Source organism: Phascolarctos cinereus, unplaced genomic scaffold, assembly GCF_003287225.1.
Source record: "Phascolarctos cinereus isolate Bilbo 61053 unplaced genomic scaffold, phaCin_HiC Scaffold_4;HRSCAF=312, whole genome shotgun sequence".
In the NCBI taxonomy this organism is placed as follows: domain Eukaryota; kingdom Metazoa; phylum Chordata; class Mammalia; order Diprotodontia; family Phascolarctidae; genus Phascolarctos; species Phascolarctos cinereus.
The window spans coordinates 295,526,991-295,671,169 of record NW_027555847.1 but is presented as its reverse complement, the minus strand read 5'-3'; positions in this window follow the sequence as shown (position 1 = coordinate 295,671,169).

The window sequence follows — 144,179 nt, the reverse complement described above, 5'->3', positions numbered from 1 at the left end:
CAGAAAAATATTGCACGAAGCCCTTTGCTGTCACTCTATCACCCACATGAAGTTTTAGATAGCATTTCCAAGGCAGAGATGATCACTTGTGATCAGTCACAGAGGATCAGGGGCCCTGGTTACAGTTCCAGGGTACAGAGGATTACTAGCACTTGTGGTTACAGGAGAGCAGGGGACCTTATCACAATTCCAGGGCCAAGAGGAGCACTAGCTTTTATGGTTGCAGAGGATCAGGAGCCCCTCCGAGATAAAGATCAGAACAGAACAGAAGGGCAGTAACCACACCTCTTTCTGTATCACACTACCTTGGAAAGAGCAGAAACTTGCAGACCTCAAGAACTAGCTCTGAAAATATTAATAGAAAAAAGCCTGAAGCTTGGGATAGTGCTTCCCCACTCCCAGATGAGCAGAACCCAAATTTAACATAAAGTGCAAAGTCAAGAAATAGACTGTGAAAATAAGCATTAAAAAAAAAGTAAAACTTGACCATAAAAAATGACCACAGTGGCAGGGAAGACCAAGCCATACTCAGAAGAAGACAACAATGAGAAAACAGCTACAAGCAAAGTCTCAAAGAAAAATGCTATTTGACCCCAAAACCCAACAAGAATTCCTATAAGAGTTAAAGAAAAGGATGAGTGGTAAAGGAAAAATTAGGAAAAGAAATGAGAGTGATATAAAAGGAGAATTAACAGCTTTGTAAAAAAAACACAAAAAATACTGAAGAAAATAACACCTTAAAAAACAGAATTGGCCCAATGGTAAAAGAGGCACAAAAATTCAACTAAAGAAGAAAGTGTAAAATATCTCATTGGAAAAAAAACAACTCACCTGGAAAATAGATCCAGGAGAGACCACTTAAAAATTATTGGACTACCTGAAACTTATTATTAAGAAAATAGCCTAGACATAATATTTCAAGAAATTATAAAGGGAAGCTGCAACAATATCTTATATTCAGAGGGTAAAACAAAAACTGAAAGAATCTATCAATCACTTCTTGAAAGAGATTTCAATATGAAAGCTCCCAGGAGTATTATAGCCATATTCCAGACCCCCCCCCCCAGATCAAGGAGAAAATATTGCAAGGAGACCAAAAAAAAATGCTAATATCATGGAGTCCAGAGAGTGGAGGGCTTGAAATATGGCTTGAAATTTCCAGAAGGCAAAGGAGCTGAGATTACAACCAAGAATAACCAACCCAGCAAAACTGAGTGTTATCTTTTTTGGGGGGAAATGGATATTTAATGACATAGAGGACTTCTGAGGAATTCATGATAAAAAAGACCAGAGACAAATAGAAAATTTGACATTCACACACAAGACCCAAAGAGATCAAAGAAAATAAAGAAAAGAACCTATCTGCACAAAAATACTTATGGCAGCTCTTTCAGTGGTGACAGAGTATTAGAAATTGAGAGAATGCTCATCAATTGGGAAATGGCTGAACAAGTTGTGGCATATGATTGTGATGGAGTACTATTGTGCTATAAGAAACAACAAGAGGGAGTGGCTTTTCAGAAAAAAAAATTGCAGTACCTATTATAAACTGATGCAAAGTGAAATGAGAAGAACCAAGAGATCATTGTATATAGTAATACCAATGTGTAAATGATGATCAACTGTGAAAGATTGGCTACTCTGACCAATACAGTTCCAAAGGACTCATAATGAAAAATGCTATCCACCTTCAGGGATAAAACTGATGAACTCTGAATATAAATTAAAATTTAATTTTCTCACTTTCTTACTTTTTTTGCTTTTTTTGCAATACGCTTAAAATGGAAATATTTTTGGCATGACTTTACGTGTATAGTAATTGATATTATTTAACTTGCCTTCTCAGTGGGTGTGGAAGGGATGGAAGAGAGAGAGAGAGCATTTGGAACTCAATTTAAAAGGACAAAAATGCTAAAATAAATATTTTTTTTAAATAAAATATTTGGGGGGGAAAAGATCCACTGAATCACTGGCTATTCCTGACCAGTGGTCAATTAGGGGATTGATTCATCATCTCAAAGTGCAAATTCTTCAGAATGGCCACACATGTCCATGGAAGTTTCCAAGATGGTCCTTGCGCTACTCCCATGAAAGTTTCAATCCTCACTACAGAATCATTGATCACAGAATGTTAATGATGAAAAGGACCCATAAGATCCTCTAGTGACTAATGTCTACATTTTATGATCAAGAAAACTAAAACTGAGAGAGGATAAAGTCACGTGTCCAATGTCACAAGTTAAATGCTAGAATTGGAATTCAAACTCAGATTTTCTATCTCCTAGTATAGAATTCTTTCCACCATATCACAATTTCCATTTGTGTCTTAATGCTGGAATTTATCATAGAGATGATCCCATCCAACTTCATCATTTTCTTGATGATTAAGATGATCCACAAAAAGGCTAAATTACTTTGCCAAAAGTTAAATAATTAGTGGCAAAACAGAGACTTGAATTCAGCCTAATTCCACATGAGGCGCTCCTTCGAGGACATCATACTTGTTTCTCCCCTGTATGTCTTATCTCTGCAACAGGATTGTTAGGTGCTGAAAAGAACCAACTAGCTATATCACGTTTGTTCAGTACCTTTCATGGCACTCAGTAAAGCAGCGAACACAAATCAATATCTAGTAAATCATATTGTATAGTATTTAGTGCTAGATAGGACATTAAAGATCATTTCACCCAATTCATTCATTTTATTAAGAAGCAGTATGATATAATGTAAAGAGCCCTTGATTGAGAATTAAGAAAACTGGGTTTTGAATTCTGCATCTACCATTTACTATCTGAATGACTCTGGGCAACTCACCTCTCTAGGCTTCAGTTCCATCATTTGCAAAATAAGATTAGTCTAGGTGACCTTCTAAGGGCCTTCTATTTCTAAATCTATTACACAGTGATCTTATAAATGAACTTGAGACCCAGAGAGGTGATGTAAACCTATTGATTAATCGATTGGATTAATATCCCTGAAAAAAGGATGTCCAAAGATCCTAACCCTGAGTTAGGTAACCTTCACAGGGATTGTTGTGAGAATCAAATAAGATAATGTTTGGAAAGCATTTAGCACAGTGCCTGGCACATTGTAAACGCTAAATAAATGTTCATTTCCTTCCTCCCTCCCTTATTCTCTCTCTCCCTCCTTCACATTCTTCCTTCCTTCCTTTCTCCCTCTCCCCCTCCCTTTCTTCTATCTGTGTCTCATTCTCCCACAATCACTTTTTGAGTTACTATTATTCATTAAGGGCAGCTAGGTGGCACAGTGGATAGAGCACCAAGCCTGGAGTCAGGAAGACTCATCTTCATGAGTTCAAACCTTTGCCTCAGACACTGTTTGACTCTAAGACAGTCACTTAACCCTGTTTGCCTCAGTTTCCTCATCTGTAAAGTGAGCTAGAGAAGGAAATGGAAAACCACTCCAGTATCTTTGCCAAGAAAACAGTCACAAAGAGTCAGACACAAATGAAACAACTGAACAACAAATTATTCATAAAATAGTATGTTACGTTCTATAAGGAATAAAAGTTGAATGTGACTTTGTCAGAATATAAATTCCTAGAGGGCAGGGATTACTTGATGTTTGCATTTGTTTACCCAGCCCTTATCGCTACCTGACACTTAGTTGACACTTGATAAATACAAGTTGGTCTTGGTTAGTTGTCCCTTGCCTTTAAGAAATCACAACCATGTAGATACTTGGTCTGGTGTCCCTTTGACTATTTCAGGGCTCTATTAATTAGGTGCTATTTGGGGGGGGGTTGGGGTTTTTTTGGTTTTTGTTGGTTTTTTAGGAAATGATTCAACGATCATAGATTCAAATCTGAAAGCAACCTCTTAAAGGCAAAGTCATGTAAACTCCTCATTTTACTGATGAGGAAACTGAGGTCCAGGGAGGTTGTCTTGCCAGAGGTGGCACAGGTAATAAGGGTCAGAAGTGGGATTTCAGCCCAGGTCCTTCAGTGTTCTTTCTACTGTACCAAGGGACAATTCCTTTATTTTTCATGAAATGTCATTTTCATAAAGTTTGCTATATTCTCAAATGCTGTTAAAATTTCTTGTCATAGAGGCTCAGAGTTAGAAGTGATGGCAGTGATCCTATCTAAAGATGCTTTTCTTTCCCTTCTCTCCTTTTTCTTCCTTTGGAGTATTATTCTTACAGACTCACACCATTCTCTTGGCTATCTTGATTTCATCTTCACTTCATGCCATTTTATATGGGATTTCACTTGTATGTTCCCAATGCAACCCTTTTGATCTCTTTAGGTCTTCCTTTATACCCTCCTCCTCAGAACCATTTTTGTTTGCATTCTCAGAATTCCGTTCTTTAGAGCCCCCTGACTTCAACATTCTTCAGGCAACTTCTCCCATAAAATGTTATGCCATGAGCTCTTCTATATCCACTTTCCTAAATCATTGAACTCCATTGAGCCATATGTCAGATGGTGCTAAGCATTCATTCAGTTCATTACTGATTATAAACTCTAAAGTACCATGCCACTTCTTCCCCAAGGTTCCCAGTGGAAATTAATCTCTAAAGTCACAATGAAAGACAATACGGAAGACAATGAGAAAATACGTTTCAATTTACAAAATCCAACAAACATGTAATTTTCCCAAGGACATATCTATTAAAGGAAGGTAGACTTCTGTTATTTTTCTACATAACTTTGTAAAAGACACCTTTCTTATTCAGTTTCATAGACTATAAGAGAATTAGCCAATTGTTGTCTAAAAGAGAGCCAAGTAGCCAACTCTGTCTGGAACCAAAGTGTTCTCTCTACAGATGGCCAATTGTAAGTATCAAAAGTCTCTTTCAGATTTGTAAAGCTCTTCCTTTTGACATTAGAATTTGAAATTTTACATAGTCAAGGATCCAGAATGGTACATTAAATTTAAGGTAAGAGGGAGGATAATAAAGTACTCGTTGAATATTAGCAAAATGCCAGGTTTTTAATATTCATTAAGCTTCTAAAGATACCCCTGCATTTTAGCAAATGGTTGATCAGCATATGGTACTATACATGAACAGGTAGAATGGGAGAGAAGATTTGGGGAATACTGTCTCAGGTAGAAAGAAATAGTATAACAGGTCATGCAATTCAGAAAGGAGAAAAGGAAGTTTAGAAAAGAAGGGTGTGTTTTTATTTTGTTCTGTTCTTTAAAGTTCAGTTGCTAAGCTCTGAATGTCCTGTATGTCTTGCAATACATGGGAGGGCCTTGGGCAGATGTTCCAAACTTCAGAAACTGTGATTTCTTCAAAGCCACAGTAGATTAAATTCATGCTTTGATTTTATAGCATTTTGATGTGGACTTGGCCAAAACAAGGTTCCTGTGTTAATTTCCTTTAACTTTATTTAATTAGTTAGTGTTTTTAGTTAGAGAACAGGATCTGTCTACTGATCACTGAGCTACCTTTTTTTTTTAATGGCAGATTTTATGCTTTCATATGTACTGCATTATTGTCTACTTTTTCATTTTTCCAGCTGTCTACTTTCCTCCTTATAATTCTTTCAGTCCCTCTCTCTTGCATACCCCTTTTCTTTTGTGGGGCCTGCAATGAAGGCCCTTTTCCTTCCAGCTGGCAAGGTATTAAGAGGGTCTTAAAAGGGGTGTACAGGAGTGACTTACACTCTCCCTGGAGACCAATTACATTTGAAATACTCCTGATCTGCCCTGATCAGGGAGTGGGTCCTCCCTTCACAGCACATTGTGCTATCCCTGTGCCACCTGATCAATCCTGGTTCTTGCCTTTATTTAAATTAGGGTGCCACCAATCTTGGATCCATGTCAGGTCCTCTAGGTAGCACTGGGGAATGAATTAGCATTCTGCTGTTGTTTCCAAGCCACATGGACACCATTGTTAGAAGCCCATCAGAAATAAAGGGAGCAGTTACAGAAATCTCAAGAAGAAAGGACTCAGAGGAGTGTCATGTAATTCTGTGATGTTATGCAGTTTTTAATAAAATGAAGAATGTGGTTATTATTTTTTTTCTCCTTTTGGAAGGTGAGGGGTTTGTGGGGGTATTGTTTGGCTACTGCAAGTCTGTTTTTATTTTTTATGTTTATCATGTCTCTTGGTCATATTTGTAAGAGAGTCATTGTTATTAGCACATCTTCTAAGACTCCCGAACTCCAAGAAACAAAAGTAAGGTATCTAAAGCATATTGTAGTATTTCAGCTGGCTCATAATTCAAACCATCAATCTTGGTGGATAGAAATGATTCAGCTTGAACAAGAGAAACACTTGCCTAACAAAACAATCCTTCGAAACTGTGGAATATAGGAAAAGGACTAATAGGTAACTTAGCGGGTGTCAAAGAAGCTCATTCTAAGTAAGAACTGTGCTAGAAAATATATGTTGCAAAGCCACAAATTTTTATAGCGTTTCAGAAAACAAGGAGAGGGACTACATTTATTGAAGACAAATCTTGGCAGAGCTACACATGATAAAATCATTTCTACTTTATAGTGGAAAAATTATATATCCTTGTTGAGGTTTTGTTGCGTTCAGTTTGAGAAGTTTTTTTTTTAAAGTAATTTGTGATATTGGTATTGAAATTGTGCTTCGAATTCCCACAGTAAGTTTCATGGTCATTCCCATTCAGGGTATACTTTTATCATGTAATTATATCCCTCAGCATGAAACAGACATTTTACTTTGTACTTCTTTTATAACCTTGTGCTACAGTGTCCTGAAAAGGAAATGAAGGAAAGAAAAAGGGAAATAAGAATCTTTTAAATATCCAGAACCATTTTTTGATTTGGGCAATAAAAAGGGAGTTTCAGACAGAATATGCCGTGCCATTCTTTTGGAACAGCTATGTGTAAACAGAGACTACAAAATAATTATCAGACCAGAAGCATTTTGCTGCTCTCTAACAAATAGTGAGCCCAAATCAACAAATGGATGTTGATCTATTCTTTGCCAAGAGGGCAACATAATTTTAAAGAAATCTTTTACTGAGGCCTTTTGGTTCTTACACAGCACATTTCTCAGTGTATAGCCCCAACACTAGAAGCCTCCTCATAATAGAGAAAAACAGTGAAGTTGGCTGAGAGGAAGAAAGAATGTCTTACCTATTCTTTCCCAAGGCCACAATTGGTTATTTCATTTAATGTGAGTTCTAATCCCCTTTTCAATTGTTTTCATTTACATTATTATAATCCTTGTAAATATTGTTCACTTGATTCTGCTTCCTTCACTCTTCAACATCAAGTCTTGTCATTGTCATTGTTCCCTGTTCCCAAAGAGGATCAACTCTTTTCAACATATTAAGGACCTTGATCAGCTCTCACAAATTTTTTCACTTACGTAGTATGTTGAGAAGAGTTGCTTTCAAGTCAAATTTATCTTTCATTAAAGATTTCCGAATATTCTTAATTAGTTTCCCATTGTTTTCTTTTTTAAGAAAACCGACATGTTATACATAAATAAGGATCATTTCCTTTCCATATTTGTGCCTTTAATTTCTCCCTTATATTATTCTTATGTTCATTTCTCATATCATTTCAAATTGCAGGGAGTGGGTACCCTTGCTTTATCCCTGTATTTGTTGGGAATGCTTCCACTATTTCTCCATTACAAATAATGCTAATTGTTGTTTTTATTCAAATTTTAAATATGTACTTTATATTATAGAAAGGTCCTTCTAAGTCTGTGGCTTTTAAAGTTTTTAGAGCATAAAACTGTGGTATATTTTGTAAAGGCCTTTTTCTTTGTCTATTGACAATGAGATGGTTCTCTGGTTCTTGTTGCTTTGGTGGTTTATATTAGTACTGAAGCTTACTATTTTCCTAAAGTTGAATCATCCTTCTATCCTTGGAAAAATACATGTTCATTATGAATAAATTTTGTGTGTATGTATATATATATGTATAAGATATATTACTAGAGTCTATTTGCTAATATGTTAACTTTGTTGCATAGATAATCATTGAAACAGTTTATTTTTGCACATTATCCATATGTAATGATTGTACTTCATTCATTCAATACAATTCATCTGTAAATTTACCTGGACCAGTTTCCCCCCCTTAATTAGTTTTTTTTTTAACCTACTATATTAGTTTTTCTGACACTATCATTCTTAAACAATTTTATTGTTTTGTTAATTGAGATATTTCATACTTTTGTAGACAACCATCTTTCTCCTTTAAATGCTCAATTTTGCTGGAATAAAATTGTGCATGAAAAGTAGTATGACATTCTGCATAGGAGGCAGACCTTAGAATTAGGAAAATCGGGGTTGAAGTCCTATCTCTAAAAGATACTGTTTTAAGTTTTCAATTAAACCACACATTTGCAGTGAAGAAGGAGAGGGAGGAGAAGGAGGAGCAGAAAGGAGAGGAGGAGGAGGAAAAACCCATTTCTTATGATTATTTTTATTTCTTTTCTGTTCATTCTGAGATAGTATAGTATACTAGAAGTAATTCTGTGTTCCATGCTGTGGACCTCAGGTCTATTCCATGCCCTTACATTCACTCCCTGCCCATTCTAGGACCAGCAGATCCCATCTCCAGACCTAAATTTTCCTGCCCAATTTCCCTCTACTCTCTGCACACTCAGGCCCCCAACACCTGCATCCTGTCACAGGGTGAGATATTGTACTGAAAAGCATAACCCTTATTCTGAAAAGGAAGTTTCCATAGGGATGCCCTTCCCCTAAATGAAACTTATTGTAAGGTCTTTATCACATCCACACCCATGTGAATATTCCACAATACGCCACAGAGCATTCATTCTCCTTGACTGGAACCTAATGCTTACTTCATCCCCAGATCCTCTACAACAGTATGTTCTCTCTTATATATCTATTCTTACATATCCTTCCATGCAGGGTGAGAAACCAAAAAGGCTACTCTCCCCTTACCTTTCAATCCCAGCCCAGGAACATACTCCCAGCTCCTCTTCACCTCTCACCTGAGCACCTTTGTATTTCCAATTTCTCCTCAAATCTATGAACTTATAAAAGAACAGGGATTTTTAGGCTCCAAAATATTAATTTATTTCTTTCTCCTTCTTTCCTCCTGCCCATTTGATATTTTGACTCAGATTTTGTTGTCATGGATGCACACACACACACATGCACATCCAGACGTGTGTGTTTATGTGTATATAACCAGGTGTGTGTGTGTGTGTGTGTGTGTGTGTGTGTGTGTGTGTGTGTGGTGTATGTTTCTATATATATTTACCCTAGAAGCATAAGGACAATGATGTGCTTGATTTTTTTTCTTATTAAATGTATTTATTTATCTTTCTTGTGTTTCTCTTGTTAGAAGTATTTGTATGTCAAATGCTCTGATCATGTCTAGCTTCTTTTGAAACCTCAAGTTCCTCTCATTAGTTACAAGATCATGTTTGTCATCAATGATAGGATCATCTTTGTGAAATATGTCATTATTGTGTGAAAACAGAATCCTTTGCATTTCAGAATATCATACTACAATTTTTTCTTTGATTTCTCAATTACTACTCATAGAGTAGTCTTTAATGATTTAAATTTATTTTCTTTGGTAAGTGATGGGATTTCTCTAGACTGCTTGTAATATATGTGGTCTGATAATGAATTTCTGAAGTATGACCATATCATCTATTGGTGAGTTTAAAAATGGGAATTTGTTTTATCAACCATCTATGAATTCTACTGATCTCAGCTTTGCCCTCCGTTTCCAATGTTTCTAGGTAATTTTTGAATTACTTCTTGAAGTGTTACATTCAGACTTTTTAATACATTTGATTTTTCTTGGAGGCTTCTAAACCTTAGGTTGTAACTGCGCATCCTAAATACTTTCATTGGTATAGAACTCATTTGTTTTCCAATTATTGCTGTCTTTTATTTCTATTCAGTATATTTTTTTATCCCTGTATTTTTTAGTTCCAATCTGCCATTATTTTTTTCCAAAGCCTCAAATGTTTGGAATATATTCTTCACTATGTTAAAATTGTCAGCTTTCTGGTTGTTTTTGTTTTGTTTTGTTTTAATTTTTCCTTGAGGACTTTCATTCTAACTTTAGTGTTGATTCTTATTTCTTCTTTTCATTCTTTTATTTCTTTTCTGAACTATTCTGGAATTTTTTTTTTTGCTGTTTGTTACATTTTATCTAGAGGTAGCATATAAATTTATTGCCTTCTGTTTCATGGCAGATGTTCCAGCTGTTATCCTTTTTTGTGTAGCTTTTATTCACTGCATTATATCATTTTTCTTAATATTTACTTATTTTGCTTCTTTATAAATCTTACTGCAGGTTAAACTGTGTAGGTTCTGGGCTCTTGCTCTTTTTGCTTTCTGTCCCTTCCCTTCCCTTCCCTTCCAGAAAGCACTGTGTCATGCTCTCAAATGTTGTGTTCCTGTACCACTTCCTCCAACTCATTTTCTCCTGTACATATTACCAAAGTTGGGTGACTTCAAAGACCACCTCAATTTAGGGTACAGAGGAAGGAATATCTAGCTGGATCCTTGTGACTAATGGAAATCCTGATGGAAGATATGCTTCATTTATTTCAGAATGGAAGCCTTAACTCCCTTCATTAGAAAACAGGCACTCTTCATTGCTATGCCCCTACCCAACCTCAACTGCTTCCTTCATGGTAGAAATAAGCAAGTTCAGAGATTCCTTGCACTCCTCCTTTGTAGGTAGGAGGGGGTCAGACTGGACCACTGCTGAGAAGAAACTTTGAGGGACTAGGATGCAATCTTTTATTCCACCATCTTTTTAGAACTTGGCAATTTGTTTTAATGTAACTCCCAAAATATTTGGAAATTTGATTTTTAAATAATTGTTAAAATAGCATCATTTCAGCATGAAGTCTGCATTTTATTTTCTTAATACCAGTGTCTTAAAATTTCATAATCATTTTAATTTTGAGCATGTTTCCAAATATTACAAATTGTGTGAATGAATAAGACTTTTAGATCAATGTAATAGCCACTATTAAACTGGTGAGGTTGTAGACTGGTGTTAAATTTTGGGGAAGCAGTATACCTATATATATTAAAAATTACAAAACTGACCATAGCTTTTGACTAAGAAATTCCACTGCAAAAATTTTATCCTAAATCTATGATTAAAAGGAAAAGGGGAACCATTGCCCAAAACACCTGCTTTATTCACAACAATAAAACAATTGAAAACAACCTTCACTGGTTAGGTATTGAGTGGATAAATTATCAAATATTAACCTAATAGATTATGGTATTATAAAAATAAATTAGAAGAATTCAAGAAAATAGGGAAATATTTATAGAACATGATATAAAACAGGATTAATAGAGGAGCATACACATTGAATCCAACTATACAGAAAAATAAAAAGCAAACAACAAATGTATTTTTTACTTTGTTTTTTTTTATACTTTATTAAGATCTATGGTATAACTTGTTGAAGGTTTTATTAGTATTTTATTTTGCATGTTTATTTGATAATTTTTTTGTTGATTCTCCTATTTAATGTATAATTTACAAAAATAAAATGAGCTGAAGTCTTTGAAAGGTATGTAAATCCAGAAAAAGGTTGACATGTATAATGAAACTTTAAACCTCATGTGTTTATTTCAGATTTGTTTCAAAGGTCTTACACGATATGTGTATATATGAATATGAATAAACAGTAGAGGCAGATGTCAAGATAACTAAGACCAAAAGAACACTTTTCACTTTTTCCATCAAAATATCCAGCTATTTGTGGTACAATTAGATTAAGTTATTTGTATCACTGTCCCATTACCCTATGCCACTTCAGACACATAGACCAAGCCTGAGCTGAATTCTCCCTAACATTATCACATGAATTGTGTCTGATATAAATTTTTAAAGTTTTTTGCTTGGGCAATAGTAGTGCTCTGATGTTCTGTGAGTGCTAAGGACATTCTTATAATCTTTATTTTATATGGGTTAGGTAAGATATAAATGACTCAGAAACCAAAGTAGAGGAAAAGTCCTCCATTTAGTTATTATCTACTTAAATTTATTTGGAGGCCATCTCTGAAAAGTCAGAAAAAAGAAAAGGTTTAAATGTTATACATACATAGCATTTTGCTCTGAGGACCTTAATATTTACAATGTTGTCATGACATGAAATTTATTAAAAGTAGTACTTTCAGTCTGTAAGTAACCTGGAGAATTCCTTTATTCCTTAGTTCCAGGCATTTTTTTTTGTTTTGCACATCAGTTTCATCTTGAATTTCCAAGATCTGAATTAATTGCAGGTGCCTGCTTCCAACAACAGTGTAGTTTTTAAATTACACATGTCAGGGCGTCACTTGCATGGTGTCACATCCCGTTAGGCTCCTTCCCTCTGTAAGCTGGCATAACACAGTATGACATGATAGAAAAGCGTTGACATGGTACAAGATGTCAAAAATAAATACAAAGTTTTAGCAGATAATATGGGATAGATATTTTGAGTAATCTGAATTTTTTTGAGTGATTCTGATTGCCAGAAAAATTATCATGTGTTGGTGCTTGAAAAAAAAGCTGATAGTTAAAAGGTTTTTCACATGAAAAATTTCACAAGAAAACTTCAATAATAATTTGAGCATTAAAGTTTGATAAATTTTCAACTGTTACATAAAACTGTGGAAATAATTACTTTTCTCAAGATGTATACATGGGAAGTGAAGAGAAGGAGAGGGTGAAGTATCTATATGGTGCCCACTATATAGTAAGCATGATACTAGGCACTTTATATATCCTATCTCTTTTGATCTTCACAATAACCCTGGGTGGTAGGTGCTGTTATTATACCCAAAAGAAGTTAAGTGACTTGCCCAGGGTTATACTGCTAATAAGTGTCCAAGGCCAGATTCAAACTCAAGTCTTCCTGACTCCAGGCCTACCTCGTGCTCTATCTACAGTACCACTTAACTGCCTTTATACATGCATTTTTTCCTTAATTAATATGTATATATATATGTGTGTGTGTGTGTGTGTGTGTGTGTGTGTGTGCATGTGTGTGTGTGTGTGTGTGTATGTATTTGTTTGTTTATAAGTTCTTTGGGCCCCTATTATAAGCCACCCTCTGAGCTAGTCACTAGGAACACAAATACAATGAATCTAACAATTTCTACTCACAAAAAGTTGACTTTTTAATGGTAGAGACAATAAGTATACATACATATAGGTGTATGTGTGTATATGTGTGTGTGTGTGTGTGTGTGTGTGTGTGTATGCACATATATAAGGGCAGTTAGGTGGTGCAGTGGATACAGTGCTGGGCCTGGAATCAGGAAGACTCATCTTCATGAATTTAAATCTGGCCTCAGACACTTACTAGCTGAGTGACCCTGGGCAAGTCACTTAACCCTGTTTGCCTCAGTTCCTCATCTGTAAAATTAGTTGGAGAAGGAAATGACAAACAACTCCAGTATCTTTCCCAAGAAAACCCCAAATGGGGTCAGGAAGAGTCAGACACGACTGAAATGACTGAATAATAATAGACAAATACAGACTAAATGTAAAGAAAATTAACGGAGTCAGTTTAAAATAATTAAACACAAGGTAGTTTGATGGGGGGAAGAGGGGAGGCAATAAGTGATTGAGAGGACCTTAAAAGGCTTCATGAAGCATATGGTACATTCTATGAGGTAAGAGGGGATTGCATTTTAAGCATAGGGGAGAGCCAATACAAAGGCACAGAGATGAGAGATGGAGTATCCTATGTGAAGAGAGAAAAGGCCAGTTTGGCTGAAGGAGGATAATGCACAATGAATCCAGAAGGATGGTTGGGACCATATTGTGACCGGCTTTGAAAGCAGATCTTAGATTTTATTCTACAGGTTAGAGAAAACCACTTGAGTTTATTGAGAAGGTAATATGGTTGGAACTACACTTAAGGAAATTCACTTTGGCAGCAGGGTGAAGGATGGACTGAAGCAGAAAGACTTGAGGCAGAGAGACCAATTAGGAGGCCATTGCATTTATGGAGGTGAGATGTAATAAGGATCTTAACTAAATTGAGAGCTGTGTGAATGGAAATAAAAGGTAGAACAGGAAAGGATATTATAGAAGGGAAAACAGAAAGATCTGGCTATGGATTATGGATGCAGACCGAGGAAGATTGAAGAATAGTGGGAAATGGTCAAGGTGACAAACCTGGAAAAGTGAAAGAATGGTCATGCCTTTGGGGAAAACAAGAAAGTGTGGAAGAGGGGTGGGCAGAGGAGAAAGATGTTGAATTCTGTTCTGCACATGTTGAATTTGATGAAATGTCTCCAGGAGATTCAGTTTGAAATGTCCAACAGACAATTAGTGATTCAAGATTGAAGCTCAGGGGAGAGACTGAGAGTTATCGGAATAGAGAGGATAATTAAACCAATGGCAGATGATGGGGTCTCCAAGGGAAGATAGAGAAAAGAGCAAGGGAGCTATGAATAAATCTTGGAGAATACTCACAATTAAGAAGCATGATTTGAATGAACAAATAAAGGCAAGTAGGGGGAGAAATGGGAGTAACACTCAAAGAGGGTAAAATATATAGGGAGAGTCGGTGGTCAACATCACCAAGTGCAGCAAAAAACCCTATGAGGACCAAGAAAAGACCATGAAGAGAGCAGGGACAACTCTGGGAAGACCAGTGTTGACTGAATGATGAGGTTAGATGCCCTATTAAATGTTTTGAGGATTGAGTAAAAAAGGGAAAGGTAGTAGGCATTCAGTAGGTTTTCCTAGAAGTTTGGCTGAGAAGTGGAGGAGAGATATTAGAAGATAGCTTGAGGGGATGGCCGAGTCGATGATAATTTTGGTTTTGTTTCTAAAGAAGCCAGGTTCAAGTCCTGTCTGTGACATACTGGCAGTGTAACCCTGGGCACATCACTTCATCTCTCAGTGCTCTATGAAATTCACTAGGAGTGTGCATTGCAGAGAAGGTACAACCTGAGTTGATGGAAATTTCCTATTCCAATGAAATCTCATGTCCAGTCTTTCTGACTCTGGGCTCAGTCTTACTTACCTGGGACAATAATAGCTTAGGTGACTTGCTTAGGGACAAACAGCCAGTACGTATCATAGGCAGGACCTGAAGCTAGATCTTTCTGACTTTGAGGTTGGCTCTCTGTCCACTGTATCTTGTTGCCTCTCCTGCTAGAGTATACCAGGAGGGAATGAATCATTGTGTTTTTCCATTTTACAAAAATAATGGTAGCCCAAGTAATACAATAAAATTCACTAATTCTGAATTAAAGAAAGTCAGGAAAGAGTACAAGGAATAAAGAACAGGAATACTGTATTTTACCACATAATTGTCTCCACCACATAATCATATTCGCCAGTGGCATATAGATACCCATTTATCTCTTGCCCATTGCAAGCCATGAATCTAGAATTCTCAGGGCAGGTGCATCGTTAGTTTTCAATTTTAACATGTATTCATGAGTATTCCATGCATCCTAATCGTGCACCAAAGACAGTTTAGTAATAAATAATTTTCAAGTAATACCGGCACAATTTTTAAAAGCTTCATATGACGGTCACACCCCACTTTTTTGAGAAAATATTTGTCATAAAATCTGTGATGATTATGTGGTGAAATATGGTAATTTGTCCCTGGAGTTTCCAAACCATATTGCTTGCACTCTGACCTGAGTCCTCCTCCTATAACTGGAATTTAGATTCTGCTACTGGGGCCCTGGACTCCTCTAATATTCATATTTTTACCCTATCTTATCTAGAATCAGGCTTCCATACCATTTCTCAGTCATTCCCAAACCATGAACTACATACATGCTTTAGACACATCCCCATTTCCTACTCTAGCTCCCTTTTTATATTGTTTTGCTCTATTGAGTTTAAGCTCCTTGAGGACAGGGATTATATGGTTTGCTTAATATTTGTATTCTCAATGCTTAGCACAGTGCTTGATATGCTTTGAATAAATGAGGTCTTTTATTCATCCACTCTTAAAATATTCCAAAATAAATGTAGTTTCATCATTTTCAAGTATAAGGAAATATGTAAATAGAAAAAGTTAATGAGAGATTATAATTCTCAAGTTCACATTATACAATATTGTGTCACAAATATAAAATGAATATTTACTACTTATTTTGGACTTTTCAATCAATAAGATATGAATGTGTCTGAATTATCATAAAATTCAATTCATTGGGCCTGGATTAGAAAAATTTATCTCAGTACATGGCTAGGATCATCCAGTAATGCTTAATAATTGTATATCTTAGAATACTATAATCACTGGAGAATCAAAGTTGCAAGTAACTTAAATAGAAATGAAATGATATGTGATAACCAAGCTGTAGCATTTCCATTCATGATCTACATGCAAAAATTGACATAAAGGATATTGTTGAGGAAATGTATGATCAGCAAAGGAGATGGGACTGTAATGTAGACCAAAATGTAATAGGTAGGTGTTCTAAGTGCTGCACTGCTATTTAACAAATGTATGTAGCGGGCTTTAGAGACACTGACCACACACATGTAGCCAACAATATTTATATTCATTTAAGCCTAGGAAACTAAAGAATAAGGGAGAGAGAGACAGAGACAGAGAGGACTACTTATGGGGAAAGAGATTTATTTTATAAATTGGGAAGAGTGCTCAAGCTAATTCATGAATTAATGAGAGGGTATGAATTTCTATTAATATATAAGGAAATATCAGTTCATTCCTTGGTTGCCTTAGAACTGAAGTTATCATGTTATAATGGATAAAGCACTAAACTTAGAGTCAGGAAGACTTCAACTCAGATCCTACTTCTGACATTCACTAGTAATATAACCAAGGGTAAATTACCTTAATTCCCTCAACCTCAGGTTGGATTTGATGACAGAAAGACAAGTAGATGGAATGATGGATGGATAGATAGATGAAAGAAAGAAAGAAAGAAAGAAAGAAAGAAAGAAAGAAAGAAAGAAAGAAAGAAAGAAAGAAAGAAAGAAAGAAAGAAAGAGAGAAGAGAGAGAGAGAGAGGAGAGAAAGAAAGAAAGAAAGAAGAAAGAAAGAAAGAAAGAAAGAAAGAAGAAAGAAAGAAGAAAGAAGAAAGAAAGAAAGAAAGAAAGAAAGAAAGAAAGAAAGAAGAAAGAAAAGGAAGGAAGGAAGGAAGGAAGGAAGGAAGGAAGGAAGAAAGAAAGAAAGAAAGAAAGAAAGAAAGAAAGAAAGAAAGAAAGAAAGAGAGAGAGAGGAGAGAAGAGAGAAAGAAAGAAAGAAAGAAAGAAAGAAAAAAGAAAGAAAGAAAGAAAGAAAGAAAGAAAGAAAAGAAAAAGAAAGAAAGAAAGGAAGGAAGGAAGGAAGGAAGGAAGGAAGGAAGAAGGAAGGAAGAAGAAAGAAAGAAAGAAAGAAGAAAGAAAGAAAGAAAGAAAGAAAGAAAGAAAGAAAGAAAGAAAGAAAGAAAGAAAGAAAGAAGGAAAAAAGGAGGAAGAGAAGGAAAGAAGGAAGAAAGGAAAGAAGGAAGGACGGAAGGACAGAAGGAAGGAAGAGAAAAATAGTAGATTCTGAGTGTAAGAACAAGTATATTATTAGGATAGGGGCTAGGCCTGTCCTAGGTGAGGAAACCTCCAACGATTAAGTTCAGCCTGTTCTATATAACTTATTGTTTTAGAATCACCCAGAAAACTAAGAGGTTAAGTGACTTTCCTAGGATCATACAGCCATTATGTGTGAGAGGCAAAACTTGAATAATATAAAATTATTGTGAAAGAATTGGAAACGTTTAAAGTAAAAAAATAGAAGAATAAAACAAAGAGAAACTATCTAATCAAGATTTTGTGAATGATAAAACTCAGTGAACCCTCAAAAATTCCTGGTATAATGACAGGAGAGCACAGAGTCTGTAAATTTATCTCTAAACCCCCCTTTGAAGAAAAAGAGGTGATTTTAAAACTGGAAGATTTTTATGAAACAAGTTTTGCCAGTAGAGAAACTGAAAGATAAGGCTGAATATGGATTTCCTATATCACAAAAATATTATAGGCACTTCTCAGGAATCTTCTCAAGATTTCTAGGGAAGACTCTAGAGATTTGGACTGGGCATGATAGAGAATTATTAAAAACCTGACAGACATTCGAACTAGACAAAATGTATAAATTAGCAGAAAATATTAAAGGACCTGATTTTGACTTTTAAGGTTTCTGAGGGCAGAAAAAGCTGAAATTCCATCTCAAGAATGTTTGTAAAAGTTTAAGTAGTACTACAGTACTAGCCTAACTGCTGAAATGGTGATTGCTAAGTTCAGTAACGCTATCCAGCAAAAAGAAGAATCGTGCAGCAAAACTGTGATGTGACTGGAGAGCTGACTGCAAATATTGGTAGAAAAAGGAGTGATAAAACATGAGAGAAAAACACTAAATGACTCAAGTGGGCAGACAAGTACAAGGATGGCATAGTCTAAAGCAGGGGTAGGGTACCTGTGACCTCAAGGCCACACATGACCTTCCAGGTCCTTAAGTGTGGCCTTTTGACTGAGTCCAAATTTTACAAAACAAATGCTTTTGTTATGGGGATTTGTTCTGTGAAGTTTGGATTCAGTCAAAGGGCTGCACTTGAGGATCTAGAGGGCCACACATGGCCTTCAGGCCACACACTCCCCTCCCCTGGTCTAAAGGAACATCTAACAAATGATGTATCAGAGAATAAACATTTAACTTGCACACAGTTACTAGAAGTAAAAGCATTTGAGAAATGAACAGTGACTACTAAATAGTTCAATTTACAAAACCTTATTTTAAGTAACTTAAAATAATCTCATGTATCAGCTAAAGGTCATCTCTAACCATCTTCACTTGCTAACTTTTCCTCAATTCTGGACCTAGAGTCCTACTATTCAACTCTCTCAAAAATCTCAGTCTCTTAAAAAAAATTTAAGATACTTTCTCCACAACATAAGTATTAAATTCTGTTTTATCAGAAATGATTTTTTCTTGAATTCTTCTCAATGTTGGCAGTTGATTAATTGAGTCTCTCACACGAGACATTCTCTTAGTTTTTTTCTTAGTGACTTATTCTTTCTCCAGTCATGATAGTTAAACTTTCCCAAACGACAGTTTAACTGCCACACTTCCAAAACTCTATTTCTTCTTAAAGATACAGTAGTAGTATCCACATGATTATTGAAACCAAGATTAAATGTTAAAATACCATAAGAAAGGCCTCTAACTCATCAGATACCTCCTTTATGAATGATCTTTGGGGTAAGGCATGGTGGTTGTGATCTTCACAATGAGATCATAGGTCCACTACACTATATATTGATGGAAGAAATCATGATAATTTTTGAGAACATATAATTCATATAGCCCTGTGAATTTTTTTATTTATAAATCTCTATAACAAAAGATAGTTTTTGTTGAATAGTTTGCATGAAGAACAAAATGGTAAAGATAAATGCAACTAATTATTTAATAAACTGCTCTTCAGTGAGCCTCCTTTTTGCCTTTAACCATAACTTATCCAAGAACCTGAATTCACATGATTTAAATTAGCTAAAAGGAAGGAAAACAACCAGTCAATTAAAGGGGCCCCTGCCCACCACCCCAACATAAAAAAATCTAGGTTTATTATGAACATTGTAAGTGGGGCTACAATGGGAAGGAGATTAATTTAGTGTAAGTATTCTTTGTTCTTAAAGTTTTCATTAAAGCTCAATTTTTTTCTTAAAGACTATACTTACACTAGATTTTAATAGAATAAACACTCAGTGTGTATATGTTGTTTAGGACAGTAAATTCCTGCTTAGCTATTTTTCTTTAATACTTGCTAAAGTAGATTTCTATAATCATGGCTCCATCTTAGATTTGAGAGACATGAGGGTTTTGATTAATTAACAAGGAAATCAAGACCACAAGGCATGGCCATACCTTGGCCAATTCAACATATTCATGTCTCTACACTGTCCCTCTTAGTTTTCCCTCCAGATTCAGAAGCAGAAGGATCAAAGTTGCTCCTTTTCCAAAGTTAAGGTTTCCTATCAACTGAGTAGCCTTTCTATAATGCTAACTCTCTCTTTTTTTCCAACATCTTCAACTCTTCCACTATGCTTTCCCATCAAACATTTAAAATATCTGTGAGATTTATCTTTTCATCCATGTGGGCACTCCCTCCAAAAAAATATAACACATTCATGCCTTCTTATCCTGAGTAATTCTTTTCCATGTCTTACTGTAAATTATATACAAAGTGACCCAGAATGTGGGGGCCAGGGAGTGCTATAGGTCTCCTAACATCGCATGGAACAGGAAGGTTGTGAAGGTGTTCTCACTATAGGACTAGACCATCTTCTTTCCTTGTCATATAGCTATTGGATGGCACCCTTAACTTTCCTTCTGTTGTTCACTAACTATGTGCTGCAGTCTACTTAAGCCCATGAAACGCCTCCTCATTGTCCCTTGGATAACCCTCAACATCAGTCCTTCAGATACTTTAATATTCCATGACTCTCAGCCATAGAACATCACCAGAACAATATTAATGGTAAAAAGTTGGGCTTTTTTTTTTCAGAGAGAAATTTTAAGTCATTAAAAATCACTGTAGAATTTCCCAAGGCTAATAAAACTTGCACTCCTCCTCTTATTAAAATCTGGGCCCAGCTTATTGTACGTGGAGAGTTTGTTTGCCTATGATTATCTATCCATTTATCTGCTCATATGTCTGTCCGTCTATCTATCTGTCTGTCTGCATTTGTCTCTCTATTTGTGTGTATATGTATATGTGGAGAGAAAGAATAGACAGATTTAGACATATCTATCTATCCATATAGATAGATATATACTTATATGTATGTGCATGGTATGTTTGTACTTCTATGTGTATATATGTATGTGTACCTATATATATATATATATATATATATATATATATACATGAACACAAATATATGTATATATATATATATTATTGATATATATATATATATATACTGATATATACATATCAGTATATATATGATCATGCACATATTATATGCATATATTTATATATTTCAGAATGTATATACTATATGTGTACATGTACCACACATGCATATGGACATGTCAGAATATATATGTGTGTATATGTATATGCATATATGTATGTAGTTGAATCAGCTCTGATTTGCCTAGCCCACTGTGTAGCAAAACCTGAGCGTGCATTCTTTTTCCATTCCTTTTTAAAAAATTTCCTATGTGACTAGTTTGGGTCAACTCTCGAGTAGTTGTGGATCCTATTTAGGAAATACTGCAATGTTCCCAGGCTTAATACAATCATTTCAATGTCTTTCCCAAACAGGAGGACCTGGAAGAACTTAGGATCAATATGGAATCCCTCTTTCATTTGGACTCTGTACTGGACATCCTCCACGACAGTGGTAAACACTGTTAATGAGCATACATCTCTTTGTATTCTGCTCTGTGTGATATTAATAATCAGAGAGCCATTAGACAAAGTTATCTGTGTTCTTATGTCTTTTAAGGAGTCTTGTGTGATTCTGACATATACATGGGAGCTGTCTTGTTAGAGGAGAAGCTATGAAAGAATATTTTGTTCTAGGGAATCAAATGCTTTTTAAAATAGTCAATATATAATAAGTTCAGTGGGAAATTTTATCCTCTGTACCTTTCAGTCAATGGTGTGATTCTAAAGATGGCTGACAGCTGTCAAAAAATTATTTGTGAGTGTCTGCCTATTTCCTTCTCATGCTTTCATCAATATGTTCTAGATCAGGGTTACCTGGATACTTGGACCCCCAAAGGAGCTGTGGATAGATTTCAGTCAATCTATGAACTTGGATGGGAAAAAAAAAAAATATATATATATATATATATATGTATATATAGAATGACTTTATTTTCACTGTTTGGTTTCCTTTGTAATACTATTTTGTCTTATTTTATACATTTAAATATATTATTCTAAGACATGGTCTATAGACTTTACCAGACTGCCAAATGGGTCCCTGACACACAAAAAAATGGTTAAGAACTTCTTCTGCTCTCTGTGGTTTTGTAAATTATTCTTGGGGGCAGAAGAGAAAGTGCAGAAGTAGCAAAGTAGACTTGTAGATTATAGGTATTAATATTCTTTCAGTCACCTTTTTTTTGGTAAAACATAAGCTTTGAATTTTTCCCAAGTATTTAGTATCCTCCCCTCTTTCACATGTCTTGAGAAGAGATCTCCAGTGTCCACCAAAATTGTGCCAACAAACCCAAAGACCTCCTCTGTATATACTTGGTGCCGTCTAGCTGCTATTCCTACTGTATTTTCTTCAGTGACATTTTTATTCCTTAAATAACACAGAGGCTGTGAGTATACATGTGGTGACTCCACTTTGACTGATGGAAAAACACAAGTTTGTTGTAGGAATCTTGGCAGATTTTTTCCATTTTTTTTTCTGTTGGTTATTCCCTTTCTAGCTTCATACTTAAATGTCCTTGGGGAAATTTTGTGTAGTTGGGTTTTTTACTAAATTTTCTTTATACTTTTTGTCCCTACACTATTCTATTCTATTCTATTACTCACAAGTTTCCACTATTCTCCTCTTGAAGATTCCAAATTCACATTCTCAACTAGGATCACTATTGACTTTTTTATCTTAATTTCTCAAAGACATCAAGTTTTTGTCAACTATGACATTGCCTAGATTCTTTTAGTCTCATCATAGCAATCAATTTCATTGTTAATGCTTAAGTTTTCTTTGTAAATGATACAAGTCTGTGTCAATGTATTTTTATCCATTTCCTATTTGGAGGGTGTCAACAATTTGCTTAAATAGGCCAAACTGAAATGCACTCAACTATATGTAATATATTCTCATTTTTATTCTTTCTTTGAGTTTATTATTGATTATAATTTAGTATATCTGTAATCTGTCTATACTTAGAGTATTGATTTAGATATGACTGGCACATCAAAAATCAGCCATTCCATTTCTTTTAAAATATAATCGGTTTAATTTTTTATATTATTTGTTGCTTAACAATTCCAATGCTTCCTAACTCTCTTCTAGAAAAAAGTACGTATGCTATATATAAGCTAAATTTAAAAAAAAAACTTTCCCTTGATATTGCTACTTTTTCTAATTACTATGGTATTTCTTTCCATTCTTCCACAGTTGAACTCTTCAAAAATGGTGTCTCTTGGATTCCTTCCTTGATCTCATCTTTGCTACCATCACCTTAGACAGAGGTATCATTCCCTTAACACTTGGATTACTATTTTCTAAAATTTGTTTCCTAGCCTTTAATCCTACCCCCCAACCCCACAATCTATTCTACATATCACTGCTGAATGACTTTCTAAAACAGCAGATTAATCATGAGACTGAAATATCCATTATAATTCTCCATTGACAATTGATAGACCAAATCTACATGGCTTACAAGCTGGCTCTACTAAAGTATAGATTTATTTCTTACATGGAATTTGGATCATTAATTTCAGAAGCAACAAAATGATTATACTCACTCTCTCTCATGTTTAGCATTTTTTATACAATGCCTTAAACTGCTACCAGCCATAAGAAAGGTTTAAGTATATTTTAGAATGATTAAAGGCACTATGCTTAACTCTGAGCCATAAACCTTAATCAGTTTCCACCCTGAGGACTTAACACAGTACTAGGCACACAGGCCATATTTTTTGGATGGATGAATAAGTGAAATGTATTAACTGACTTGGGAATCCCTGCTCACTGATTCTCCCTACCTCCCTGCCACCTGTAGCCTTTTTTTTTTTGCTTCCTCTTAGTTTTTTTATTCAACTCTAATTACAAAAAGCACAGTTAATTTTTGTATTGAGATAAGCAAAAGAACTCTCCATGCTATAGCATAGCTGGAAGAGCATTGCCTTTAGAGTCAAAATAATTTAAAAATAAATTTATTAAAAAGTCACTCGTTCTAATTTAACCTCATCAAAAGCTATTTTATTCTCCATTAAGATCATAGGTTTAAAGTTGGTAGAGACCTTAGATGTCAGTCTAGTCTCACCTCCTCATTTCACAGCTGAGGAAATCAAGACTCAGAGTGGTATTGGCTTACTCAATCTCGTTGGAATAGAAAGCAGCAAACGGAAGCTTTGAACCCAGGTCCTTCTATCCCAAAGCCAGTCTTCCTGTTGTTGTACCATGTTGACTCACCCAGCTTTATTTTTTGAAGCTTTGAATGAAATATTTCTGTGCATTTGAACTGCTTCCATCTGCCAAGAGTATGGCTCATGTATAAATGGACTGGTTTTGACATAAGGATTATCAAATATACAGTGCACAATTCAGCCAAACCCTAGTGGCCTGAAGGAGTTAACGCACTTTCAACTGTCTAACTATATGCTGTACTAACTGTCTTTGCAGAAAGATAAATGTGCCATTTGAAGAAATAATGAATCAGATCCTCCCTTGAGTCTAGGTGACTGGGGTATTACCTTTGGGGCTGAGGGATGTGTATTAATGAATTCATTGGTATCCCGGTGGCCTGAAGATTGAATGTGCCTCCCTAAGCACCTAACTTACTGCTGAGGAGGGACCATGGCACAGGGGAGAGGAGAATAGAACACATTATTACTTATCTTCTGTTATCACTTTGCAAATTGGCTATTTTTCTTCCCTCACCGAATTCAAATGTAAACTTCCTTACTCCTGGATTTTTCTCTATGTTACTGAAATAGCATTCCTGAGCATATCGAGGGATAGCATTCAGTTGGACTATAAGGGAAAATAGTTATTGAACAGTTCCATGTGAGAATTGTCCCCATACCTTAACTGAGTTAACTTGTAAGTCTCTAGTAACCTGCACAGCTCTGGTCTATCAATTGCTAATGGAGAAATATAATGAGCATTTGAATGAAATAGAGCTCAGAAGATAAGAAATTGCCTGTATTTTGAGTCATTTTACAAACTGCCTGTATCTTGAGAAAATTAGGCTTGCACAGTCTCCCTCCCACCTTACCCTTTTTTGAACTCAGCTTTGAAGTCACAGGGCAGATTCTGATTCATACCACTAATGTCTCTTTGTTCTTGGCTCTACTGTTTTCACAAAAATGCTGTAGGCGGCCCACTAGAATGACTAATTTACTGGAGAAGTTATCAAGTCCACTCACTTGCAACCTATGAAATAAGTCAAGTAAAACAATGGTGCCTGCTAGCACTCTTATGGCTAAGGCTTGTCTGTGAAAACCCATTTTGTACATCACCCCCAATTTTTTAACCACCTCCTACTCCTAATCATTTCACCTTTGAGAAAGGGGAAAGAGGGGGAGAGAGAGAGAGAGAGAGAGAGAGAGAGAGAGAGAGAGAGAGAGAGAGAGAGAGAGAGAGAGAGAGAGATGTAATAAAGTAAAGGAATGTTTCAGACTCATTTAGCGCAAAAGCAATGCATCAGAAAATTCAATTATTTCACAAGTATTATAATATATTATGTTATTTTGAAATTTGAAATTGCCTTATGTGTGATAGAAGCTTGCAAAAGGGTCTGGATGTTATCACTGATCTTGAATATTTGATACATGCACATACCTAAATCTGTATAATGTTTCTATGTTTACGATCTTAAATTTTTATTAATAACTTTATACTTAAGAACATAAAATATTTCAACATCAATGAGCTTAGATATAAAATGTGAAGATAATAAGATTTGCTTCTATGGGAGTTGTGACATTTTCAATCAGCAAGGTAGGGTTGAATTAATAAGCCTACTCCTCCTATACTTGGATTATTCCCTTAAGGGCCCGAGCATGAAATCCTGGTGGTTGCTCTGAGACAGGGTGATGCCAGTATGTTGAATTGCCAACAAATAGGCTCTTTCTCCAGGTCTGTGTAATTGAGATTTAGCATAAATCACAATTCAGTCTCTTTCAAAGAAGATAAACTTTTTTTATTAAAACATTATTATGAATATTAGTCAATTTATGAGAGGCAATATGGCATAGTGAATTGAAACCTTGGACTTCTAAGTATATAGTTTTGGAATCAGGAAGACTTGGATTCAAATTCTCTTTCTGACACATTCTTGACCTGTGACCCTAGGTAAGTCACTTACCCTTTTAGTGCACCCTGGAAAAGCTCTAAGACTATAGGTTGCAAAGTAGGCTCTGATCTGCACTAGCAGAAACAGGTTCCTCACTAGGGGTTCCCTATACCAATAAAATCACAAGTCTGGTGAAATAAAAAAAAAATTGTGTGATTTAGGTAAAGTGATACAAACAGGAAAAACTGAAAGCAAGAATAAAGAAATACAAAAGTTAAGTCAAAACCGATATTCCTTTCTGCTCCTTCAACCATCTATTTATTTAGTTTTTAACTAGATTCCAATATTCTCTAAGTCGTGCAGCAATCTTATTTAAAATCCATCCTGATTTTTCTCTTGGAATCAGGAATAACCATTGTTGATTGACTGATTCTTGCATTAAATCACTCAAGTAACAACTATTAAACACTCTGATATGAGAGGAGAAGCAGCTGAGCATATTAGATCACTGCCAGACTTGAAGTAATAAGACCTGAGTCCCAATTCTGCTGCTGATACTTCCAAGCTGTGTGACTGTGGACAAGTCATTTAACTCCTCAGTGTCATTCTCAGTGACTGCTCTCTAGGAATGTAAGTTACAGATGAGTTGCCATTTCGAGACAGAAAGAATTTCAAAACCAACAGCTCCCTATGCTGACAAAAATCACAGATCTGGACCAGAAAAATGGAAACTATGGAAGGCATTGTGCTAAAGATGGGATTGTCTCAAGCATATGTGCCATCAGTGCCCCTTTCCTACCCTGACATTTAATAATAATGCAAGGCTGGTTACTGCTATGACAGGATAAGCTTTTAGTTAATTCACTGGTTTCCTACTACTTGAGTATGGAAGCCTTTGCAGTCTTCTCAAGCAACCAGAATTACCAACTTATAGCTACATGTGAAGCAAGGCACCTTAGCATTTAATGTTTTGAGCATCCCAAATGCTATAGTGGGGCCCTTTTCTACCAAAGTATGGCTCTTCTGGCTACTGCTACAGGAACAGAACAACCCTCTGCTTGTCCATCACACATTCCCCTAAGCAAAAAGAAAGTCTGTAAAGAAATAAAATGGTTGGTTCTCAGACAGCATTACCATGACCTTAGAGCTTCCATTTTGGGGATGCCTCATCCTATCTCTGGCATGTGCTCCCATTATGATTTTTAGCTTTCCCTCTTTTTTGAGAATGCATAATCTTCTTTTTACATCTATTCCCCAAGCAACTAGTATGGGTTCTACAGACTGTTTCCTTCTCAAAGGATGCAATATAGTCTAATGGGAAGAATACTAGTTTTGGAGTTAGAATAGCTGAATTTAAATCTTGGTTCTGCTACTTACTACTTAAGTGACTGTAGTCAAATCATTTCATCATCATCATTATCCTCACTAATATTTATAATACTTTTAACATTTGCAAAGCAATTTACAAATATTATCTTATTTTATCCTGATGGAAACCTTGTAAAGAAAATGCTATTATTATCCACATTTTAGAGATAAGGAAACTGGGACCTAGTCACACATCTAGTAAGTGTCTGAAGTTAAATTTGGACTTGAATCTTCCTGGCTTTTTCCCCCTTTATCTGTAAAATAAGAAAATTGATGGTCACTAAGTATTCTGCTAGGCTTAAATTTTAAAATTTGAGTATAAAAGAAACAAACATTTTCTTCTACCCATCCCCTCAACCCCCTTTAAATGTATTTCAACATAACGAAATATAATAGCTTTCAAAATAGTCCTTGAACATCCAAAAATTAGCTAACCCTCTGGTAGGTGGGAATCTAACATTAGAATCATTATTGGATACTTTAATATTTTGATGGATATGTGATATCATTGATTTGGTCATTCCTTCCAACACCATAGGCACATGCAAATACATAAATTCACCATGTGTAGTAGATTATGAAACCCATTCAAGAACTTTTATCTTGAACAATTCTTATTCATGCCCTTTTAAGTCCTCCAGAGTGAGCACTGCCCAGTACACCGAAGCCCTTCTTCTAAATGGAGGGTTCTTAATTTTTTTTTTATGTCGTAGACCTCTTTGGCAGTGTGGCAAAGCCTATGGATTCCATCTCAGAATGTTTTTAAATCCACAAAATAAAATGCATAGGATTAAAAGGAAACCAATAATATTGAAATACAGATCACCACATTCACAGACATCACATGAGGAATCTAGATCTACTGACAACTGAATAGATACCAATGGAGTAGAAGAGCCATCTGTAATGGAATTCTTTATTCCATTTCTCCTGCACAGTTCATCAGTAACTTGTTGCCAAATACTGTGAGGAAATGATAGATATCATTACTGTGGGCAGGGTGGGGAAGGCAATTGAGAAAGTTTCAATAACTGTCAATCTGCCTATCTTCAGTAACTCCAAAATATCTTTATGAAAATAATCTGCATGTATATAAAAAGCATACTTGATGAAGGTATTAGAAGGCTCACAGATCACATTTACAGCAGTTCAAATCTTTACAGTAATATCATTGACAGAATGGTTCACAGAATATAAGTTCCCATTGTTTTTATTTGTTACAAGCAAAAACAAATCAATACAGGGAAATGCCCCTTTTAAGGTTAACCTAGGAGGTGTCTCCCAAGCATTTGCCATATCATACAAGAGTAATTGAAAGACATAACAGCAGAGATAACTTTGTTCAATTTCCACCATTAGATTTAGAATTTCTTCAGTTCACAGGCTGTTTTTTTGTTTGTTTGTTTATTTGGGGTTTTTTTGGTTTGTTTTCTGTTGTTGTTGTTGTTTTCTGTATCTCCACAGCTTAGTATAGTGTCTGGCACTAAGTAGGTGATTAGTAACTGCTTGTTGACTGACTGCTTGACAAGAAATTTGTGATTTTTAATATCAAAGAAGGCATAAAATGGGTTTTCTGCCACTGTCATTAAGACATTTATCCACAAAGAAAGTTTTTGGTTAAATACTTTATTGAATTCTAAAGATACCATATTCTCTGCACTCTCTTGGTCTATCGGTCTATTAATCCTTTCCAAAAAAAAAGCAATTGTCTTAATCTGTTATGATTTATTGTTGGTGTTTCTATACAGGTCAATATTGATCATTGTTCCTTTTCTGTGTTCTCAGCCATCCTTTTCTTAAAATATTCTAGAGTTTTTCCAGAAAATTATAGAAGAGAGATTTGTTGCGGTTAATGGTACATCAGAAAACATCCTAATTTTTTTTATCATCCTCGTCATGCATCAATTCTCAAAGTTTCCACAAATAATTAATTGAGGTAATTTAATCTCTTCCTTTATTCTTGAAGTAAAATATCTGGCAGAGAGAGAAGCATTGCTGGAGTAATATAGATGGATAAATTGAAAGACACCAATGTTCTCCTACAAAATGTCAACTCTTCTAGTCTCAAAATGTATTAACCGAGCTAGCTCATTTTACCCTTCCAGCTTGTGATCCCATCTCAATTTATAAACATTATCATCTCCTTCAGTCTGTCCCCTCCTTTGTACAATCACCACCATCTCTCTATTAGTTTCTATTTCTACTAAAAGGAAAACAAGATTCTACTATCCCAGTCCCCCACTGTCAATAGTATCTTTCTGAAGGATGTTTTGCTTTATTTTGTTTTGGGAGGAAGGATGAAAGGTAATACTTCTCAACCTTTTTCATTATATATTACACTGGTAATTTTCTAAATTTGCAAGAGAGAAGTTAACCCACACTCACTGATGAAAACTAATGTTAGAAGACTGGGGAGTACAGGACAATGGGGGAAAATGTCTTACCATAATAACAAACAGAAGGGGGAGAAGCTATTTATTTATTTGGTCTTGATACTTTCCTCATGTTTATTAAGCCTGCAGTGCCTGGCACAGGCCTTCTTGGGCTGCAAGTACAAGGCTTGTATTTTTTACCTTTATAGAATTTCCTGAGATTCTCTTTCTGAGTCTGATTGATGACATTCAATGGATTTGCGGATAACTTTGAACTCAGATGGTTTGGATGCAGAATTTCCACTAACCTTGGCCACTTGCACCTGGGGAAGTTCTACCTTCAGGCCATCTGTCTGAGCTGTTCTTCCTTCTTCTTCCCAGGAAGAACTATCTTCACTAGGATCACTGCTGTGCTATATTGCCACTGGCACTGAAAGGAAAGAAAAAAGGAGCCTTTCTAATACATATATGATTCATTATACCATATTATTTGTGTATCATATTATGTTATTCATGCATTTTATTATGTTATTTGTATATTGTATTATTTGTGTGTTATGGGGTTTTTTTTTTGTATATTGGTTATGTATATCATTGTATCAGAACGTAAATTCTATAAGAGTAGAGATCATCACCCAGAACCTCATGCATTGCTCTGCACAAAATAGATGCTGAAACATTTTTTGTTGGGTTGACCAAAGTAAAGAAATTAATAAAATGCAACAAAATAGTTTTGAAATATATGAGTGATTCCTAGCACACTATAATTGGAATATAGAGATAATCATTGAATAAAAGGACATATGTATTGTGGAAAGGGAACAAGATTTGGTGTTAGAGAGCCTCAGTTTAAATTCCCCTTCTGCTAGTTATAAACTGCGATTTTGGTAAGTCTGGGCCTCAATTTCTTCATTACTTTTAGTTCTAAATGTACAATCCTATGAGAACCTGTGGATTCTTCTGTCATCACGTGAGACTACAGCTTTGCCTCCAAGCCTTAACTTCTTACCAAAGGATTGTAGTTGATCTAATGGTTCTACGGACAATCTATGAAACACTTCATATCCTTCAGCATTGGATTGTAAATATTTATGCTAATCATAACTGCATACATTCGGGGCCTTAAATGTCTTCCTTCTACTTGTAGTAATATTAAAATTGATAGGTAACTCTGAGTCTGAAGCCAACTAGCTAAATTAGGAATAATATGTGAAAACCTAGATCTCTTCCCTGTGACTCTAAATTATATCCAGCATAACTGCTATTTTAAGAAAGTGAGATTTAGTTTCTGTGTTCTTGGACCCAGAGAAGAGTTCATACTAGAAATCTTTTTTCCTTGGAAAATAAGCTCTTTTGGAATGATGCCAATAATATTCAAAAGAGCATCATGGTGGAAAACCTATAACATTGATTGGACTGTAGTGAAGGATGGATGGGAGGAATTTGTGAGGCTGAGCCCTCTTGTACTAAAGTTCAAAAAGCAGAAAAATAATTATAAGGCCTGAAATACAAGGACAGACAAGAGAAAGAAAGCAAGGTTGAACTAGCTCATCTTCAAATGAAGAAATATAAGGCTTCCACAAACTGAATCAACTTTATTGGCAAATGACTTGCACAGAAATAAAATAGAAGAGGACATCTAACAAATGCAACTTTCACTTTAAACAAATTTCAGCATATGATTTTACTGTATTTAAAGTAACTCTTCATGAATGCACATTTCTGCTTTGTATGCCTCTTGATATTTTCATTTAAAAGGGAGTTGCTGTGCAAAATAATGTCCTTGTCTGTCCCTTCCTCATACAAACCTCCAATCAAATTTAATAAAGCTAGTTTGATACAATGCCAGCCTACACTTGGTTTACCCTTGTTCGACTTTAATAGGGTCAAAAATATTTTCGCATTGGCAGTGTACGCATTAATCATTTTTCCAGAGGATTTGGAAAATTGGAAGAGACAAGGCCAAGCAAAATTTTAAATTAATTGGGCCTACCCCAGCATTCCAGGGTCACCTTGTGTCAGTTGTCCCACATTTTCCAGGTCATGGAGTTCTTGTGTATCCTACAGCTGCCACAAGGAGAGATCCGTGCTGTGGGCGCACAAAGGTGAAAGAATTTCTCTCAGAAAGTGTGAATTTTCCTACGGGCAACCACAACAATTGCAGCTTCCAGATTGTCGCCAGACACCAACCACTTAAATAATGCATGCTCGGCTGACGCCTCTACTTGGGCATTTTCTAATCGAGTAGTCAGGGAAATTTGCAAACACTCTGTCGTTTACCATAAATCCAGTGCCTGCTTATAACGATGGAGTAATTAATTTTAGTGCTGCTCGGAATTATTAATTTCAGCTCGGAATCTGTTTTCACAATGGCTGTTAAACCCCGCACCCCCTCCCCCCACCAAACATGCACCGAAAAGGTTCAAACATCAATGTGCTTTTCTTACAGGGGAAGTCTTGTCTTCTGCTAAGGTTAGCTGATCTCTTCCAACGGGACACCAATAACCGCATCCACATTTCTGATTGGAATCTACAAAAATACTCCCTCAGTTCTGGACTGCCCGGCCAGCTGAAGTGGGTAACACAAAAGAAGAGAAGCTAGTAAACTCTTTCTTAGGAGAGAAGTACTTAATTTCTAAGCTCCTAAAAGAGCTTACTGTGTGGCAGGCTACATCTGAACTGCTCAGTTCTCAAATATAAGGGAGGCAAAGTACTGGACAAAAAAAAAAAATCAGAAGGCAAGAAAGTTGCCATGTATGTTTTATCACATGTTTAAATATTCCTTCCATTGGACAATAAGGAAGAATCTTTTCAGCGGATAAAAATGGATTGTATTAGTAAAACTCAATTATGAGAACTCTAGTGTGAAACTGGCAGTAATCACTTTTCATATCCAACACACACAGTGAAAATTGAGTATTAAATATTGTGTATTTTTATCTCAGTAAAGCTGACTTTGGCACTCTGTTGTTGGATATTAGTTTCTGACTAAAGCAGCTGCATGATCTGTCATAGGAATGTCCATATTATAAATATATAACGAGCATGAGAACATTGGTGCAGCCTTGTTTGACTAATGGTTGGATCCATCTTTATCAAGATCATGTACAAATAGCTAGCACAACTATTGGAAATTTAATTGCCATGGAAGGTTTTTTTTTCCCTTTTCTACTGCACGACTGATCAAGAAAAAAATAAAGGAAAAGCAAAGTAACATCCAGAATTCTAAACATTCTTCACTAAGGAATCAGACTTAGTTAAGTAAATTCCAGGATGTTTGTGGTTATTTGGGTTTAAACACTGCTGATACTTCTGTCTCCTCCTTTTATAGAACTGTGTTGTTTGGCAATGTTGTCGTTGTTGTCGTTGTTGTTGTTATTTCAGTTTTTGCTTTCTTTTGTGGGGGAGGATTGTTTATGTATTTCTTTTTATTTTGCCTTCATGTTGCTTTCTAAAGCTAGTTTCATTCTTTAGAAGACCAGTAACCCTTTGAATAGAACAGCAGACCGGTTCCCTGTTTAATGGAGTGAGGGGATCATTCAGTGTTAATGAAATTACCTCCTAGAACAAAATGCTGACACAAAAAAGGTGATGTAGGTAAAAGCAAATGATTTAAGAGCAGGTTTGAGGAAAAACTGACATCCCAGAATGATGAGCTGTTGTTGCTATGGCATACGGTGCTACCAAATTGGAAAATGCTGCTGTCTCATTAATAGTTGAAACAACTGCAGTCATATTCAATTTGGAGAGGTTTTAACCACAGTCAAAGGAATGGAACAGTATTTTTTAAGTGAGAAAATATATGATTAGCATAAGAAAATGTAATTTAATATCTCTCTTGACCTGAAACTGTGCCATAGGTGTCAAGAGACACAGGTTGTTTTCAAATTTAAGTGGAGTCATACGGACCATGAAAAGTGTTGCTGAGAGTCAAACTTCACAGTCCAAATCTTCAGTGAGATTCAAACATTCCCAATTATCTAATTCAAGCTATCTCATTGCATTTGGGGCCTCTTCATTACATGTTCCAGGTTTTCTACTTCTAGGATGCCAAAACTGTTGCTCATTTAATTAAAGTCAAGAGAGTCCGTTTGGGACACTTAAAAACAAGGAAATGCTGGAGAGCCCAAAAACCCTAGAAGGCAAAGAAAAATCTCAGTGGCATCTCTCCTATGCTATTAAAGATTCCAGAGTTTAGAGGAAGCAGGCTCTCACATAGTTCTGACCTCACCCTGGCTGTTGGAGTTGTTGTTGTTATTGTTGTTGTTGTTGTTGTTGTTGTTGTGTCGTGGGTTTGGGGTTTTGGGAGGGAGGAGAGAGTTTGGAATAATGAAGCTGGCAAACATGCCTTTGGAATGCATAAGAAGAAAACACTGGATTCTTTCTGCTTTGGGGTTACAACGTATAGCCCTGAGTTACTAAACCTCCCAAACTGATCAAATATATTTCTTGTGTTTTGCATTCAATTCTTAAATTGTCTGGACCAAGAGAGAGGCTCATTAAAAAAAAATTAATCATTGGGATAAATAATTCAAATGTTATGAAACTAAGCCAGAAACAGGACAGAGTTCAACTCCATTAATTAGTCATTACAAACTACTGACTTGTAACATAATACAAGCAACGGTTTTGGCATAAAGTGTTGTGGAACTATGTCCTGTGTAGTAAGTTAGGGCATAAGATTTTTTTTTAAAAAACCTATTAAAGTTTCTATTTTTCCCATTATTATTTGGCACTGAATTGTGCCATCACTGGGGCATTGTGTTACTAACATTATTTTTCGTATTAATCAAAAACATTTAAACTTTAATTCAAGATATTTTGTTTAAAAGCAGCACTATGTAGCTCCTCACTGTATTTTGACAGCAAACTGAATTCTTGTTCACAAGTATAGGATTTGTTTAGCTCCAGGCATCTGTGTTTGGATTACGAGAATGCTGATTGGTTCACTGCCAGGGGCACACAAAGGTCAAGCTGTACTTTTTTAAAGACTCCCACCCCACCCCCCCTTTTTTTTTTACTTAAGAGTTTGGCTCATTAATCAGAGTTAAAAGTAAGGGGAAAAGGCAGTGACTTGAAATCATTTGATTCTTTTTCAAGGGGTATTTTAAAAATCAAAACTTGCCGTTAGTGTTAGAGGTTCAGTAGATGTTTGTATGGATCACACTGACATAGTTCTGACAGGTGACCTAAAACCTTTCAAACTGACATCTGTCACAGAGACAGACAGAAGTTTTTTAGCCCGAGAGCCTGTTTTCCTGACATTTCATTTTTTCATCAGATTTTGCGAGAAGGGAAAAAAAAAAAGATGAACTTGAAAAAATCTTGCCAGGGGCAGAAAATGAGATCAGGTTTTCTGCAGCTGTCTAAGTCACCTTTAAAGGTTAGAGGTCCAGAAAAAGTGAACGAAAAGGTATGAGTTTGATGTTATTGGCTAAAAGGACAGATTACCTTTTAAAGTGCATTCCTACCCCCTTGCTTACCTACTGGACAGTGTTTTGGCAGGGATGCAATTCAAGGTGAGTTTCCTTATCCCATATGAACCTCAGTTTTCAAACAGTCACAGGACAAATCAAGTTCAATCTACTATCTGGTGCACACACACATACATACACATACACGCACACACACACACACACACACACACACTCACACACACACAAAGCATTCAATCCACAGGTGCACGAATTTTCCCACAAGTTGACTTCTTTTCCACTCTGTGATATTTGAAATGGTCAGAACACCTCAGGAATAATACTGAACATTTTTATTTTCACTATAGTATAAAAACTGCATAAAAACAAAATGTTATTGTTAGTTAGCTTGCACATGGCCTGATTTTACTTTTCTCCTCTTGAAGAGCAAATTATATAGATAAAGTCCATGAACACTAGTCTTACTACCAAATGGTTAATTCTCAGAAGAAGCTACAGTTTAGTTTTGTGAGAAAAACAAAACTTTTGAGATGAAAATGTTTGCTTACTAAGGTGGAAGTGGAAATGGCTTTAGTGACCAATAATGTCAAGGCCTCCGGCACATCTCATGGCATCCCAGGGGCTACACTTGTTTCACTATAGATCTGCCCCCTCCCTGTACCCACCCAGCCCATGCCCTGCCACCCCACTACAGAAGGGTGGTAAGCACCATAGCATTGAAGGGATCAGTATCTATCCATTTACTTGATAGCAAAAAAGAGAAAGACAACTTCTCTGCCACTTCAGGCTACTGAGGTTAAGTCAGTGTTCCGGTAATAATTAAATTGTGTTTACAGGACACCTCTGTCCCTTCCTCTTTCTTCCCTTAGTACCTGAGTTTCATTTGCCCCACACAGGATTAAGGGCCTCTGTCACCAGTACAAGGTCATCTTGTCTCTCATATGCTCCAAAAAGTAAAATTCCATTGTGGAAACCTACTGGCTCTCATTTACTATCAAAGATTAGCCTAAAATGCAAGTCTGACCATGCTACTCAATAAACTCCAGTGGCCTGTCATTCCTGTCACCTCCAGGATCAAATTTAAAACCCTCTGGCTTTTAAAGCCCTGTGTAACCTGTCCCCCACCACCACCCTCATCTTTCCAGTCTTCACACACACACACACACACACACACACACACACACACACACACACACAAAAGCCCCTCTGCCATGCACTCTGCATTTCAATGACGCTAGCATCCTAGAACAAGACATTCCATGTCTTGTCTCCAGGCATTTTCACTAACTGTCCCCCATGCCTGAAATGGACATATTCCTCTCCTCCTGGCTTCCCTGGCTTCCTTCAGGTCCCACCTAAATTCCTACTTTCTACAGGAAACCTTTCCTGATCCTCCTAAATTCTAGTGCTCTACTTGTGTTGATTATTTGTTATTTATCTTGTTCTATACATCGTCGTTTGCATGTTGTCCCCCCTCTTAGGCTGGGAGCTCCTAGAGAGCAGGTACAGTTTTTAACCTTTGTTTGTATCCCTAGGGTTTAGGTCAGTGCCTGGAATGTAGGAGGCACTTCATAAATACTTACTGACCGACAGGCTAACTCCCCTGCGGCCCTATGGGTCCAGCATTAGCAGATTTCACTAGCAGGTCAGGGGATTATGATGATGCATAGTTCTCAAGCTCTAGTCTGTGCCAGTAATCTGAAAAGTGGTAGGAGTAGAACAGGAGAAATTAGTCAACAATAAGGACAGCAGATTATGCTGAAGACAGAGGGAATAATTAAGCCAATTTATGTAGAAGGAAAATAACCACGGTCCCCATTATGGTGGCTCCACCGTTGCCACCCGCTAAAGTATTTTGTACCTAGTAATTTTCATGTGTTTTCCCCATTTGATTGTGAACTCCTTGATGTCAAGGTCTGTCTTTTACTTCTTTTCGTATCCCTAGCACTTAGCATGGCACCTGGCACATAGTAGGCATTTAATAAGTGCTTACTGACTGACTTTCAGCCAGTAACTATATTAGAAAATACTCAGCCTTAGCATCTAACTAGGATAGAATTCATGTGACACCTAACACAATCATTTTACATAAACTTAATTCTGCCCACTTTGCCTCCAGGTGTACCCAATGGAGTACAAGTGAACTGACCAGCTATTTTGAAATCTCCCTGAATCTATCCTCTCTATAAGGGTCTAGCCCAGACTAGCTTGTTTACAATGAGCATAATTTCAGTGTCAGTGAATTGGCTGCATCCCAAGATTTCAATATTAGTGAACCCTTCTTCCTAATTAATGTTTAGTATGGTAAATAGATGATACTTATCAAATTGTTCTGATATGTTAAATGTTAAGTATGTGGGAAGGTCAACTCTCATACCCATAGAAAGAGTTCAATATGGCAAAGTGCTCTTTTGTGTTAAGCTTGGTTGAAAGCTTGGTAATATATTGATGTCATGCCTCAGCTAGTAGCTTAGCAATGCCCTGCCTTTCTTTTCCTATTTTTCTACTCTACTTTATCAACGCTTTTCTGCTTAATCCTTTTTAGGCAAACAACAGTACTTGTTAGTACCTCTTGAGAGAGAAATCTAATGGAACATATCTTCTATTTTCTCATAAAGTGTCTGTCTTGGGATATGCAGCACAGTGAAAGTAACTTGAGCTGCTTTTGCAGTCATGGATTTTTTTTTTTTTTGCCTTTTCATGGAATCCTTGACAAGCATTATGTCAATTATATTGACAAAAAATAAGCAGTTTTTAAAGTAGCCATCTACTCTGTCCAGTACTACCACTGTCCTGGTCTGCTGGGATAATCAACAGGCTGGCTTAAATTAGGGAAACATAAAAGTATCCACAGGTCAATTCACAACCTTTAATCAGAAATCATCTGTGGAGTTAGTAAAAATGAAGAAACTCAAAGGGTCCTCTAATACCTTTACTCCAGGAAATAACCCAGGAATTAGGTCAATTCAACAGGGTACCTCAGAAAAAGACAGGGATGGCAAAACTCAAGGTTCAAGGATGCTCATTGTTGGCTGAAAGCCATATTCCATGCTCCCCTGTTTTTAAGCCACTTCCTCTTGGTCTAAGGATCCCACAGACTGTCCTTTAATGAATATCATCACTTGTCTTGTTGTTCTTGGCTTGTTGCTAATTGATTTTAAAATATTATAACATTATACACCAGACAAGCACTCAATAAATGTTCTTTGATGATGATATCTTGGTAAAGATTACATGATAGATGCTGGAAAAAAATTATATGCTAGTTATACATCTATTGAATTAATAGTATAACTAGTCATGCTGTTCTTTCCAATAAGCTTCCTTATGATTCCACCAACCTATGCCTTGACATTCTTGATTTCCCTTTGAATTTGATTAAATAATTATTTCTTAATTAATAATAGTTTATAGGCTTGATTATGTCTTTACCTTTTGAATACTGGATGCTATTTCTTACAGGCCTTAATGTGACTTTAATGGCCACAGCAATGAGCATTTCTTGGATTTCTTAAACTGGGTGTAATTTGAGGATGCATAATCGGAAAATTTCTGCTCCTCTAACATTTACTTATTCTCAATGACATAAAACTCAGGGACTGCAGTTTATAAGTGCTACTTGATATCCAAGAACAAGCCAGACCCATTTATGAGACTTTTAAAGCCATTCTTTTTCAAAACAAAAAGTCACATTGTTCCAACATCATGTGAACTGGAGCACCAGAAAGTTCAATTTCAGTTCAGAACTGCAACCCAGATGATTTAAATGGATTTTGAACTTGGCGAAGCATCCTAGGTTCAGTTTCAGAAATTTTAGAAGGAAAATTCAAACAGAGTGACACTTCATACACAGCAAATAAAGTTCATCTGATAAGTTTTTTGGGGGAGGAGGAAATATACTGACAAATGTAAGCTTTTCTATTTTCACCTCTCTTAGGAGCAAGGAATAAGAAAAAAAGGACAAGTAGATTTTGGGTCATGTCCACACTTGGTCAGTAAAAGAGACTATGATACTGAAAATAAAAATCTACTGGTGCCAGTCTTCACAATCAATCACTATTATCCACTGAGGAGGCTGCTCCTGGGAGACAACATTAGCTGAGGCACCTTTACATCAGATTACTAAAATGAATCTTGTCTATTTAGAAATAGTTGGTTTCTACACTTAGTACTTTCCCTGTTTGTTTTGTTTTTGTTTTTTTAACCAGATTTGCAATTTCATTGTTACAGGGATCTCCCAGATAGGAAATTTCCACTATCCAAGTGTGTCAGCAAATGCTCTGTAATTTATAGTCTAACAGAGTCACCTAAAATACTAAGAAGTCATGACTTGCCCAGGGTCACATAACCACTATAATAATTAACAAATTCCTGTCTTCTCTTTCTGTAGTCTCTGTGATTAATTCAGAGTTGCCATCTAGGCCTGGGGAAAATATTTTTCCTCATCCCAAACTGTCCCTATCTAGCTTAGTCCCCTGACACTTTAAAGTCCCTGTTTCCTTCACCTTCTCTTTTATTTTACTCCCTGAAACTTTTGTTCTATCATTAATAAATTATCTTTCTTCCTCACACTAGTGTTTTAACAATCTTTTTATCTGTTACTGCTCAAGAAATCTTTCCGTTCTTCTAAGGACTTCATTTCTTTCCACCTTTCCAGAACTGGCCATCTCTTCTTGCATGACCTCGACACAATGGACCGGGAGAATCTCTTCACTGTCTTAACCCTATGGTTAAAGAGATCCATAAGGTATTAACTTCTATACCAGTATTCCTTGCTCCTTTGTCCTATCATTGCTCAGATTTGGCCTCTCATCAACTCTGGGTCAGCCCTACCATCTTCCATCATCGTTCTCATTCCCAAGAAGCCATAAAACATACTTTCTGGTTCAGTCCTCTATGACTTCATGTTCTCTAACTTCAACTGAATCTTCAGTGCTGCATGGCAATTCTCTAGTTGACCTTTTTGTCAGATTCTTCAACATAGCTATTCTAGGCCTTGTTTTTTCTTTGCAAACCTCAAATACTCTCCAACCCCCTCTATATCAGCAAATCACCAAGCTAGAATCTTGACATTTTAATCAAAAAGCATTAAACTAAAAGGTAAGTGGGAATCAAGAAAAATTGCCTATGTGTATCTATCATGCTATATGAAGAAAGTAGCTACAAAGAAAGAAGACCTGCAGGAGAGAGAATCTGAAATTCATGAAACAAAATCCAAGAAAGGAGTCATCAAGAAAACACATAAAATCAGATTTCTATGTAGAAGTAAATAATATACATGTAACAAGCCAGGAAAACTACTAATCTCAAAGCAAGGAGAAAAATTTGACCTCATGGTCATCACTAGGATTTGGTGGGACATGCCGTGTGCCTGGAAAATAGCTCTAGGAGGCTATGATCTAATTAAATAAAATAATAATATGGCAGAAGAAGTAGCATTGTATATGTTTTTTTAATTTTTTAATTAATTTATTTTGAATCATTAACAATCACTTCCATAAGCTTTTGAGTTTTAAATTTTTCTCCCTCTCCCTCCCAACCTCCCTCCCCTAGATGGCATGCAATCTGATATAGGCTATACATATACATTCCTATTAAACATATTTTCACATTAGTGATATTGTAAGTTAGAATTAGAACCAATAGGAAGAACCACCAGAAAGAGGAAACAAAACACAACAGAAGAAAAAAAATAGCAAATAGTATGCTTTGATCTGCATTCAAACGCCATAGTTTTTTCTTCTTCATGGATAGAGTTTTCCATCACGAGGCCTATGGAGATGTCTTAGATCCTAGTATTGTATATTAAGAAGAGATATTTATTTGAAAAAATCTGAGAAGAACAGTGAAGGTGGTGGAGAGTATTTGGATGAAGGTCAATAAGGAAAAACCTAAAGAGATTGTCATTGGAATCTATGACAGACCACCTACATAGAAACAGAACAAACATGGAGTTCTAGAAACAGAACTCACAAGTCTGACACAGAGGTGTGTATAACTAATGACTGAAAACATATTTAATTAAGCATTATATGTCAGTTACTTTACTAAGTGCTAGGGATACAAATACAGTCAAGCAAGACTGTCCCTGTCCTTAAGAAGTCTACACTATAACAAAGACAAAATATACAAAGGAGCAGTGGCTGGGGAGAGGCTGCTTTGGAGTATAAGTCAGAGTAAATGGTTATCAAGCAATAGGGCAATCAACTGAGATGTCTTTATCAGCAATAATAGTGTTGATTTGATTACTGGCATGATGTAGTGAGGATGGGGAACTTCAATTATCCAGACATCTGTTGGGGCTCTCTGCCAAAAAATAGCGTGGTTAATAATTTCTTCATTGGACTTAATGATAATTCATTCTTCAAAAGGTAGAGAAATATGATCAATGCAATAACCAATCACAATTTCACAAGTCTGGTGATGAATCATGATTCCTATCTTTTGGTGAAGAGTTGAGAGACTAGAGGGACAGAATGAAACATAACATTTTTCAGACATGGCCAGTGTGTAAATATATTTTGTTCTTTATTACAGGGGAGTGCATTTTTTCATATTTATTTTGTGTGGTGGAGAATCATGGAATGGAAGAGGAGGAATAATAGCGATAGCAAAACAAATTTTAATAAAGCCTAGAAAAGAACATTATTGTCACCATCATCATCATACTCAGCATTTAGATATCATTTTAAGGTTTTCAATGCGTTTTACATATATTATCTCATTTGATTGATTAAATTAACACAGAAAAGAAGAGAAAGAAGTTCAGAAGGACATACAAATGGTAGTAAAAGAACTCATATATTCAGGACTTCTGGGAGCTAAGGTGGAAGAATAAGCAATAAATCACCACAACTCTCCCATATCCACCTCCAAACAACCATAAAATAGCACCCCAAAATAAATCCTGGAATAGCAGGACCAGCAAAAAGACTGGGTTAAACAATATTTTAGCCCAAGAAACTTGGAAGATCAGCAAGAATGGTCTTTCTCACTCAAGTGAAAGGGGAACACAGACCTTCCTTGGAATCTGAGGCTATGCTAGTGACCTCTGATTACTAGTGCCACTATTGTAATTTAAAAAAAAAAACCTTCTTCCTTTTCTCTGTTCATTAAATGGCTATCCTTGAATTCACCTACTTCTACTCTGACCTCAGTCTTCATAAAGTTGAGATTAACTTCATGGAGGATAAAAAGAATTGTAACTCACCACAGCAGCAGGTGAAAATATTGAATTCTTCTGGTCGTCTTTATTTGCAAAGACCCCAACTAGTATAAACATTGGAAGCCTTATTGGCAAAGTAGGAGGTGATGGACCTGCCCCAGGGGGCTGGTGCTTGCCCTTGCAGGGGTGCTACTGCTTGTATACCTTGTCCTGCCAAAAACGAAGAAGAAAGCAAAAAAAGGAAGAATCTGAGGGGTCAAGTGGAGACACAGACTTTGGTCTTTGTGACATGAATAAAAAACTGAACCAAAAAAACAGACTGCACTACTAACTAGTCTTCAAATTCAGGACCATGAGATGAGATACAGACACTGGTCACTGCAAGGAGGAAAAGGGGCCTTTATCCCCAAATATCAATTTCTGGTGCCGTAAACAAAGCCCAAGTGACCCTTTGCTAGTCATGTGGAGAACATGGAGACTATATGGGCATGATGAACAACTGTGAAGAGCAAGTTTGAGGTTATGGAGAAGGAACTTTGGGCAGAAAAGACCATGCCTTCAGGGCCCATCCTACTAGATGGCAGGAGCCAAGCTACTAAATTAATTTGAAATGAAGTGTATAATTACTGGATTCAGGAAGACACAAGTTTTTACCCTACCTCAGATACTTAAAACTTTGAAACTGAGCAAGTCACTTAAGCTCAGTCTTAATTTCCTCAGCTTTGAATAACAGCATGTAATGAGGGAACACATAAAAAGCGCCTTGTATAACACCCTTGAGGTTATACAAACATTGACTATTATTACTAGGACCTAGGCTTCCTGATTTCCAATCCAGTGATTTTTCTAGTAAAGCATATTCTGACACGGGCCTTCAGGGCTTTAATGTAAAGGGATGAGAGCTGGTGGGAATCTGTGTAGCAGAAGGAACAGTCAATCTATAGTTAGAAGAGCAAGGTTTCAGTTCCGGCTCAGTCACTTTTTAGCTGAGTAGTGAGGCCTGTTGCTGCTCCTAAGCTCAAGCCATGTAAAGGCTTGCCTCTGTGTGTGTACCTCTAGGCCTGACATGTATAAATATGCCATAAGCCTATGTCTCATTTGTAAACTCTCTTTTTTGAAAATTCTGAAAATAGAACGTTTTAAATAAATTAAACTACATTAAAGGACCTTTGCAAAATTATTACTCAGAAAAGTCATAACACTTTCAAACTGAAGGCTCATAGTGATTTCTGAATATCGCACAACTCCCAAACACCAACATGTTGGTTTTTTTCTAGCAAGTCTGTTCTCAGTCATTCCAAGAAATAAGCAGAGGCAGAGCTTTATCATCTTTATGGCCACCAACTGCTATAATTCAAGGTCAAATCCCTTTGCCCTCTGCTCAGAGGATCCTTTGTGACTCATGATCCACCCATTCCCAGAACTGAGGTGAGAACAGATTTTGTAAGTGAAGTCTTGCCAGTATTTTGTCATTTTATACATAGCTCCATTCTTCAGTATGCAGCTGTAGCCTAATTAACCTGGACTACAATTCTTCTTGTTCTTTTTTATATTTCTTTTTATTCTGAAGTTAATGAACACCAAATAAAATGAATATTTACATATGCTTAGTATAACAGAAAAACAAGATTGTACATAAAACTGAAAATCTCTATCATATGCAACTTGCTTTTAAATATACATACATATATTGTATAATAAATTCAATATATAACTATCAAAGATGCCCTCCTTGTCTATGATTTTTTCTGGCCTTTCTTCCTTCTCTGCTTTTTTTAAAAAGATATTTCAATGACCCTCTCTTCTCTTCTCTCCTCCTCCTCCTCCTCCTTCTTCTTCTTCTTCTCTCTCTCTCTCTCTCTCTCTCTCTCTCTCTCTCTCTCTCTCTCTCTCTCTCTCTCTCTTTCTCTTTCTCTCTCTTTCTCTCTCTCATATCTTTACCTCCCACCCCAAATTGGAAAAAAAAGTAACAAAAAAGGAAAACAAACTGGCTTCTGATGTCAAAAATAAATTTCCTAAATCCACTAGAAACAACCAAAATTGGAAAGGTGCTTAGGCCTTCTACCTAAACCAGCATAAAAGGAAAGAAATGTCTGGCGTCACTGATGGAAACCTCTAAGGATGGATCAAAGAGAAGAGACTGAAAGAGAGGGACATTTCCATTATGATCACTACCACCATTACCATCTTTACTGTCTATCATTTATCAAGTACACAGTTCACATGATATGGAGAATCCTCTTCCTTAAGAAAGCTATGATCAGAGGCCTAGAGGAATGTGTGCATTGGCAAAAGTTCAAAGGTCCAAGAGAGAGGGAGTGAATAAAAAAGGAAAAAAAAATAAAGTTTGAATAGTTTCATCAGAGACATGGTCAAGATAATCTATGTGAGAAGAATCTGATAGATAATGACAGGAAAACTTCTGGACTGAGAAATAGCAGAATTGAAATCAAATACCAAACACCATGGTACACTGAAAAGAAAATCTGTTCTGGAATCAAAGGACTTGGGCTTATATCCCACCTCTTACACCATCTCCATGACCTTGGGCAAATCATTTAACCTACCTGAGTCTCACTTTCCTCATTTATAAAATGAAGGGGTTGAACAAAATGGCCTATGACCTTTTCTAGACCTATGACCTTTATCAAGAAAAACCTTCTTTTATAAGGCTACAATATCTCCTCCAGTCCATTCTGTTTCCCAAGAAGATTTGCTATATGACAGTTGCTATTCTTTGAGTAGTTTCTTTAATCACTTCCTACCTTCTCTTTCTCTTAGTACTTGCCGTTTCAAGGAAGTTTCACACCTAACAAGTTACTGCTGTTAATGAAGCAAATGGTGCTAATAAAACTGAAACTGGGAAGGGGAAAAAAAGTGTTTTAACTTTCCAAGTACTAAGAGGCTTGTTACAGACTCAAGTTCTATAAATGAAATTTCCACAGTCCTCATTTTTGCTTTGTGCTTAAACAAAATTTTGTCTGGGCACGAAAATATTTCAAATGAGACGTCAGTGAGGCAATCATTTCCTCTTGTCACCCTCTCACCTAACAGGACACTAAATATACTACAGAGTTATCCTGGGAAACCAAAGACATGCTCACTTGCTTTCCTTGATTTTCCCTTATTTCTGTGAATTTAATTTTCTGTGTGAGCATGTGTCTGAGCTAGACCATACAGATTGGTGCAGGGTTTCTTAAAAACAATTTTTTGCTCCATCAGCCACAGTATATTCCACTGAAAGAGGAGAAATCACTATACCCCAGGGGGAGAAAAGTTACTCCAAAACTTTTAAACTTTTCCCAAAAACTTTACAATGGGATAAGATGTTCCCTGTTGAGTAATTTAATTTAATTGTGATGTTTTCACATTGTTTGTTCTGGAAAAGGAACCATTAGGTGTTTTGCACAGAGTTTCCACCCTTCTAGTAGACAGAACATAAAAACCAGGAGTCAGATGATCTGGAAAATAATTCTGGCAAAACCAAGTGAATTCTACCTGCCTCAGTTTCCCAATTTACAAAATGAGATAATGCATTCTGTTTTCCTCTTCCTCCTTCTTAGGGTAGACTAATAATATTAATCATAATTTTCTCTTCCTTCCAGGACAGAGCAGTGATATTAGGAAAACAAAAGTACCTGCCCAAGAACAGTAGTCTCTGAAGTGGCGCCAGTACCTAGGAGACCACTGTCTGACTCGATTGCATCTTATTCTCTTTCTTCCCAGTCCCATCCCTCTTCCAAACTTCCTTATTTCTATCAAGAGCACTCCTATCATTCCAATCACCCAGGTTCAAAACTTCTATGTCATCTCCAATTTCTCATGGTCCCCTCACCACATGCAACCAATCAGTTTCAAAAACTTGTCATTTCTTCCTGTACAACATCTCTGATATCTATCCTCTTCTCTCTCTTACATTCTCCACCCTAGATCAGACCCTCATGACCTCTCACCTTTACTATTGCAATAACTTCCTAATTGGTCTAACTGCCTCAAATCTCTTTCCATTCCAATCTATCCTCCATCCTTATGCTCTTAAATTGTAGGTTTGATGATGCCACTCCCCTACTCAATAAAATCCAATGAACATCTATTGACTGTTGAGGGTTAGGGGTTTAGGGACTCCAAAATCATGACATATGAGTCTTGTCCAAAAGAATTAACCCAAGCCTTCTTTCAGCCAAAGACAAGGTTTATTAGAACATCTGTCATACTGGGCAGACTCTTAAGGAATCTGAACATTGGCTAGATTATAAGAATCTAAGCAGTAGCCAGATTTTAAGAATCTGAGCACCTTAATGGAGACAAGATGGACTTTACATACAGAAAGACTATGGAAGGGATCTAGGCATGGCCAAGTAGTCTGCAGGGACTATGAGGTAATAGAGTGCCAGCGAACTGGACCAGTAGCCAAGGAAGAATGGAGCCTAGCTAGGATTAAGGGTGGGAAGTGGCTGGGGGCAATAGGGAGATAAGACAATGGAGGGCTAGGCTAGGTTAAGGGTGATAGAATTGGGAGATTGGGCAGTAGGTGATAACAAAAGGCTAGTTGATGGGATTATAGCCTCAGGAGAACACCAGAGATTTGGTCATGTGGGAAAGTCCAGGATTTTTCCTTTCTGGGGTCTAGATCCCAACCCCATCACTGACTTTAGGATGAAATGTTATTTCATCACTATCTCATCTTTTAATTTCTATTTTCTGTAAGTTTCATATTGTACCTAATTATATGCATAGTAGTATATTATAACTTACAAACAACTAATTATAAATATATTGGGAGTATATACTCAAAACCTTTTAGTAATGGGGTACACAATAAAAAATAGAAACCACTGCCCAGGAACATTGTGATTGAATGTCCCAATGCTGATTTTCCCAAAAGTCTGGACAAAGAGGGAATATAAAAGTAGGTAGTGGACAAAATCAAGCTGTCAATAAGTATAACAGCACACTCAATGAAGGAACCATCATAAAATCATTCTTCCTTTATTTTTAGTTTAAATTATCTAGTTCCATAGCAGTGTGATCAGAGTGACCAATATTACCAAACATTTTCTCTATCAAGTCACTACATAGATGAACTAAAGCTAATTGGATACAGCCAATAATCATAATTAGAAAAAATTTCATTAGTTATTCCAGGAGCTCAATAAAGCAAAGTATGTTCTGCAGAAGGTTTAATATTGTAAAATTTTCTAGCAGACACCAAGCCTTTTTGTCCTTGTATATATGCTAACACCACTGAACTTTTCACAGACTAGGTAATTGTTTGTCTGTAACTTGAAGCAAGTAAATTAAAACCTTTAAAAAAAACCTTAAGAAACAACCAACTTTTCCCATGTTTTCTATCATCATTTTAAGTTTTCTCTTTCCTCCTTACTTAACTACAACCACACCACTTGCTGGCATGCATCCCAAAAGAAACACAGGCATATACACACATGCAGATGAAGACACAGCCATACAAATAAACAAATTCATATACAGGCATTATTACAGAGACTTGGGGATGAATTCGAATCATTGGCAAGGAAAAGTGGAGATCAGAGTCCCCAAATCAGACTCTGTGATCATTCCTTTAAGGGCTAATGTTATAAAATCGTACAAATTTAGAGTCAGAAAGGATTTGAGGAGTCATCTACTTCAAACTCCTCACCACCACCGCCACCACCACCACCACCAAGTGCTGGAATCTCTTCTACAACATTGCTGACAGATGTTCATCCACCGATCGCTTAAGTTCCTTTAAAGCTTGTAGCTTTAAAAGGCAATCTCATTGGTCTCATCTAGCTGTTGAAAAATACTTCCATGACCTCCATGTAAAACCCAACCAAGAATGTGCCCTCTGGAACTATAGATAATGGAGCTAATACTTCTTTAATATAATAATGCTTGAAGGACTTGAAAAAAAGTAATTGTATCTCTTTTCATTCCCAGTTCCCTCAACTAGTCATCCCATGGAACAGTTTCCAGACCCTCACCACCCTGGCCACTTCAGAACACTCCAGCATTCATCACAATGTGTTAATAGGAAATATATTCAGTCAGAATGGTAAAGTGGGTTTTTAGAGTAAGAGAATCTCAATTCAAATCCTACATCTGATGATTTTTATCAATGTGACCTCAGATAAAAGTCATTTAATTTCCCTAGGCCTCAAACTAATGGACTAGATAGTCCCTGAACACCTTCAATCCTAGATTTATGATCATATGATTATACAGCCTGTATGGCCCCTACTAGAACTATGATTCTGTGAAGTAAATAACTGCATAACCAAGACGGTGAGGGGTTAGAACAATGTCCAAAGTATTTAAGACAATAGAATATTTTCAAATATCTCAAAAACAAATCTTACAATAATAGATTATTCTTACCTATTCATTAAAGCAATTCCTCTGAGATGATTTATGAAATTCTTGGCAACACACATTCACTAAATTCTGGCTAATGAATTTAATATGATTGTTGTAAGTATTTACAATGTGCAAACCACTATGGTAGATGTTGGATGGGGATTCACAAACCAAGAAAAAGAACAACAATAACAACATTTATATAATGCTCTAAAGTTTACAAAGTACTTTACTAATGTCATCTCATTTTATCCTGACAATAACCCTAGGAGGTAGGTGCTATTATTTATTATTCCATCTTACAGGTGAAGAAATCGAGACAGACAGAGTTTAAATGTCTTGCTGAGGGTCATACAGCTAGTAAGTTTCTGAGGGTGGAATTGAGTTCAAGTCTTCCTGAGCCCAGGCCCAAGGTTCTATCTACTTTAGCTTCTAGCTGACTCTGGAATTGGAGGAAGATGGATTTAAATTCAGCCTCTAATCTTCAGTTTCCTCACCTATATATACATATAATGATGGGGTTGAATTTGATGGCCTCAGAGGTCTCTTGCAGGTCTATCTACTATGATCTTAAGAGTAGAGCCAAAATAAAGCTGGTGGGTTGAAGTCAGTTCGCAGTAGGACAAGTATCAAGTTAATAAACTGATATTTTACCCTCTATTAGTCAGTCACTTGACAAGCGTTTCTTAAGCACCTTATGCCAGGCATTGTGCTAAGTGCTAAGAATACAACAAAGAAAAATTAAATAAACAAAAAATAATCCCTACTCCCCAGGAGCTCACATGACGGACCACATTATCTTGTTTGGCTTCTATAGTGTACTGTTGACTCCTATCAAGTTTTCAGTCAACTAAAGCTCTGAGATCTTTTTCACACTAATTCTTGACTAGTCATATCTCCCCCATGGTGCAATTGTGCTATTTATTTTGGGAACCCATGAGCAGGAACTTTAAATTTTTCCCTATTCAGTTTCATCTGATTAGAAGCAACAGATACTGCTAAGGGTTTTCTACATACAAGGTACTATGCTAGGCACTGGAGAAACAGACAAAACCGAAAACAGCCTTTGCCTTCAAGGGTCCTCAAAGAGTTTACATTGGGAAGGAGGGAGCATTGTACAGAGATAAGTAAATACAAAATTGAAAGGAAAAGCTTCAGCCTATTTTGCTGGTCTGTGGAGATCTTTTTGGATCCCAACTGCCACCCAATATGTTAGCCATCTTCAAATTTGATAAACATGGTATATATGTTTTCATCCAGACAACGGATGGAGGAGAGGAAGGCTGTTCTACATTCTTGTCTTTATTATGTCTGTGTAGTCAGCAACAAGCCCTAGGCTTCCAACCATGACATGCCAATAATATCATTGAACAGAACAACAATCCAGAGTTCTGGGGCACTCCATTAGAGACTTTCTTCTCTGTCTATATTGATTACTAAATCACTATTTTCTGGTTTAGTTGTTCAAACAGTTCTAAATTCATTCAATGGCATCATTGTCTATGTATTATTATCTGCCTAATATAGGGTTAATACCTGCCAGTGAATGGGGGGAAAGGAAACCGGGTGAAGGAAATATTCACATGAATCAGTATAAATTAAGGTTAGACATAATCCAAAAAATAGGCTGAATTGGTTAAGATATGTTGAAATGTCAAAATCTAAGGGGTTACAAGAGCATTAATGCTGTGTCCAGCTTTAGCAGCTTGTGCGTCCTTACCCTGATAGCCTCTGAAGCGCTGGTATGGTCACAGATGGGGCCCAACATGTCTCCTTTTAATTCGGCAATCCTATACAAGTCATGGGCTTATATACCAGAAAACCTTCTCAGAGCCAGAAAGTCATAGCTTCATAGCACTGGAGAAAGTTCTTTAACTATTCTCAGACATATACACAGTAAATACATGCCTAGTATCCTTTACTTGGGCCCACATCCTCTCTAGTCCCCTAGGTCAGTGGTTTCCAAAGTGGGAAAAGTCATTAACTGTAGGAATCACATTGCTTACGATGAAATTAGTGGGGAAAAATCCACAGATTGAAACTAAGTTCTGGTTGGACAAGACAAACCTGGGATACCCTGCTGAGACAAGTCCAAGTAATGATTATCCATTCCAAAACTCTTTTCAGAAATACTAGTGTGCCTTGAATCTTCAGGGTTTCTATCAAGGATATCATCACTTTGATACACTTTTACATTTGTTTCTGAGCTAGAAAATTCTGACAGCTATATGTTTTCTAGTTCTTATTAGTACTTCTCTATCTCAAACACAATTTTCTCCATTTGGTGGCTGAGAAGTGTTCTATTGTACACTGAAGCAAGAACCCAAGATAAGGGAACATAGGCTCTTAACAGGATGCTTTCATGTCACTAACACTGGAGCTCTAAAATCCAAAGAGCCAAAATCTCATCTCTCTGTTTACTACCAAACTCCTATAAAGAAGCATCTGTACTTACTGCCTTCACTTCTTCTAAATACCTTGCAAGCTAATTTCCAGCCCAACCACCTTCTTTAAACTATTCTTTCCAAGGTTACCAATAATCTCTTTACTACTAGTGTTTATCTTCTCTTATCTCTGTACAATTTCTAAATACTCCCTTCCCCTTGAAAATCCTCTGTTCCTTTGGCTTTTTTTCACATGCCTTTCTCCTGGTTCTCTTCTTACCTTTCCAGTATCTTTTGAGGAATCATCATGCTTTGGTGTTCATAGAACCCAGAGTTCTGTTCTGGGACTTCTTTCTCAATCCACACATACTATGTTAGAAATATCATCAGCAACTATAGGCTCAAATATTATTTCTATATAGATGACTCACAAAATATATAGTCAGTTCTAATTTCTCTTCTGAACTCAAACAAGGAGATTGGAAGGGATCAAGGAAAGAAGGGAGGGAAGGAGGGATGGAGGAAGGAAGGAAAAGGAAGGAAGGAAGGAAGGAAGGAAGGAAGGAAGGAAGGAAGGAAGGAAAGAACGAACAAAGGGACATTATTGTATAAAGCCCTATTCTTGAAATCATCCTGATTCCTAATGATCATTGCTATCCTTCCAAAATTATCACAAGCTATCTTTTTTTAATAACATGCTTTATAATTTTGCTAGGAATTGAAGTCAAGCATATTAATATATACTTTAGAGAATCTAGTGCAGTTTGAATGCTCTATGAATATGCAGTTGAAAATGCAAGGCAAGGGTTTAAAAAGAGTAATCAGGTGGGACAGCTAGGTGGCTCAGTGGATAGAGCACAGGCCCTGGAGTAAGGAGGACCTGAGTTCAGATACGGCCTCTGACATTTGACACTTACTCGCTGTGTGACCCTGGACAAGTCACTTAATCCCATCACCTAGCCAAAAAAAAAAAAAGGAGCAATCAGAATTAACTATACTAAATATTAGAGAGCCTTTTCCATAAAAGCAATTATGGAAGCCATAGAAGTAGCTAAGATTACTAAGGAAGACAGTATAAAGAGAGAAAAGAGATTCTGGAACAGATCATTAGAGAACATAATACTTTAGGGTGAAGAGAAATAAGATGTCACAGCAAAGGAAGCAGAAAGAGAGCAATCAGAGAAGAGAGCAGCCTCAAAAAGTGAGTATCACAGTGAAGGAAGGTGCCAAGAAATAGGGAAGGGGCAACCCAGAGTGTCAAACATTGCATAAGGGTTAAGGAAGATGTATACTAAGAAAAGGCCACTAGATTTAGCTACTGAGAAACTAGGTGGAAGAAGGGCAGCTGAGGTCTACCCTATAAGGAGAGGTCAAATCGCCATATCAATATAGAAAATTCACCAGACCAAATCCTGATGAAGAAAAAAATCATTGAGAATCATATTTCTATCTCAGATCAGCAAAGGGAGACAGAGAAGTCAGTAGACATTGGGTAAAGGGTCTAACCAGGAATTGTTGCACAGAGCCTTCCAGTGCAAGGATATGCCATGAATAAGAAAAAGAAGAGGTTCTGGATCCAGGAAAGAGGGCCCTGACTTTATGCAAAATGCAGGAATAGGGGCCACATGGCAGCTCTGTCATTTACTACCTAGCTCTGGGTCACAGATCAAGGGCAGACTAATAAAGGAACCCGTGCTTAAGAGGTGACAATCTAGGTTGAGGAGCAGCATATACTAAGCAAAAAGCAAGCAAATAACAAATATGTCACTCTGAACCTGAGATTAGAGCAGGGTCTCATTTCCAATGCCCATCCCAGTTTGAAGCCTGTAGGAGAATAACAGGGTAGGAACCTCAGATCAAAGAGCACTCTACAATTCTGTCACCCTGAACCAACAAAGCTATATGTTTTCTAGTTCTTATTAGTACTTCTCTATCTCAAACACAATTTTCTCTATTTGGTGGCTGAGAAGTGTTCTGTTGTACACTGAAGCCGGCTGACCTGTCAGCAACAGTCTACTGGAATACAAACTAAGGCAAACCCTTAGGTGTGTTGCCTAGACTCAAATGCAGGTGAGGAATTCGCACAAGTCAGACTAGGAGGGCAGCATCATGAGGATAGCAATGAGACTTTGCCCTGGATCAGGACATTTTGAAAGCACTGAAATCTTACAAAAAGTCCCCAGTCTGAACTGTCCTTGAGGTTCTGGAATAACAAAACTCTCAATATCCCAAGAAAATAGCAACAGGACCCTAAAGGTCACAAAGTTCAATTTAGACATTCCCTTAAGAAGTGTGCAGAGACTGGCCCCAACAACAACAACAAAAAAAGTCAAGAAATATATCCAATTTGTTGTCAAGTCTTCTTATTTCTACCTTCACTACATCTTTCCCACGTTCTCCCCTTTCTCCACTCATTCAAGTGCCATCTTGGTACAAGCCCTGATCACCTCACTCTTGGGTTATTGTAACAGCCTTCTTGTTGGTCTCTTCCCACTCCAGTACCTCTTCCACCAAGCTGGCAAAGTGATCTTCCTAAATTGCACCTCTGAACATTGTAGTCCCTTACTTAATAAACTCAGCAACTCCCTAGTAATTTCGGGATCAAATATAAAATCCTTTGTTTGGCTTTTAAAGCCCTTCACAATCTGGCCTCTTCCTACCTTTCTAATCATTTTACATTTTATTCCCCGTACTAGCAACACTGGCCTTCTCATGGTTCCTTATACACACTACTCCATCTCCAGACTCCCCCTTTTTTTACTGAATAACCTTTAATATCTGGAATGCCCTTCCTCCTCTCTTCTCTCGTCTTTCCCAGCTTCCTTCAAAACTCAGCTTTACCCATCTTCTACAGGAGGTCTTTTAATATCCTGTTCTCTACTCCCTATTGCTAGTACTAGCCCTATAAGATTACCTCCAATATACACTGTGTGTGTATATATGTATGTGTATATATATATATATATATATATATATAATTATATATATAATATATATATTATATATATAATATTATATATATATATTATATATATATTATTATATATATTATATATGTGTATATATGTGTACATATACATATACATGGCTATTTGTATATTATCTTGTTATCTCCTCTCATTAGAATGTGAGTTCCTGGAGAGTAAGAACTATGTGTCTGCCTTACTTTGCACCCTCAGTGCTTAGTAATGTCGACCATACAAGAAGCCCTTAATAAATGCTTGATGGCTAACAAACTGATTACTGAAGCTGCACCCTTTAAAGTCACTAATAGTTACTAATTGTAAATCCAATGACTTTTTCCTTAATTTTCATTTCCCATAACATTTTTTATAATGCATGGCATTTGAGGTGCTGCGATGAAGTGGAGAGATTTGGAGTAAGAAGACTCATGTTACCAAGGAGCCAATCATTTAACCTCTGTTAGCCTGTTACCTACATCCAAAAAAACTGGGATGATTTGTCATTGTGCAGAAAGCACTACATAAATATGAGCTATAATTACCCATGCCTTCATTTTAAAAATCCTCCTCTCTTGGCATCCAAGGCATTAACCTCTCATATTTTCCATCCTACTTCTCTAATTGCTCTTTCTCTACTATCTCTATTTGCTTCTTTTTCTTCTCTATTCCCTAAATGTACTCATTCTCTAAGATTATCCCCTTGGCCTTCTTCTTTGTACTTCTCCCTCGGTAATCTCATATACTGTCATGGTTTCAGTGATCATTTCTATGCAGAAGACCCCCAGGTTTATACTGCCCAGTCTTACTGTGTTACCTTGATCAAGTCATACAAATTCTCTGAATTGTAAAAAAAAAAAAATAGGGGGTTGCACTAGATGACCTAAACTCCCATGAATGCATGTATGAATGAATGAATGAAAAAGTATTTATTTAGTGTTTAATACATAAAAGACCCTGTACTAAGCACTGGAGATGACAAATACAAAGGAGAGATGGTATCTGCCCTAAACAAGCTTATATTCTAAAAGTTGGAGATTACACAAATAAGGGAGGGTTCTTTGGGTATGGGAAGCCTACAGGATGGTAAGGGGAACCAATGTTCCATTGACAAGCATACCCTTTACAAATCCATAAGTCTGGGCCCACACATCCTTTCCAAAAGCACAGGTCTGGGGCTTGTTAGAAATAACAGACTCTTACCAATTGTGACACAATGGCCCTAGGACAAGAATTTCAAAACTGAATTCCTTAGTTATTCCAAGGAATGATTCTCTTCATAGAAAATGGAAGCACCAGAGGAACATGGCAAGAAGTTGGTCAAAGTGAAGATCTTGCTCAAGTGTTCTTAATCATATCACATGATCTGTGATTTTTAATATGTATTTAATAGCTATATATAAATATAATTGGCTTCCTTTGTAATACTTCCTACCTCATTTTATGAATTTAAAAAGATTAGGCTAAGAAGGGGTCCATCTGGTTTACCACACTGCTGAAAGGGTCCACAACACACAAAAAAGTTAATAAACCCTCTTGTTATTGTTCTATCATGTCTGACTCTTCATGACCCCATTTGTGGCTTTCTTGGCAAAGATACTGGAGTGGTTTGCCATTTCTTTCTCCAGCTCATTTTACAGATGAGGAAACTGAGGCAAACAGGGTTAAGTAACTTGCCCAAGGTAGTATAACTAGCAAGTGTCTGAGGCTAGAATTAAATTCAGATCTTTCTGACTCCAGGCCTGGTGCTCTAACCACTGTATCACTCAGATGCCCTTAAGAACCTTTACCCCGGATCTAGTATCCTCTCACTGATCATCTCACTTATTCAGTGACTAATGATGTCTTTCCACTGTCCCCTGAATTGTAAACTTGTATTATTATTATTACTTAACTTTTAAACATGATTGAAAGTCCCTTGGGGGCGAAAATTATATTATAAACTCTATTTGTATCCTTTACATGCCTAACACTGCTTCTTACACATAGGAGGCACTGAATAATCATCTTTTAATTGATTGACTGAATGAGTGATAGATTATCATCTATCTGTAGGTCAAGGTAAAGATCTAAAGAGAAATGGCAATATTCAGCCTAGATGGCTTTAACCCATAGACCCTGCATGGTCAGCATATCCTGTTCCTTTAGCAATTTCATCAGCATCAAGTAGAGGCCATAACTAGTATTAAATGACAACCCCAGCCTCACCACAATGACCTTCTGAAATACATTAGAGCAAGGTTGGCGCCAGTCCAGCATAACTGGGCTGGACACGTGTTCCAGATAGATGACAATAGAATAACCAAATAGCTTCTATATGGAGGTCTGTCATAACTAGACTCTCATTAAGGCAGACATCAAAAATATTTTTTTTAAAAGAACTGGTAGAACATTGGAGAACAAATGTAAGTAGTGCAGCATAACTGAGGAGAAGTGCAGCAGACAAGCCATGCCCACTCGCAATTATCTGAAATGGGCATTTCTTTTAGAACAAAGACATCAGGCAGCTCTTGAATCAATTTATCTACAAGAATGTATTAAGTACAATTTGAATTTATAAAGTGATGACCATAGGAAGTGATTAACTATTAAACTGTGTGGTACTGATTGTAAATATAATTAGAAATTAGAGAAGGGAAAGTGCTATGTGGGCTTCATGGAAAAACTGAAATTTGATAATTTCATAAGAACTGAATTGAACTGAAATTTGATAAATGGGGAAATTTTTGATGGATGGAGAGGGAGTACATGACAGAAAGAATCCCATTATAACTTCTCTCGTGTTAATTCGTAAGTTTCTATTACTGTAATCCAAGAGCATGTTAGCTTGTTTGGTTACCATTTCACTTTTTAAAATATATATTAGATCTCCCTCTCTCACTCAGGCTGGAAAATTCTGGGGCTACTCATTGTCCTGATCCTACTCTAATCAGCCAGGGAGCTTTGATTTTGTTTTTTTGGCAACTCAAGCCAGTTCATACTTCATGGCAATATGGTAGCCCTCTGCCCCCTAGGGCTCACCATATTAATGTCAAATTTAGCATAAACAGCTATCTGATCATTTTAAGCCACTGAAGGTCAGATTTCCAAAACTCAAGAGATTCACCCACCTTGGTCTCCTAATGCTGGTGCTACAGGCATGTGCCACCATGGCTGGTTTATTTGAGAATTTTTACTCATTTTGAGCTTGCAGTCTCCTAGAATCATCAGATCTTCTCCACACAAATTATGTATGATTACCTGTCCAGCAGTTGTGATACTTTTTTTTTTACCAAATCATAAGACTATTTATCCCTATTATACTTTGTGTTATTTGATTCTGCTCATCGTTCAGGCTGAGATCTTTTTGAATCCAGACTCTGTCTCTGAAAGATTAGCTATTCCTTAAAACTTACCCTTCAAAAGTTTATTATCATCTACAAATCTAATAAATGTGCCTTCTTTAGTGCTGTCCAAATGATAAGAACAGTAAATAGAACAGGACCAAGAATAGATCATAGGATCATAGATACAGAGAACAGACCTGGAAAGTTGATTCCAACCCCCTCATTTTACAGATAAGTTAATTTAGCTTCAAAGAAGTTGTGACTTTTACAGAATCACATAATTAGTGTCATGGGTGGAATTTGAATGCAAATCTTCCAGAAGCCAAGTTCAGCATTCTATCCATTCTATTACCTCAGATCCCTAGTAATTCCACTAAAGAGACCTCCTTCCTAGATCACATTAATCACTCAAAGATTTTTTGGGTCTGATCTCTTAACAAGTTCCAAAACTATTTTAACCATATGGATAGAATGAGTGACTTTGTCAAATGTTTTGCTAAAAATCTAAGTATATTGTGTCATTTTCCCCAACTGCAATGTGAGGGGGTTGGACAAGAGAACTTTAAAATGCCTTTTAACTCTAAATTTGTAATCCCATGACTCCATATCCATGACATTCTGCTGATCTACCAGTCTAATTATTCTGTCAAAAAAGGAAATGAGTTTAATCTGGCATGGCCTGTTCTTGATGAAGACATTCTGAGTTATAATGATCACAGCTTCCTTTTCTCATATTGTGTCTTTAGTCATACATTCTACAATTTAGCCAAGAGTGGGGAAAGATCATCGGCTTATAGTTTGTAGCTGCCATTCTCTTCTCTTCTTTGAAAATTAGGACATTTGACTTTCTCTGGCCCTGTATCACTTCTCTCATCATCCATTCAAAAGTCACTGAGAATGACCTAGGAATCTCATCATTGATTGGATCTATGTGTTGAAATATAGTTTGCCCATTACTGGTGACTTGAGCTCATTAAAGGTAATTAGATGCTGCATTATTTTTCCCTTGTGTTATTTTTGTTCTTTCCTGTTAGAAGTATGTTTCATGGAAAAGAAAAGAGAAGGAACTTGTGGATGGTAGAGTGATATGAAAGGTCCTAGAGGAGCCTAGCTTTCCAGACAAACATTCCAGAAGATTTACAAGTATACCAGATGAAGCAGTGATCAATAAGATGAAGAAATGACAATAATCTCCATCCAGTCCAGGACCACATAAAAGAGCATACAGAAACTTACCCAGATTCTGAATGGGGAAGGGGAGTGAGTGAGTCAGGAGTAATTAACCCAAGCTCCAGAAAACAGTGGGGGAAGCCCATTGTTGTTTAGGGCAGGGCTACTGGAGTACCAGCCAGTGGGTAGCTGCACAGCCAGTATAGCTGGTAATCTCTGGTAAACAAGGACTGAAACAAGCAGGAACTTGGTCATAGCTACCAGAGAAGAACTATGGAGCCAGTCCCAGTATGTAGCTTCACAAAAAGGCAGGACTAGGCAAAAAGGAAGGAAGGAAAGACACATTTATTATGTGACAGGCACTGTACTAAGCATTTTACAAATATTATATCATTTGACCCTCACAAATAATCCTGGGAGGTAGATGCCATTATTATCCCCATTTTATAGTTGAGAAAACTGAGGCATACAGAGGTTAAGTGACTTGGCCAGGGTCCCATAGCTAGTAAGTGTCTGAGGATACATTTGAACTCAGGTCTTCCAGCCTTAAGGGCCAATACTTTATCCACAGTACCACCTAGCTGCCCCATGAGCATATATTCCTAGGTTCCTTCCAAGAAGTCTGAATCCAGCACTCCTGTCAAAGTCACAGTAGAAGAAAGGTCCACTATGGCACCCAGGCAGCTCATGAAGCAGCAATCTCACCAGGAGGTCTGACATCAGTGTAATTTCTGAAATACAGTCAGGACCATAGTAGGAGACAGAATCTACTAATCTGGGGATCACACGAAGAGAATGAGGCAAAGACATGGTAGAGGCTAGCACACTCAATGGGCCACCAGGAAACAAAGGCAATAATCAGGAGTTATGGCATTTGGCAGGACCTTGTCCCAATCCCAAACTACAGCAGAGGCAGCCTCCAGACTTCAGAGGGGACAGGATCAATCAGGATCTGTTCAGCCCCTGTCAAAAGGGCAGGAGTGGCTATAGCCCTGGCACAAAGTCCCCAGTCTATGACTAAGACTGAAAAGATGAGTAAACAAAAGAAAACTCTGAATATAATGAAGAAATGCTATGGATAAAGAGAAACCCAAGAGGTAGACCCATAAGAATAAAGTTAACTCCACAATATGTATAAATAAAGCCTTTTAAAAAATGGTTTGCCCACAAGGACTCTAAAAGTGTATGTAAGAAATTAAGCAAGAAATTAAGCAAGTAAAAAATGAAATCAAAATACTTAAAGAATAATAAGAACACATAAGAATATTATATAGCTTAAAATAGAAGATGGAAAACTTTAAGCAAATATAGAAATCTCTGAAAGTTAAAGTGGAACAAAAAGATCTCAATGGTAAAAAAAAAAAGAAAGAAATATTAGAATAAAATTAAAAGACTGAAAAATGGGTTATATAAGATACATGTTATCAAAACAAATGACCTAGAAAACAGCTCAAGAAGAGAGAACTTGAGAATTATCAGACTCCCTAAAAAACATGAACCAAAAACTTAGATGTCATATATTTTTAAAAAGTCATTAAAAAAAAAACTTCCCAGAACTATTAGAACCAGAAGGCAAAGTGAAAATTAAAAGGATCCACTAGTCATCTGCTGAGAGGAACTCCATAATGAAAACATCTAAAAATGTCAGAGTCAAGATCCAGAGCTCCCTGGTGAAAGAAAAAAATACTGTGAGCTGACAAATAAAAAGTTCAAATGCCAAGAAACTATGATAAAGACAACAAAAGACCATTCTACAATTACTATATAAAGGGGAAGAAATACAATAGAATACAATATTCTAATACAAATACAAGTAGAATACAATATTCTAAAAGTCAAAAGAAAAAGACAACCAAAAATAAGGTACAGTATAAAATTAAATGTAAACCTACAGGATAGAAAATGAAACATACAGATGACATTCATAAGGAAAAAGACCAAAATTATGTATAATCTTTTAAAGGTAAATACAGGAGATGAAAAATCTAAGAAGAAAACTGTATTTCAGAAATTAGAAACTAACTGATGTTCAAGAACTTCTCTTCTAATCAGCAGAAAATAGATGTGCCCCTTCGGAATCCTACTGTTTTCAAGGGTCCTAGGAAAATGAAAAAAATGAAGGATTTAAGGGTTATATTTAACTGTGGGAGGGGGAAAAAACTTTTGTAAGATATTTCTCTGATAAAGGTCTGATGTCCAAGACACATAGACACTAAATAGAGGTTGAGAAGAACAAGAACTATTTCCCCATTAGATAAGTCATCAAATGATGACTTAATGAATTAATTTCTAAAGAAGAAATTCAAGCTATCAACAACAATGTAAAAGAGGTCAAAATCACTCATAATAAGAGAAATGAAAATTAAAACAATACTGAGGTTCTACCTCATACCAAACTGGCAAAGATGACCAAAAAGGAAAATGATCATTATTAGAAGAGTTATAGTAGAATAGAAACACTAATACACTGTTAGAGGAGAAGCAAATTAATCCAAACATTATGGAAAGCAATTTGAAATTATACCCCCAAAATCATTAAAGTAGGTACATACTTCAAAGACATCAAAGACAGAGGTAAAGGGCCCATATTTACAAAAATATATTTAGTGGTACTTATTTATTGTGGCAAAGAATTGGAAACAAAATGAGTGTCCATCAACTGGGGTGTAACTTAACAAATTACTGTATGTGAATGTAATGGAATGTTATTGTGCCATGAGAAATAATGAAAGCAACAAATTCTGATAAACATGAAAGGTTTATATGAATTGATGCAGAATGAGATTTTCAGAACTAGAAGAATAAGTTGTACAATAATGTAAAGAAAAACAACTATGAAGGCCTAAGAATTCCAATTAATATAAAAAGTGATCATAGCTACAGAAAACTGACACAGAAGGGTGATGGTCTAGAGCTGCAAATAAAGCATATATTTCAGACATAGTCAATGTGTATTTTTTTAACTAGCCCTATTTTTTACTCTGTTGTTGTTCAATTGTTCAGTAGTATTTGATGCAAGTGACACTTGACACATATGGGGTGTTTAAGGAGGATTAGCACCTCTAATGTATGGGCTTGTCCAGCCCTTTGCAGGCCTGCTCATCCACCTTTGGTGTCCACCTGGTGCTTAAATCTCACCTGTGGGTCTAAGAAGCTGTAGGATGCACAGCAGCCACACCCTGGTAAATCTCAGCATCTCAGCAGACAAGCTAAACCAGGTTGAGAGTAACCAATGGGCCTTAAACCTGTTGGTGAGTTAGGGGATGTCTGCCCCAAGCATGTGAAGATGTCCCGCAGGAGAATGGGCAAATGAGAACAATTTGTTCCAATGGCTATGAAGGCCACTGAAGCAGGCACCAGGAAGTGCTTAGAGTTGGTCAGACATCAGAGAAGCCAAGGTCATCCACTGCATCCCAGGCCAGCACAAATTATCTTGACTTTTGTCTTGCTACTGGACTTAAATGACTCTGGAACAAAGAGTAAGGCTAACGACTTTGTGCAATTCTGTCTCACTTAAATCCAACTCTCATATGAGTCAAGATATCACCCCCTGATGTCATTAATCCTCTTTGAAAACAAAGGCCAAGAGTGTCCCACTCTTCATGACCCTATAGATGACACCTGTCCATGGAGTTTTCTTGGCAAAGATGCTGAAGAGGTTTGCCATTTCCTCCTCCAGAGGATCCTTTTGTCAGGAATCAGAAATTAAGTGATTTGCCCAAGGTCACACAGCTAGGAAGTATCAGACTACATTTGAACTCAGATCTTCCTGACTCCAGGCCCGTTGTTCCATCTATGAAGCCACCAGCTGCCTCTAATTTTGACTATCCTTATTATCAGAAAGGGCTCCTACCTTGAGGGAGGTGCAGTGGAGGATATCTGTGGGTGGGCAGATTAGGTGGATGGTGATAGTGATCCAAAAAGAAGAACTGATCATCATTAAAACACTGATTAAATACACAGGAGAGGGGGGAAAAGTTCAGAAGGGGGCACATGAAAGCAGGCCAGTGTTGGTATGATCATGTTAAATTTACTATATACTTTTTTAAAAAGTTATATGTAATAGCATTTTACAGTTACATACGTAGTGTCCCAAAAACCTTATTGCAGTTTTAAGCTTAAAAATGCACGAAGACTTTTGGATGACCCCCATATAATCCTCTTTTCCTCTTCTTTGCATGTTGAAATGCATATTGATGTTAGTTAAGTTCATTATTTAAAATATATATATGTATATATTTATATTTTTAAGAAAGAGAAAACAGAAGGAAAACTCAAGCTGAGTATGGTTCAGACTTTTCACCATTATCTACTATCACCGATCTTTCCTCCCAATCAGTAGAACTTTTCCTTATTTGATTCTCTTCTTGTCACCAACATAAGAAGCAAACAAAAACAAACCTCTTTTTTTTGTTGTCAAAAAGACAAAATGACTCCAAAATTTCTGGTCTGGAATATTGGGATAACAGTGGTGCAGCTGTCATTAATGGGGGAATTGGGAGGGGTAAGGAGTTTAGGAGGGAACACCTGAATTCAAATTGGGACTAAAGTAACCAGGCGGTGCCAGAGCTACAAAAGCCCACCAAAAGCCTCTAGTATTTAGCAGATATCTTTGGTAGAGTGCAAAAAGTGTTGGTTCTGCAATTGGAGGACTTGGTTTGCAGACCCCTTCATGTGATCCTTACATAGGCCTCTGTTCCCTCATCTACAAAATAAGGGAGTGGGACTGTCTGACCTCTAAGTGACCTTCTAGTTCTAAATCTATGGTTCTCTGATCTTTATGAATAAACAGCGGGGAGAAACTTTCTCTTACTACAACCTTCAGCCATGCCCCCATCATCAAAAAGAACCCCCTAAATACATGCTGGCTTCATTCAACCCCTTAGAATACAAAATGTAAGAAAAGAAATAGCATAAACGATGCTGTATATTTGTTTCTTGGTATCACACGGCAGTCCTTGACTGACTCATAAGCTTAAAGCATGGCCCCAGTTGACCACAAGGAGGAGGAGGATAGCTTTCCTTACTTACTTTGTGAGGTGTATGTGCCCTAATTGATAAATGTGTTTGAGATGAAAGGGGGGAGGGTAGAGAACCTTGTTATTTATTTGAAAATACCCAACCTCAGGCTTCTCAGACTATATTTTTTCTTGATACCTTCCTGACATTTCCTTTGAAGGTCATGGAAATGACCAAATGCAGAATAGGTTCAGAGCATTTTAGGTTATTTATGCAACTTTTAGTGAACACACAATTTAAGCTTGACCAGTCTGATCACTCTCGGATGAATCCTGGACAAGTCTGGGGGATTAATCTATCAGTGGACAGACTTCAGTAAATTATTTGGTTGGTTTTTTTTCTTTTCCTGGTTTAAAACATTTTCTTCCAATAAATAATCAAGTCATACACTAGAAAACTAAACTGACTGACCTCCACAAAAAGTAAAAGAAAGTCTAAAAAATGGAAACTTGAGAGGTTTCCCTTCTAGTGTCCACTGAGTAAGAAAATATTCTTATTCATTTGAAATACCAGCAAATGTGCTCCCATGTAATGAAATATTTACTGAAATGGCTTCTTCAGCCCTCTACAGTTGCTGATAGAGTTTAACTAGAGTCAGGTAGAGTAACCAGAATAAAGGTATGTATATTTATTTATTTATGTTTCAAGCAGCCTAGACCATAAGACTTACCTTGGGGAATCCTGCAAGAAGGGCCATACATGACTGCCAATAATAGTTATTTTCTGTTTTCACAGAATCTTTTACTGCCATTCCCAGAAAATCAATCTTGGAAGGTTTTCTACAGCTGTTATATTTAATGTTCTCATTAGTGTTGTTAGAGTATATTTGCAATTGTTTTAGTTATCATCTGGCAATATTTACAGGTTATTCAGTATCTTCATTTGCAAGACTTCATTATCTCTTTGTAATCTAACATTTCTGATTCTCTGGTCTTTCTACACTTGGAGAATCAATATCTTTTTTACTGACACAAACTGAGAGCATTTTCCATTCTTCCTCCCTTTGATCAAGATATATTTATCCAAATTAGGACCATGCCTGTTCAAACTGTAACAGACAATGAGCCTGCATAAGCAATTATTTCAAAACAATTCTTAAAATAAAACAGCTGTATGAGTTTTGTTTGGAAAGAAAAAGCAAGATCTAACATTCTGAAATCTATGCACCAAATATAGGTGTTACTGGGGGGTTTTTTCTTTTTTTTTCCCCTAGCCACTTAGAGAGTACTGGGTAATATCAGAGTGGGGTGAATTTTTAGGAAGTATGAAGTTCCTAAAAAGTAAAAAAGTCACAGACTGGAGCTTGCAAAGGATATTCTCCAGGATTGCTTTTTGAAACAAAAAATGCTTATGAGCATGTTTACTTTTTGATATTTTTGTTTTTACCAAGAAAATGAGTTCGTGAAATCATTGAATTTTAGAGCTAGAAGGGCCCGTAGATATCACCGTAGTCTAGCATCCACTCATTTTCCCTATGAAGAAAGGCAGGCCCAGAGATTAATAGTAATTTGTCCAACAACACAGTAAACCCACAACTAGAACCCACGTTTTCAAGCTCCACATTCATTGTTCTGCCCACTGTATTACACTGCTTTGGGATATAATGTCCCACATAAAAAGATTCTAGTACAAACACATTTATAAGCCCAATGGACATTTTCAGAACTCCCGTTTAACTTGAGCAACTAACACACCATACCCATATCTGTTTTACATGAAAATACCTGTCACTCTGTGTCTGTGGTACTTGGGCTCATTCTGTTTATAAATACTTAAGTTCACAAGAGATTTTGTTAAGATGTAGAATTTAAGATAAAAAATAAACCTATTCTGCCAGAACCTAGTCTCAACTGAATGCTAACTGGAAAGAAAAACACAATTTCCTTGGTAGGAAAGGTATCTCCTTAGACACATAAAAGCTTACTACATCATTCTTTATATTTTTTAAATTCATTTCAATTCCAAAGCATGTATTAAGCACTTCGTATTGCAAGATACTTGCACATAGTAGCACTGGGGAATGCAAAGTTGAATCCTGCCCTAGAGGGGCTTACAATCTAGCAGTTGGGATAAGACAGAAACAGAAGTAATGAGGTTACTGAGTAATAGAGATAGGTTCTGATTAGTGTGAATAATAAATTCCCTGAAGTGGTCATGTTATTCAAATTTGCACTGTATATTTCTTGAATAGATTGCTGTATTTTACATAATTATAACTTCTAATAGTACATATTGAAATACATGTGACTACTTCAAGGGATTCATTATTTACACTAGCAGAACCTAAATGTAAATTTAATGTCTAAGCTCCTAAAAAAGAAGGGATATAGATGAAAAATGGGGGCAGTTACATGGCACAGTGGACAAAGTGCTAGACCTGGAGACAGTAAGACATCTTTCTGAATTCAAATTCAGCCTCAGACACTTACTAGCTATGTGACCCTGGCAAGTCACTTAAACTTGTTTGCCTCAGTTTCCTCATTGGTAAAATGAGCTGGAGAAGGAAATAGCAAACCACTCCAGTATCTTTGCCAAAAAAACTCCAAATTGTGTCACAAAGTGTCAGACATGACTAAAAAAACGACAGCAATAACAGATGAAACATAAATGAAAGCTATAATTGCTATTATGATGTTGCATAGGCAGAGGGAACTATAATAGCCCTTTTGTTGTTCAGTCATTTCAGTCATGTCTGATGCTTCGTGACCCAATTTGGGGTTGTCTTGGCAGAGACACTGGAGTGGTTTGCCATTTCTTTCTCCAGATAATAGAACTACCCATAATATAAATGAAAGGTTGAACATCACATGGATACAGAAGGAGAAGTAGTGTGGGGTAAAGCTATGGTATCAAAAGCAAATAGCAAATAGAACCCTGTGGGCAGCATATTGACATAGAAAACTACAAATTAATATTATTTGTATTGTAGTTTTTATTTATTTTGTTAAACATTTCCCAATCATATTTCAATCTAGTTCCCAGGGAATTTGATTCTTCTCAGTAGATAGGGTACTGAGCTTGGTTGGAGTAAAAAAAACTTGGGTTCAGACCCTGCCTCAGATGGTTGTGTGGCCTTGGGAAAGTCACTTAACATCTCTGTACCTCAGTTTCCTCAGCTGTCAAAGGGGAAGGGTTATGCCCCAATGGTATCAAAGAAAGAGGAAAAGGACCCATATGTACAAAAATATTTATAGAAGCTTTTTTCCCCCTTGCATTGGCAAAGAATAGAAGCTGAAGGGTGCCCATTAATTGGGGAATGGCTAAACAAATGATGGTATATGACTGTGATGTAATATTATTGTGCAATGAGAAACAATTAAAGGGATGGTTTTAGAGAAATCTGGGAAGACTTGCGTGAACTTATGCCAAGGGAAGTGAGCAGAACTAGAAGAACATTGTATATGACAATGACCATATTGCAAAAATAATCATATTTGAAAGACTTAAGAACTCAGATCAACCACAATTCCAGAGGACTTGAGACAAAACAGGCTACCCATTTCCTGATAGACAGGTGATGGACTATGGATTGAAACTTTTTTTTTAACATGGCCAATGCAGATTTTTGTGTTGCTTGACTAAAAATGTTTGAAACAGAGGATTTGTTTTGCCTGCCTTCTCATTTTGGGGCAAGGGAGAGAGGTAGGAAGGCAGGGGTGGGAAAGAGATGCTGGATCTTTGTTTTTAAAAAATTAATTAAAAATACATTTTTTTAAAAAAAAGTAAAAATAAAACGGGGAGAGGGACAACTTGAAGGTTCCTTCTATCTCTTTTTTTTATGATCCTGTGAATCATTTTCCTGATTCTCCCTCTTAGGAGAAGCAGATTAAAAAAGGATGAAATAATTGCCGCCTAGAAAAATCTCCTATGGCCAATGACATGGAAGCTTTAATGTTCTCTTTTTAAAGTATCATGGCAAAGCTTTTTCCAGGGTTAGTATCAAACTCTTAGAGCAGGGGTGGGGAGCCTGTGGCCTCAAGGGCACATGTGGCCCTCTAGGTCCTCAAGTGTGGCCCTTTGACTTAATCCAAATTTCACAAAACAAATCCACTTAATAAAAGGATTTGTTCTGTAAAATTTGGACTCAGTTAAAGGGTCACACTTGAAGACCTAGAGGGCCACTTGTGGCCTTGAGGCCTCAGGTTCCCTACCCCTGTTCTAGAGTATTAAAGAATATAACATGTTATGATAGAGAAATCACCAGACACACCACTCAGAACACCTGGGCTCAAGTACCAGCTCCATCCCTTACTAGCTGACTCATTTGTGCCCAAGTCTTGAGCACAACTTCTCAGCATGTACATCTATAAAATTAGAACCATAGTTACCCACCACATAGGACCATAGTGAGGAAGAGATCTATAAAGTGTAAAATGCTATATAAATATGAATTAATTACCTTCTGTAGACTTCTATGCCTCTCTAGGTTTACTTTTTCCTGAGGCTCTGGAGCCCAGGTTTTCTCAAAGGTAGTACAACAACACCCAACAATCCAGGATCTACACATGAAAGGTAATGATTCTCCCCACATACGGCAGTCCTGTGTTTATGCTAACAGCTAGCCTGCTCCGCACACCGCCACAAATGAGTGGGCTTCCATCCAAGGAACCTGTGCTCAAACATTCCAGGTATAAAGAAGGACGAAGTGTAGGACTGGCAGATCTTTGAGCGCTGTGGTTTTCCTTCTGAAGCTTTGGAATCAATTTACATAATTCACTTTTCAGCATATGGAATCAGTTCTCATAGTCCAGTCCATAGTCCTTTTTATTATTATTATTTTAGATTTTGCTGAGATGAATCTTTTGATTGCTTCAAGGTTTGCCTGCGAGCTTTATGCAGTGGAAGCTTTAAGTCAATAGGTTAATATTCATGAAAATCTCAAGTGCATGAAATGAATGCTCTACCTTCATGTTTAACAAATCAGGGTGGGAATATATTAATTATTTATTTGAATTAATAAAGTTTCACCTAATATTTGGCATATAAATTGGGTCTGAGAATACAAACCTGGCATTCAAGGCCCTCTATGATGAAGCTCCAGCTTCCCTTTGCATCTTTTTTCCCCACTCTTTTACAAACAGTACGTTTCAGCTACCCACAGCTACCAGCACCCTGATCTTGTGCCCACCTACCTCTGTGGCTTCCAGGTAAGGAGAGGAATAAGCATTTATATAGTGCCTACTGTGTGCCAGGTACTGTGCTCGGCACTTTACACTTGCTATTTCATTTGATCCTCACGACAACCCTGAGACGTAGGTGCTGTTATTGTCCCTACATTACAGTTGAGAAAACTGAAGCAAGCAGAGGTTAAGTGACTTACCCAAGGCTACACAACTAGTAAGTGCCTGAGACTGGGTTTAAACTCTGGTCTTCCTGTCTCCAGACCCAACTGTCTATTCTTTGTGCCATGTAGTTTATTAAGAATCTATGCCACAGACATAAATATTTGGAGCTTCATCTCTATCATCTGAAATTATTTTGCTTCAAGACCCTGATCATGAAGCCTTTCCTGACCCCATGAGTTGAAAATGATTTCTCCTCCTTCAAATATTCCGAGTTCTTTGTCTCATATCTGTTATGCCTTAATTTTTCGTGTGCATGCCTTATCTTCCCTCTTAGATTATAAACTCCTGAATAAAGACAGATACCCAACTCCAACCTGTCCTCCATCTAATGGCCAAAGTGATATTCCTAAAGAACATGTCTAATCCTGCCACTCCCCTTCTCCTTCACAATAAACTCCAATGGCTCCCTATTACCTCTAGGATCAACAACTAACATTTTATTCCTCATTTAAATCCTTCATAATCTGTCCTCCATTTACCTTCCTAGCCTTATTGGATTCTATTCCCCATCTGGCACCCCATGGCATAGTCAATGTGTTCTTTTTACTGTTCTTCATACATGGCAGTGAATTTCCCATCTCATTGTCCTTACACTGTACATAAAACCATTCCCGTCATGTCCAGTTCTTGGAATCCCTAGTTATCTTCAAGTTCAAGTGCTACTTTCTACATGAGGGTAGATCCCCCAGCTGCTAATCCCCTCAATATGTTGTATGTATCTAAATAGGTATAGGTCTCACCCTGTGGAATATTAGTTCTATGAGGCCAAAGACTGGGTGACTTTTGACTTCATATTCCAAGGGCCTAGTGTATATGATTGGTATGTAAGTTTGGGTGATTGAGTATCACTTATTTTTCTTCTTGTAAGTTTGCAATGTGCCCATCATAATGTATCCGTGACCTTTAAAAGACCAATTTTGGTAAACTGACTGTTTACTGGCTATTGCATCCATGGATAAAGTGAAAGGAACTTTGGTCTGATAAAATGGGTGCAAACAGAAAATCTGAATCAGTCAAACAAATTAAAATTCAAATTAAATTTTCATTTCATATATTTGATTAAAGATTGCAATTCAACATTCACTTTAATGTTTAAATGAACCTTTTGGGCTGAAAGGAGATACCTTTCTCTTGTTTCCTTTCCATGAAATGACAGCCTGCTGATGACTTCCAAGAATAGCCTTCATCTGTGCTCCTCCCTCACGTTGTTAGAACACATCAGTGGGCTCTTAGGCTACTCAGCTCTCTGACTTAAGACACAGGATTAACACAACCACAGATTCAACCTCCTACATAGCAACACCACTTTCTTTACCTGATGTTCTTTCTTCCCTCCATAAATCCTATAGAGAACTTCTCTCTAGAGGTTCTAGTTCAATTTCCTACCCACTGAGTGACAGAATTAGGCTCAATTTGTGTAATGACAAGCTCATATAGCAATAGTCATCCAAGTTTTTGCAAAGAGTTTCATGGTTATTTGAGGATATTGGACTTGCTTCTAAGTAATATTTTATTGTTCCAAGTTATACTTTTGTTTCTTTGCCTTGGGTTTGTTTATTATGAATCATTATATTGGCTGTAATATACTTTTTATTTGACTATTTATTTCCTTAGTAACAAATTAGGTGGAACAGTGGATAAAACACAGGGCCTGGAGTCAGGAAGACTCATCTGTGTGACACTGGCTAAGTCATTTAACCCTGTTTGTCTCAATTTCCTCATCTGCAAATTGAGCTGGAAAAGGAAATGGCAAGACCTCTCCAGTATGTTTGCCAAAAAAATGGGGACACGAAGAGTAGAACACGACTGGAAAAACAACCCAACAAGTAACCAACAAATTGTTTAAGAGCGGAAGGATACGCACAATGCCCAGTTCCACAACCCTGTAGTCAACGGTGCCTTCCCCCAGGAGTTAGTTTACATATATTTTAGATTCCATTTTCTATGTTCATGTTGCTCCCCACCACCAACTGTATTGAAAGTAAACTCTTTGAGGGCTGGGATTGTTTAATTTTTATCTTTGTGTTACCAGGATCTAACACATAGTAGCTATGTGATAAATATGTGTTAATTTGGACTAAACAACTGGCAAGTCTTCCTTCTACCTTCAGAGTGAACAAATGTAAATGGGATTTGGTTTATATGCAGTTACCATTAACTGGACAATCTTTGCATAACCAGAGAGGGTAATATACCTATAAATATTTTCCAGAGAAGTATTTTATTTCCAGGGAATTCAAAGGATTAAATGCAAATAAGAACACAGGTACTTTTGTGACTTGTGTGCTAAACCTTTTGTGGTGAAGTAGAGACATTTCATGGCTAGACATGACTGGAAGAAAACTTTGATGGAATCCCACCTATACCACTGCCTGTGTGATGTTGGATAAGTCATTTTTAATCTCAATGAGCCTCAGGTTTTTCTGTCTGTAACATTGGCCCATATCTAGAAGGCAAATTTACAAACTACAGCCTGAATTCATAGTTACTCTGCACTTGGAAGTGTGGTTATGAAATGACTCATTCTTATGCCCCTAGTTAGAAATCAAAATTCTTTAACAATACATTGGGGTCGAGTTCCCAGCTGTCTGCTAGGAAAAGTCCTCTTCTTCTGTGTAGCAACCATGGTGCCCTCATGCGACAAACAATAGGACATTAAACAGTATAAGGACAAAGTGGACTACAGGTGCTTATGAGAAATATCAAATCCAATAAATGTATTCTCTAACAATATTTTTATATTTTAAAATGTATTCTTTAACAGAATTGTTAAGCAGAGGTAAGGCATGGTGGCAGAGGGGGGTGGGGACTCCCATTCTTTTCAGCTGGCTTATTTCTCTCACCAAGCCAGCATCCATGATACATTACTCACAGGCCTCTTTACTTCTTCATTTAAAAGTCATGGCTGTCATGATCTTGAAGATGAAATTGCAGATGTGACAGACAATAACTTCATGCCACAGCAGTGCTGCTGCCATGGAGCAATGACTACCTCTCCCATCTCTCTCCTCTTTCTCTAGAAGGGTCTCCAAAACTACCACTGCAGTTTGAAAACCTCCACCTACCTCATTGGTTTCCTCTCTTCCCCAAGTGAGAAGAATTACGAATTGTAGCCAGACACCCCTTTCCAAGTTACCTATCTATAAAATGAGAATTACAATAATAATAATAATAATAATAATAACAACAACAATAGCAACAATAATAATAATTGCATTACCTGTCTTGTAAGTATTGTTGAATTAAATAATCTTTCTAAAGCCCTTGGTAAAAGGCAAAGGATAACATTGCTTACATTTAATTCAGGTCTTTGCAATTTACAAAGCCTATTCCTCATAGCAACCTTGTAAGAGAGTGCAGTATTATCCACATTTAAAGAATGAGAAAATTGGGATTTGTCTGCATTCAAACAGCTAATGAACAACAAAACCTAGATTTGAATTTAGGCCTTCTGACTCAAAGTCTAGCATTCTTTCCATTAAATAATGTAAGCTATTATCATTTTGAGATTTAATTTAAATAAAATACCTTATTTGAGTTGTCAACTGGCTTATAAATTGTTTTACGAATACAGTTTGCCTATTTTTTTAAACACTTACTTCATAATTGATGTAAGCAGGGGAACTGATAGTTCAAATAAGGAACATATAAAATAAAAACATTTAAAGACTTATAAATATTCAGTGTGGAGGAAGGAAATTATAATTCAATTTTTAAAGTTACTAATATCATGATTACTGTACTTCACTAAGTTTTTTGGCACTTTTTCTGAAAGTTTAACAAAAACACCAGTTCTTTTTCTACCTTGGGGCTCAATTTATCAGACATACATAGCCTATTGAACCAATCAAGGCCGTGTAAACCACAGAAGAGTGCAGATCATTATGATTTCCATGGAAGACTGATCTATTCAGCAGAGAGGTCAGCCAGCCTACAGAAGACTATCTTTTTTTTCTGATGTGTAAATCCTTGCAATGTTGATTCACAATGAGAGAAGTAGAAAATTCGTGCCAATATTTCTTACTTTTTATTCCATTTTTGAAGGACATTCTCTATTTTGTTTAAATAATAACATTAAACATATTGGACGTTTTTATCCCCAACAAAGTACAACTTGATTTTTAGCTATACAGGCACAGTAGATCCAAGAAACATTTTCATCCAATAAATGTTTATTAAGCAATAACCATTTGCAAGTCACTGTATTAAGCCCTCCATTAGAGTTATAAAGATGAGAAACGAGACAAAAATTCCATGTTCTTTGGTCTTCTTCTTAAAAACCCTCAAACCAATACTGTGGAATATTCTGTATATCAATGTATCTGGATTCTAAAGATTGGAAGACACTGTGGGCCATGTTTTAGAAGGTTTTAAAATCCAGAAACAACTGGAGTATTTCCTTACACCTGGGTTTATATGCAACAGTGTAGAAAATTCTGTATTTTTATTTAGCAGATAAGACTTTTTATAACATGTATAAAAATAAATCATAATCAAAAAGAGTATAATACATCTAAACTATTCTAATTGTTGCACTTAGCATATCTACTCTCCAAAAGTTTGCCATCTTAAAGACATGTTATTTCCAAGTAGAAATAATCAACATATTTGGGGGGTGGGGGAGGGCATGCACGTATTTCAGTGCAGTAAAAACAGAGGATATCAATAGAAATTTTTTTTTTTTAAGGAAAAACTCACCTCTCTGTATTTCCCCATGAGTAACTTCAACCTTAGACTACCTCGAAGATATTAAAGCTGTCAAGGTGCAGCTGTAAGTGTGTTTATTAACTCTCCACAAGTAAAGCCTCTATTTTATTATTTTATTGCTATCTTTTTATTTTATATCAGTATCATTTCTAAATATGTCCCTTCCCTCTTTCCTCCTCAAAAAGTCATCCCTTGTAATAGAATAAAAAAAGAAAAGAAAAAGAGATGGGGAAAAAGCAGTTCAGAAAAACTAACCAAAGTACTGAGTCTGATAGTATAGGCAATTTTTACAACCATAGTCTCCTACCTACGCCAAGAAAGAAGAGATTTGTATTTTCTCATTTCTTCATTGGAACCAAACTTGGTCATTATAATTAAACAGAATTTAGTTTTGGGGTTTGTCTGCTTGTTTGTTGTTCTTTGTATTTACACTGTTGTAGTCAATGAGTATATTTTTGTCTTCGCTCTTCTTGCCTCATTATATATCAGTGCATCTAAGTCTCCCATTTTCTTGGTATTTTTCATATTAATTGTTTCCTTTGGTGCAATGACACACCAATACATTAATGAACCATGTTTTTTCATCTTTTCCTAATCAATAGGCATCTACTTTGTTTCTAGTTCTATGTTACAACAAAAAGGGCAAAGCCTCTACTTTGACCAAGGCTTTCCAGAACATTCTACCACACCATACCTTTTCCTGATTTCATATTCATATTAAGTTCCCGAGCCTGACGCAGTTTCACGCTGACCCTCCATATTCTAAACCCATCCCCAAAACCACTCCTATGGGCCATGTGTAGACCATACGCAGCATAAGAGAACAGTAGGGGATGTATGTTAGCCTCCTCCTTCTCCCTTACTGGACAAATGCCCTGAGGCCCAAGGCAACTTAAGGGCAAAGGCGTTTCTCTTTTCTTTAGGGAAAAAGGACCTGGAAACCTGCCTGTTATATTCTTTGTTCTTCAGCCAACCTCCTCCCAAGTGACGGGGAATTCTAAGCCTGTTGAGAGAGCTATGGCTTCTCTAACTGAGCCCAAGCCAGTTCTAGCCCACACCTGCCCATTCTCATGCGCCCTTCCCAATAAGTTCAGTCTTAAACTACTATAACAATGATCCCAACTTCAGTTTAGGTTCTTTTAAACAATACTATAAGTGTTCCAGTTTTGGCTAAACCCCAGTTCACTTTTACCAGTGATTTTTTTTCCTCATTAATTCTTAAATCCACATGCCCTTTTCAGGAAATTTCATTCACATGATTTCAATTCATTTATGCACAGGATCTTGTGTTAGCTCTTTGATGACAGTAAACTTTCTAATTAATCTTTCTTTGGACCAGGAAGTCATGCTTTTTCCAATGTGACCAAAAACAAAGTTTAAATGCCACAAATTTGGTCAAGTCAATCAATTCAGGACTCCAAAATATAGGCTCTCTTTCTCCCTGCATTTGAGTCCAAAGCAAATTCTGAGCACAAAGTACCTTACAAATTTTTCATGAGGGCATCTGGTGTACAGATAAATGGCATTGTGACTGCTGGTTTTCCCTTTACCCAGCTTCCATTATTACCAGTTGTTATTTGGGTTGCTGCTGCTTCTGCTGAAGTCATGTCTGCATGCCAGAATAACTAGTCAATTAAGTGAGTGGAAAAAAAAAAAGTCTAACCAGTGGTTGGGCATCATGTAAGCCAAACAACTTGGTTATAGGCTGAACTTTTCACTTCTACAGATGTTATTTAGAGAAAATCATATGGATAGGATCCATAAAGTCAGCTTAACCAGGCTAATTTTGGTGGAAAGACCCAATGAGTAGTTTAATCATGAAAATCAGGACAAGACTTGTTAAAAAATGAATGCTTACTGGGAAAAACTAGAGAAACACCACTTTTACGATTTTTTTTTAAGAGTAGCTAGATGACTCAGTAGACAGAGTACTGGACTTGGAGTGAGGAAAACTCAAGTTCAAATCTTTCTCAGGCAAGGTTTTCATCTGTGGAATAAGGGTAGTAAGAGCACTTACCTTTGTAACAAAGGTCAAAAAAGATAACATATATAAAGGGATTTGTAAATTTTAGAGTACACTATAAATGTTTGCTGTTATGAATATCATTATTTCTATTAGGCCACTAATGTTTGAGATCCAAGACTAAAAATTAATATTGGCTCACAGACATAATTCTGGATCAGTATCCTTGGGTGGGACCAAGCAAATGTATTTATGTCATGTACAGCTTATTCTCATAACTAACCCACAACAACCCTCTTCGATATATATTTATGCCAAGTATCTGAAAACCAATACTTGCATAAACCACATTAGAGTCTTAATGTATGCATATCTAAAATGCTAGTTGAGGGTTCACAGTGTTATTTCTTATATGCTGTGGGCTCACAACAACAAAAAAGGATAACTAGCTAGAAGTCCTTTTCTTACTGACTTCCCAGTGAAACAGAACTTTTGGCCTGAAGTCACAGCTGTTTATAGGCCTCTATTTCAGTGAATCTACATTTTTGCCTTAAAGATTGTTCTGTGTCCTTCTGCATAGCACATTAATCTTTTTCTTCATGTGTTTTCCCAGAAGTCTCCACTTCTGCATAATTTTGAATTGTGCTTAATATGTCTTCAGAATTTTTCTTCTACTTTCCCCCATTTCTATGGTTGACTCACTTGGCTTTCACAGCTTGGTATTGTCCATCCCCTTTTACAGGCCGTCTTCCTCAATTACAGAGCATGCACCTTGAGAGCAGAGATTGTCTTCTTCTTATCTATTTGTATGCCCCAAACTTGGCACATTCCTTTGAACAAAGTAATAAATTTATAAATTTTTTTTTATTCATTTATCTTCAGTGGTGAACCAGAGCTGTAGACCACAGAACTGGGTTCAGTCTGGCTCTGTTCCTTACTAACTAGGTGGTCTTAGGCAAATCAATTTGGTCTGTTTTCTTGTCTACAAAATAGGTTTCTCATCTATAAAATGAGTGCCAGCACAGTGCCTGGCACAAAGTAGGTGCTTAATAGTATTTATTGAACTGAATGCTTATTGTTACCACTTAACAAACGAGGGAATACGAATCTTAGAAAGCAGAGTAATAATGGGCAGGAAGGGTCTTGACATCTTCTTGTTCTTTAATCCTCTGATGGAGATGACTGCATATTGGTCACCCAGGTTGTGTTCAGATTTGGGGCATATACAGTGCTCAGGGAGGATCAACATCTCTGGTGTGAGGGCTTTCCAGGCCCTTCCCAGGGCTGCTCATGTATCTTTGGTGTCTACGTTCACCCAACTCTCACCTGTAGCATGCACAGTGGCCGCACCCCAGTAAAGCATCTCAGGGGATAGGCTAACCCAGGTTGAGGGTAACCAACAAGCCTCAAACCCGTCAGTGAGTTAGATGGATGTCTACTCCGAGTATGTGAACAATTCTCCTGAAAGAATGGGTAGATGACAATAATTTGTTGCAACCGCCATGAAGGCAGCTAAAGCAGGTGCTAGGTCGGACATCAAAGTTGCCAAGGTCACCCACTGTATCTCAGGCCACCATCAATAGTCTTGATTTTTTGTCTTGCCACTGGACTTGGATGACTTTAGAAGAGAGAGTGAGACTGACAACTTTGTGCAATTCTGCCTTGCTTAAATCCAATTCACACACAAGTTAAGACATCACCCCATGATGTCATTGGTCTCCTTCAAAAATGAAGGATAAACAACAACATGAATCAGGAAGGTGATACAGTGGATAGAGAACTGAGCCTGGGGTCAGGAAGATCTGAGTACAAATCTAGCCTCAGATTATTATCAGCTGTATGACCCTGGGCAAGTCACTAAACCTCTGTTTGCCTCAATTTCTTCATCTGAAAATGGGGATAACAATAGCACCTACCTCTCAGGATTATTATAAGGATCAAATGAAATAAAGCATTTAACACAGTGCCCAGCACAGAGTAAGTACTATATAAAGGTCTGCTATTATTAGTATTACTTATTTTCTACTTGCTGTGGTAAAATGGGATTGTTGAGATATAAATCAATGGAGGGATCAATTGAGATAATAATTATAAAAGGCACTCAGGCCAGTGCCAGGCACATAGTAGGTATTATATAAATGCTAATTCCTAGGGCAGCTAGGTGGCACAGTGGATAGGGCTCTGGCCTTGGAGTCAGAAGGACCTGAGTTCAAATCTAGTCTCAGACACATGACACTTACTAGCTGTGTGACCCTGGGCAAGTCCCTTAATCCCAATTGCCTCACCAAAAAGCAAAAAAAAGAAAATTCTAATTCCCTGGAAGCCTCCCTTTCTCTCCTCTAGACTTAGATAACCCTTACAATTTTATCCCATAATTTAAAGCTTAATCACATTCTGTGTTGAGCTGGTCTCTAACCATTCCGTATGATAACCTTTTCTTCTCAATAAGTTGTAATCTCCTTTGCTTAGGTTTTAACCTGCTATGTGGCACAGTATCTACCTCCTGGCTGGGCTGGTTGCCTTACTCATTTGGAACCCCACAATGGTGAGGTGCTTCTTCTGCTAATGAGCATGAAGTAACATGTCTGCAGCAGTCACCATTTCAACTTGTATCAGATTCACTTCCTCTATTGTTATCATTTTAATGAGTAAGCCACAAATTCAGAATTTAAAATAATCTCTTTTGAACAAATAAATTAGACTTTTCTATGTCATAATTAGTGTCATGCCACATGATACTCTGGACATAAGCTATAAATGACAACAAATAATTTTTATTGTTAATATATCAAACCAGAGAATGTCTTCAGAATAATAAGTCAATTAATACATAGATTCACAGAGAAAAGAAATATTTCAGAAAAAAAGAATTATGTATGCAAGTAGCCTATCTAGACTGCAAATTAGGCATTAAATTGGAAATAATGTTAAAGAAATTACAATGAACTTTTATCATTTCAAAATAATGTAACTGATGTTGTTGTTCAGTAATTTTTCAGTCGTGTCCAACTCTTCATGACCCCATTTGGGGTTTTCTTGGCAAAGATACCATAGTGGTTTGCCATTTCCTTCTCCTGTTTATTTTACAGATGAGGAAACTGAGGCAAATAGGATTAAGTGTCATGCCAAGGTTAGTGTTTGAGGTTGCATTTGAACTCAAGTCTTCCTGACTCCAGGCCCAGCACTCTAAAACAACCTTTCTCTAATGCCTCTCTCCATGTGTATAGAAGTAGCCCTGGGTTCTAGAAGAATACCAGCATCTTGTAAATTCTATTAATCTTGAAAGACCTCTTGTGTGGGCCTGACATCATACTGTGGCTGCTGTCCCAGGGTAAGCCAGATATGTATAGGCTTATTACCAAAGGCTTTACATAATTTGGGGCAATCCATGAAACAGAAAGCTATGCAGAATGCCCTTTATTTTGGTCCCTTACTTCTTCGGTCAAAATAGTACAGTAGCAGAAAAGAGAATAGAGAGTACTAAGAATCACATAGTTCTAAGACAATCTACAAACATGAAACACTTAAAGAGTTAGTACTCTTGATATGGGATCCTACTGTCACACGGAAGAAGTTGTCATACAGCTAGAAAAAATGAATCACATCTAGACTGGCATTCATTCTACATGGGAAACTGGAAAATATAAATAAGTTACATCTAGATGGAAAGTTCTCCTCAGAGAACCTAATCTTGTAGATTATCCTTACAGGCGATACCAAAAGGCAGCTAGGTGGTATAGTAGATAGAGCCTTGGGCTGGAAGTTAGGAATAGTCGAGTTCAAATCTAGCGTCAGACATTTTACTAGCTGTGTGACCCTGGGCAAGTCGTTGAACCATGTTTGTTTCAGTTTCCTTATCTGTAAAATGAGCCAGAGAAGGAAATGGCAAACAACTACTGTATCTTTGCCAAGAAAACCCCAAATGGGATCACAAAGTGTAAGACACAACTGAAAAATAAGGGAGTTAGATGTGGGAAGGGGTGGAAAGTGGAACATGGTCAGATCTGCACTTTTGGAAAATCACTTTGGTAACAACAGAGAATGCATTGAAGTGGGGATATATTTGAGGCTTGGAGACCTACCAGCCAGCTATTACAATAGTCCAGATATGTGGTGATAAGGGCCTGCACCAGAGAGGTGAGACAGTGCCACAAGAGAGAAGGGAAAGTACTTGAGAAATGTTGCAAAGATGAAATCTACAGGCCTTAGCAACATATTGGATATAGGAGGTGAGAAATAATGAGGAGTCAAGAATGATACCTAAGTCATGAGTCTGAAGGACTAGGAGGAAGATGTTGCCCTCTACAGTAATAAGGAAGGTATGAGGTGAGGAAGGAGGAAAGATAGTGAGTTTGATTTTGGATGTGTTAAGTTTAAGATATCTACTGAACATCCAGTTCAAGATGCCTAAAAGACAGTTGAAGATGCAAAATTGGAGATCAGCAGAAAGGCAGGGGCAGAATAGATAGATTTGGGAATTGTCAGCACAGAGATGGTAATTAAATCCTTAAGAGTTGATGAGATCATCAAAGTAGTATAGAGGAAGAAGAGAAGAGAGATCAGAAAAGAACCCTATGGTTAGATAGCATGATCTGGATTGAGGATCCAGCAAAGACTGAGAAGGAGGGGTCAGGTAAGTAGGAGGAGAACCAGGACGCAGGGGTGTCCCAAAAACCTAGAGAAAAGAAAGCTATCAAAGAGGAGACGTTAATCAGCAGCAGCAAAGACTGCAGAGAGCTCTGGAAGAATGAGGATTGAGAAAAGGTCAGTGGATTTGGCAACTAAGAGACCATTGGGAACTTTGCAAAGAGCAGTTTTAGTGAAATAATGAGGTCAGAAGTCAGATTGTAAGAGGTTAAGAAGAGAATGAGAAGAGAGAGTAGAGACCCCTATTGTAGATACCTCTCCAGGATCTTAGCCAGGAAAGGCAGAAAAGATATAGGACAATAGTTAGCAGTGATGGAAGGATCAAATGAGGATATCTTGAGGATGGGGAACACGTGGACATGTTTATAGGCAGTAGGAAATGAGCCAGTAGACAGGGAGAGATTGAAGATTAAGTGATAGAGTAGCAAGGAGAGAGGGGTCAAATTTTTGGAAGAGACAAAATAGAATGGGACCATTTGAACCTTAGCAAGGAGCAGGGCCACCTCTTGAGACAGGTGAAGGAGGAGAAAGTGATAGAAGGCACTGGAATGACATGCAATGAGGAAGAAGGAAGAAGAGGGAACTCATTGCAAATGGCCTCCATTTTTTCTGTAAAATATGAAGCAAGATTCTCAGCTGAGAGGAGTGAGAGGAAAGGGAGCCATGGGAGATTTGAGGAGGCATGAAAATGTTTGGAAGAACCTCCATGGAAAGTGGGATAGGGAGCTGATAAGGGTGGTATAGCAGGATTGCTTAGGAGCAGCGAGGGACCAATTGAGGTCATGTAACATAAATTTGTAGTGGACTCGGTCATAATGGATACCACCTTTGTTTAGCAGCACATGTGTGGGAGCAAAGACAGTGAATGATAGGAGTGAACCAAGTCTAAGGTTGGCAGAGCACAATCAGCAAAATGATAAGGGGACTAAGGGGCTCAGGAGAAGAGGATAGTATAGAATTTAATTGGTTCACCAAAGAGGTCAAGATGGAGAAAAGAAGAGAGAGTTTATTTCAGTGGAGATGGCCCATGAGAACAAAAAGCATTTAAAGTGAAAATGAGCCTGAAGAAACTCAGCTAAGCCAGATCATTCTGAGTGCATTTGTAGGTTAAATAGGACAGCAATTAACTTATTGTCATTTAGTTCTATTCTCATTATCTTCGAACAAAGACTTTTACACTTTATCTCAGTATGCAAAGTACTCTGGGAGGACTTGACAACAGCATTTAAGGAGATAAAATCATGAAGAGTAGGTGGACATACCCAAACACATAGAACAGAAATCCATGTTGGAAGTGACAGTTTAAATGGAATCCAGACACTGATTCTCAATGCCCCTCATGTAAGATGCCAAATGAATAGAAAAGATCATGGATAGTACTATTATTGAAAAAATGGTGTCATCTCTATCAAATGCTTTCTCATCTCTACCAAATCTTTGTAAGAATTCTCTAGACAGACACACCATGAGGAAAGCATAAGAAAGCAGGTTCCCATAGATGATTTTGTGTAGCAACCGACACACTGACCAAGAGATAAGGAGAATAAAAGATCCTATTTACTTCATCTATCATTTGTTGCTTGGAAAAAAAGAAAAACAAACAAACACCAAAAAACACCCCTTGATTCTCTAGAACAAAACAAACTGTTAAAGGATCTCTTCAAACTATCCATCTCCCATACTTATACTCCAAGCTTATATGATTCTAAAACAGGCATGACTATAAAGATTATTTTCCATATGATCCATTATGTATCAAAAGCCAATGAAACATAAAAGAGGTAGACGTGTTTACCTAATGTGTTGGTAAGATTCATGAAGGATAATCTTCATAAAATCGAAATAGAAGAGATATTCCCTATAGATAGCAAATTTCTTTAGATACTTCTGTTCATTAGTGACATTGTTCTGATTATGTCAAAACCCAGAACACTGGAGGGTCTCCACAATGATAACTTAAAGATCAACTTTTTAAATTCACACAAAGAAGATATATATATATATACATATACATATATATATATATGTATATACGTATGTATGTATGTATATTTCCCAGACAGTAACATGCAATTGGGTAGGATATTCGTTGATTTAGTCCAACAGTCCATGCAGTTTAGACAGATACTGATAGAAAATATGCTGAGTTCGAAGTGGAAAAGGGGGAGGAGGAAGAGGCTGGACTGATTCTGTTTGGGAAACTGAGCAGGGCTTTCAGTGACCTAGAGGTGCTACCTGTTACTAAAGCTCATTTTTCCATAACAATAGTTTCCTAGTGATGATGCATGGCTGAAAACCATGGAGTGCCAGGATAATAATAGTTGACATTTATATAACCAGTTAAATGATTAGAAACCTGTTGATAAAGCACCTTATTACCTTATCTGGGTCTTATAACCTAGACATAGCCACCACTCCATCTTAGAAATGAAGAAACAGGCCCAAAGAGTTTAAATAATTTGCCCAAAATCACATAGCTAGGAAGTGCCAGAGATGGGATTCAATTCCTTACCTCAAGATCCATACTTCTTTGACCACATCATGGTACCTCTCAGAAGATTATAACAAATTATGAATGCCTAGGAAGTACCAGAATAAAAGACATCTGAAGGTATTGTGTCAGGGTGGCTAGAGGGCCAAATTTGGTTCTAAAACAACCAGGTTCAAATCCTGATTTTGAGTATTTACTAGTCATATGATCTTGGGCAAGTCACTTAACCCCTCTTAGTGTTAATTTTCTCATATTTAATTTGTTGTTCAGTCATTTCAGTTGTGTCTGCCTCTTCATGAGCCCATTTGGAGTTTTCTTGGCAAAGATGCTGCAGTGGTTTGCCATTTCCTTCTCCCACTCATTTTACAAATGAGAAACTGAGGCGAACAGGGTTAAGTGACTTACCCAGGGTCACACAGCTAGTGTCAGAGGCCAGATTTGAATTAAAGAAGATGAGTCTTCTTGACTTCAAACACAGCACTCTATCCACTATGCCACCTAGCTATCCATATTTAATATTTAATACCAATAATAATTAGTATTTAATGAGCATTTTAAGGTTTTTAAAGTGCTTTAGATGTATTATTAATTTATTTGACCCTCAAAATATTGAAAATGAGGATAATAATATCTGTAACATCTATCTAATGGGACTATCTTGAGGTTCAAATAAGATAATTTATGAAAAGCACTTTGCTATGCAAATAGCCATTATCATTAGGAATATAAGATAGAAGACTAAAAAGCATGGCATATCAACAATGTAGCTAGCTATGGTAAAAGATACCTTCTAGAGAGCTAGAGTACTCAACAGAATTTTAAAAGAATGAGAGGAAGGCTTGCAATATGCTGTGAAGATCTTCTTTATAGGATCTGGGGAAAGTCTGAGGTAAGAATCACACAAAAGAAAGGATGAAGAAGGATGGAATCAATACCAACGAGATTGTAGACATATTAAAAGTTCACAGACTCACCGGTTGAATCTGTCTGTTTAGTCATAACACTAAGGTTTGTTTTGGTTTGGTCTTTTTTAAACAATCAAGTTCGACAAACATTTTTAAAGTGCCTCTTCTGTGCAAGGCACCATCTTCGATCAGATTACATGCAATGGTCCTTAGATCACAACCCTTTGCCATGCCTTACCGTCACAGGCTAAAGCCTAGAATAAGGTAGGTGACCTTTCCATTAGACCTTTGATTTAATTATAATCAGTTTACAATAGAAAAATTATTTCATAATCTGTTGCATAATCTTAAGGTAAAATCATTATTACAAGATCAAAAAAGCTTACATAAATACCTTTTTTCTCTTTTCATCTCTTTTTATATGTTTTCAGTATTTTATTAACTTTATTTTCTTTGTGTAAAATAGTATCATTAGAGGCCAATTGTCCCTGCTCAGAAATATTTTCATAATTCAATTCTGTTTGCTATAACAAGCATTTAATAAGAACTGACCATGTGCAAATCACCATGCAAGGTCTTATGATTTAGAGAATACATAAACTCTACAGTCAAGTAGAGAGATATGATACATATACAAATAACAATGTTGGGGGGGGTTTAAATAGAGAAATGTAGCAAAATGGTCCTCACTTTCAGGGATCTTACAGTCTAATGGGGAAGATAAGGGGATGAATAACAATAATGTTTGTTGTTGTTGTTGTTGTTGTTGCTGAGACCAGTGATTTCATCAGTGTGGGGGAGCTCTGGCATGGCTCTCCACCTCTCCTTACCAATCAGCCACTTGCCTGCAAGTCATAATCTGAGAGAGTTGTTTGGGGCACTAAAAGTTGAAGTGATTTAAGCTAGCATGTGGCCACAAGACAGAACATGAACCTTGATCTTCCTGGGGCCTTCCGCACACAATGCTGCTCTGCCTTCCTGTGATACAAAGCTAAATACATAAAGCCCCCAAAGAGAATTACAAAGTGTCATGGGAACAGGAAGAAGATTGCTTCTAGAAGTGGAGGTCAGGAAAGCCTTCATGGAGAAGGGGACATTTGGGTTGAGTTTTAAAGGCCTGGTGGGATTTAAAGAATCAAGAGGTGAGAAAAGGGCGTTTTAGGCAAAGGAAATAATTTGAGAAAAGCTGAGGAGGTGAAAAACACAAGGCATGTCTTTAGAATGATCTGGTTTAACTGGAATGTAAGGTCCAAATATGAGAAAAATAAAGCCCAACCAAACAAACATTTTGTTTTGAATCTGTCTACTTGAAATTTCCCGGTTGAACCAATCACAAAGCAAGGTACAGGAACAGCAATATAGTAATAATAATCAATTGTGACTTAGGTGCTCTAATCAAGACAATGATCTAAGAAAATTCCAATGGAAACATGATGAAAAATGCAATCCATCTCCAAAGAGAGAACTGACTGAGTGCAGATTGAAGCATACATTTTTCACTTTATTTGGGGGGTAAGAGGTTTGCAACATGGCTAATATAGAAATATGTTTTGCATGACTCTACATGTAAAATTGATATATTGCATGACTTCTCAAGGGGTGGGGGGGAGGGATAGGAGGAAGGGAGAGAATTTAGAACTCAAAATTTTAAAATATATGAGTGTTAATTTTTTTTTTAAATTAATTAGGAAATATTTAATGAAATAAAAATATTCATTAAAAATATAAGTTCTGAATGATAGGGCCAATAGTCCTATTGCATTCTACTCTGCTCTGGTCAGACTGCAGTTAAAGAACTATGTTCAGTTCTGGGAGATACTTTCAAAAAAGATATTAGTAGAGTCATAATTGTTTAATTTTTCACCTGGGGAAAAGTAGCTGAGTGTGGGAAGCAATATAGAGTGCAGTCTTAACTATTTACCCATTGCACCCAGAGAGAGAGCAGTCCAACTCTTTCTTACCCTATAGGAATTGGTGGAAAAGGCAGACCAGTTGAAGGATGCCACAGGGATGGGCTTGGGGTGGGGGGAAGGAAGAAGAGGGAGAAAGGAGTAACTGTGTCAGTAGAGGAGCAGTAGAGGACTGTGAGGAGAGGGAGAGAGCTATGAGGACTGTGCTCACTGAAGAGAGGAAGTACATGCCCATCATAGGGAAGTGTACTCCATCCTCTCACCTGATGAAAACACTGAAGCAAAACTCAGCTTACCCCGTGCTACTAGTGGCTCTTAATAAGTTTGACACTACATAGAACAAATGGAGCAGGGCAGAAGGGTACTCAAAACCATACCAAATAATCACTTGCAGGAAAGAAGGGACATTAAACCTGAAGAAAAGACTTTGAGGGAACATTATTGTATGTGGGGGAATGCTCAGGGAGGACTGACACATCTGGTGTGAGGGCTTACTGAGCCCTTTTCAGGACGGCTCATCTACCTTTGGTGTACACCTTCACCAAACTCTCACTTGTGGCTCCAGGAAGCTGTAGTATGCCCAGCAGCCACACCCCTGTAAAACCCCATCTCAGCAGATGGGCTAAACCAGTTGAGGATAACCAACAGGCCTCAAAGCCATTGGTGAGGTAAAAGGATTTCTACTCTAAGCATGCAAAGACTTCCCCAGGAGGAATGGGAGGATGAGAACAATTGTTCCAACAGCCATGAAGCAGGCGATGTGGAGCACTCAGAGTTTGGTCAAATATAGAAGATACCAAGGTCATTCATTGCATCCTGGGCCATCACCAGTCTTCCTGACTTTTGTCATGACACTGAACTTTGATAACTCTGGAAGAAAGAGTGAGGCTGATGACTTTGTGAAGCTCTACCTCATTTAAATCCAACAGACAAGTAAGTCAAGATATCACTCCGTGATGTCATTGGTCCTCTTAGAAAATAAAGGACAAACGACAATTGCTATCTGCAAGTATTTAAAGGAGTGTTACAGGGAAGAAAGGTTAAACTTACTTTGCTTCACTTGGAGGCTTTCAAAAAATTGGAACTATCCAAAATGAATAGATTTCTTTGAATGATGGTGAATTTTCCTTGTTGTCTGGGTTGCCTGGATTTCTACCTAGGCATGGCTTGGACTAGGTGATATCAGAAGCTTGTCCTAATTCAAGATACTCTGAACTTTACATCAGAACTTTTGAATAATGCATTGGAAATAGTGGAAATGTTGAACAATTAAATAAGTTCATTGGTATAGGGAATTCACAGTGTGAAAAATTTCTCTCCACCCATGCAGATCAGGAGCTATTCTACAACTTAGAGTCTTGAAGAATTGCCTCAGGCACTGAGAGGTTAAAGGCCTCAGCCCATAAGGATCAGAGAGGGGACCTGAGCCTAGGATTTTATGACTCTGAGGCTGGCCTTGTAACCACTATACAATACTGTCTCTCTGGACTAATCACAGGTCTGAACTAAGTAGTAAACATTATCAAATAATATATTTTCAGAGGAAATATCTGTATTACTATTATAATATGGACTTCTCTGAAGAGTCTAAAGAAATAGGCCTTGGGCCAGAAGATACAGATTCCATTTTCTTTAAACAGACCTTGGGCAGGCAGAAATTCTTTCTTCTTTTCCACTAAAGAATTCATAGGACCATAAAACTTGGAGATAATGGAGATCTACACATCTCTTAATCAAACTCTTCTAGCTTTGCTCTCTGAAGAAAAAACATTGTCTGAAGTAAAACTCTTCAAGTCAATAAGCATTTATTAAGCACTCAGGGTGTGCCAAGCACTGATGTAAGCCCTAGGAATACAAATACAAGTAGAAAGAAAAACAGCGTCTGCCCTCAAGGAGATTACACTTTAAGGAGGGAAGAAAACACTCAAAAGGAAGCTGAAAAGGACACTAAGTAGGGGAGACTGAGGCAAAGGTGGTGTAGGGAAGGATGATGGAAGAGGAAATTTGGAGGGGAAGAATGGGACTTGGCTGACCTCTCGGATCCCTCGGGTTCTGGGTGAGGAGCCAACCAATTAGAAAGAAAAGTTGTAGAGGTATAAGGTACATCCAGTGTGTTTATTCCAGGGCAGGAGTCAGGCTTTAGGATGAAGAACTCAGAGTACATAGCAGAGAAAGCCCAGAATGCAGCTTAGAAAGGAATAACTTCTCTGTTTTGGGTGTTATACTTACTGATGTAATGTAGCATACCATGGTAGATAGAGAGAAAAGGAAAACCTGGGTTCAAATTCTGCCTCTGACACATTCTCTACGGGTCCCTGGCAAGTCACTTAACCTGTTGATGGCCCCAGACAATTCTCTAAGAATTTAAATTTTGGATCTGGCACTAAAATGCATGGGTAGAGGGAGCTTCCTCACCAAAAATTCTCTATGTCAGAAAGAACTATAGAGTCTGAATGCAGATCGAAGCATGTTATTTTCTTTTCGTTTTGTCTTGTTTTTTCTTTCTTGTGGTTTTTCCCTTTTGTTGGGATTCTTCTTTCACAACATAACTAATGTGGAAATATGTTTAATATGATTATACACGTTTAGCATATATCAGGTGGCATGCTGTCTTGGGGAAGAGGAGAGAAGGGAAGGGGAAAATTTTTGGAATCAAAATCTTATAAAAGTGAATGTTGAAAACTAAAAATTAATTAATTTAAATAAAAGAATTCTGTATGTCAAAGAAATCACTGAAACAAACAAAAGAATCAATACTGCCCCCATCCTGTTATGCTATACTTGATGGAGAAACTCTGGCCACTCTGGAAACCCTCCATCTGGTAATTGCTGAAGAAAGATGGAAGATTCTCAAAGCTGCTGGAGTACCATTCCTTCAAAGCTCCAAGTCTGGAATTGCAGGAGGGGGAGAATATAGATAATTAGAATCTTCTGGCAAGATAGGATATGATTCCCTAGGGTATCCCTGTTTCTACTGTCATTCTTCTTTCTCCCACCTTCTATCTTCCTTGCTGCTCAATCTTATCCTTGGCATTTCTCCCACACCTTCTGTGGGACAGTCTCAGGGCCATGGACACTGAAGTCGTGTTGAAGCATCCTCTAACAACAGCTGCTAGAAAATAGGGGTTTTCTTCCAAGAAATGTTTTTAAAATTAATTTATTTTAAACTCAAATACTAAAACTTAAATACACAATGAGAAAAGAAAAGAAGTATTATAAACTTAAATACTGAAACTTAAATCCAAATAGAAAAAGGAAAATAAAGCATTGTCATGTGCACAGCAAAACAATGTTATGAGAGGATTCAAAATATACAGTAATCAACTTCCATTTTAAGAAAGCCTATATAGTAAATACTACACATTGTGCTCCAAGCTGTCCATTAAGGGTTTTTATTTTTTAGAAACCTAGGAGCCCTCCCTATTGAGACAAATCCCTACTCAAATGTACGCCTTAAATGCTTCTAATTCACACAGCAAGGACATCTGCAGGGAATATTTTTATTATTTCTGCTGTAGCCTTTATATACTTTAATCCCAATTCTTCCCACACTGATGAGCTAGGTAGGTCCCCAGAGCAAGACTACATCACCCCCACTGGGTTCTCAGTGTACCCTAAAGGAATTACAATTTTCTCTAATGCCATTAGCACGAGCCCCCAATAGTTCATTCACGTGAATGTTAATGACTAGTGATTAGCACTTCAATATCATTTAACCAATTAACATCAAATAAATTTTTGATCAAATCAAATAGCAAAAATGGAAGTCCAAAGATTCGCTGCCATCCACCCACATCTCCTCTACACCACTTCTGTCCCTAAAGAAAGTGGACTCAAACTTAAAGCAGTTGCTACAAAAGATTCATCCCACCAAACTGATGCCGTTCCTTCTTGGCTGCCTTAGATTTTCTATGCTGGCACAAGAAGATGACCTCAGACTTAGATCCCAATGCCCTTGACTGTCCCCTAAATCTGGTATGTAGTGTAGCTCCTGGATCTCTGGTGGCTCACTCTCCTAACCCTTCAAACCTGAAAATGTCACACCTCAGTCTCACATTACATCACCTAAGAGCAAAAATAAACAAAATCAAAGAATCAAAGAACAGAGCCTCAAAGGAGAAGTGGAAAGCCTTGGTTCTTTAGTGGCATTATCCTGCACACCAAGTTATAATTCAGCAGCCAATCAAAGGTAGGCTTCTTCACCACTTGTTTGTTGTTTATGTGTGTCCAACTCTTCATGACCCCACTGGGGGTTCTCTTAGCAAAGAGACTGGAGTGGTTTGGCATTTCCTTCTCCAGCTTATTTTACAGATGAGGAAAACTGGGGCAAACAGGCTTAAGTGACTTGCCTAGGGTCACACACATGCCTGAGGTTGGATTTGAACTCACAAAGGGGAGCTTTCCTGACTCTAGGCCCAGTGTTCTATCCACTGTACCACCTAACTGCCCACTTGGTTAGCAGACCAGCAATGTTCATAGATGCACATGCTCTGGAGCCTACACGGAGGTTGCTGCAACTTAGTACAATCGCACTGCACATGCTCATAAAGGCTAGCTTGGTCGGTCCCCTTTTACACTATAATAAGCAAAATTTACAAAATTTTGTATCTTTTTGTGATCAAGAGCAATACTTTTTCCAACTCTTACCTTTGTTAGCCTTATCTCTTCCTTGGACAAGGTCCTTCTTCTTTTTATTTCCTGTCTCCAACACTAATCACTGACCACAATCATCACATAACAGCCCTGCAGATTTATTTCTTATTAGAGCCATTCAATCAATCCCTCTCTGATTTTAAAGAATCTATATAAAATAAACATTGCAAACGGTAGGAAATAAAATCATTACCTCATTACATATACATAATAGTATGACATAGCAGTAGATCATAACCTCTTTGAAGGCAAAGACAGTTTTATTTTGTTTTGTTTTTAATCTTTGCATCCTCAGAGCATGGTTAGTTCTACTAAACTCAGTAGGCACTTGTTTAATAAAGGATTACTGAATGGCTGAATGAATCATATTCCAGCAAATTGTTTCTTACTAAACAAAACTATTTCTGAAAGTAAACTTTAGAGGGACATTGGGTGACAGGTGGGCAAAAATAACTTACACAGGAAGCTGCTATCTTGTCAGTCAGTTGACATGGTTTATGTCAAAGATTTGCAGCTTTTCAGCACTCGTTTTAGTTTTTGAATACATGAGAAAATTAGAGGCTTTCACATCTGTTTTTAAGTTCTGTTGTTTATTCAAGAGAGCTTTTTAAATTTAAGATTGCCTTAGTATGAACAATACTTATCTTCTGGTAACTTTTTTCTAGTAAATAATAGATCTTACCTAAGAATGGGAATGTAAAGCCTTCAGGCTTCATGATACATACAACTGCTAACTGTTCAGCTGTTGTCATCACACCAGCCTCCTGGATGCCGATGTCATAGCTTACAGTGTCTCCTTAGCTTAGGGTGTCTCATCTCCAGGGTCTCAACGCAGCACAGCTTCTAGGTAAACAGAACTTGAGGGGAAGAAAGAATGTATTGTGTTTGCCCAACCTTTCTCGAATACATCTATAAGATAGAACTGGGTTGATAGTGGTTTCTATTCACTTTCTTTGAAAAGGATGGAGTGAAAAGCAAAAAGGAATTCTAAAAATAGCCATAATTAGGCCCAGCAATCCATAAAACTAAGCATGAACATGCAGGGTTTACTTTGCTTAACCAACTAAAGTTAAAAATATTTATGTGTATTATATGCACAGATTCAGCCTACGTGTTACAGCCATCTGTGTGGCATAGCCATTTACTGATGGAAAGGAAAACATTAGGCCATTGATTGGCAGCGTTCTGCATTTCATCTTGAGTTGAGGTAAAATGCAGTCCGTGGAAGTGAAGAGGCAGGCTCTCAAGTGGCAAGAGAAGAAGTTGGACAGAGTATGTGCGTGTGTAACACTGCAGGCAGCTGTAGGCCACTCCTTGACCTTTTTAACTCCAGTCAAACTCAGATAACAGCATTAGCAAAAGCCTGTCAAGTATAAAGTACTACAATCCATACAGAAATAAACAGGAGAGATACAATTATCTTCCCTTTGTGAAGGTGATGGAGATTCCCTAAGAAATCATTAGTAGCTCTGGTTCAGAAAGGGGAAATTAAAAAAAAAAAGCCTGGCATCTTGATCTGGAGTCAAATGAATAAACTATGATTCCATTCTTGTTTAACTTCTTTGTCATGATTTCCCAACCTGGATTTTCAGGAGCTAGCCATGTAAGAACTGCCCACACCCAGGAGAAGGGAACCTGACCCTTTCAGTCAAAGTGCTGCACTTGAGGACCAAGAGGGCCTCAAGAAGTTCAGGTTCCCCACCCCTGGCCCACACCTAAGCCTCAGCCTGTCCAAAACTGAAGCATCATCTTTCCCCCCTCGACATGCCCCTCCTCCTAACATCCCTTTATCTATTTGTGAGGGTATTTTTTTCATCCAGTCAGTCAGGCCTTCTTTCTCTGAAATCTAATTCTGTCAATTTTACCATAGCACTAGAGTTCACATCTTTTCCCTTTCTGTTCCCAGGGCTGCCTTCTAGTTTCACTTTGCAGAATAACCTTCATAATGCATAATTCTGTAATTCCATGAGGACAGGGACCTTTGTATCTCTCCCAGATACCAGCCCCTCTATCCGCTACATAAGTATATATGGATGTAAGAGAGTGCCTTGGTGCATCAGAGCTACCTCCAACAGAGGGAAACAACATGAACACACATGTACTTATATACATTACATATATACATGTAAGGCACTTTCTTACTTCAGGTTCAATGTTGGGATGCAATGGGGCACTCAGGAGTATGTATATATGTGCATGTATGCAAATGTACATGTGCATATGCATGTATGTATTTTATGCTCATGCTATTTCCCCTTGTTGGAGAGAGCTCTATGCACTAAGGCACTCTTTTACCTCAGGTTCTATATTGGGGTGAAATGAGGCACTCATAAGCATGTATACATGTATATTTATGTATGTGAGTATATATGCATGCATATATTGTGTATATGTGTGTGCATCCCTGTTGGAGGTAGCTCTGATGCACTAAGGCGCTCTATTCTTTAAGGTTCAATGTTGAGATGAAATGAGGCACTCGACAAGTCACTGAACATTCAACAAAAGGAGGTTTACCTTGGGCTAACAGTAGGGATACAGTGGCACTTTTGTTCTCTGCATATGGCGCTCCCCTCATCTCCAAATGGTAACATTTCGGTCCATCATGGTAAGATATGTTGAAGGACATGGTGACTCTCATGGCCTTCAACAATCCATCAAGTCAGAGGGGCCCTGATTGCTTGTAGCTGAGGCAAATTATGCCTTTAGGTGACCAGAGAGCTTTTTTGAGGAAGTCAGGGTCAATCAAATACCAGAGATCTACCTGGGCCTGCCCCATCTTGTGGGTAAAGGGACAGAATTTGTGTCAGGGAAATGCTGGTAAATATTGGTCCTATCACCTGCAAGTCCTTGGTGGCAAAATGCTAAGGAAATTCTTGAGGTCTCTCTACCATTTAAATGCTTACAGGGCTTTGATTGGACATTTTTTCTGCCTTGGCGGGACTGAGAGGGAAAAGGAGGGAAGTGAAAAATAAATTATAGGATTAACTGTAATGAGAGGAGGGAAAGAAAAAAATGCAAAGAAAAAAAGCCAAAGATGCTAGGTTTTTTTCCCTCCACTCAAAAGGACCAAGTCACAAATCTCAGCAATCTGATCCACGTAGTTCAACAATCCACCATCAAACACATCTATGTAAAGTGTCTAAGGGGTTATAAGTATCTTACATGCTACCTATCCCAGGATTTAAATTGATACTGAGGCTCTTCTTGTGCTGCAACCTACTCAGTATTCCCTGGCCTACTGGCCAAAACTTCACCTCCTTGAGAGCCACCACAAGTGAATGATACAAAATCTTTGCCTCCTTAGAGGCCTTTATGGAGGCTCCTTTCTTCCATAGGGGCTAAATATGGACTCTCCTTCATCCTAGTGACTTAGTGACTTAGAAATGCCACCAAGTCAATTAAGGGATTCCCTTCTTCCATTAGTTATATAGTGACAATTTCATATCCACACTAAGAGAAAACAAAGTACATTTGGTCCCCCAAGCCCTCTCTGGAAAAGAATTGTCCAAATCATCCCAGAGGAAAGGAGCTTGCCAACTGAGAGGAACATGAGCTACTTCTCCAGCAAGCATGGAGCCCTCTGAGGAACAATGATGTTGAGGCCAAGGCAACTTTGCACTGGGGAATAAGGAATAAGTTAGAGGTAGACAAGGTCAACTGGAAATTATGTCCAAAAATAATACATTTATATCCAGCAAGTCTTCCAAGAGAGAAGGTGTCAGAAACCACTGGATCAGAGAACCCTTACCCCTTCCCAGGATGACATTGATGTGCCACAGATATGGCCTTTGGGGATTGGACGCCTAACCCAGGGAATACAGCTGGGGTATAGCTGATGATCTGGGCTAAATGTCTTGTTCTGATGGGAACCTTCCCATGGATGGGAACTTTCCCAAGATAGAAAAATGTCATTTTGCTAATTTGGAAGAGATTGAGAACCTCTTGGATAAGATGGGTGTTTTGACTGGTACAAAGTTAGGCAAAAATAGTTGCTTTGTTTTTAGTCAGTGGGATTGTATTGTCCTGTGTCCAGCACAAGATGGTATCACCAACTCAATTGTTCAACTTGCTACTGTCTCCACTTCCAACTTTTGTTGTTCTTGTAACAGCTCCAACTTGAGTATTTAACATAAGATGATGACATATACCACAAACAACTGTATTAAGTGGGTGGCAACAACAAAATTCTTCAATTGGTTCTGACCCCAAAGGGGAGAACTTATGATTATCTAGTCCTATGTTCTCCAGGCACAGACCACTTGACCATATTCATGACTAATAGTCAAGAACTAGTATGAAGATCTTATCTGCCTCACCTATCAAGGTCACATGCCAGCCATTGAAAGGATATACCAGGAACCTAGTTCCTTAGAGTATCCCATTACCACATTAGCAGCTGCTATAATCCAATTGTAGATGCCTGTCTTATAGTAGATTGACCCATTGGTCAACCAGACAAAATGGCATTCCATAGGAGCAAAATGACTATCTGATAAGGCTTTACAAATAGTTAAGGAAAGAAGGGAACTGAAAGGGAAAGGAGAAAAGGAAAGATATACCCAGTTGAATGCAAAATTCCAGAGAATAGCAAGGAAAAATAAGATTTTCTTAAATGAGCAATGGAAAGAAATGGAAGGAAAAATAAAATAGGAAAGACAAGAAATCTCTTCAAGAAAATTAGAAAGATCAAGGGAAAGTTTCATGTAAAAATGGACATGAGAAAATTAGAGGCTTTCACAGCAACATAGATTTAGAGGGGGAAGGGACATCAAGCCCCCAACATCATCATTTTATAGATGAAGAAACTGAGGTTCAGGGAGCTGAGATGACTTGCTCTAGATGACACAGACAGAATTGGACCCAAGTCTTCAGGGAATGATTGAGAAGAGCAGTGTGTATCTCAGGGGTGCTGATATGTGTAACACAAACACAAAATCTATCAACCCCTCTATCTGTTCTATGAGAGCTTCCTTGGTCTAGACTATAGTACTACTTAGGCTTCTTTTTTTTTCTTTTCCTAATCGCCTTGCCCCTGTAGAAATAGTCCCTGTTTTGGATCACTTTAAAATTTTAGAGCATCAGTGTGATAGAGTTGAAGGAGTTTCAGATTTGGAGTCAGAGGTCTTGGGTTCAAATCCCTGTTATTGTTGAGTTGTTTCAGATTCAACCCCACTTGGGGTTTTCTTGGCAAAGATAGTGAAATGGTTTGCCATTTCCTTCTCCAGCTCATTTTACATATGAGGAAACTGAGGCAAATAGGGTTAAGTGACTTGCCCAGCTACTGCCAGAGGACAAGTTTGAACTCAGGTCCTCCTGACTCCAGGGTCAACACTCTAACCACTGTGTCAACTAGCTGCCCTATTCAACAATATATTACCTTGATGAGTATTTCTTAGGCAAGTGGCTTAATCTTCCAGGGGCTGAATTTCCTTATCTGTAAGATGAGAGTCTTGGACTAGATGACCTCTGAGGTTCCTTCTTTAGATCTCTAATCCTTTTATTCTAGTTGCAGTTACTTTTGATTAGAATGGCCTAAATCTCCTAAGGAGACCTGTAATTACCAGGATCTCCCTCAAAAAGTCCAACTAAAATGGTCTCATAGAAATTTAGGAAGACTTGTATGAACTGATGCAAAGTGAAGTGACCAGATCCAAAAAAACAATTTATACAACAACAATATTGTAAAGACAAATAACATTGAAAGAATTAGGGACTTTGAGCAGCACAACGACCAATCGCAACTCCAAAGGACTCATGAGGAAACATACTACCCACCTCCAAAGTCGATGGACTCAGAGGGCAGATAGTTTTATTCTTGCTAGTTTGTGGAAGGAAAGTGGGAGAGAGATGGCCAAAGCAAGAATTAATTTTCCTTGACTATACATTTTCATGATCGGATTTGTTTTTCTTCCTTTCTTGTGAAGGCAGGGAGAAGTGAAAGAGAGAGAATTAAAATCTAAAAGTTAAAAAAAAATGAATTAAAAAACCAAAACCAAATAGTCTCGCTAGGGGCCACTTATAAATCTTGTCAAAAGAAACCTCACACCTTATTTATGCGTGCCACATGCAGCAGGTAGCGACAATAGGTCCATCATGTTTGACAATCTGTATCTCAAATACTATTTTGCAGTTGAATAACTATTTGCATACTAGCAAAAAAATGATCTTAGGTTAAAGAAATATTAAATAACATAAAATACACCAAGAAAACTATTGTAAAAAGCATTTAGTGGGCAATGAAAAATTTTAAAGTCTGAAAATCCCAGATTCATTTCTTTCCCATCCTCGATTTCACTGCTGTTATTTCTCTCCTCATTTTCCAGCCCAGTATTTATAACAGGGACTATATCTGCCTTGCCTCTCTATGGGCTTTGAAAATAAGATTTAGATTGAAAAAATAGAATTTGAGTGAATCAATTTTATAATAGGACAATAAAAACTAACAACTGAATTTCAACAAAGGCAAAAGAAGCCTTTTCCAGTCTTTCCCTCTGTGCCTACTTTGCAGTTCTGACTCTAATCTAATAATTGCTTTCCTGATACAGATATCAATACTTAATGTTTATTGCCATAGTGTCAAGCTAGATGGCACTGGCCACTTCGTAGTGAGTAGAGAAATATGGCCCAAGAACTGACCCACCCGGCTTCTCCAGCCACTGCCAACACAGCAGCAATGTGTTTTCTGTCTTAACTGAGCTTACACAAATGTGTAATTTATTTCCAGAAACATGCTACAGATAAGCAGCGAGTCATCTGGAAGCTCTCTTCCCAAATGGTAACTTTCTGGAAGTTTCCTTGTTGAGAAGCAATTTCTGGAAAATTTCTTGATTAATACAAATCCGTGAACAAACTTAAAAATGATGGCTTTGTTATTGCTTTGGCACAATACATTTAACAACATCGTGAGCTCTGCCAAGCTGCGAGAGTTCTTTCAGGCGGATTATGGCCTTGTTTACATATCCAGCTGTACTGAGACCTTGTCCGTGGTGGTAACCTAACAATGTCCCCAGTGGGGGTGCCCATTAGGGGAGGGTCGACTAACTGAAGTTGAGTTTGTTTAAATTGAGCAAGAATGCACAGCAGTGCTCTGATCTTTGGGGAATGTGTTGGAATCATACATTTTCTGAGTTCTGTTTTGGTTTATTTAAGGGGGATGTTTGGATTGCTTCAAAATTGCAATACACAAACTTGCGATGTGAAATGCCTTCCAAATGTTTGCTGTGGTCTATACAGAAGTGAGTAGAAAGCATAAATAATACTTGAGGGAAGTAAAATTGCAAAGAAAAAAAGTAATTATTGGCTAGTGTATTGGTGTCCTAGTGATTTTTATAGGAAGGTAAAATTTGCAAATGAATTACATAATACTTGCATGTGTAGGTATAGATGTACATGCATATAATGTACAAATACACAGAAATATAACATGCCCACTCAAAGCTGATAGAACAGGCCAAGAAGTCTAAAATCTACTAAGAAAATATAAACCAAAATAAATGAAACTATACTTGTGAACAAAAAGCAGTTCTTTTTACTTTTAACCTGCATGGATTTGGATCCTTGAACTTCACTTGGAATTCCAGGTTCCGATGGGAATGCAATAAAAACTATGTTTCTTTTTTCTTCTTGGCAACTTAATTGGAAATTTGTTGGGGACATAAACAACCATAGTGTAGCAGATGGCATAGCATAGCACCGTTAGAGAAAAGGAGAGAATAGTAAAGCAAAGAATAGTATCACTTTCAGTGCAAAATAACAGAAGTATTAATTTTCTCATTCTTTCCTGACCATATCCCTTATATCATTTTGGCTTTAGTATTATATCACTGCACTAAAAAAAGGAAGTATGAAAAGAAAAAAAGGTAAGTCGTCTAAAAGCTAACTTTCTAGAATGCTAATTATCATCAGTAGCTGAATTGAATGTTAGGTTATTACTGGTTCCTTAGCCAAACTTCACAACTTGGAACGGGATCAAAGACTTAAGGCTGGAAGAAATATTGTTGTTGTTCAGTCGTATCCAGCTCTTCATGACCCCATTTGGGGTTTTCTTGGCAAAGATGGAATGGTTTGCCATTTCCTTCACCAGATCATTTTACAAATGAGGAAACTAAGTTAAGTGACTTGCCCAGGGTCACACAGCTAGTAAGTGTCAGGCCAGATTTGAACTCAGGAAAATTAGCCTTCCTGACTCCAGGACAGCATCCTAACCACTGAGCCACCTAACTGCCCAGAAGAGATGTTAGGAATCATCTAATCTAACCTCCTAATGAAAAAAAAAAAGACCCACAGGGGTTAAATGACTTGGTCCTTGGTAACAGGAGTACTAAGAGAAGAATGGAGATTTGAAGTCAAGTCTTCTGATTCTAAATTCAAAGTTCCATTTAATATATCACACTTGTGCAAATACAATTTTACTTTTGCCCTATATTAATACTAGCCAGGATTCCCCACCCTTGTCATTGTTATGTTCAGAAACACACTAAAAGATTTGAATAAATTTTGCAGTGGAATAGAAAAAAAGGAAGAATTCAGGATTATCTCTCACAATTTAAAATTTCTTCCAATTATGGCTCAATTATATTTTCACTGAAGCAGTTTTATCAGAGGATTTTTGTTTAGTTTATCTTTCAAGAGGAACTCAAGTGAATATCTTTTCATGGAAAGCATGCTTTTAACATCTCAAAAAACACTTTTTTTTCAGGATACAATTTCAATAAATCATAAACCCCTGCTATCTGTAGCTCAGTCTGTCGGTTTTTAAGTTAAGTGCAGTATATTCACTTGTTCCAGTGAAACTATCTCACTGATATGTAAGGGAATGAAACACAGAATATCTGTACTCCTCATAACAGAGCTGTTCAGTTGCTTAATCCTGTGTACTCATCCAGTATTCCCATGGTTGAAATGCCAATATTTAGTGACTTTGGTCTTAAAAATTAAAGGGTAACCCCTACACTGTCACATTTAGTGATATGGAACAGTAGGAATGGTACCATGACTCCTTTGTCTACAATAAAATTTTGATTTTTGTTATTTATAACATCTATATTCTGACAAGGACATTCTCATATTTCAAGTTTTAATAGACTCCTGGTGGAAAAAGCAGTGGGGTTTGGGTCACAGAGCTGGTTTCTAGCCCTGGAACTGAGTAGCTATTTGGTTTTAAGCAAGCCACTGACCCTCTCTGAAATTCAGTTTCTTCATCTATAAAATGAGGGGTTGGATTACATGCGATCTCTAGCAGTTCAAAACTTCTGTTGCTGTTCTGGTATTGATCGAATTTATTATTTAATTTTAGTTCAGTCAGACTTTCTAATCCCTTTCAGGTGTCTAGTGACCTTTTTTGTTTCTTAGTGAAGGCAAAAAAGTTATTATTTCTAGTACTCAATATAGCTATTAGCTGGACAATTTGGGCATTCCATCTAATAATGCAGATCCAGCGCATCCATTCGTCTCCACCCTGTGCATCACCATAGCGAATCCACTCAACGTGATGGGGGCCTTCCTCAAGTTTTCTTGACACCATAAGGGTATCTAAGGCACATGTAGACTGACTACCAACTACTCCTCGGATTTTTTAAAATCTAATATTTCTTCAATGATATTTTCACAATTCTTATTTATAATGTTTCACAGCCTCTTCTGATCCATCATTCACCTCTCTATTACTTTTGAGAGATCTTCAAACTCAATTCTTCATGGATGGTGGTATTCCATAACTTATATCAACATAGCGTCATTGGAAGAATACTGGTGTTAAAAAGATAGGCCACTGGATCAGGGAGAAGCCTGAGGTCATCATAAGAACTTTTAGTTTCCCAAAGACAGTTCTCTCCCTCTGGTTAATTCTGAGACCAGCTCATGGTCTGCTTGCAGTTGTCTGTCCCAGGTTTATGCACTACCAGCCAGACTCTACAGGTTGTCCATCAAACTTCATAATACAGTCTGGACAATGGGTATTTTTCATCCCCTTAGCTCTACTCTGTGTGTGTAGGCAAACCCCCTTTCAACAATTAAGGATCTCATCCAGTAAGCTTTTTAGTGTTCTGGGGTTTGATTTAATCAGCACAAAGTCATGAACAAATAGGAACTTCTGGAGGATCTTGCCATCTTCTAGGTGAGATCCCTCTTTGATTTAGCTTTTGGCCTGGATCTGTTCCATGACAATGACAATCACCTTTGGCAATCATTTAGCTCCTTGTTTTATACCTTGTTAGGTAACAATAAAATAATATCTTATCATGCTGTTGTGGGGGGGTGGAGATTAGCAAAAATGTAAGACAATGCCTATTAAAAAAAATTGCCCTGGAAAACTTATCAAGAAGAGATAATGTAGGAATCATTTGGCTCCCTGAACACCATGATAAAAAGAGACCTGACACTGTATTTCAAGAAATCATTAAAGAAAAATTCCTATATCTCTTAGAACCAGAGGGTAAAGCAAAAACAGAAAGAATCCAATGGTCACCCTTGAAAGAAACCCCAATATGAAAATTCCTAGAAATGTCATAGTGAAAACCCAGAATTTCTCGATCAAAAGAAAAAAATATTGCAACCAGCCAGAGGGAAAGGTTTGAAGTGCCAAGGAAACAGCCAAGATCACATAAGATTTAGTCATTGCAATCATAAAGGAGCACAGAGTAGGAAATACAATATTCCAAAAGGCAAATGATATAGACTCATGAACTAGAATACTCTCCTAGTAAGTATTTTCCCACAGGAGGAAAAAAAAAACATGGGTCCTTAATGAAATAGAGGACTTATAAGCATTTCTTATTAGAAGACCAGAAATAAGTAGAAACTTTAAAAAAATGGAAGTGAAGAAAAATATAAAAAGGTAAATACAAGTAAGCAATTGGAAAAGACTTTATAAGAATGAATGATTTCATTTTAATGGAGAGGGAAAGGATTATACAGGTATTGCTTCAACACATAATGTCATCAGCAGTCATAGAAAAAGTCAAATAAGATGAAGGGCCTGGGAATGATTTTTGTTATGTTTGGATGATCTTAAAAGAAAAAAAGGAAGGAAGGAAAAAGAGAAACACTAGGAAAGAAAAGGGGAGAAATAAGGGTGGGGAAATTATCTATCTTACATAACCAGGGGAACTTAGCTTGCATAATCAAGTAGAAGACTTTTATAATCAAGATGAAAATATAAGCTAAGAGGGTCAGGAAGCAGTAATCACTCGAACCTCACTTGAGTTGATGCAGAATGCACAAAGCAGAACCAGAAGAAAACTTTACAGTATAACAGCATTACAAAAATGAATAATTTTGAAAGATTTAAGAACTCTGTCCATTATAATAATCAGCCATGACTCCAGAGGAGTGGTGATTTAGAACGCTGGGACAGCAAAAATGCATGCTTCACTCTGTATGCCCAGGGTATGCAGAGCGAAGCATGCATTTTTGGACAGAGTCAATGGGGGAATTAGTTTTATTTGATTATGTATATTTGTTGCAGTGAATTTGTTTTGTTTTGTTTTGTTCCTATGGATGGGGAGGTGGGAGAGAAAGTAAATAGATGCTTATTAATTGAAAAAAAATAATTTAAGAAGGACATTACCAAGAGTGAATTGAATATGTAATCATTGGTGATAAATTGCTATAGATCTGCAAATAAACATAGTGTAAAATAGTTGGGAAGATGGCAAAATTTGAAATTAGAAGATTGCTAGATTTACTGCTAGCCAGCTATATGACCTTGGACAATTATGCCATCTCTCACGTATTAATTTTTAAAATTGGACTAGATCGGTTCTAAATTCTTTTGCCTCTAGAGAGCAATGAAGATTTTTTTCAAGCACCTAAATAATCACCAAAGATTATATCTGTCTGAACTATTCAATTAGATTCAATAAACACTGCTTCTAAGATAAAGTATGCTTGCCTGTTCACTATTAGTTGAAATGGTTTGGTGACCTAAGTTCACTTAACAATTAGCAGTAATTGAAACCAAGCCAATATCTGATATTCAGTGATCAGAGACTGATTGGTTTAATTGGTTTGTGATCCCTTCAAATAAGCATTGAGGAAAACTTGAATAACAAGATATATATCATGTAGGAGAATTAGTGATGTTAAACCTTCTTCTAAAAGTTGAGTTCTAGCTGTCAGACTATCAAATCCCAAACTTTTCTATATGCTAATTGTGGATACAAACCAAAATGAAGGGGCTTTTTTTTTCATGATTTTCTTTTCTGCTTTTCTTTTCCTTATCTGACCACTATAATCTATTTACTGAACACACCTACACAATCCCTTGAGGATTCAAAATTATTTTGTAGGAAAAGAAAGTATTGTACAAACCATCATAGTGAATCATTCTATAGCTGAAGGTGGCCTTTGTTCTCAGTGGCTGGGTGGGACCCCACTTTCATAGCCTAACGCCTTCTACTAGAGCCTCTTGATATATTCACATAAATGATGGAAGATGCATGAGACGTGAAGGTGACATGTGCAGGCTGGAGGAGGAAAACTGATGCCCTGGTTGCTCACTAAGGAGCCATACTGGCATTAGCTGCAAAGGCAGTCATCCGACTGCCCTCCCAGCTGGAAGAGAGGTGTTAAGCAGCAGCTGTTGGGCAGAGAGGGTTTGCAAAGGGAATAGTTTCTCCTCAATTTTCAGAAATAAAAATTGTTTGTGAAAACCTCTACTAAAATGTAAATATTTGTAGATATATAAATATAAATGCATGTGTATATCTAATATGTGTATATATGCCAATATATGAGCATACATGAACTTTGTATTTTAATTAGATAAATACACATAAATTCATATATATATATGAATCTATACATTTGTGCATGTATATGTATATATGTGAGTATATGTATAATCGTACATAAATATAAATTTTATTTCTATATTCCTTCTGAGACTTCCCACTTACTTCCTTGAAACTTCTTCAGACTTTTGGCTTAGCAGTTTCAGAGTAACATATTACAAAGTCAGTGTCTGTGAGCTGAACCAGAACTATCTGAGGTTAATTCACCTCATCCAACAATGGTAAGAGTTTGTATGTTCTGAGCTCCTAAATATGGTGCATTCAACAATGAATCCATTAGCTCTCTATATTGAAGCCTTTACTTTCAGGGTTGTATATTCTAAAAGATTTAATTACATTTTTTTAAATGCCATGTGTATGCTCCATTTGCCAAGACAAAAGAACTATTCAATGTGAAAAATATCTCTGCAGATAGCACAGTAACTTTGAATGTTTTTACTGCTAAAGTGTAAAAAAAAAAAGAACCAAAAAAATAAAAATTTGCTACCATAGTATAACCTTCACTTTTATAGTGTGAAGTTTCTAGAATATGACAAAGAAAACATACAGAATCCAACCAGGTCATAATTTAGTATAAAATAAAACAAGACATTTAAACCCGAGGAAAAAAAGAAAGTCAGAGTGTGGTAGAACTATCAAACTATGTGTGCAATTTCTTTGTGCTCAAATTGCATTTTCTCCCTTCAGTGTTATACCGAACAGGGTCTTGCCCTCTAGATTAGAGACTTTTGCATTAGAGGAAACTAGGTTATGTCTTCCACTGTCAGAGATAGAAATTATGAGCTAGAGTGCATTTTAGCCAGTCACTCTGAAAAATGTTCGCCCAAGGGGGTAATAATTAGAACTGTTTTTGTCAGGTGACTGCATTTTAAGCAGTGATGTGTCTGAGAATCTAGCTGAGGGGTTTAATATAAATATAAATATTTTTTTCAGTCAGCATAGTGGCTCCTTTTTTTTTTGCTTTTTATTTCAAAAGTAGGCACTTTTCAAAAATTATCAGCTAAAATGTTCTACAGCTTAGTATTATGGTGACCTGATAATATAATAGCCAGAAGAAAATGACATCTCAGTGCTATCTGGGAAGTTCATGCATATAGCTATAAACTAGCCCATTACTTCTTTCTCATGAAGGGCCACAGATGTCTATAGCCTGCATGTATGTGTGGTACTATGTGCAGTAAGCCTTTACTTTAAAATATCATTTTGTTCCATGCTACAAATAAACTAGTTCCAATTAATTAAAAATATCCCACAAGAACAAATGCAATTTAGAGAAATGCATTTCTACATTAAATTTCTGGAAATTATTTAAAGAAAATTTAACCTAATTGGAAGGGGGAGTGGGCAGTCAAGAATTTGTAACATCAGTGGGTAGATTGGGTATTCAAATTGTGATTTATTAAACTGCCAAAAATTTGAATTTACTGTTTTTGGACAAATAAAATAGATCATTTTAACATTTATTTTCATTACAGAGGCATTATCAAAAGAGGTGAATGAACAAAAACAATCTAATCTGTTCCTTGAGTGATAAGCTTTAACAAAAGCTATTCCTTATTCCTACAATGAGCCATCTCTACAAACACTCTCCCCCTGTACAGGAGACCTATTTTCCAATTAATAATACTTGATTTCAATTGACAGCCCCTTGCAGCAAATGATGATGTTGTCCTAAATGGTTTTAAAAGCACAATTTAGACCAATCGTTCTGTAAATAATAACAAAAATATAACCTCTCAGCCTTTGATTATTTACCCTTCTTCTAAATAATCCTCTCCTTTCTACTGCAGGCATATTTAGGTTTCACTGACACCAAAATAGCTATTTCCTGAGAAAACCCTACCTTATAAAAGAGACAAAATGTGCATGTTTTGTGTTAGAAATAGGTTCAATTGGAAAATTTGGGGTTGTCTAACCCTAAACAGTTGCATTCTTCCCATCTTTCAAATGTTTAAATGAAACTGTCAATTTTGAAGCAACAGTCACTACCCAAATGTGCTTTCCTGATCATATAGTATTCTTAAAAAGTAATAATTGTTAAGAGTGGCTCCCATGACTCCCTGCATTTTCTCTACCAAGAATGAAGTAAAAAGCACCATGGTTCCAGTTGGCCCCCATACACATCCCACAGCATAGATGTGATATTATCTCTCCATCTTTCTGAAATTTCTTTAGAATATAAAGGCTTAAATATTCAACCCAGGTCTAACTCTTTCTACTTATAATACTCCTTGATTATCTGAATCACACGCTGACATAAGAGTTATCAAAGACGTCATTTCCTCTCCCATCTTTTGTCTAGATTCCTTGACTCCATGCTTCTAGTTTGAGAGGATGTTATCTGCACTGGTGAAAGAAAGTTGGGGTGTACAGAATTCCTAACAACTGCTAACCTAGACTTAAACTCCATTAACCACCTACTGCCTTTGTCTGGACAGGTACATAGTGGCTGGGGGAATTGGGGTCACTCTGTTGTGATATAAAGGATGCCACTCTCTCCTCAATGTCTGCATTCCCAGCGTTCTTCATTTTCTACTTTCTTCTTGATCTTTGTTTTTTGGTTTTGGGGTACACTGTCTAAAACTAAACAAGCAAAATAAAATCCTCATGGCCTGTTTTATAAGTGATTAAAAAGCAAACTATGGCTTTCTTGACTGTGAGTTATTTTGAAGATCTTGGGAGACTATTTCAATTTGTTATTGTTCAGTCATTTTTCAGTTATGACCAACTCTTGATCCCATTTGGGGTTTTGTTGGCACAGATACTAGAGTGATTTGCCATTTCCTTCTCCAGCTCATTTTATAGATGAGGAAACTGAGGCAAACAGGGTGAAGTGACTTGCCCAGGATCACACAGATAGTAAGTGTCTAAAGCCAGATTTGAACTCAGGAAGATGAGTCCAGGACTGACTCCAGGACTGGTACTCTATCCACTGTGCCACCTAACTGCCCTTTCAATTTAGGTATTTCAATTAGATAGTCCCTATTTTCTGTAGAATTCATCTTATTCTGCTCTGTTAACTTCTTCACTGTTTCTTTTCATGCTAAGGCTAACCTTGGGAGTAACATGGGGGAAATGAGTGAAAGAGCTGGTTGTAATGCCAAGCACAGCCATAAGAAGAGAAGGGAGTGGGAACCAGGGCACTATTCAACAAGAATCGTCGTGAGACTAGATCACAGGTCACCTCAGTTACTCTATCTTTCTTACCAGTACTCCACAAGGCAGAAAACATCTCACCCAGGATCTCAGACACTATTACACACATATGTTCATGCAAAGCAAATTTGCATGAAATCACCACGTCATGATGAAAGGCAATGACCCTGGCAAACCACCATTTGGTTATATATTTCAGCTTCTTCAGATTTGCGATGAAGTAAAAATGTGACATTTGATATTATCCCTGATGGTTAATTCTACGAACATTTTAATATTTCTCAGACATCCTGAGATTTATCATTTTGCTTTCTCAAATGAAAGAAAGGGAGAATTTAAATACCAATGTCCTTTTTTTTTGCTTTTGAAAAAATAAATGCTATAATAGACTTCCTAAGGTTAATATCTGTCCTTGTACCTTCAATGAATCCATGGCAAGCATGTTTTTTATTGCTCTGCCATTGCTAAAATTACTTTGTCCCCACTCTCTTAGTCATATCATTTCTCAAACTCAGATTTCCAAGTTTTATCAGAAAAAAAGCATATCACTTCAGATACAAAAGAAATGGGAGACAGTGTAGTACAGTGGAAAGAACACTGAGTCAGGAGACGTAGGTTCAAATCCTGCCTCTGAAACAACACATTTTCAACCTAGGACAAGACTTCACTTCCCAAGACTTTAGTTTCCTGGGGGCTTAAACTAGATGGTTTCTGAGGCCCCTTCTACCTATCAACCTATGATTCTATGGCTATTAAAATAATATTCTATGAAGCAAAACTGTCTTTACCCAAAACACATACTTATATGCTCTGAGTAGAAGACCCAGCACTACAAAATAATTATCAATGAGTTCACATTTGTCACCTCAAAGTTTACAAAGCACTTTCCTGACAATCACCATGAGGTGAATTGTATAGGTACAATTATAGCCATCTTACAGATAAGGGAAGAGAGGCTCAGAGAGGTCAATTACCTTGTCAAAAAAATACAAAACCTAGTAGGAATTGAATATGGCATTCTAACTTAGGTCCACTAAGACCTGTGACCTTTTCTCTACAGCATGAATATTTTCTCTACTGCAGAATATTAAGAGATTATGGTCTTTGTATAATTTTTTACACTGTGGCTCTGAGAAATTTTTGTCTACAGGGTTTTAGCCTTTGTCATTTGATTTGCAGTGTATACAGTATAATACTAATTCTCAAAGTTTAGAAGGAGGGACAAAAGCAGAACATCTCAAGAAAACCAGATGAATCTCAGGTATTACATGGTGGACAATTCCTGAGCATATAGATGCATGCTCGTAATCAGCTACTGTTCTTCCTTTTCAGTCCCACTGACATCATGGTATGATGTCTTAACCAGCAAGTGAACTGGATTTAATCGAGGCATAGTTGCACAAAGTTGTCAGCTTCAAGCTCTCTTCTAGAGTCATCAAAGTCCAGTGGCAATGCAAAATTCAGGATGATTGGTGATGGCTTGGGATGCAGTGGATGACCTTGGCATCTTGTATGGCTGACCAAGCTCTAAGCACTCCATAGCACGTCCTTCGGCCATTGGAACAAATTGTTCTCATCCTCCCATTCCACTAAGGGAAGTCTTCACATGCTTGGGGTAAACATCTCCCCAATTTACTGACGGGTTTGAGACCTGTCAGTTTCCCTCAATTTGGTTTAGCCCAGTCTGCCAAAATGGTTTTACTGGGGTGTGGCAGCTGTGCATGCTACAACTTCTTGGAGCCACAGATGAGAGTTGAGGTGGACACCAAAGGTGGATGAACAGCCCTGAGAAGGGTTGGGAAAGCCCTCACACCAGAAATGATAGTCCTCCCTGATCACCCCATATACCCCAGCTGTTGACCATTGACTGCCATAAGGTAAATCTTTCACTAATTAAGATCTTGGTACTCATATTCCAGATTTTCAACTTCACAAATGTAATTTCCTGTCCATCAATTTTGTGCCATGCAGTGTGTGTATGTGTGTGTGTGTGTGTGTGTGTGTGTGTTGTTGTTGTTGTTGTTTAAGCCAGAAGTAACTTCAAGCTCTTTCTACAAAAACATGTAACCTTGCCAGGAATTTCACTCACATTGACTTCCTTCCTTCTCTCCCCAAGCCCCAATTTCTCTTTTTCCATTGATGACAATGATACCATTCCTCTCACCCAGACTCAAAATTTCAATCATGTATTCTTCCCTCCCTCTCTCTCACCTCACCCCCATCCAAAAAGGGGCCAAGTCCTATTGATTCTAATTCTGCAATATTTATCACATACTCCCAGTTTTCCCATCAGCTATGCAGCTTCTGGACATCCTCAGAACTCTCTACCATGCCTTCCTTCCACAGGAAACTCATTATTGGGAAATCACATTATCCTGAAAGACTAAATCTGCCTGGTATTCACATCTTATCAGTACCTTCTTCCCCTCTGACTGGAGGGCTTGGTCCACTATTTAAGGAAGAGGCTCAGCACAGTTTTTTTTTTCCTGTCCGTTTCCTACCAACTACACTGCTTTTGGACTTCTTTGGAATTCATCATCATGTCCCCATGCCAGGTACTTTCTACACCTCATCCCCCAGACCCCCCACCCCCCCACCCTTGATCCCAACTTTTCAGCTTCCTTTTGTGGGTGGGCTTCACCCATTCCATTGTAAGCTCTTTGAGGGCAGGGACTATCTTTGTTTTTTTACGTATTTGTATACCCAGGACATTATCACAGTGTCTGGTACATAGCAGGTGCTTAATAAATGTTTATCAATTGTCATCTGACCCCTCCTCTTCCTCATCTCCACTATAGCCCCTCTGGTTCAGGATCTCTTGTCTTTTTTATCAGGCTGTTATTATAATAGCCTCCTAATAGATCTTTTCCCTCTCTTCCATCCAGCCTTTCACTCCTATAAGAGTAATATTCCTGATCCAGAGATCTAATCTGAGAGTCAAAAATGCTCAGTGGCTCCTTATGGCCTTATCCTAGAATACAAGGTCCTCCACTATCTGGGTCTAGATTACCTTTGATCACACGGCTCCCTTTTACATATTATGCTTTCCAGTCAAATTGTGGTATTTATATACATAACCCAATATCCTCATTTTTCCTTCTACTTTTGTGCTTTTTCTCACAATGTCTCCCATGACTGAAATGTTCCCATCATCTACACCTCCATCTGTTGTAGTTTCTGTCTTCTTTCAATACCCATTTCCCATGAGTCCCATGGAATCTTTTTGCATCCTTCCTCCCACCCCAAGGTGGAAGTGATGTTTTCCTCAAATGTCTCATCATAATACTTTAACTTTCCCATTGCATATTTTACATTCAACTTCATAAGGTACAAGATATTTACGGCCCCTGTCATTAAGTGTCTTCAGATGGAGGCTTTGTTATTTGCTGTTTAGGTGTGGGTTTTAGTAGATGACCTCTGAGGTTCTATAATTCTGTGTCTTATGTCCACTAGACTAAAAGCTCCCTGAGGTCAGGAACTATGCCTTGTTTTATCTTGATATCCCAGTGCTAAACACAGTGCATTGGACATAAAGGTGTTTAATAAATGTTTGTGGAATTTAAATTGAATTCCATTTCAAAGACATCCAATGTTTAGAAAATGTTTCTGTTGTTTTTCTCTTCTCATAGGGTAATTATTTCCTGAAGTCCAGAATGTTTGATCAACTTAATAGCAGGTACAGGAAAGTCAATAATAATATTGGTCTTTGGAGAGGATAAATCTTCTGGGAAATATGACTTATTTTTCACCGTGTTAGAATCTAATCAAAATTCATGGGGATAAGGTTTCAAATACTAAGATTTTTTTTAGTTTGTGTTTATTTACTAGGATAGAAAGCAACAACTTCTTTTAAATTGTGTGTGTGTGTGTGTGTGTGTGTGTGTGTGTATGTATATATATATAAAAGTTCTTGAGGAACTTTTCAAACCTCAGATGTAGTTATTTATTCAGAATATATAACTTTGGCTATTTAACTTTAAATCTATGCTAATAATAGCTAGCATTGATATAGTACTTAAAGTTTGTGAAGCATTTTACAAATAATATCTCATTTTATCCTTATAGCAATGTGAGGGGCAGGTTCTATTATTACCTTCCTTTTAGAAATGGGGAAACTGAGGCAGAAAGTGATCAGGTGTCTTGACTAGAGTCACATAGCTAATAACGTAGACACATTATTATTTGAATTGAATACAAATTTGAACTCAGGTCTTCTTGACTCCAAGTCCTGTGTTCTATTCACTGCACCACAGAGCTGCCTCAATTATTAACTTTTTTTACCTGGAAATCCCTTGATGCTATGATCTCCTATTATATGAAGATAGGTCCACTGTAGCCCTAATAAAGCCTTCTTACATGTATGAGTTCAATAAAGTTTTTTTTAATTTGACCTAGGAGTCTGTCTACACTTGATTTTCTTTTTCTTTGCTTAAATTCTCCTTAAATTGTATTTGATTTTTAAAATTAAGAAAAACAAGCACTTGACTAATCAATCAATATGCATTTATTTAGTGCTTATTATGTGCCAAGTACTGGGTGGGGCTCTGAGACACAAATTTAAAAGTAAGCCAGCCTCTGCCCTAAGGGAACTTGCATTGTCTTGCATTGTAAGTTCACAGATAAACAAGTATAAAATACTAGGGGAATAATTAATTTTATTAAATTTAAGTAAATGACATAATTTAAAGAGAATTAATTTCAAGGCTGGGGCACTAACAACTGGAACAATGAGGAAGAGCTTCAAGAAGCTTCTGACTTGAACAGAATGAATTTTGGGAAAGCATTCAAGAGGCAGAGGTGACTAGAGAGAAAATCCCAGAAATTTGAGGGCAGCCACGACCCAAAGGCAGGAGATCAGTTGTTCTATTTAGAGAACAATACAATCTGGCTGGAATGTTGGGTGTATGAGGGGAAGTGATGTGTAATCAACCTGGGAAGGTAGGCTGCAGCCAGACTGCAAAAGGTTTTATATTTTACCCTAGATTCAACAGGGAGCCCCTGAAGCTTCTTGACCAGAGGATGGACATGATAAGACTTCCACTTTCAAAAGATCCATTTGGCAGCCATGTAGAGCATAGATTGGAGAGAGGAGAAGCTAGAGGCTGGAGGCAGGTAGACCAATGAGGAGGCTATTAGTCCAAATAAGATGTGAAGAAGTCCTGATTTAAATTTGTTTCTTTGTGTGAGTGAACAAAAAGGGTGGGTGGGGACAGGGAGAAGAGATTTCAAAAGTAGACTAGATAAGACCTGGCAAATTATTTAATATGGGGGATAGGGGAGAGTAGGGGTAAAAGAAAAGGGGGAAATGGAGGAGTGAATGAGAGAGAAAAGCAAGGGTGACTCCTAGCTTTCAAACTTGTATTAATGAAAGTTTGTTGGTGATATAGCTGGGTCTTGAGCTTTTGAAAATGTTACAAAAAGGTAGCAGTGGCTTATTAGATTAAATAACAAGCCTAAAAGTCAGGAAGATCAGAATTCAAGACCTTTTTCTGGAACTGTATCACCCTTGGCAAGTCACTTAACCTCTCAATGGCCCCAAGAAATCACGACTATAAGTTTAGGGAAGATTGTTGATCTACATCTGTGTAGGGAGTCCCCACAGGAGGGATGCTCTTCACCAGTGAAATCATAGGTCTGGCAAAGAAAAACAAAATCAAGTGTAGACAGACTCCTAGGTCAAATTAAAAAAAAAACTTTATTGAACACATACACGTAAGAAGGCTTTATTAGGGCTACAGTGGACCTATCTTCATATAATAGGAGATCATAGCATCAAGGGATTTCCAGGTAAAAAAAGTTACAGCCCAAACCTTTCAATTTACAAATAAGGAAACTGAGGCCTAGAGAGGCCCAGTACAACCAGAGTCACTCCTACGCCAAACTGTAGCGATTTTTAGGTAGCCTCCATAACAGCAAAAGAGATCCAAAGCCTTTCAGGCATATCTGATGAGACATGTCTACAATAATGCTACAATGGAAAATGGAAAATTGCAGTAAGAAAGGGACAAAAGGCCATGGGAATTCAGAGAAGTTTCTGTAACACCTGTGTATTGTAGCTCTCCCTAAGTCTTCTTCAATGTGTGAAGAAGAGACTAGGAAACAGTATCCCTCAGTTCTAGTCCTGCTTCTGACAGTGAACACCTTTGTGACCTCTTACACATACTCTAACCTCTCTGAGTTATAATTTCTTCATTTAAAAAAAGTAATGATTGGACCAAATTATCTCCTAAGGTCCCTTCTAGCTCTAAAATGCCATGATTCTACGGTTGGCTAATTGTTTTCGCCCTTTGCTTCTCCTTAACTAGTATTCATTATCATCTCCACAGGAGTAATAAGACAAGGTGAAATTTAAACCAAGGAATTTTGCTTCTTATCAGCTCTGGGAAAAGTTTTGATGAAGAAGGAGGCTGAAACTACCGGCTAAAATGAAGCTTCAGGGCTATTTGTTGATTTCAATTATCAACATGTTCCTTGTCCTTCATTACCACTGATAATCAAAAATTGACATTTTTTTCATGTTGGAGTTTTTTTCAATATCTATGAAATTATTTTCATAGTCCCCATTGACATTTATGTTAATAGTTTCTTCCTCCTAGAGACCATCACTGTTAATGTAAGTGCTGATAACAAAGCAGTATTTCAATCACTAAAATAATTTTATTCTATTGTCAACAAGGTGCTGATCAGACAAATCAAATGGCATTTTTACACCTAAACTGGTTACTTGGTGATTATTAAAACAGATATAACCTGCTTTCTACCATTGGTCAGACTTTTTACATGATTTGTGATAGATTGATCCTTGACTTTTATCTGTGCTCTTCATTCTACCTATTTCCTATCTGGCCTGCCTAAAAAGAATTCCAGGATCCAGGATTTTCACTCAATTCTGGGTGGGAGTTGGGGGGTGGAGAGGAAGAAGGCCAGGATGGATCCACCTCTTCCAACTTTTATTTTTGTCATTGGAATATATCTTTGCTTTGTGTATATCACCACAAACATAATGAAGTTTGACAGTACTATTGTACTTTGGTACTAAATCGAGTACAATTTCCTATGATTTCATGGAACGCTCAAGTTGTCTATTCAAATTTATGAAGGCTGATTAGCCAAGAATTTGTAGCTGCTAATAATTCATAAAAATGGTTTGCCATTAACTCTCCAATGCAGTTAGGAACAAAAAAAAATTGTCATATCATTTCAGAATTGGTCTATAAAGCCCAATATTTTCTTTCAAAAAAAAAAAAGACTTAGAAGACATCATCACCAAGGGCACGTGCACCTGGAAAAGGAATCGGGCCAGTCATGTATCAAGTGAGGGATTATGGCTGGACAGCTCCTGGGCTACACTGAAAGCCACAAAATACCCCTAGTCCTAGAGCAGGCATTCTTAAACTGGTATCCATCAACCCATTAAAAATATTTTATCTATTTCAATATAATTTATCTCCTTTGTAATCCTAGAGATTTTGTCTTAGGTATTAAAAATATTGTTCTTATTATATCTCACAGGCCTCCCCAGTCTGTCAAAGGGGACTCAAAATAAATAGTTTCCCCTGTCCTAAAGGAAGACCTCTAGAGCATTGGGTTGAATCTTTTAAGGGGATTTATAGGAAGACATCAACAAAAAACCTACTGGTTGTGGTGCAGACAGGTTGTGATCTGGACTGGTGGAGGGAGCTACTTCAAAGAGGTGATGGAAATACTGAGAGAGAGAGGCCTCAAAGGATAGCATGATCATCCTTGCCAAAATTAGCTTTAAATTTTAAGTACACTTAGGTTTCTATTAGCAGTGAAGTAAAGTTGTATCATTCATATTTATTTTCCTAAGCCCTTTTGGAATTCATTTATACTGCTGCCTCTACCACCTATTATGTGGAGAGCTATAATAATAATAATAATAATAATAATAATAATAATAATAATAATAATAATAATAATAATAATAACTGGCATTTATATGTGCTTTGTACTTTACAAATATTATTTCATTTGATCAGCACAATAACCCTGGGAAGTAGGTGCTCTTGTTTGGTTTGGGGGTTTTTGGAAAGCAATTAGAGTTAAGGGATTTGCCATGGTCACATAGCTAGTGTCTGAGGCTGGATTTGAACTCAGGTCCCCTGGTAGGTGCTATTATGAACCTCATTTTACAGATGAAAAAACTAAGACTGAGAGGTTAAGTAACTTAACCAGGCCCACACAGCTAGTAAGTGTGTGAGTCGGGACTTGTACTCAGGTCTTCCTGACTCCAAGCCCAGCATGCCTGGAGTGGACCAGTGGAGTCATATTTCCTCTTATTTGACCTAAATATATTTCACTTAATTTTCTAAGAGTGTCCTCTCATCCTAATACTTTGTTATTAGGTAAATTATCAAGATTCATCCTGTTAATTTTTTTTTTACTTTTTTTGCCCATATACCCCTTCCCCAGCCTTCACCTTTCCAAATTAATCAGTCTCTTTGCCAAATCTTTCTATCCTCACATGACAACCCCACTGTACTTTCAATCATTCTAGTTGTCCTTCTCTGGACTTTCTTCAATTCAATTATATTCTTCTTGGGGTACAACGAAAACAAACACAACAAAACTGCACTTGCCTTTCTCCTTTTCCTAATATTCTTCTTGATGATACTGATACTTCACAGGAGTTTTTTGATTGTCTGTAGTAGTACATTGGGATAATAATATCCTCTGGGGAAAAATCTACAGTGAATCTCAGTTTCCTTTCCTAGATCATGATTTACCAGTAGCTAAGAGCCCTTCATTTGATTTAATTTTTAGATCTTCTAGAGTGCATTACTTTGAACTTGGTACGTTAGAGATTGTCTGCCACTTTTTTTTGCACAGTCACAGATTAATAAACTCTTCCTGTATTCTATCCCTGTTAGTGTGACTACCGTTACCTTGAGGAATTAAGTGCCATGGGCAAACTTGAAGATTTCATTATGCACTCCTTATTATAGCTTCTTTATAAAGACATTAAATGAAACCAATTTTCCCAAAGATCTCTATGGAATCCCACCATGGACTTCTCTGTCCAAAGGAGTGATTGTTTATTCCATTCCTTGTTTTTGGTCTCTAAACCAGTTGCCCACTTGTGACAAAACATACCTTCTTTCCCAATCTCATGAAATGCTGAAGTGCCTGAAGGATTTCTTTAAAAGGTGATTTCACCTATAAGGCAGTTTCATACTTTGGGCTCTGAGGACCATGTTATAAGGAACAGTATCATTGTGGATGCCATAATTCTGTCCTCAGAGTCCAAATCACTGAACCCTGGTATAGCTGAAACTCTGCTATATTGAGAGTTCCACTGCAGGATGGCTGGTGCCCCATTTAATAGTCCAAGGAAAATTAAGTAAACCAGACAGTCCCTCAGTTCAAGGGTTATTGTTCTGTGTTACTGATTCTGCTGTGTTGCTGCTACACAAGAAAATAAGAAAACCAAAAATGGAAGATATCATTTCTAGTAATCTTGTGAATGCTCCATATTGTCTTTTTTCTCTCAAAGGCCCTGAGTGTAATATTTTGTGTGTAATTTTTCTCAAAAATAAAAAAATTCGATATGTGCTTTGCTAAAAAAAAATATAGAAACAAACCATTATTCATATATGCCACCCTCTACCCTCCAATAACCAGAATGGATCTGATTTTTAAAATATGTCAAAAATGAAGTATCATTTTTAGCTTCCAAGAAACATAAACAATCATAAATTTAACAGCTTGTTGGGCTGAATAGAGAACTGGTTCTGCAGCTGAGAGGACCTGGATTCAAGTTTAATTTCTGACAAATACTGTATGTGTGATCCTGAGCAAATTATTTAACCTTGGTGCTCTAGGGAACTCTTTCTAAGTTGCAGAGTAGGTACCAACCTACATTGGTAGAGGGAGTCCCCTCATCCAGGAGTTCCCTTTGAAAATAAAATCATAGGTCCAATTCTTGTCAATGAACTTAAAGTAATTGTCAGCTTTTTGCCCACAACTTCTGTTTAAAGATATTTGATTTTAAGTAGTTAACTAACACTTTCTTTTTACTTTTGTAAATCCAGGTTCAAATCCCCCCCTTTTCATATTGATGATGGATGGTGAGTTCTAAACCATTGGAGGTCTTCATGGCAAGGTTACGTGAACACTAGATTTGGATAAGGATTAGACTCATATATAAGATTTGCTCTTTTTCTAAGTCTATGGTTATATAAAACTCAACCTTGCTTGACATTAGGAAACCAGCATCCAATTTTAATCAAGGTCTTAAGACTGCTAATCTTCCCTCAACAAAATGTTCATAATGAAATTAGACAGATATTTTTACTGGGACACAGTAAAATCTAATGGAGAGTACTAGAAAATTTGATTCTCTTTCTGACATCCAAAATTACCATGAGCAAGTTATGTGACAGCTTTGTTCCTTAGTTTACCTAAATGTTGATAATTTTCGTAACAAAAGAATTATATATGGTTACAAAAGAAGATGCATTTGACTTGCCTTTGGCTCCTATGTTAAATACATTGAAGAAATTTATTACTGCTTGTCAGTACAGTACAGAATTCTGCAAGGAATTTGAAGAATTACTATTCTTATTGAAGTCAATTTTTCCTGAATTTTGCTCTCCCCTTCTATGAACCTAATTCCTTCTGAAGTTAATGAAACTATTGTCAAGGAAAATTATATACACAAAGAATGAAAGTTTTCAGAGGTGGACTCCAAAAGTCAGAAAGTCAACGTGAATAGAATCTATAAACCCAATATCTAAGTGGTCCTGAAGCCATGGTGGTCCCTATAATTTAATTTTTTTTTTGAATTAACAAAAACTTAATGTCTTTCCCTCCCAACCCCCCCCAAGACAAATAAAATTAAAATTCCTGTAACAAACATGCGTAGTCAAGCGAGACATGCTCCCACAATTGCCATTTCCCTGAACCCATCCCTCTTTCAGGAGCTGGGCATATTTCATCTCAGATCCTCTGGAATCATGCTTGTTTATTGTGTTGATAACAGCTAAGTCTTTAAAATCATTTCTCTTTACAACACCAGTGTTATTGTATATTTATTCTCTGAGTTTTACTCGCTTGACTCTGCATCAGTTCATATAAGTCTTCTCCAGACTTCTATAAAGCCTTCATTTCATACAGCACCCATTACATTCATATACCATGATTTGTTCATCCATTTCCCCAATTGATGGGCATCCCTTAGTTTCAAGTTCTTTGACACCACAAAAAGAGCTACTATAAATATTTTTGTATGTATGGGATCTTTTTTTCTTTCTCTAATCTTTTTGCGGAGTAGGCCTAGTAATGATATCACTGGATTAAAGGGCGTGAGTGGTTTAGCAATTTTTTGGACATAATTGCAAATTGTCTTCCTGAGTGGCTGGTCTAATTCACAGTTCCACTAAGAGTCCACTAATGTACCTATTTTCCCACAGTTCCTCCAACATTTGTCATTTTTCTTTTTTGATCTACTTTGTGAGTCCTTTAGCCTATTCTTTAACACATCCCCAGGCATGTAAGGATCATCCCCTCCTTTCCTCCCTCCCTCCCTCTCTCCTAACCCTTCTTCTTTTCTCAGGATTTAGATTCCTCATTTATGCTTTCCTACCCTCAGGTGCAGTTTCTTTTCTTTAAAGAGAGATAGCTTTAAACAAATTTATTTTAAATAATAAAGATAGCTTTGGGGTCACCCCCTGACCTTTTGTTTCCAACCCCATTTATTCCAGCTTAAAACATGTATCAAATATAAATTGAACTGTATGGACACCCAACCTCTGAATAGATGATAACCAAACTTCATAATTATTTCATAAGGTAGGATTTCTAGATTGTATCTTTTCTCAAACATGTAAGATTCAGCTGACTACCTTAAGAAAGTCAAGTTCAAGGGGCAGCTAGGTGGCACAGTGGACAGAGCACTGGCCCTGGAGTCAGGAGCACCTGAGTTCAAATTCAGCCTCAGACACTTGACACTTACTAGCTGAGTCACCCTGGGCAAGTCACTTAACCCCATTGCGTAGCAAAAAACCCTCAAAAAGTTAAGTTAAAATTTCATTACAAATTCCCCGAGCTGAATGTTCACCCGTGGTGCGGCTCAGTAGTACCTGCTTCTCACTTGGCCTCTTTGCATGTACGGTTCGCCCGTCTGTTGAGCCCTGTACTTATGTTGGGTCTCGGCTGGGTTGTTGTTGCTTGATTGCATGAGTTGCTCCAAAGGAATCAGATCTTGGGATGGCTCCAAAAGAAAGTTATTTTCCTTCCATTCCCAACTGAGTCAGAAAAATTTATTCATTTACTGGTCTGAAAATAAAGTTGATGCGTGTTCCTCAGGAGATCCTGCTCTGCGCCTTTTTGTGGCAAACTGCCACGTGTACAACAGTAAGGAATATTTTGTCACATGGCTGACAACTGCAGCCTCTTGGGCCACGATTCAGTCAGAACTCATAAGATAAGCAACGTTGAATCCAGAAACTACTGAGGAAAACAAGTCCGATGGGAAGTGGGACCGTGTCTGGACAGTACTTTTTTTCCTCCATCTTCACTTAGAGTGACAGAACATGTTGCTAGGGGGCACTGCACTGCTGGAAATATCTTTTGATGACAAAAGTTGAGGGTTTCCTGTTTCATAACAAAAATATCATGCCTTTTTTTCCTCTTCTTTTCAGTTATTGATTCTATTCCCTAACTCCCAACTCTGGGTCTTCCACAGCTATCACTCCTACCATTTCCCCACTTACCCTCTCTCCCTATTCTTCTAATGGGTTAATGGGATATGACATGTTATTCCCCCTCCCCCATTTTGGTAATGAGTGTTCCATCATTTAATCATCAATCATAAGAGTAATTGAATTTCATTAATAGGTAAGAAATTCCTTTGTTTTCGGTAAAGGTGAGTTGCCTGAACAGAAAGTTTTATATTTAATTTGTTATTCTAATAAATATATTTTCTGAAACATTTTCAAGGAAATTTGTAAGTATTCCTAAACATCTAAAGCTCCAAATCATGTCTATTTCTAACTTTTGAAAGTGACCTTTGCAAGTTCAGAGATTACTTAAATGATTCTTATAAGGAAAAAAGTGATTGTTTCAAGGGTTAGGAAGGTTAAAACGACATTCCCTTGGCTAGAAAAACTTCACAAGTTTTGAAGTGTACAAGTAAAATTTAAAAATTTACAGGGAGCTAGATGGTACAGTGTGTAGAGTGTTGGGCCTGAAGTTAGGAACACTTTAGCTCAAATCTGACCTCAGATATTCACTAGCTGTGTGACCCTGAGCAAGGCACTTAACCTCTTTAGTCTGTTTCCTCACTTGTAAGATGGGTGGTAATACCAGAACCTACCTCCCAGAGTTATTGTAAGGCTCAAATGAGATAATAATTGTAAAGTGTTCAGCACGATGCCTGGCACATAGTAAGCAATATGTTAATATTAGCTATTTATTATAAAATTTATTTGTGGACATATCATAGCCTATATCACGTCATGGAGCATTTTTTAAAAACCCGCCTGTATTACTAGGGTGACAGTACAAAAGATTCAGAGCTGGGGAGCACCTCAGAAGTCATTCAGTTCAATTTCCTTGTTTTACATATGAAGAAAACAAGATGCGGAAAGATAATATGCCTTGACCAAGGCCACACAGTCTGGGCCTAGTAAATGGCAGAAGCAAGATTTGAACACCATGTCCTCTGGCTCAAGAGCCCATGCTCCTTCCACTACACCATGCAACACCAACATATTTTAAAAGATCTTTCACTAGCTCACCATAGATCTGGGAGAGATACCAAGCCTATAAAAAAACAAACAAACAAACAAACAAACAAACAAACAAAAAACAGAAACTAGAACCCATAATTACTCACTCTAGCAACCACAAAAAGATTAAACTTTGCTTAAGAGTCAATTTGATTCAACTTTAAGAATACTCTGACGATTTTGTAGAAGTGGGTCTTGATGGCCCATCGTGTAAAGTGGTGTTACCATAGCCACAGTTGACCATGAAATATGCTTTTGAGAATTTGGAAGATTTGCCAAGCCACTATTTGAATTTTTCTTCAATAAATGCACTTTTAATAACACTCTCCTTACTACTGTGGATAAAAATGGTCTTGATATTCTCATGGGGGAAAAAAAAATGAGCATTCCTTCAAAAGCCTGTAAAGATAAAGAAGAAATAGAGCTTCTTGCCAAGAATAAAAATGTGAAAGTCTGAAATGTTTAGAGCTTCTGATTAAACCTTCCGTGGTATGTTTCTCTTAGACAAAGCATTTGTCATAAGTTGCTTGTCTGTCTGAGTATGATTTATGCTGCTGGACTGAAATTGGCTGAATAATTTATGCTATTTATTGTTCTAAAAAGTTTTTTTTAAACAAACAAATTAAAAATAATGCTGTGTAAAGAGAAGGAAAATACTGGCAGGTGTCAGAAGGCTCAGGGGGGAAAGTTTATTTTTCTATGTTAAGAGTTAATAAAGTATATCTAAGAAGGAAAGATTCAGGGACAGGGCTCTAATAGGTGAACATTGTCAGCATTTTCAGTGAAACCAATTGGCTAAGAGAAGCTGTCAAATAGGTGTGAAATGAGGTGGAATTACTAGCGAAACACTTTCTTTTAAGGTACTTTGCTTTGTCCCTTGCAGTGCCTTGCAGCAAAAAAAAAAAAAATTAATTTAAATACTGAAAATGGAATGTAGCTGTATTGATTTAAATTCACTAAGAAAAGTGTTGGAATTTATTTCCTGTTTTCAGAGTGTTAAGTAGGTAGCAAGAGTGTATCTATATGTGTGTGTTACTTATATATGTAGACAGAGATGTACACATGTATATATGTACCTACATATCTATGTGCATACATGGACATGTGTATGCTTTCAACTTCTGTACTCTTTATGAGTCACAGTGTTTTAGAAGCTACCACTTTTTAGCATCAAACATGTAACTTAAATTGTCAGTTTATAAAATTTTCAGAACCTAGGATTATTGTTCTGTTCTTGCTGTAAATTTTTACATGGCTCATACGATTTATCTTACCTGCTGAAACACCAGGCTCACGTTAACCCTTTAAAAAATTTACCACATAAACTGAACTCCCAGAACCTCTTGTGTCAATGGAGTTACAAACAAAAGGATGGGTAGAGGGATGAGTGTGCAGAAACATGGGTGGCTCAATTCACTTGAAACTCTTCCATGGATAACTCACTTTAAGGGATGGTTAAAAATATCTCAGATGTTTACGGGCTGCATAATATATACCTTTGACATATTAAAGGAGACTCCTATCAGCTGCTCAGTAACCATTCCAGAAAAACGCTTTAAAAGAACTAATGCAAAATCACAGCCACTCGTCTGCTGTGCTGTTTCTAATTTGAAGGCAAATTCATCTCTGACACACAGCAGACTCTGTGCAGGTGGAAGCAAAACCCTCTCTGCTCCTCTCTCTGCCAGTCAAATTATGTCATCAGTGAAGGATCACTGGTTTTTAATGATACGGTGGCCTCCACACTGAGAACCCGGTCCTGGCAGAGCAGTCTGCATAGCCAATAAAATGGCTGTCACCCAATTACAATTGACACTTAGCATCACTAAATCTGCGGTGTAATTCCTTGTGACAGTTGTGTAGGTATATTAGAAGAAAATAATTTACTTCAAACCCAGCATGTTAGACACATTTTCCTGAGTGTAATGCATGTCACATTTACAGTAGCCAAAGCAAGTAGTCTCGAGGCAACCTTAATCTGGGAAAAGATCATAGATACTAACATGTTCATTGAAGTATGATTATTTATGCATGCAATAAACAAAGCTAGAGCAGTTGTTCATTGTAGGTTTTAATTGTTATTGGGGGCTTTAATTGTTATTGGGTTTTAAATGAATATTAGCCTCTTTTGCTTTAGGGATTAAGAAAACTGTAAAGGGAAGCAACATTTTACATGTAAAGCAGGCTTCAGCTGAAAAGTCTCACCATTTCTTTTTTCCCCCCAAATGAGATTGGTTATTCGTAACTCTCCTATGGCCCTTTGCCATTTTGTGACATAGAATGCACTGGCCACCTCCCCCATGAATCGCGGCATTACCACAGTGCCCCTCCACCTGACTGAAGAAAAGCCAGTAAACTAGGGAGCAGCTAGCCTAGTGGCCATGTCAGTCAGAACGTCTTTTCTCTTGAAGTAATAATATTGTCGAACAAAGGTTTGGGAGGCAGGAACACTTTCTTCCAGATTACTATTTTGATACATTCATCTGGAACAGAACTGCAGAAAGAACCTTTCCTGGTCTTATAAGCATATATAAATGTGACAGAGTTAAAGGTCTCCACTCTTCAGAATGAAGTGGTTTGAATGTCTGGCGAAATGGGACTGCAAAAAATTCATTCCAACTTTGTCTCTAGGCAATTCACCTTTGGCCCAGTGATGATATGAGTCTTTCTGCTGATGGGGAAGATATAATAAGTCAGGTCAGGCAGTTTTTAGAAGGCAGAGGCCTATTTGTTAGCAGAATGAGGCAGGTGTAGTATTCAGTGCTAGATTAGCTCATCGCAGCATGATAATTACCTCACAGGAAGCCCTCAAGGTTACCCATCAAATACAGGAGTGGCTAGATCCAGTCCTGAAAATGGGCATGTATAGAGCGTGGAAAGTCCAAATTTTAAAATGCAAATCATTTGCTGTTCATTTCCTTTTCCTTCTATTGTATTATTAAAATATTTTCCAGTAAAGGCAAACACACTGAAGAAACAGAGGCTGCAACACTGTCTGCTCATGCTGTGAACAGATTAAGCACTATTCTCTTTTCAGTTTTTTTTTTTATCTATTAGCAGAAAAGTGAAGGAGAGACAGAAATACCTAAGTTCTGTTTACTGATGTCTTTTTCACTATTTGACACCCACTCCCCATTTACAAAAAAAAAAAATCCATCTTTGAGAAATTAATTCCAAATGGCTTGACTATTTGGAGGGAATATGCAAAAATATACTTTGGAAATGTGCCGCAAAGCAACCAGAAGAGATGGTAACTGGCGTGTTTTTGTTTACCAAGTAAGCTGTTCAAGAACACAGATTCACTCTTCATATACATCATGACATTGGAATCAGGCATGACTACCACATATCAACATGCCTGAGGGTCATAACTGTGCTAAAGAGACCCCAGCGTCACTGTGGTAGGCTGCAGGTAGCAGCCCCTGCTTGGCTGGCAGGGTTAGAACCTCTTCCATTTACTAGGTCAGTGAAGATGACCTTAAAAAATTCTTTAGAGCATTTACCCCCTTGAGAACAGTAGTGACAGCATAGGGCCAGCTACGTTGCACCAGGGGTCCTTGGCAGCTGCAGCCTCCAGTGGCTGTCACTGTGGGCACGAGGGAGCAGAATTTTTTTTGGATAAGCAACAAAAGCCAAGGCAGGGAAAGAAAGGAGAAAAGACTTATTTTTAAATTGTGGCCTTTTCACTACCTCCCCAGGCCAGAGTAATAATCCCCAAGCAGTGATGTTTCAAATGAGTTCTTTAAAAAGGAGAACCATAATACTAAAACTGATTAAAATAATAGTTATTTACATTTTTATTTCAACAAACCTGGAGAAAGCATTATTTTAAAAAAAACACAAGTACAGTTATTTAAACTACACTAAGATTTTTGGGACACACTGTACTTCACCCAAGAGGGGTAAAGAAGTAAGGGATGCTTTTTTTAAATCAGCAATTAATAGAATAATTCTGGATATGGATGAAAAGCAAAAGTTGTCTCAAGTTCCCTCACAATTTTAATACACTGTTTAGTTTTTATATTGAAGCTTGCTTCATTTACAATTAAATGTTCGAGTCTTTTTTTTTTCAAAGAAAAAGAGGTTAGCTTTCTTGACTTCCAGACACTGCTGTGTATGATTATTTCTCTCAGATAGAAAGAGTGAGGACTATCCTGGGGAAGAAGACATGGTCAGTTACCAGAGGGTGAACAGTCTCCATTTAAGGTCAACTGAGCTGCCTTTCTGCCTCAGTGGGTTATCTGCCCACACCTACCAACAGGTGGAAAGGAGAATGGAGACAGAGAATGATGGGGATGAAGACAGTCTAGGGGAAAAAATGCCAGCTCCCCTGAGTCCCTCTCTCATTTGTGAAACTTTGCCTGAGGCAGGTGAATGTCTCCAAGAGCACCCACCCTGGGGCGCACCCCTCTAATGCTGGAAAGCCTCCCACTGCAGAAAGAGAACAAGAAATGGTACTAACTTTGGCAGAAGGAGCCATCTCTGAAAACTCACATGAAGACCAATCATTTACTCACTAATGGTGGTGGAAAGCATTGATTGAACACTTTGGATTAAACACTTGACACAGTTATCAAAAAGTAAGGTAATGACTGTTTTGAAAAAAACACATATTGGTATTTTTATTCCTGTCAGCTTTACGTACATGTTGATAAAGTAGCTTAAGTGACAGCAGGCAGAAGAATCTAATCTCTCAGCCTTCCATTGCTTCCAAATAGGGTCTCATCATTTCCATTTCCAAACCAGGTCTGATTTGTCACAGAACACATGGCCTATTACTTCATTATCTTGCAAGTTCCATTGGAGGAATTTTCCCCCTAAAGATAGCTTACTTCATTGCTGAGATTTAAAATATTTTTGTTAAGTGAGAATTTGAATATTTTTGTTGGAAATACTCTCTTTTTGAAGAATGTTTATCATACACTGTCAGGGAGACACACACACACACACATGCACGCACTCATGTGCACACACACACATACACATTTCTCATTCTATTCAAGAAATATATGTCCTAGGGTGGGTCTATCTTGCTTTCTCACCCAGTGAATTATTTTTTTTTCTTGTATTTTCTTCTTGAGCTATTCTTTTATCACATTAATACAGTATTTTTAAAACAAACATTTCTTTCTAGAATTACATCTTCAGAAATATAAAACAAAAGTCATTTTCATGTTTTATTAAGGTCAAATCTACAGGGATCATGAGATGATAGAATTGAAAGGAATTTTGGAGACTAGGTCAACCACTTGATTTTTACACATGAGGAGACTGGGATCTAGAAAGGCAAAGCCACAAGGCTGATAAGGGTGGGGGGGTGTATGTGTGTGTGATTTAGCCATTCAGTCACATCCACATCTTCTTGGGGTTTTCTTGGCAAAGATACTAGAGAGATTTGCCATTTCCTTCTACAGCTCATTGTACAGATGAGGAAAAGACAAACAGGGTTAAGTGACTTGCCCAAGGTCAAACAGCTGATAAGTATCCATCTAGGGCAGCTGGTAAGTATCTAAGGCTGGATTTGAGCTAAGGAAGATAAGTCTTCTCCATTCTAGGTCCTGCACTCTATCCACTATACCACTTAGCTGCCCCCTAATAAGGTTAGACCTGAGTTATAAACCCAAGTCCTTAAACCCAGGTTTCCTGATTGCATTGCTTTTTCTACTATATTAATCGCTATATTTTGAATATGCGTCAAAAAGAAGTTAGGAATAAACTGTGTATAACAATACTCTATCAATTTCAGGGTTAATTATAGAGAACTAAACTCTGTCACTTCTTTTACACAAAGGCTATATTCCTCCAAACAGAAAACAGTCTACATCTGGGAATATTCCTTTCCAGTCACAAAATGCCACACTAGGAAAAAAAGGAAAACATAAATATGTTATGGATATATGCATATATATGTATTTAAGAGAAGGGCACATGTATGTATAAATATATATGTTCAAATATGAAAAATAATCAAGTAAATATGAATTTGAACTATTTTAAATATAATGATGCCTACAATACACCTATAACGTCAATCAAAAAGAATCCTCCACCATAGTAAAGTAAATCAACGTCAATTGGTCTTGAATATTGTATGTTCTTTGGGTTATAGAATTTTGGGTTATATAATTAGAGAGTTTTATTTTCTGTGTGCATTTTAACTCTGTAAAATCATTAGATAAATAATAGTTGGGCCTCCTCTTCAAATCCCAAAAAGCATCAGCATTCAATACAAAAAGGAAAAGAGCACCCTTACTCTTCAACCCAGATTCTCTAGTTCATCCAAGAGCCTGTGTTCTGTTTATAGAAATAAGCAGTAACAATGGAAAGATCTACACATACGGCATTGCTCATTTTCCAATTCAAAACACTATAAAGGAAAATATCTGAAATCTGAGAACTAGGCACAGATTTGGGTTTTTTCAATATAAAACATATATAAAAATATAAAAATGTTTAACTATAATAATAATTATCATTTAATCTTGATCTGAACACATAGCTTTTCATTGAACTACTTAAATGTCCTAATTGATCTAGATAAATAATTGTATTTCTCTAAATTAATCAAAGATAAATGATTCTGATGTTTTTTTTCCCAGAGATTCATTTTAAATTATTTTAAACTAATGAATTTTTCTAATTCAAGTTTATATACTTTTTATAAGAGGTTTTGATATGGAAAAATGGACCCCCTGCTTGGAAACATATTCCTACTGTTTGTTCCTCCCCAGGTTCCACTTCTGCCCTCATTTCATTGAGGATAGTTGAGGTCCTAAATATACTGAAGATCAGTTTCATAGTGGCCACGAAAAAGTGGAATAGTCTCAAAAAGGAAAGAAAATCTGAATGTGTCTTTGAGAAAGTGGCCAATAATATCACTATAAGGCTTTGATAAGTTTTAAGAGATATGACAATTCAATTTTCAAATAAGAATTAAGCAAGGTATCTCTTGTAGCACTTTTTCTAAATCATATGACACCAAAAATAAACAAAATAGTTTAACTGAATCTTTCACTTTTCCACTGGTTTGTTTTGAGAAAAATCTCTGGGAAGAACACTGCAAACAGCTTGTGTTACAGAAGAATTGCTGCACAGGGAAATAAGCCATGTTCCTCCCTGAGCCATGATCCTGGCTGGACCATGGGACTTTCCTTCATATTGTTAATGGTCCATCACATTACCTGAGAAGGAGAAGACTGCCCTTGGAGGCCATATAACTGTACTTTCCAATATTTAAATAACTCCCTAGTCACAACGTGGGTGTTCTAGGTCATATATTAGCCCTTTTACACTACCAAAAAACTTTTAATCAATGACTCTGTAGCATGTCATAGTATATGAATCTCACTATGCCTTCAATGTAGGACAAGAAAATTATTATTACTCATCTTATCACTAGACATATTGGAGCTTATTAATACTTTACATATTAGTGCCTGTCACATATATTAATATACATACATTTATTTAGTGCCTTAAAGTTTATACAGTGCTTTATGCATGTTATCTCATTTTTATCATCACGTCACGATGAGATAAGTAACAAAAACAGTATATTATTCCCAATTAACAGATAAAGAAACTGAGACTTATAGAAGTAAAGCCAAACTAGACTACTAGTTAGTCCCCAAAATTGGTGTTCCCTCTACCACCACTACACATTAACATTAACCATTCTGCACACCTGAAATGCACTCCTCCCCATTTCTACTTTTTGGAACCTTGTTTATCCTTTAAGGATGGGCTGGTATTCTGCCTCCTCAGTGAATCCTTCCCCAAGGCAAATCACACCAATTAGCTGCTATTTCCCTCCTCTAGTTTTCCTAGAGAACTTCATCTGGATTGCTTGCTTGCCCCATTTACTCTTTATCTGGCATTGTACCTAGCATCATATATATTGTATCTTCCCACAAAATGATAGCTCTCTGAGGTTAGGGGTCTGTGTTCTCAGTGCCTTGCGTATAGTGCAGTTTGATGCATGTTCCTTGAATACAGTCAGTCAATAAGCATTTATTAAGCACCTACTATGTGTAGGCTAAACGGTGGGGATCCAAAGAGAGGCAAAAGGCTGTCCCTGACCTCCAGGAGCTCACAATATAATGGGGGATAGAACATGAAAAAAACTATGCTCAAGCAAGTGCTATAGAGGATAAATAGGAAATAGTCAACAAAGGTAAGGTATTAGAATTCAGAAGGATTGGGAAAGTCTTCCTGTAGAACATTGACTTTTATCTGAGACTTGAAGGAAGCCACAGAAGCCAGGAGGCAGAGGTGAGAAGGGAGAATATTCTAAACACATGAAAATGTCCAGAGCCAAGAGATGGAATATCTTATTCAAGGAATAGCAAGGAGACTAATCACTGGCCCTGAATCCAAGAGAATATGGAGGGACGTAAGGTATAAGAAGAAAGCAAAAGTATATGGGGGGAGGGGAGAAAGTGGTATAGGTTATAAAAAAAACTTTGAATATCAGACAGAGAAATTTCCTATTTGATCCTGGAGGTTATAGGGAGCCATTTGTGTTTACCAACGGGAGGATGACATGGTCAGACCTGAATTTTAGGGAAAATCATTTTGGCAGTTGAATAGAGGATTGATTGAAGTGAGGGAAGACTTGTAGCTGGCAGACCAAAGAGCAGGCTATTGCAATAGTCAAGGCAGGCGGAGGGGAGAACCTGCACCAAGGTAGATGCAGTATCAGAAAAATGGAGTATTCAAGAGTTATCTCAAAGGTGAAATCAATAGGCTTTGGCAACAGATTGGATAGGAGGAGTGAGAAACACTGATGAGTCAAAGATGACACCCAGATTGTGAGCCTGGTATACTAGAAAGGTGTTGATACCCCTTTTAATCTTAATAGGGAATTTTGAAAGTAGGAGCATTTGGGGAGAAAGATAATCACTTCCATTTTGGGTATGTTGAGTTTAAGATGTGTACAGAACATCCAGTTCAAGATGTCAGCAGTTAGAGATGAGAGACTGGAGGTAAGCAGAGATAGTAGGGTTAGATAAGTAGATTTAAGAATCATCAGGACGGAGATGATAACTGAATCTATGGAAGTTGATGAGATCACCAAGGGAAATAATATAGAGGGAGGAGAGAAGAGAACCTAGGACACCCACAATTAGTAGGCATGACCAGGATGGAGATCCAAGAAAGGTGACTGAGAAGGACCAATCACTTGGTAGAAGGAGAACCAGAAAAGAGAATTGAAGGGTAATCTGCCTAAGGTTACATAGCAGAGAAGGGATTCAAATGTAGGTCTCCTAAGTATAACTTCAATGTTCTTTCTACTACATCATGTGTTACCAGGCTCAGTTAGCATACATACTATTAACAGATAGAAAGTGAAATTATAAATTATGCAAAATTCTAGTCGATTTAGTGTCAAGAGAACATTTGATGAAGCAATAATTCTAACATACCAGTTGTGCTGTCTATTTTCTGGGGAATTTTGCACCCACCAAATAATTCCTTCTGCTACTCATTGCTTTCAGAACTGCACAGAAGTATGCTTCTAATTCAAGGGCATCCCCTCAACCATCATTCCTTTTCTCTTACCTTTCCTCTTTGAATCATCAGAATTTTCTCCAAACCTAAGAACCCTTCATTCCACATTCCCAGATGCTAGAACTTTGCCTCCCTTCCTGCTCCTAAACATTTAGAATGCTCAACAGAGAGGGGTAGCAAGATCCTACTTCACCAAAGAGATACCACCCAAGTTGAAAATTGCTTAATATAAAAGTTTTCTACTATTTATATAGCACTTATGGATTCTGAACATTCTTTTCCAAACTTTAACTCTCGCTGATGAGCACAGGTCCCCCAGAGCAAGCTACATCTTCCTCTCAGAGATCTAGAGATTGTCGGTTATCTTCCTCTAATGCTATCAGCTCAAACAACTATTTCAGTGTATTGTCTCCAGTACTAGCCACCAGTTACAGATAGTATCTTCCTTATATCATCAATACCCTCTACTGATTAGGCCCAGTATCATTTAGCTTATTACTACCCATTTACAACGGAATATTTATCAAGAAGATATAGCAAGAAATGAAGTACAAACATTTCCCCCCAACACTTGGGGACACAATCTTCCCTGCGCTATCTCAGTCCCTTGGGAGAATGGGCTCAACCTTAAAGCAGTTGCTACAAAATATTCCCCCCACAAAGTTAACTTCCAAATACAGAATGGCTGATGGATGGATCATGGTTGCTTCCTCCTTGGCTCCTTTGATCCATCTCTCTGCTGGGTCAAATAGGTCCCTCAGGACTTCAATTCTCACTGGACTTTACTGTCTCAAAATCCAACATGGACTCCAGCTCATGGACCTTTGGCAGCTCGCTTCTCCCAAATTCTAGAGGCTCACATTTAGAAGGTCACATCTTTGTCTAATACCCCTTTATATAAGAGTAAGAAAGAACAAATTCAAAGAAGGAAAGAATAGTGGTCTATATTTATGGGCCACATATGAGCTTGAGTAGAGAAATTAGGGCCTGAGGCCTTTCTCCCCACTAATACACTTACAGAATGTCTCTCCTCAGTTGCAACAAGGGTGGAAATTGAGACTGAATCATTTAGTGACTTTTAAAAACATTCTTACTTATCTCTCAGCAGTCAATTGAAAAGCTCCTCTTCTTCCCTTAGTAAGCAGACCAAAAACAATACCTCTTCATGCTCCAAAATATACATGGGGTTTGCATTAGAGAAGTATACTGGCATGCTCATGAGTGCTGGGCCCATTTATCTGGCCTGTTTATTGTAGAAGGTCCAGTCAGACCCACCTAGAATCAATAGAAACCACAACACATATTTTAAAAAGCCATTTATAATATCTAGCAAGTTCTAACAAACTGAATAGAACAAAGAAAAGGATGCTAATACCTTGTATTTATATAATATTCCAAGATTTTAAAAAGCATTTCCTCATTAATTATGCTGTTGTCTCCATATAGACAAGGAGAATGAAGACTATGAGGCTCTGCCTTGCCCAGGATCATCACAACTAGTTGACAGAGTTTGGACTATCACAGGTCTTGACTCTTACATGAGCAATTTGCAACTGTGGCACAATGCCTCCTGGGAGGATCACAACATCTCATGCTAATATTAGACCTCTAGAAACAGATATACCACCTTCCCTTCAGGGGTGGGGAAGTGTGGCCCTCTAGGTCCTCAAGTGAGGCCCTCTGACTGAATTCAAGATCAAAGGGCTGCACTTGAGGACCTAGAGGGCCACATGTGGCCTCGAAACCTCACATTCCTCACCTCTGATAAATGTTCTGAGAGTTTTTACTGTTAGTTACAACAGGGAATTTCAATTAACAAAAAGGAATGTTGCAAAGTTTTTTAAAACCTAAGAATAGATAGAAACATGTACATTTCTGAATTCCAATGCAAATACAAGTATGCTATTATCTCCTTTGTTCTCTCTATTAAGATGATGGGAATAAGAGATGGAAGCACCCTTAAAAGTCCCCCAATTTTCTCTTTCTCACACATAAAGAGAGACCCTGGGAGGTTCAAGATGCTTGTTTAAGGTCATTAGGAGAGTACATAGCAGAAACAGGATTCAAATTCAGGTCTTCTAACTTCAAAGCCAGTTCTCACTGTACTACCCTGCCCCTTGCTGATGCATTATCATTGTTCTGCACTAGAGTCAGTCCTGGTCAACTTTTATCTGTAGTAGAAGCTAATCCAAACTTTCAGACTATTAGGTCAAAATATATTCAGATGAGCAAAGCTTAACAGCTCTTCTAGATTTTCAGCCCCTTAAAAACTGACTTCCTACTTTAGCCCACCCACTCCAAGGCTACTTCTCCTAGAACTTTTCCCTTCTCATTTATTCATTATTCCATCAAGCGTCTATTAAGCACCCACAAATCTATAACGTTCTGGGCACTATGGTAGGCACTGGGGATAAAAATGCTAATAGCCCCTGCTCACTAGGAACATACCTTCTATTGAATGGCAATGACAGGGACAAAGAAAATTAAGCACGAAATATATACAAAATAATTACCCTGGGTAGGGCACTAGCAACTGGGAAGATCAGGACAGATTTGCAGTAAGAGATCTTGGTAGAGATGAACCTAGACGCTAAGGCAGAAGGAAGGAGAGTGAACATTTCATGAATGGGAGGTATTTGTGGATGCAGAGACACAGAGACAGGAGAGAACATGTCTATATAGAAAACCAAAAGCGCACAAGTTTGATAGAAATGAAGAGGGAGTGAAGACAAGCTATGTGTAATAAGCCTGGAAATGTAAGCTAAATTGTGACAAAGCATTAAATGATTAAGATGTCTATGTCATATTCTAGGGGCAGCTGAAAGAGTCTTCCATGTTTGGTTTGACTGGAGCAACTTCATTAGACAGTTGTTAAGGTCAGCTCTGCCCTTTCAGTGAAATTTAATCCCTTTACATATTATCATCAGCTAATATATACAGACCATGAAATACAATGACTGAGGATTCATTGGTAAATGACATCATAGCATGCTAAAGTAGAAAAATCACTGACCCTGGAATCAGAAAACCTGTTTTGAAATCTTGTGACATTTACTACTGTAAAATAATGGGGTTGAATTTGATGGTCTCTAAGGTCCCTTCTACATCTACGATCGTGCCCTGAGTTTCTGATGTCCATTTCAGTTCTAGATGTGTGATGCTATGATCCTTAGGCCTAATGGTCAAAACCAAAGAGGTGATCACCTCACAGTCCTCTGCCCTGATCAGACCATATCTGGCACATTGATACTTAACTCTGAGCACTACATTTTATTAAGGACATTGACAAGCTGGACCCTATCCAGAGAAGAATGACCAGGAAATTGAAGGGTCTAGAGGCCATATTGTATAAGGATTACTTGAAGAAACTGGATATAGTTAGAAAGAACTACGAACATTGAGCAAGGGTTAAAGGGCTGCAAAGGGACAGATTTATACTTAACATAAGGAATGTGAACAATGTACATATGAATTGAGAACATTCTTTATGAAAGTAACAGAACTGGGTGCCTCACAATCAATATGCACAATAGACCACATCTCTGACATTCACAAATAACTGAAAGATGGAGAGAATTTTAAAATCCCACTATGCTCATTGTTTGTTATTTTTTAAAATGCCACATTAAGGGCTTTTCAGCAAGGTATCTCCTATGCATATCTCAGAAATATTCAAGGTCCTTCATAAAATAAAACAGACATAACCTTGCTTGGCTACCTTCTGATTATTTATATCAACAGAGGCATAACACGAGCAATGTCTGCTCACCAATGGTATTTGTCACTGTCATGGAGAAGGTCCTGTGCAGATTGCTACTAAAAGAGGGGTTGTCTATGCAGGGTCTAGATGCTCCATTTTGAAACTGACATTACGCGGGCTGCATCAAGTGTCAGAACACTGCAGAGCCTCTTGAGAACCGTAGTCACTCAATTGGAGTTAAGGGTCATTCAAATGACCAGTTAGAGGTGCATGGTGGGTATGAGTAGGCTGCAATTCATTACAAACAAGGAATTATACAGGAGAAGCAGAATAAGGGATATCAGCTATAAATGTATGATCACAAGTAGGATGAGCAGACAGACGGCTAAAGCAAGGGATAGCTAGACAATGGAAAGCCTTAGTGCTCTCCTGGTATCATCACAAGTTTAGGAGAATGGGAGGGAGACCTCAGGTATTTTGGGCAGACTCTGATGAACTTAGAGGATATGATCACTTATGGTCAGGCACAGATGGGGTGCTTTCTTCATAGCTGGATGGAATGGACAGATTTGTGAAAATGTGAGTAGATTGGAGTAGTGGAGTAAGGAAAAACTTTCTAATAACTACGGCTGTCCCAAAATGGAAGGGGCTACCATGGGAAATAGCTAGTTCCCCTTCACTGAAAGTCTTTAAGCATAGTCTCAATAACCCTTTCTCAGGAATGGTGTAAAGGGAATTTCTATACAGATACAGACTGAGCTAGACTAACTTCAAAGTTCTGTCCAATTCAGAGATTCTGTGATTCTTTTCTGTCTTCTTGATGAATACTCCCTTAAGTGGCCAACACTATTTTGCTGACTAAAAAACCTTGGTCCCCAGTTAGACTTCCAATAAAGTCCTATTTTCTTATCTGAAGGGTAAGCTACAAAGTCCATTTGCATGGAGGACGGGGGCAGGTAGCAGGGAATCTTTTAATTCAATAAGGGTCACTTTGTCACCATCAAGGGAAGAGAAAATTCAGCTTTAGAAAAAAAATGTTTTGGTAGTTTTGAAAGAAGGGCAGCTAAATTAGTTTTTACTTGGGCTAGTTTGTTTATTTATTTAGCTAGAGCCAGAGCTAATAGCCCTAATGAAACCATTTGGTTCCAAATGGCCCCAAGTGGTTTTTCATACTTGTAAAGAAAACATCTGGCTATTTATAATGAGATGGGCAGGTTTCCTCATGTGGACCAGAGCACAAATATGTGCCCTTACCTTTTACATTTGAAGATGACACTGCTGAGTGACTGCTGTGTGTGTGTGTGTGTGTGTGTGTGTGTGTGTGTGTGTGTGTGTGTGTGTGTAAGCAAGCACAGGTGGGACTACAAAGGACTGTAGGTGAGCCAGAAGGCTCATTTATCTACTGACCTGAGTGACCTTTTGGTTGTGGTTATCACAACTTTCTTCAGCCTTGCTATATTGGAAAGTCACACTACACCTCAGATTGCTGCTCCACATTTACGTTTTCCTAACAACCCTATGCCCTCTCATTTTATTTAATGTTATTCATGATATTCTGGCTTTGGTTCTGTTCCTTCTCCTTATGGCCACCCAGAGCTTGAGGATCATGACTGTGAGATGATCCATGCAAGGTAACAGGGTAGCACATTCTCCCAGAATGCCCCACTCAGGCTCTTTCTCAAAAGGACTCAGTAATATCAGTATGAGACTAACCTAGAATCAATTGTCAGTGAACCCCAAGTGGCACTTTCATCAAGGAATATATACAGGGAGCAAGGCAGTCACACTTATATTACTAATAATATGACTAAAATATTCTGCTTGGAGTGGAGAAAGTGTTAGAATATTAAAATTTGGCTGAATTTAAATATTCAGAAAACATTTTGTCTTATGATCTCCTTCAGATACAACCTTTGAGGAGCTCTTTAAAAATCTGTATAAGTGAATGAGTAATAATAGCAATTAATCTTTTCGTAGTTTGGATTTTATACAGTTTTAAAAAATCACTCAGAAATCACTCAGAACAAAACTATTGATGTGTGGTAACCTGTCCTAATTCAAAGTAATTCAATTCAATAAATATTAATTAAATGTCACCTACTATGTGACAGGCATTGCGTGTAATGAGTTTCTTAACAGTTAGATCACAAATCCATTCAAATATTTGAAGTACAATGTGTTTAAAGATAGTTGGGTTGTTTGTTGGGGTTTTTTTATAGCTGGTTAAATGTATTTTTTAAATTTTTTTTCTTTTAATTTTCTTGGTGAGGTGATCAGGGTGAAGGACTTGCCCATGGTCACACAGCTAGTAAGTGTTAAGTATCTGAGGCTGCATTTGAACTCAGGTCCTCCTGACTCCAAGGCCAGAGCTCAATTCACTGTGCCACCTAGCTGCCCCATTAAATGTATTTCTTGACAGATATTTTTATTTGACATATTAGTCAAATCTGCTTTATCTAAGAGCTGCTGGGTAGCACAGTGGATAGATAACCAGGCCTCCAGTCAGGAAGACTTGAGTTAAATCTGGACTCCAACTGGACTCTAGCTGTGTGACCATGGGCAATTCACTCAACCCTATTTGCTTCAGTGTCTTCACCTGTAAAATGGGGATTAATAATAGTACCTGCCTTCCAGGATTGTTGTGAGGATCAAATGAGATGATAATTGTGAAGTGCTTATCACAGTGCCTGACACATAGTAAGGACCATATAAATATTAGCTATTATTATTATTTTGGATACGGGAAGGATAGATGAGGGAAATGAAAGATAACATCATCTCATTTCTGTTCTAAAAGGAATGGGTGACAATGTGGACCTTGACTGACAGCATCAGTAACTTATAATTAAATGGATTTTTGCCCATTGAAACAATTAAACACACATTTTAAACAGTTTTGGAGGATCCTCCATGAGTTGTTTAACCTCTCAGTGCTCACAGACAAGTCTCTAAGACAGTGAGTTACTGGCCTGCATTAACAGTAGAGGTTTCTACACAGATCAAACCAATTTTTAACCAAAATCAAAACAAAGAGAGAGAGACAGAGACAGAGAGAGAGAAGGAAAGAGAAAGACAAATGCTGGTCCACACTTGTAAAATAGAGCTGCATGGATACAAAACCATTGTGTGTCATGATTATTTCTTTTTATAATACTTTTCTTCTGTCCATAAAGATAAGTCTCACCCAGGAGGATTCTCCTAAGTACACAGAAACCTAGCTTCAAAGTCTAACCTGAAATTAGCAGTCCCTGACACAGTTGAGTCCCAGATAGGCTAAACTGCCATTATAAACATATTAAAGTGTAGCAGCGTCAGAAGTAATCATACTCACTAAGGGAACTCTAACCACTGGAGTGATAAATTGCAATGTCCATATTACTGCTCTATGTAACATTGCAACTGGAAACATCTCCATGTACAAAGGGAATAAAACTTGACCTTCATGCTCAATCAGGTCACATCAATGGTATCGTGTCTGATGACCTTTCACAAGATGATTAAGTTCTAGAAAAATAGTCCATTTTAGTGCATTGACCATTAAAGACCTTTCCTTGGGAATTATCAGGCAATGCTTCCTCACTAATATTATATTTCAGGAAGATTCTCTCTGGTATCTGAAAAAAAGAGGAAGCTTCAATTATTTTCTGTTAACTTACGAAAAACACACCCATTGGGGCATTACTATAACATGTAAGCTAAAACTCTGAATGGTGTCTTTCAGAAAATAATTATCCATCAAGTCAATTCTTCCCTTCCTAATGCAATTCCTAAGCAATACAGTCTTCTGAGATGCAGATGAGAAAGTAAACTCTCCTCCTCTCCCTAAGTCCTATGGAGGACTATGACAGTTGCAAATCTAATCTCAAGGTGAAATAATGGAATGTAGTGTTATTCTTATATTTCTTCCATGCTTCAAAACATCTGCGATTTCATCAGTGTTGATTGCTGACCCCCCTCAGTGCAAATTATAACTGCTCACAGACTTAGTCAATGGTTTTCAAGAGTTGTGGTAACCAAAAAATTCATTGACTAAAGGTCAAATGTCTGGTGATAAACCTCGCCACTGGCTGGTAGGTGGCACAGTGGATAGAGTACCAGGACTGAAGTCAAGAATACTCATTTTCCTGAGTTCAGATCCGGCCTCAGATACATGTTAGCAAGTCACTTAATCCTGTCTGCCTCAGTTTCTTCATCTGTAAAATGATCTAGAGAATGAATTGGCAAACCACTCCAGTATCTTTGCCAAGAAAACCCCCAAAAGGGGTCACAAAGAGTCAGACACGACTGAAACAAGTCAGCAATGATAAACATTTCCACATTTAACTAAACTAGCCAAGTCAACAAATATTTCTTCAACACTTAACTAGGTGTTAGGCACCATGCTAAGTTCTGGGGGTATAAAGAAAGGTAAAAGTACCTCAAGGAACTCACATGAAAGTAAGGGAAACACTACACATACAAGATATACAGAATATACAGAAAATAGACATAACAAACTGGGGCTATCACCCAAACTGATCAAAGCCTTTTCAATCCTTAGCATTCCTTAATGCTATATAATATAACATAACATGACATGATATGATATAAGATTGTATACCATGATACAATACAACATAATATAACATAATATAACTTAACACAACACAACATAACATAACATTATATAAGATAATATATAATGTAACATAATATAAATTCCAGACTATTCATAGAAGCAATGTTTTGGCAGTAAAAAATGGAAAAACAGCAGGTGCCCATAAAATGGAAAATAGCTAAACAAATAGCTATACAAATATGATGGAAGATAATTGTACTATCATAATATAAGTAATTTTTTAAAACCTCAGAAGGTTTTATATGAATTGATTCAAATAAAAGGGAGCAGAAACAAATGAAGAATAATATACATTATTTTCTTTTTTTTTAAGGCAATTAGGGTTAAGTGACTTGCCAGGGTCACAAAGCTGGTAAGAGTCAAGTGTTTGGTCTAAGGTCAAATTTGAACTCAGGTCCTCCTGACTTCAGGACTGGTGTTCTATCCACTGCGCCACCTAGCTGCCCCGATAATATACATTATGATTATAATTGTGTAAATAAAAACACTAAGAGGCATTTGAACTGAGATTAATGCAATTGTTAATCTTAGTCCCCAAGGAGAGATGATAAACACATTTCCTTCCCCTCTGTAGAGAGGTGGTAGAATACAAAAGTTGCATGTTGCATTTATTGTTATAGTCACTCTCAGTTTTACTTAGCTATTTTTCTTCATTACCAGAGAAATTTCTATGAAAGAGGGACATATTGGGAAATAACTGTGTTGTATTTTTTTAAGAAAGAAAATCTCTTTAAGCCAAGAAGAGGACAGTGTGTCAATGTGACAGTTTTTGTGGGTAGACAAAACACAATTGTTGATTTAATCTCTTTTCAGATGTCTTTTTCAGATGAATGTAATTGGAAAATGCACAACTAATAGCTTCAAATAATGACAGTGGCTAAATGGCCATTTTCTTCATGAAAATTTATTACCTTTATTTTTATTTCATGAAATAAATGTTAAGGCTGGGGGTGGGGAGAAACATAACTAGGCCAACAGAAGCTTCTAAAAGTCTGTGGACCCTATGGCAAGAAGAGTCTGTTGTTATGCAAGTCAATGGAAGAATCACCAGGTACAGCAGCTTTGTTGTTTTCTTTGTGACCCTATCTGGGGTTTTCTTGGCAAAGATACTGGAATGATTTGCCATTTCCTTCTTCAGCTCATTTTACAGATGTGGAAATTGAGGCAAACAGGGTTAAGTGACTTGCCCAGGGTCACACAGTTAGCAAGTGTCTGTGGCCAAATTTGAACTCAGGAAAATGAGTCTTTCTGACTCCAGGCCTGGCACTGTGGTGCCACCTAGCTGCTCCAGGGTAGTAGCTACACTGGCAGCACCATGGCAAAGCATAACCAGGTCTATGTTTCCACTTCTCCCTCACATCTGGTGTAGATTTATAATGATGCAAAATGGGGAATCATTTCAATTAGGCATGTGAATTTGTGTCTTGACCTTGTTAAGTGATAAGTAGGTGTTACCCCTATGAATTTAGATGAAACTGGTAGTAAAAAGTGCTCAAGTCCTAGGCTCCCCTACCCCTTTGTGGGTCAATTCTAAGCCATATGTTTGAAAGCACAGAAAATTCAAATAATGGTAATACATATACATGTCATTCCACCTCTAAAGAGCAAATGGTACCCAATGCACATTCACAAGGTTTGAGTATATTTCTCAGTTGCTCACATCTCCAGCACTCAATGGGAGAATATTGTAAAAAACAATTGAGAAAGCTCAAAGCATCAAAAGGAAAATGGACATAGCCACCACAGGACCCTACTCACAAGATCAGATGCTACAACATAAGCATGTCACATGAAAGGATACCAAATGCTAATAGAAATGCTTTTCTTAGAAAGATTTTCTGTGAAGTTTAGGAAATTCTGTAACTTTCTATCCTACAAAGAAGATTATTTTATTTAGCTCAGACCTCTGAAATCCAAATTGAAGTGCCTAATTTTTTTTCATACAGCTTCTTGTCACTTTATTTAGCCCCCAAATTTAATAATTGCCCTATTTTGATTTTGTGCTGATCTAGCTTTTTGTGACTATTTTGGATCAGGTCTTTGTATAATGCAGATAGTGCTCCGAGTGTTTGATCTTTGACCTCCACTCACAGATGGTTTTATGTAGAAAAGCCCCCTGATTGCTCTCTGCAGCCTACTTTTTCACCTTGAAGTGTAAAGGTTCACATCCAGGGCCTGGCTCTTATTACAGTCCTTAAGACGAAGCATATACTCTGAAAAGAACTCTGTTTTTATTTCTTTGGAATTATTGGCTTTCAAGCCTTTGAATTCTGTGAAGATAATTACTGTTTTGGCCCATGATTTCTCTGATATTTGATGCTGCTGAGTGGAATAAATTACCTATCTAACAAGGAGGGTTAATTGGTAGTTGTGAGCCAATGTGCATGCTCCATGCTAATTCTTTTTTTTTTTTTAAGTTCCTTGCAAACTATCACTAAGGGGAACCTCTTATTGTTTTAACCCTTCACTAGCGGTACAACCACAGATGATTAGCCAGTTTTTACACTGCACGATTACAGAAGAGTTGAGTCATTTGGCACAGACTCGAGTACATACAGAGATGCATACCCCAAAATATATGGTGGTGGTTGTTTTTTTCTTCTTGGTATCTTAGCAAGCTGATGCTGAATCCTATCAAAGATCCACACAAGAAGAACCCACATCCAGATCAAGTTAATTGGACCCAATCATTGGAAGCTTACCAGAACTCAGTGATGAAGTTGTCATGAAGTAAATGCATCATCACAACGGTTTCACCTAGAGGTTCTAAAGGCTTCACTTTGAGAATACCCATATTTTTTATGTTACTATTTGTCTTATCAAATCACCAGGACGAGACGGGTTAAATTGAGGCAAAACATTAGTACCAACTTTCACAGAATGTTGTTTGACATTCATGAAAGTCTTTTTAAGAGCCTGACTCTGGAGTAAACTTTCCAAAAACACATTAGTAAAAGTCATTGAACCTCCCATTTGTGCATCAAAGAAGTGTTCTGGATTCTGTATGCAAGTTGCAGTATTGAAGCCGTTTCCTAATATTTGCATATTTATAACCAGTGTCTGTCAGGAAAAGGTTAAGATCACCTGCAATGGCTCCTGTGTTGTTGTGTAAAATGAAAATATCTCACACTTGGGTGTTCTAATAACCCTGATATTATTTTAACAATGACACTATTTAATGTATGGGATTAGTTCCTCTGATAGTGCGATTAGTCATCACTCTACCCTATAATAGGTGACTTCATCTTTGTTATGACATGATCTTTCCTACTGTTTGTTGACCTTTCAATACAAGAGGGAGGGAACATTCCCAACCCCCCCAAAACCTTTAAGCAGCTACTGTAAAGCGGTGGTTTAATTCTCAGCTGGAATGTTTAGAAACCCTTAGTGCTAAATACCTTGGTATACTGCTTAAACACCAACAACAGCCTTATGGGGCCTTACCCGACCTTAAACACATCTTTTTTTGTTGAGAATATTGCATTCTGCCACAATTCTGTAGGCTAACCCTGGGCTCACAGTGAATATACCAGTCTCATTGAAACTCACTGAATTGAACTGAGTTGCTTTTTGTTTTATTCTCTCTCTTTGCTTCACCCCCAACTGGGACTGGGCAGCTTTTCGTCCAGTGGAGCGTGCTTTAAAGTAGCCCAAAGAACAGAAGAGAAGGGAAAGGAAGGGGGGACAAGGCAAGGGGATGGAGGCGGTGGGGGTGGAGGGGGGGGTGCACAGAGGAGAGAGAAACCAAAAGGTGCAGCTAAGGCCCATAATTAGTCTTGATCCTCAGAGTCTAAAATATTTTAACGCCAGGTTTCTGATTGCAGTGCGGCAAAGTGGATTTGGGAATGCAGAAAAGTAATTAGGTCTGTGCATTGAAGTGTGGAGAGCATTTAAAAGTGAATGGGTGGTTACTACATTCTTGGCAGGCTGTTTTTTATCTTTTCAAGCTCGGCTGTTGTTAGAGGTGATGGGTTTATTGCAGTTTTAGCACTCTGGAGGTGGCTGTGTTTTTTCTGAACGTATGTAGCCTTTTGCTTTCCATCTCAAAAAAATGAATCCTCATCGTATGAGTAAGGATGAGGGCAATTTTTTAAAAAATAAAAACAAGCTGCATTGGCCAAATATTGTTCACTGAAGCAGAATAAGTTGGGAATAAACCTCAGCACTGCAACAGGTCACTTACAAAGATCCTGGGTTCAATTAATGACTCACTGAGCATAGAACCAGCTGGAGACAATGGTCGCCCCAAGGAGAAGGAAAACAAAACACTTTATTCTCTAACTATGTTCACATAGCTATCTAAACTATCTGAGGCAGAAATCATTATGCCACCTCGAGGTCCTGGGATAGCAGACCTAGCCCACAAATGCCTGAGCAGCCAAAAATAAATGCACGGTTTTGATTTCTTCAATCCATAGAATGGCTGCAATTTGTTTAGGTCACCAGCCCTCTAACCCACATTTTTACGTCCATCCATTAGTCCCAATAGCATCAGTGCTGATTTGAAAGTCATTGAAAATTTACGAGTTAAAAAAAATAAAAATAATAAGGAAAGCTGAGGTGGGAATCACTGAAATTTCCATGGCCTGCCTTTAACTGTTTAGCTTTGTAGGAATGGTAGGAGAAAACAAAAACAAAAACAAACAACAAAAACAAAAAAATGGTTTGTTTCTTTGGTAGCAGTTTCACAAAAAAAAAGGCCTACATAAAGAAAATCACACTAGAGAGTTTTCTCCTTCCTCAAATATACCATAAAAGCTATGTGATTGGTAAAAGCAGCAGCAAATATGGCCAATGGATAGTCTGGCTTAATAGTCAAACTTATCTTCTGTTGGAATATTTCTTGAACAAGTCATTCTTTGAGTAAATCTGATTTTCTTTCTGTAAATGAGTTTCCAAACTTTCTATCCCATTCTTGCTTTTATGTTCTCTTATTCATTATTTTAGCTCTTGGTGTTTTTATGTAAGAGCCATATTTCAAAAATAATTCCACATATTTCACCCTCTGTTTGGCTTATTTCACCAGAAATGTATTTCTAGATGTCTTTTTTTTTTCTTAACTACATGCAGCACTTAGTTAATTAGGTTTATTTGTACATCCAGCAAATAGGGATAAAGCTGTGTCTGGTTTCTCTGTACCATTTGCAAACTTGACAATCTCAAAGTAATTCTCTCTTCTCACTCTTTTTCCCATTGTTTGAAATAGGAATCATTATTTCTGGGTTGTCCACTAACCTCAAGGGCAGAGCTCATATCTTCTTTCTACAGAGTTCTGTACACAATAGGCACTTAATAAAAATGTGTTAAATGAGTGAGTGAACCTTATGCTAAGGGCTTCTAAAAATATCCAAATGACATCATGCCTTAGAAATAAGAATTACATAAATACAGGGCGTCCCTCTATCACTCTTCCCTTTCCATCCAGAAGAATATTCCTTCTGTGTATCCCTATCTCCTAACTACCCTTCATTATTATGCCTGAACTTAGTCCAAGTTGCACAGGAGAATGATCCAAATATCTCAGTTGCCTACAAGCTAGAAAGGCACAACTATGAAAACTTTAATTGGGCAGTGAAGGGTGCCCTCTCTTTCCATTTGTTGTTATGATTTCTATTAAGCAGACAAGCATTTCTCCCAGAATTGCTGCAGTGATGTGTTTACCAATTGATGACACTCCTTCTCTGCCCTACCCCATCCTGGAAATTTCCCTCATTGAGACATGCCAGAGATGGAGTCATCTTACCCACAAGTAGTAAGAGAAACACTCTTCTCCTCCCTCTCTTCCCTGGAACCTTCACCTTCCCCATTGGGAAGGATCTGGGCTCACTATGCTTAGGAAACATTTCTTTCTTGAAACACTGATGTATTTCTAATTATGTAAATATAAAATGATAATGTTAATGTTAATAAATAGATGGCATAGATGATGTTAATATGTGGTTTTGTAAGTCAATTTCTGCCTGGCCAAGATCTTTATTTACAGTGTAGTACCCCCGTTTCTTTTTGAGATTGACACCTCTATTATAAAGGACTCTGGGCTCAGTGAGCTAATCAATAGTTAGTCCAAAGCCTAAAACCTCTCTATGTTTTGTTTTTAGTCCAGTTAGTGACTTGCTGTGTGCCTTTGGACAAGTCACTTAAACTCTCTGTTTCATCTCTAAAATAGAATGCTGACCTGGGCCTTAAAAAATAGCTGAATATTATAAAGCACTTTGAAAACACTGGTATAAAAGTAATAGATTCTATTTAGGAACAAGGTCATGAAGTCATCAAAGATCTCCTGCTATCCCCAAAATAACCCTGTGGTTTGACAAGCTGTGATCTGAAAGGCATTAGGCCCTGAAAGGCATCAGGACATCCAAAGATGAGCTAACTTATAGACATCCCTGTAACATTTCTAGAAACTAGTTTAGGGTATTTGTGATCCTTCCAGAAATCACACTCCCCACTCCCCTCCCCCAAAAAAAACCTCATTTTCCTAACAAAGTAGGATAGGTCAGGTGCTTGTGAAGTTTCTATGATTTTATATGGTATGGAAGAGATAAATTAAAATCCAAATGGTCTTGGGAGGTCATCTGATCTA